We start from the raw sequence: 142789 nt of genomic DNA on the forward strand, positions 1-142789 counted from the left end.
ATCATATAAAGGATGAGTTTGCCCAGCCTCATAAGGTAATGGAGCTAACAATACTAGCTCGCGGTAGACAACTGCATTCTTACAGTTACTAGAGGTTCTGTGGTCAAGTGCTAATTCTCTACCAGAGCCCAGTAGTACTCTAGGAACTATTCTCTAAAAGGAGAAACTTCTCTGCTACAGAAGGCATGACCTTGCTCTAAAACCTTGGAGGTCCGCACCATGAGTCTGGTACTAGAGCTTGCTGAAGCCCCACGTGGTGTTCTCATCTACTGCAGACACATCTAACACCACTGGATCTGATGAGTCATTAAGCTCAAGAGGTAAAGTAGCATGTACTTCAGCCTGGGCCCACCGCAGAGCCCTCTCTTTCTCTAAAACCCACTCAAAACTGGCACTCTCTGAACAACCCAAGAAATACCTTGGAGACAAATTCCCAGCTACATGCTGTGCTGCCTCCAAAATCCAAAAAAGACCCACTGAGTTCCGGGTCTCTTTCTTAGTGGTAGTCAATTCAAGGAAAAATAATTTATTATTTTTCTTAAAGGAGATGCCATGGCATGTTTCGATCATTAGACCCCTACCAATTTCACTGACATGGCAGCCTGTGCCTCTTCTGGGGGTCTATCTCCCACCCTCTCACTTGCATGTGTCCTACAAGGACATCCAACATAGTTGCCACTTGATGCTTACTAGATCCAACTAGAGTGAGGTCAGCAGTTCTAGCAACATGACGGACCGGCAAGGTGTTCTATGAAATGTCAAGAAGACCAAGACCCCCACAGATTACATTAGGAGAGAACTGAGAGCCAAGAAGTCCCCTCACCCTGGGGTGACATGCTTTATATGTACTGCTGGACTGCTCAGATCAAGGCAAACTGTTTTTAATCCCACTTATTGGCAAGGATTAAGATAATGCATTCTCTGGCTCTCAGGCCACATGCGGAGGGCCACGGGTTGTTCTGGTCTGCTGTAGCAAAGATAATATGGGTGCTGCAACCACCTGGGGAAGTTTGCAGAAAGCCGTTACCATCATCTTGCCACGAACCCTCTGGTTTTTGCTGGAGCCGTACAGGAGAAGTGGATGAGGATCTGATGGGAGCCATCACCCTTGCATCCTTTAAGTCTTTGAAAGTGGAGCCAATTTTTGCAGTTTCTCCTGGTGTTGCTTCTGATGGGCTATCTTGGCTGTGGCAGCTGAGGGAGTGGACGGTTTCAGTGCTTTTCACTTGCTTCTTCCTACCAATAAGCCTTACTTCACAAACCAGGGTACTGATAGGAAGGTTCTTCTAGCTGCTAAAAATATCTATTCTGATTATATAGTTTGGATTCAAGGAAATGACCACAGGACGGGCCCACAGATCCATCAAACCACTGGGCCAGAACTCCATATATCATCTGACTTTCCTAAGTCCCCACTCTAATGAGGAAACCATGGTGGCATCTTGGATTTCCTGATGCCAAGGTAAGCTCAGACCCTATCTCCAACAGCTCTTGAAAAGTAGAAGTAGTTCCCTTTCCCTAACACAGTTACCTTCACAAATGTTCTTAGTTCTCTTTGGGGAGGGTTGAGAGAATGTTTGTCATATGTAACTGTGGTGACACTTCTTCCCCAAGGTGACCAGTCTCCCCTTCCCTCTGGGCTCTGGGCTTGGGAAGTGATGTAGATCTGGAACTTGGGTAGGGAACTGAATTTTACATTGTTGTACATGTACCCTCTGCTTATAAGGTTTAGATATTTTTTAATTTATCCTAATCAAGGGAAAGCTCAGCTATCCCTTCATCTATCTATCCTAGGAACACAACAGTTTGTTGGTTATCATACAGAGCCCTGCAGGCATGGTACTCCGGTTGCTACTTGGACCTTGCTCCCCACTATAATAATGGCTAAGTGTTGCCACCTGGCCTCTGCTATTTTAGAGTCTCACCATGTCTACTGACACCAGGGAACCCACTTTCGTGGTGCCATCCTCATCCTATAAAACCCAGCCTAGAGAGGACAACTACCTATCAAACTTCTCAAAATAGCTAGCTCCCCTCTTCTATTGCCTCTATAAAGGAAATGTTATTTGTCCCATGCAAGGAACATAGGCAAATGGTGGGTTTTCTGGTGCCACATAATAAATCTGTTCCACTATGTCTCTGGACATGAGACTTCCATCCTCAATACTATACCATCCAAGTTATAGCAGTCCCATCTCATTTATTATAGGCCATTGTCATATCCAAGTTTCAGGGGGCCTTCCCAACAGAGCATTAGCACCCATTCCCAATAATTTTGAACACTTGAATGCCTAGGTACTAGTGAATGCTGGTAGGTCACCCAATTCTCCCCAGTCGACTCCCTGGGTCCAGCACCTTCCATACCTAACTCCCATGAGCACTATGGCACCTCTCACAGGCACATCTTAGCCAGTCTCCGCAGTTCTGCAAGCTCTTTGCTGTTGGAATGAGAACTGTACTTCCAAGCTTGGGCTGTACTGAGATCTGACCCCAGCTCTCAGCTCAGAAGCCATGAGAGATAGTGGAGGTCAGCCTTGAAAAGGAAAAACATCATCTTGCAAAGCTCCTACATCAGGTGAGGCCATGGCAGGCTCTCCACACAGTGGGAGGCTCCTCCCCTCAGGCAAAAGAAAAGCAGCTACCAGCGTGGAGAGTTCGGGAGAATATGGGGTTCGAGCTTCTCAGGCTTCGCCACCCAGAATCTCTACCCCAGGCCTCAGGAGCCCCACCGTTTTCTTCTTTGTGACACTGTTCTTACAATTCAGTGTTGGGCCTGATTTTCATCATGGCCCACCATGGTGCTGAAGGAGATGAGGATGGAGGCCATCTCCCTTTCACAGGGTTCTGGAGTTGACAGTCAACTGACACAAGCCTGGCATTGTCTTTGTTGCAAGTTTCTCAAAGTAACAAGAGCCAGGCAACCCCAAGGAGTAAGGACTGAAGGGGGCAGGGGTAAGACAGGGAAGGGGGAAGGAAGAGACCAAGCAAGGCTACGATATCTAATTCTGTACCATCATGGGACTGGTTGCCTGATGCCATATCAGCCCTCTGAGAAGCCAAACTAAACATGTCTCAGAACCGGGGTGGGTGGGGGCAGCGGTCATCCTTCCTCTCCTTTCCCCACCAGGCCAAAGTTTCTCTCCATGGAACTTACCTCCCTGACATGTGTGTGCACCGAACAAGTTCCCCAGTATTCCACGCCATGGTGTCAAGAGAGAAGGCCAAGGATGGAGACATAGGGTATAAGCCTGAGGCAAGGTGCTGTCCAGCTGTACCCACGAGAAGTTTCTTGGATCCCCCACGGAAAGAACTGGTTGTTTCAGAAGGGGCAGGAATAAGAGACAGACGAAGCTAAGCAGATTTGATATGGTAGCTCAGAGGTGTTGATAGCTCTCCTTTTTTTTTTTTTTAATTAAACAAATCTTCCTTGCAGGACCAGTGTGGTGGTGGAGGAAGGTGCTCAGGAGACACTTGGAAGAGAGCGTGGAGCACCTGCTCCTTCCCAGGCTGGAGGCTGGGGCTGGGAGTCATGGACAGGGCCAGGGAAGGAGCTGGACTGCCTAGCTTATGTTTGTTTCCAGGCCCAAGACTGTTGGTAGGAAGGACCAAGGCCACAGGCAGCAGAGACTACTGGCCCGGAGGCATCTGCTTCGTTTCTGCCAGGGGATGGAGGCCACCATTTTCCCAACTAAGGGACAATGAACCATTCCAAAGGAGTAGGAATCCTTTAAGAGAGAGGCTTCTGAGGAACAAGGGGGTAGCATTGGGTTTTGGGAAGGGGAACAGGATCCAGTCGGGGCCATGGGAAAAAAAATTATAAAAGCATCCACTTAAAGTCCTGTCTTCTTGCATCTGTAGCTGGGGCTTTAGAGGGAAGTGGGATGGAGGGTTCTTCAGGAGACAGTGAGTGGAGACTGAGCAGCAGGAAGCAGCCCTGGCCGCCTCTCTGGGCTCCTTTGGCATGAGACAAGCCGCTTACATCTGAGCCCATGGCCTCAAGCAACTAGATGGACATCCACAGGCAGGATGCCTTCGATTTGTACCATCCCGCAGTCCCAGGAAACCACAACTGAAAATCAATAATCACTAATAAATCGCTAAGTAATGTTACACCGGCGAAATGGCCATTTCATTAGCAGGAACAAGCCCGAGTGGAGAGCAAGAGTAGCCGGCATGGAGTTTGGTGGGGGACAACGAGTTCTGGCCTCCGACAGGGGCAGGAAATGTTCTCTGCTTGCTGTTCATCCCACTATCAAGAAATGTGGTCCCTCGTGGCTACAGCTTTTCGAGAGCTACAGAAGTTTCTGGGGTCTTCTGCTCTGACTCCCCCAGCCTTCCTGGTCCCACAGAGAGGCATGGCAGGTGGGGCACGGCTGTAGCTTCACAGACAGGACCAGGATTCTGGAAGAGACCACGATGCATCCTGGGAAGGAGGGTTTCTATGGGACCAAGCTAGTGAAGGGCGGAGAGTGGGGAGGAAGCTGACTCCTGCGATCCGGCTCTGGGCATCACGTTGCCGGCAACAGCAATAAGATGGAAATTTGGCTGCAGCAAAAGGCACTGATTTTCCCTTCTTCTCTGAATCTCCTTTCTCTGAACAGCAGGGACATTTCAGTCCCATGTAAAGCACACACTCTTCCTCCTGGCAAATTCCCAGTACCGTAATTCCCCATATAGTGCCACCTTGGAAGTCCCTTGGGCAGCATCTGGGGGCAAGAAGACTGTTCTGCATCGTGGGTCCTGAGACCCTGTAAGAAGAATGAGGCACCCAGGGATAAGGCCCTTGGGGAGCAAGGCATCTTCTCAGCCCCACTTGCCTCTGTGCTACGGAGAAAGGGCTGGAGAGACGAACCGGCCCAGCTCCGAGGGAAGAGCGGCAAGTCGCTTCCTGGCCCTTGGGTTGCATTACTCAAATTGTGCCAGATGCCATTCATACTCGTTCCTCAAGGCGGGACGGTGGCTGCATCGTCACAGCTCTGACACAGCCAGTGGCCACCTGCAGCCCAGGACTGGCCTCTCGGTCACCAGAGCAGGCGAGGTGGGATGGGGAGGGGTTACGCCTTCCCAGAAAATGCTGCCAGTGGGAGGTCCAAGCCCAGGTGAGAGCCAGACACTCGAGCCCGGAGAGGGAAAGTAGTTTGCCCGGGCTCCTGTGCTGGGCCAGTCACAAGACTGAGCCAAGTCCCCCTGCTCTTGCCTCCCAGGCCAGGCCTCTTAGCACTTGAAGGAGCTGCCCCCACAAGACACCTTAAGGGACTGTTCCCTCCGCATGCTGATTTGCCCATGTTGCCTATTGGTTGCACTAAAGTCATTTCATATATAGGAACAATGTCCTGTACCTGAGAGCTGGAGGGGCCCTTGGGACTCACCCGGGCAGCCCTGTGACTGGGAGATGGCCATGCTTTGCAGCAGCAGGCTGCATAGACGCAGGCTTCTTGGGAACAACAGGTAACATCCATTAGATATTAACTCACAAAATCCTCACTCCAACCCTGTGACGTAGGTACCCTAATTAGCCCCATTTTACCGATGAAGAAATAGAGACACAGAGAGAGTAAGCAAGCTGCCCAAAGTCACACAGCTGGTGTGTGGCAGAACCTGGGTTGCATTCAGGCTGGCTCCTGGTTGCTTGCTTCTATGCTACATTATCAAATCTCTCACGGGATTGACTTGAGGGTCCGATGAGTCAGTACATGTCAGGTATCCGCACCTGCTGCTAAGGGCCCTTCCAGCTCTAAAGTGAGGTTCATCGGTTGTCTCTAATGCATGTGAGATGATTTGTCCTTGCTCCCCACCAAGAGTGTACTGCCCGAGTCTAGCACTCTGCACACAGCAGGTGTTCAGAAAAGGCTCCTTTGTGCAGGCAATCGCTTGGACACGCTGGCGTTTGTATATTGCACACCAGCTGGGAAGACAGGACAAACCAGAGCTGATGCCTGAAAGCGGGAGAGCCAGGTGCGTCCCCAGTCATGGGCCCAGGAGGGGAAGATGGCACTAGAGTCAACAGCCACCAGCGGTGCTTTCCCTAAAGGGACAGTTCCTTCTCCGGGGCCTGGGGAGGAGGTGGTGGGTCAACATGGGGCGGAAGAGAACTAAGGCTTCAGCTGAGTCCTGACGGCTGCGGAGGAGTGCCTGGTGAGCTGGGAAACGAGGGCTTTCTGCTGCTGCAGGGAACGCCGTGTGCACAGCATGGAGGTGTGAAAGAACAACGTGTTCTGCAACAACCCGTTGTTTGCTGTGTCCATCACACGCCTTGTCTTTGAGGGGCTGGAAGGCATACCTGGAGGACAGACCATTGAGCCAGAAGATTATTCTCAAGCATTAAAATCAAATAGAATTTGTCCTGCTCCTTTTCAGGGGGCCCTGGTGTAACTCTGGGGGTCTGAAGGTCCAAGAACAAGGAGCCCCAAAGCCTAAGGGCAGGGAAAGACGGGTGCCCCAGCTCAAGGGAAGAGAGGGAATTCACCCTTCCTTTGCCTTTCGGTTCTGTCTGGGCTCCCAACAGATTGGGTGGTGTTTGTCCACAATGGAGAGGATGGTTCTCTTTACGCAAGCTACTGATTCTTGCATGAACCTCCTCACAGACACACCCAGCAATGAGGTCTCTTCTTAGCTAGCAGAGCATCTCTGAACCCAGTCAAGTCGACACACAAAACAAGCCATTACAGCCACCATTACATTTTGGAAGCAGATGATTCGGTACTTTGCTCCACTTGCTCACAAACAGTGAGGAGTTTTTGCTCAGGATGAGTTGTATCCCAAGTCTCACCCATATCTGATTTTTTGGTGCTGGACTGGGTTAAGGCTTTGGAGGGATGTTGGGGCGGGATGTTGAATGTATTTTGCGTTTGAGAACATGCACTTTTGGGGTCCAAGGGGCAAACCCTGATGGGTTGAATTGGGTCCCTCCATCCCAAATTTGCATGTTGACTTCTAACCACCAGCACCTCAGAATGGGACCTTATTTGGAAGTAGGAGCATGGTCGATGTCATTAAGGTCAGGTGTGATGACACCCAGTTGTAAGGTGGGGCCCTAATCCAATACCACGGGTGTCCTTATTAAATGGGGGGGGGGGATTTGGACATAGAGGTGTGTTTTGAAAGAAGAAAATGTGAAGAGACACAGGGAGAAGATGGCCACCTACAAACCGAGGAGAGAGGCCTGGAGGAGAACCTTCCCTCCCAGCCCTCAGAAGGAACCAGTTTTACTGACCCCGGGATCTCGGACAGTGAGTCCGGGGGACGGGGGGGCAGGAGGAGCGGGAGGAGCTGGATTTGAACCAGACAGTCCAGCTGCAGCACCTGCATACATCCAGCCCCAATTTACAACATTTTGCCCATTTCAGCTGTGTAGGTGCTCCTGCCACGGCCAACTCCAATCTACCGATGAGTCATCAACAGGTTCACAACATTTCTGAAAACGTAGCAGTCCTTTCCCAGGAGCTGGCATGAGCCGGCAGACCAGCCAAGCGCCAGGCATAGAGCTAGTAAGCCGGGAAGCACAGGCTGCCTCCCTCCTGCACGGTGAGCTGTATCTTACCAGGATTCCCTGGAGGCTGCTGAGCCCCAGACAGCCCAGGACACTCAGATCTTGGTTCTACCGGTAAGTAACGGTGGGATCTCAAACCAGGTGCTGAGCTTCTCTGAGCCTGTTTGCTCAGCTCTGAAATCGGTTTTTACAGGGCTTCACGGAGCTCATGACGGGAAGCCGAGGGCCTGGTGCGTAGTAGGTGTGCCCCAAGCTTTAGCTGTTTTTATTGTTTATATGATTGTGTTTTCCAAACCCAGAAGAGTGGGAGTACATTTTCTGCCTAGACAGTGCGCCTGCCCAAAGGGGGCCCTGGCTGGTTCCCTGGCACTAGGGGCATAGTGGTGCTGGTGCAGCAGCCTGGCTGGTTGCTAGGACAGCCACAGGCCAGTGTTCTGTCGTATGTGTGGCTTTTCCCTTTTTCCTTTAATCACAAAATTGCAAATGGTCCGAAGGGTCCTAGAACAGTGGCTGGAACGTCTTCCCATGTGGGGCCTAAGTCGTGCCTGTGCTGTTGTAAAAAGATGTCATTGCATAAAGGCTAATAATTAGCAAGCCATCTGCATACTTTTTTCTATATAAAAGCATTGACAATGTCTTTTAGCTGTATGTACGGTGCAAGAGGAAAATTGGCAGCCATCTGGGTTTACGTTAATTCCCTAAATTATTTATCCATTTCTGTTTAAATAACCGTGGCCCCGTCCTTATTGATGCTTTGATGGTATTACCTATGGCATTCTGGAAGTGGCATTCGTGGTAAGCAAGGAATGGCGGAGGGGGGGAATTGACTTGTAGCCACAGTTTTCTGGTTTCACGGTAAAATCAATACAAGCCTTTCTATCACCCCTTAATTAACTGCTCGCTTGCTAATGAGGGCCTTTTTCTTAAAGGTTCCTAGTTTTTAAAATCAGGGACATTGCCAGGAAATTACAATCAATGTTTTAACAATTTCCCATTTGTTTCCATTGTGATTTTTTAAAAATGCTCACCGCCACCGACATCCCCGTAAAAATTAAAATTGCTTAAGAACAGGGTGAGGAGAAATAGTTCACCTCATTTCCCAGGGGCTCTCCTTGACCCCACATGTCCTCTGCAAGCCCCCCAATCTGGCTTCCTACCTGGCAGAGACTTAGCTTGTGCTGGACTTATCAAAATGCCCCCAGTTTGCCCAATAGCATATGGTGTTGGGACCTGAGCTTTCATCCTACTGGGTGTCGTCTTAGATTCAACACCTGCCTCCTGTCTTTGGGGGTTTGGGGACAATAATCATAAGGGTCGCATCCTGTCTGAGGACTAATGACCTACGGGTCATAGAGACCACAACCTCAGCTCCCCTGCAATAAAGCAGATACGACTGTGACCCCCATTTCACTAAGGAGAGATCGAGGGCTGCTCCTGCACCCATAGCTCCAGCCTCCCGGATCAACCTGCACTTCCTCTGCGTGGGGCAACCGCTACCTTGGGCCTTCCCGAGGGCATCTGTCTGTCCTGGTTCCTGTTGGTGGCAGCCTCCGGTCCGCTGTGGTCGCGAGAGTCAGGAGTGTCAGAGGAGGAGTCGACAAGTCCCGAGTGGATGCTTCAGGAGCCTAGAACTGAGAGCCTGGGCTGTGGGGCATGGCCTCTGCATGGGGGGAGTGTGGCCACAGGGGGCTGGGAGACAGGGGAGAGGCGGGGGAGCAGGGGCAAGGAGTGACGTCCAGGTCGGCACAGCCAACAACCTCTACATATGGACAGCGGTGGTGGGGAACTGGCAGGGGGAGGCACCATACCCATTACCTGTCTGCTTCCTCCTGGACTTGGATTCTCTCATCCAGAGGGCACCCTGAACCTCCTCTGGCCTTGAGCTCATTAGACAGGCTTTGGGTGAATCCCCAAAGGCTCTGGTAAAACAGTGAAATGGGAGGAGCCGAAGGCAAGGGCATGCAGAAGTGGAGAAATACAGACAGGGCTGTGGACGGCCGAGGGTGGGACTTTGACAGGAGACCTGGAATTCTACGTGGGGCATGTATGGGCAAAGGTGCAGAGGTGGGAAGAACCAGGAATTGTTTGGGGTCCAATGAGCAGTCCAGCCAGGCAGGAGGCCCAGGGACATTCGTGAAAGCAACAGGTGACGGATCTGGAACGGGAGCCCGGGGCCCACCGATAGAGAGCCTTGAATGTCAGGCTGAGGAGCTGAGATTCGGTGCCACTAGTAGTAGGGAGCCATGGGTTGCTTTGGAGCAGAGGCATAATGAAGAACAGAGCAACCGGTTGTGTGTTTCTTACCTGCAGTCAGCACGCCTGTTTTCCAAATCCTAGAGGCTGCCCAGTTAAGCCCCAGCATTGGTCACAAGAACTTGGGAAAACTTAGTATGTGTTCATAGGAATAGGACAACAGATGACAGATGGCCACTGATTGTTTTCATATCCCTTGAGCTCCAGGTTTGGGTCAGACCAGAGGTAGGGCCCACATCAGCCTTGGCATGGATATCCGGGGGCCAGTCTCTAGGAAGCCCCTCAGTAGGAGGGCCAGAAGATTCCCCTGGGGCAAAGAGCAGCCCCTGGAGAGCCCTGTGGGATTCCTTGCCTCACCTGGAACCAGGGCTGCACACACTTAATGTGAATGGCCACGTGGCAGGGGAAGCAGCCTCAGCTTTGTGGCCCAGTTTTTTCCCACTCTGCAACTCTCTAGCCGTGTGACCCTGGATCTGTCCCTTCACCTCTCTTAGCCTCCCGTTTCCTCATCTAGAACATGGAGCGGATGATGGCCCACACCTCATTGCGTACCAGGACTCATGCAGACGAAACACAGAGTAAGCCTGGATTCGTGTAGGGAGCTGTTACCTCCGGACTTGGTCTGCATTTGGGTGCCAAAAAGGTTACAGAACCAGTCTCCTCCGCAAGGAAAGAGCCCTCACCCAGTTCTCCGTCTGCCTCAGGATACCCAAGGTGATAACCGCAAGGGACCCTCTGCTTCCTATAGCAACTGAAAGAGCCCAACACATGTGGATCACAGCGCCCCAGGGTGACCCGAGCTGAGGCGGGCTTCATGGTGCTAACGCAAAGCTCTTGGCCTGGCCTCCATCCTTCTTAACCTTTGCTCAGGTCATGAAACTCCTTAAAATGTACCGCAGTTACGCGTCCCTTTCTCAGGGCATGTGTCCAATTCTGTAGCCCCCAGAGTTTCCTGAAAAGTTCCGGGAAAACAGAATCCAACTAACATTCCTCAAGCACATACTCCCTGCCAGGGAAGGCAGTGCTAGGAGTGGGGAAGACAGCAGAGAGTGAAAGGGGTCCTGGAGTAGGTCACAGAGGGAGGCCAGGCGACATTCATGTTGATATTAAAGGAAATGAGGGAGCCAGCCCCCTAGATTTCTGGGAAAATGTGTTCCAGTGGCAGGAAAAGCCAGTGCAAAGGCCCTAGGGAGGGATGTGCTTGGTGTGTTGGGGAAGAGTTGGGAAGCCTGGAGCTCACTTGCAGAGAGAGGGAGGGCAAGAGGGAAGATGATACCATCCAGACTGGGGAGAGGGGCATGGCATGCAGGCCCTTTTAGGCCACCAGAAACAATTCCCTGTCACCAAGTGAAACAGGGAGCCACGGCAGGTGCACAGACATCAGGGATCGGACTGGGATTTGGGGAAGAGGCGACTGGGGGGAGGTAGGAAACAGAGCCACCTGTTAGGGTTAGATGCTGGTGGCGGGGAGCGAGGGCAGTAGTGGAGAAGGAGAGAAGGCTGGGAGCGTGGCTGCAATTACAGATGGAAGCAGAATTGTCCGTTTCTCTGGATGTGGGGTGTGAGCGTAAGAAAAGAATCAAGGAAGACAGCAGGGAACCCAGCCAGGGCAACTGAATGATGGAGGTGTTGCGAACTGACGTTGCCGACTTGAGGAGATGTTGGAGTTGGAGCGGTCTAGTGGTGGGCCAGGCAGGGGGCTGACTGAAACAGGTGCATCTGTCATTTCACAAGCTCCCAGCACACTGGGGGTGTGGACATCACCCCCCTCCCCACTGGGGAAGCAGAGGGGAAGCGACATAACGGTGGAGTGGAAGTGTCTGGGAACAGAACCCCGTCTCCGCCCTCCTGGACCAGTGCACTTTGAGGAGTGGGAGAAATTTTGAAAGCACTCCGCAATGCTGATAGACCGTTATTCAGCCCGGGGCCGCTGTGTTTAATCATATTCTTTTCAAGACTCTCCGGTTTTCTCTCTTGCTGAAGGGGTCATGGTGGCAATTGGATGACTCCCCATCCTTGCAGGAAGGGACAGACCAGGGGCCAGGAGCCCACTTGGGCCTTGTCAGGGATGAAGGCAGGGACGGTTATCAGTTCCATCACGAGAGAGCAGTAACTACTCCAGGCCCATGGCCCTTTCCGGAGCAGCCTCGCTGGACCCCGCCAAGGTGGAGTCCTACCCAATAGCCAGGCTGAGCCTTGCACCCGCAAGGTGCCTCTTTGGGCCTTGCTCACCCAGGCACAGGCAGGCTGCGGAGAAGGCGTCCGACACCTGTGCCTCGCCATAGGCGCTGATGCCGCTCCTCAACCTGGGAACTTTGCGAAACGCTCTCGGAGGCAAGCGCCCAGCTCCGTGGCGCCTACGTAGCCCACGAAGGGACTTTGGTTGGTTCTCACAGGGGGCCCCAGCGATTCCCGCGCGCCGAGGGCGTGGGCGCAGAGAGAAGGAGGGGCCGAGTGGGCGGCGGGCCCACCCCTTTATTCCTGGCCCGCCTCAGAGTGCGACCAGATGTGGTGGAGACAGGTCGCTACTCAGAGGTGCGGGCAGGAGCTGTGATTGGGCTCTGGGGCTTTCGCAGGCGCTGCTGTCGGACTGGACGCGGCGTCCGTGGGCTGAGCTTAGCCCCCGCCGCTGCTACCACCCAGGAAAACCAGGTTAGGAAATGCAGCCTGGCCGGGAATCCTGGGGAAGGGGCGCCGGCCACTGCCCCCCAAGTATGGGAGGAGGGGAGCCGCTGGCCTCCGCGCCAGGGCAGAGGGAGGATAGCGCGCTCTGACCCCCTGGGCGGTTCAGAAGGAACTCATGTTCCTACAGAAGCCGCAGGTGTCTGCCCTGGGATAACCCCTTGCAGAGAGGGGGCCGGTCCAGCCTAGCTCGGGAAGGGGCTTCGCCGCCCCGGGGCCAGTGGGGAGGGAGACTGGCTGGCGCGCCTGGGCTCCTGGCTGAGCTTACCGGAGGGCAGCACAGACAGGGTCTGCGCGCAGAGGCGGAGGTGGGGGCGGGCAGTGGAGGAGGGAATGGCGAGGGCGGGGGACAGGAGAGGGGGAAGGAGGACGCCAGGCAAGAAAGGGGGTGGTGCAGTTCAGTAGCCGCCACCTGAAAGAACTGGTCCCCACTGCCGTCACAGCAGGTCCACTTGGCTGTCCGAGCGGGAGCCAGCTAGCAGACGCCTGGGACGGGGCTACCCACCCGGTAGGCACCACTGAAGGTGAGCGCCCTCCCAGGCCGAGGGGGAGAGGGGGTCCGGCCGCCACCTCTGGGGGCAGTTTCTGCTTAGAATGGGAAAGGGGTCTGTGTGTGTGTGGAGGGGGTACTGGACAGGCTACTTTACGGTGAGACTCCGGTCCCTGTGACGCTCTGATGTCTTCCAGGGATCTGCTTTCGCTCTCTCACGCCTCCCTCTCTCTCCCCCGTGGCGTCCCTCTAGCACTCTGTCTCCGTCGTTCCGTCGTTTGCTCTCGGTCTGCCTGTGTCTCTCTCGGTTCCATCCTTCCCTCTGTCCCTCTCCGTCTCTGCCAGACTCGCGCGCTGTCTCGCGCTGTCGCTGGTGAGTGCTGGCTCTCCCGCTCTCCCCGATCACTCTCCGTCGGTCAGGGGCGCGCACCGCTTAGCAACCAGCTCTGCCCAGACGCGGGAAGGCTACCTGCCGCGTGCGGATTTTACAAGCGCGCCGGGCTCCGCCTGCTGCCCTCGGGCGAGCTCCATCCGCCCGTGCCCAGGGGCCCTCGGTCACCCCGCTGTCGCTCCTCCCCATCAGCGCACCGTCTAGACGGGCCACCTGCCGCCGAGGGCACCCATCGCCTCCCGCTGCGCGCAGAGCCACTGAGGTAAGTGAGACCGTGGCCCTTCCTTCCCTTCCGCACTCCCCAGTTGCCCTGGCTCCAGTGCGCTGGAGAAACGGGGCGACCGCAGCGAAGCCATCCTGCGGCCGCCTTCCCTTTCAAAGAGTGGCAGGAGGGCCGGGGAGGCCCCTTGGGTGGTCGCCGCGCTTCCGCCGCCCCCGGCCCCATCCGGCCTGGAAACTCGGCGTTTCGGGGGCTCAGATCTGGCGGGGTCGCGGGCGGGGCAGCGCGGCTTCCCCTTTAAGGCCGGAGCCGCTCATCGCCGTGAGTGTGAGGGTGTGTGAGTGTGCGGCGTGCGTGTCTCCTCCTCCCCGAGTGACACAGCAGTGAGAAATGCCTATCAGTAACTTAAACCCCCGAAACTCCACCTTCCCGGCGCGCGGCGCGGAGCCGGGCGGTGGGAATGGAGCGAGCAGATTGAGGCCGCCACTGCAGCGCCGCCGGCATGAACTTGGCCGCGAGCTGAAGCAGCCCGCGGCGGGCGGGCGCGGGGGCACCGGCCGCTAGCCAGGGGGTGATCTGCAACTGGGCCGGGCCGCTCAGCGAGTGTCCGAGGCCAGGCTGCTTGCGCCGGCGGCCGCCCGCCCCTTGGGCATTGCCCCCGCCGCTGCCAGGGAGCTCCGCAGCACGGTAAGACCGAGGGCGGGAGCGGGAGGTCCGGCTGCTCTGGGGGCTCCGGGATGCGTTTGTGGCCCCTAATAGTGGTTCCCGTCGCGGAGGAGCTGGGGGACCCCAAAGTTTGCTCGGAGCACACAGCCCACCTGGCGCTCTGCGCAGCCGGCCCCCCTCTCGAACTGGCCGGGCCGGCCTGGGCGCAGCTCCCATCGCCCAGGACTTCGGCCTCTGCCTGCTCCCTGGCGCCCATCGGGTGTCTGGAACCGGGCGGGGGCAGTTAAGTACCAGGGGCCCGGTGGGGGGGGGTATTGTGGTAGGCAGAGGGGCGCGAGCTACACGGGCTGATCCCGGCTCACCGGGAGGCTCCCACTCCCTTCCGGCGCCCCCCGGACTGCTGGCGGCCCGGATGCCACCGGCGATGCTCCCATCGCATGCCAGCTCCCTAAGCCTGGGCCAGTCGACAGTGGGCTCTGGGCACAGGATTCACCCCCCCCCCCCCACACACACACCCCAAGCCGGTTTGCCGCCACTGAGCGGGAGTGTGGAGTGTGCGTGCGCCGAGCCCGCTGCCTGGCGCTCCCTCCCCTGCCAAATCCTCCTCTGGAGAGCAGCCCCGAACAGAGCTGGCGGCTCAAGGCAGCCCCGACTGGGCTCCTGCCCGGAGCTCCCGGCGCCCCCGCGCTCCTAGCTCCCAGGCCTCGGAGCGTCGGCAGAGCCCGGCGCCCGGCGCCGGCAAGGGCGGGCGGGAAGCCCCCCGGAGCGCCGCCAAATACTTTTCTGGGCCAGTTGGCTCGGTGAGGCTCTGTCCCGATGCAGTGTGTCCGAAGCCACTTGGAAAGCTGGCCGGACCATCTGATTTTGATCGGTGGTTAAATGCGGACTGAGCAGACACTAATAGGATTAGCTTGCCAGAAAACTGCCCTGAAGTCGTCGGAACCTGAGCAGACTGACGCACCTGGGCCCGGGGCTTAGCCCCACCGCGCTCCCGCAGCTCCGTGCGGCTGAGCCCGGCGCCCAGAGTGTGGGTGTGAGTGTGTGAGCGGGAGGGAGCGCAGAATGGCTGGGGGACGTGGGGGGAGAAGGGACTCCACTTGCTGGGGTGGCTTGTCGTCGTTGTTTGGCAGCAGAAGGAATCCCCCCGGGTGCCGTCTCTACAGCGAACATGTCGTTTGCGGGTAGCCTACTGAGGCCGGCTCCGGGACATTGTCTGCGAGGGCGAGCAAGCTGAGCGAACGAGAGGCGGCCGCGCTGTAACAAAGACGCAAAGTCTCCCTGAGCCTAAGCAATTTTGAAAGAGTTGGCGGGGAAGAGGGCCCGGGTCTCCCAGGGGAGACCCCCGCGGGAATTGTGCGGTCCCCACCATCCCGGCCCCGCGGCTGGAGCAATCGTGTTCCCGGGCTGCGGCGAGCCGGCGGGCAGCATCGCAGCGGCGCAGCCCAACCCTGGCAGGCGCGGGCCGCCGCCTGAGTGCCCACGGGCCGGGCGGGGTGGGCCGCGCACCCGCGGGGGCTTCCCGGCCGCCGGGCCGCTTGGGTCTCCCGGAGGCCGCGCAGCTTCTCCCCCCACCCCACCTCTTCTTGTCTTTATAGATCCCCCCCCTCCCTCCTACCCCCGCCGCCGCAGCCGCCAACAATCCGTTTTATAAAAAGCCCCTTTGTTTCCCTGGAGGCTGGAGAGAGGGAAGGGGGAAAGGGACGCAGAGGCAGGGGGGCGGGGGCGGCTGCCTCCCAGTGGCCTCCAGCCGCTTGGGGCAGGAGGGCAAGTGTAGGCGGTGGGGGAGGGGTTGTGTTTCGGAGACCTTCCCCAGGAACCGCAGAAGGCGTGGGGAGCCCCTGGCTCCTGGCGGCCATGGCGCGCCCTGCCTGCCCGAAGCGGACACCCGGGGCTCCAGCGGCCGGGACGGCCCGGCGGGCGGTGCGGCGAGCGGGAGGACGCGGAGGGCAGAGGCGGAGCACGCTCCTCTGGAGGGGCCGACGCGGCTCGCCGCTGCGCTCGCCGGACGCGGGCATAGGGGGCGCCCTTTCCTCGGTTTCGCTTTGCAGCCCGGGCCCCTCACCTCCCGGCTCCCGGCGGCTGTCGCGTCCGCGGGTGGCTGCGAGGACGGCATTGACTACGAGGTTTTCGCCCCCCTGCGGCTGCACTCCTCACTCCTTCCTGCGCCCTCCTGCCGGCCACCCTCTCCCCCTACCCAGCACAACACACACCGGGACTCAAATGCTCCGCGGTCCCCCTTTGTCTGGAGGCAGGGAGGGAGACGGAACCGCCACCTCCGAGGTTCGTGCAGCCTAGACGGGCTGTGGGGACCGCGCGTGGGTGTGTCGCCTCCGCACGGACCCAGCGCCGGACAGTTGGGGGTGCCCAACACGCATGGGCCGCTGGCATTAGTTGGATTGAGAATTTAGCGGGCCCCATCCCCTACACCTGCTCTCTCCCTGCCTCCTCCCCAAACTTAGGGGAACACGGACTTGGACTGAGGAATGTTAAACCTGTTAGAAGTAAACCTTTCGCGATTCTGCGGGCCTGCCCCGCCTCCGCCTCTACCCACCCAAAGCTGTCCGCTTCTCTCCTAAAGTTTTGTTCTGTTGGGACAAGGAATACTGACAATAAGAAAAATTGACAAATAGGGAGAAGTGGGCGGGGTGCAAAGCGTGAAGTCGAATTCCTCCCGCTTTCTCGCGGCCTCCCTCCCCCTTCCCCTTTAATCTCGGGCGGGATATTATTTGTGCCTTTTTGAATTTATTTCCCCTAATCCACTCCACTCCCATCTCTGAAGGTTGGTGGACAGTGTTGGTCAAACATTTGTTCTCTGGTGTTTGGAATCGAAGGTGAAGCGTTAACGTTCCGGACCCACCCCCCGCCCCCCCATCCCAACTGCATCTAAAACCACAAGGAAGTACTCAAATGGTAAACCACAGGTTCTACCTTCTCCTCCCCCTTTTGTGCTTCCCTTCTGGAGCAAGATCATTGGAAAATAAAGCTGCTGATGTGCGAGATGGAACATATGGTGCCTCCATAAGAGAGTAGCAGAAATGGCCTTGAACCTGCCGGACAGACCAGCTGTTTGCTGCCAGCCGGAGCAGCTAATCAGCTTCTTTGCCTTAAAGTAACATTTCTCTTTTCTCTTGATGACCAGTTTGCATATTAAATAGAATATTCTCCAGAGGAGAAAGGAGATGGGCTTCTACATTGTTTTGTATTTGGGTGGTTCTCCCCAGGCCTGTCCCTTCTCTGGGTGCTGACTTGGCTTCTCTCCCGGAGCTCCCCATGCCAACCTACAGGACACTGCGTATGTTCCCTTTAATACTGATAAAAGAATGTTGCTCCAAGTGGAACTTGGGAAGGAGGAGGCAGGAGAGGGGCTGAGATATTTCCAGATGCCTAGGAGGAAATCTCTCTGTTTTGTTCCTATTGGCTTTAGAAGAACTAGCAGCTCTTCTCCCCCCGCCCCAACACACACATATTAAAAATATCACAAAGATCTGCAGCTCTTCCTTATAAGATCTCCTTAGAAATCATCCCTTCCGGCCGTGACCATTTTCAGTTTTTCTTCAGTACAATGTGTTTGAGAGGAGGAAAAACAGTTTGGCTTTAGAAGAAGAAAGGCTTCAGGAGATACAAGGAAATTCCATGTTAGGAAATCATTAGCAAAGGGTGACTTCGTCTGTTTTCCTGCCACTGACGCTGACGGTGACACAGATGTGTGGGTTGAAACAGGAACGTCATTGAATTTTTAAACTCAACCAGGAAATAGCCTGTTGCTGGGGTGGGGGTGGGGGCTACACGTTCACTGCATCTTCAGGTAGGAGATCTACTCTTGTCCATCCTTTTCAATATGGAAAGGGATTTTTTTTTCAAGCCTGGCCAGCATGTTTAATTTTTTCCCATTTTAAACAAATCACCCAAAGGCTTAAAATGCACCTGTTAATAGATCATCCCTAGGAAACTTAGTGGCTGTTCAGGCTTATGAAACGGGCAGAAACTGATCTTAGATCAGTGGTTCTGACAATAGCCGGACTACCCTCCTTCTTTAAAGGGGCTTCCTCTACGCAGTTAACCTTTCCTTTCTTTTTCTTTCTTTTTTTTTTTTTTTCCTGCAGCAGTACATTGGAGAGATAATTAGCCTAGGAGCTGGGAAACTTGTGTTCTAGAATACTTTCCCCCCTAATTAGCTGAGTGATCTTGGGCAAGTCCGTCCCCCCTCCTTGCTCCTCCTATCCCCCTTCCTGCCCCGCTTCATGACCTGGGAGTCTGAGTCCCTTCCAGCTCTAACACACTGCGATTTGTAAATGAAATAGTCATTTTCTGGGAAAGTAAAACGCCTTTGGGGGAAATGGCTGCATGTACAAAGAAATGGGACTGAGATTCTGAGGGGCAGCAAGAAGAGGCAGGAGGAAAAAATGGCAGAGAGCCAATGCAAACAGTATAAAAGTGGGAAGTGCTCTCTCTCTTTGTCTTTTGCCAGTGTGAACTTCTCCCCAGAAACAGAGAGGGTGGAGGCTTCAAGGCATCCTGGAGGGCTTCTCCTCCAGTACCCCTAATCTGGGGGTCTCAGGGCCTGTTGACGGCAGGCCTCCTAGTCACTGGGTTGGTTTTCAGATAACGGGATCTAAACTCTTTGAAATTAGACTGGCATGTTTCCAAAGGACTCATTTAATAGCAGATTTGCTGCTTTGCAGCTATTTAGCAAAGGTTTCAAGGACAAAAAGGACTTCCATCTACACACGCGAGCCCCGCTGGAGTTGGGGCTCTGAACTCACTGTCGAACCTTTTCTTTTCGTCCGGGTCCAGCTTTTGGAAATCACATTTCCAACTTTGAGGACGCAGCAGCCATGCAAGAATTCTTGCTTGATTGTAATATTGATTTTTTTTTTAAACGTGGAGGGGGGCGATGTAAACGTTATGAAGGAGAACCTTTTATCCTCTGAGCTCTTTGGCAATTATCTTGCTGCCATAAATGTTGATACACATATAATGGATGTAACTAGAAAATCTCCTTATCCAAGCAGAAAAGGCTGAGTGTTTGTTGGAGCAGACAGATGTGGCCGGGGAGGGAGATAGATGGCGGGAAGCCGGAGCCCGTTACCATGCACGAGCACAATAAACCGATTCCCATCACCCCCTCCCAGCGCCGACCAGCGCCGACCAGCGCCGACACCCAGGGTAACCTAGGCAGCATCAGTCAGCTGTATGGCAGGGAAGAAGCCTCTCGAAGCTCACTTGGAAGCAGTCTGATTTTGCAGACGTTGAGTCCTGAAACATCTTCAGGTCCTGACTAGGGAAGCTTTCTGAACCTACTTGAACCCGATGGGGTTGTCCGGCAAGGCTTATTACTTGTTGTCCGGCAAGGCTTATTACTTGTTGCTGTTGTCCCTTGTCTCCGTTTGGGTGCAGCTGCGGCAGAGGAAGAAGAGGCCCCACAGAGACGCTGGCTGGTGGATCAGGGGTCCCATGGAGGTGAGGGCCTGTCGCTTGTGTGACATTTCCGTGGTCTTTACGTGCGAGGACCATGGGTGCGTGGTCGCAGTGGTGTCCTGCTTCCAAATGAGCAGCCTGGGACTTCTGAGCTCCGAAGTCGGGTGTCCTCCGCCCCCACGCTGGTGCTTTCTTTTTTCTCCCTGATTTCCTTTGGGCCCCAAGTCCACCCTTAAAATCTGACCTGGTCAGATTTTCCAAAGCAATCACATTGTCACAGCCCCCAAAGATCTCCCAGGGTGAGGCGTACTGAGGGGCTTTGCTGACCCTGGACTCCCCAGAGTAAAAGCTTCCAGAGACCGGGCCTAAGGAGCATCAGAAGGAAAAAGCCTTTTGCGAAGTCTGTGAGCACTTTCCTTGCCCAGAGGAGTTCCTCGGGGCCTCTCAGGAGCCCCAGCTTCAGATTCCCCTTCCCTCCCTGGCTGGCATGAGAGTGGGCTCCTCCGCCCACCCACAGTAGCGTAGTCCTTCTCTGGCTGCTGCCTTCTGACCCTGGGGGCGGTCAGTGCCCCTTTCTGTACAGCCTGGGTCCCAGTCTGGAAATTTCCTCAGGGTGGGGGGCCCAGCTGCCTTCCCCTCCCAGTGTGCCGCACTTCCCGCTCTGCTCAGTAAATAAGCATTAAGTGCGAGTTTGGGCAATGCTGTTTTCTGAACCCGGAGAACTTTCTTGTCCATGAGGCCCAGAGGAGGATGGGGCTGACCCTGGGATTCCATCAGGCTAGAAGGGGGCCTGGCCAGCTGGCCTTTGTGTTTCCCCCTTCCCTCCACCTGTGCAAGTACCTGGACACTGGGCCATAGGGACACATTTTTGCCGATTCTAGAAAAGGCCGCTGGATGCCACGGGGCGTGAGCTCATGAGTGGCACCTGCTTTCATATTTTGCATAGTGTTTGAACCTGAAGCCCCCACCCCTAGCTTCTTTCAGAGGCTCGGTGGCACAGCGGGGCGGGCTTGGAATCCGCTCTGCCTTGCTTTACGTGGCCCCATTAGTCTGTTGCCTACAGTGCCTGCACATGGTTCCACCCTCCTACAGGAAAAGATGCCCAATGTTCTATCGGCGAGAGTAGAGTCCCGTGACTTTACAGAAGAGGAGAGTGAGGCCCAGAGAGGGGAGCGGCCTGACTTCCCCGAGGGGACCCTGACTCTCCGTCAACCATCTGAGTCCAGAACACCTCCTTCGCGCATCTGCAGTGGGCGCACAGGCCTCTCCTTTTGAGGGAGAGGGAATGGGGGGGGGGGCGCTGCTTAGGAGCCCTGTTAGGAAGGCGCAGGGGCGATTACAATCCGAGTTCCAAGTCGCAGGGAGCGAAGAGGGCAGGTTGTAAGTTAAGGAGCAGTGGGGGGCCTGGGCTTCAGGGCCTCAGAAAGGAGTGTGTCGCCTCTTGTTTTCGAGTTGCTGATGGAGAGTCGGGCAGTCAGGCCCTTGGAGGGCTCTGCTGGGTGGGCTCTGCTGGCAGTTTGGGGGATTGTTTGGGTTTTGCTCCTAATGAGATCTCTGTGTTAATATCTGCCTCTGGAAGTCGCAGCGCCGACCTTGGGATTTGAAGTGGAACAGTAGTTGTGGCGCGCTTGCCAGCATCACGTGAGAGACTGGCATGCGTGACGCTGGCTTCGGGGAGGAGGCCACAGTGTTTCTAAGCTGCTTGTCTGTCAAGGATTAATTTAACCTCTAATTACTACATTTGCTTCTCAGTTTGCTGCACGAACATGTTGTAACAAAAGCTCAAGGAAGTATGCCATTTCATTTCGCCACCGCTCTAAAATCAATTTGGGGGATATGATGGAGTCAGGTCTGACAGACTTGGTGCCGAGCAATCATGCTGCTGTTTGAAGGAAAGTGAGCAATCCCGTCGTTTCTAGGGACGCCCCAGCGGTGGGGTAAAGAGCATTAGCGGCTCAATGGCTGCCCCAGCCCTGACACTGTGGAGGAGCATCGGGGCCCTCCTGCCACCCCTCCTGCCACCTGGCCTCAGCCCCTGAGTCGCCCTGGAGGGGGACGGGGCCCTGCCTGCTGCTCTCCGAGGCGGGGCAGTGGGCGCTGCGCCCATAGCTCAGGTGAGGTCAAGCTGGAGTCTCCCCCAGGTCTACTCCCCAGGGCTCACCCCCCACCCCTCCCGCAACAGGAACCTCCCAGCAGGCTTCTCTCTCTCCTCCTCCCTGCATCCCTCCTGAGTGACTGCCCTTTGGCAGCCCTACAAAACTCTCGGTCCTCTCTTGCAAAACGGCGGCAGTGGGTGTGGGAGCCAGAGGCTGTTCCCGTCCCTGGGACGGCAAGGATGGCTGGCTTCTCCGACCCAGGGCTGGAGGCCCTCGAAGCATCCTTTGCCGCCAATGCCCAGTCGTATTTCTGAGTCCACAGCGGAGACTAACCAGGTCAGCCGGAATTTTCCTGTGGGGCGCTTTGCCTTCTACATCCCATGTCACCCCAGAAGTAGACAACTAGAAGCTGACGTCTCTCTCATCATCACAACACCCTTTCGGGAAGGTGGTACCCAGGTAGAAAGGGCTGGGTCTGAAGCCCTTGCTCCCCACATGGCTGGGGACACGCTTTCCGACCTTCCGACCTTTGCAGTCACGTCTGTGGTCTGGCTCTTTGCAAAATCCTGAGCGGACCAAATTTGGGTTCAGTGCCCCCACCTTACCCTTTCTGGCTCCTGGGCCTGCTCCTGCCCCTCACAACCCCTCCTCCTTACCTGCAAGGGTGCCCTCACCAGCCCTGTATGTCTCGGGGTGATTCCCTTCCTCAGGAGAAGCTGGAACTTCCAGCTTGAGTTATGGGATGCCCGTATCTGGAAGCCCATTCGTGGTTCCCTCAGGGATTCTTTGAGACAGGCTAAGAACACCTTGGGCTGTGCAGATTGCACGGCCATCCCTGGTCACCTCGTAGGTGTAGAAGCCCTGTGATGTGGTGGGAGGAACAAAGAGCTTTGCCTTCCAGCAAAGGTCATGGACCAGCCGTGGGATTTTCGGCAAGTCCCTGCCCCTCCCTGAGCTGCAGGGTCCTTGGGTGACGGATGGGCGTAGGAGAAGGCCAGTCCCGCCCAGCGTAATAGCATCGTGGGGGATTCCAAAGTGCAGGTGTTGGTGACACGGTCTTGCAGACATCAGGCTCAGGACACACTCAGGGGTTCCTCTCTTTAGGGTCACTGGCCACTCTCCGTTTTGCCTTCTCATGTGACCTGAGAAATGTAACAAAAGAAAAGCAGGTCTCTTTTGACACCAAAATTCCTCCTGTCCCTTCTTTTGATCATTGTGTGAGTTACACCCAAGCAAACTAGCATGAGATAATCGCTGGCCTGGAAGGGCATGCAGTGTCTCTGGGATCTAGACACTCTGGAGGATTTGTCCGCCTAGAGATCCTGCTTGTCCAGCCTTCTGCAGCTCCTGAGTGGGGCCAGGTGGTGTGCGTCTGGCCCAAGGCCCTGGAGGAGGTTCCGTGTCTGCCTGCCACGGAAGTTAGTAAATGGAATCTGAGAAGGCCACTGATTCGGTTGGGTTTTCTACATTTCCACTGTCACACCTGGCATCAGGAGGGAGAAGTGGGTCTTTGACTCCCCCCAAATCACTGAAAAGGTCTGACCAGCTCCTTGTGAAAACTGGGTGGTGAACCTCCCCGTATGTCTGGCCGGGGCCCTTCCTGGGAGATGGGGGGCGTCGTGTTCTCTTTGGAGAGAAGCCTCTTTGGAGAGGAGCGGCGGGGCATGTTCTCTTTGGAGAGAAGCCTCTTTGGAGAGGAGCGGCGGGGCGTGTGCTGGGTGCGATTCAGAGAACCTCCCCCACCGTCCCTGTCCAACCCTGAAAATGTGGAAAGGCTTCTCATGGCAAGGCCAGAAGGGCTCATAAATCCCAGATGGGGAAACTGAGGCTCTGAGTGGGGCTGCGCACTCCCCCTTACAGTAAGGGCTTTTTACCTCTCTTAAAGACCACCCTGTCATCCGATTAACTTGGCCCTAGTGAGTGCTCAGGTCCTGAAAGTCAGCCGAGAACACGGAGAGCAGGTTTGGGAAGCCATTTGAACCCTCGAAGGATGTCCCCTGTGTGGTGACTCACATTTGCTGATCTGGTTACGCCCATCCCCCCACACTCAAGGTAGAACCTCTGGGAAGGGAGTATGTTGCCAGGAGCTCAGGCTTTCCCTCTCCTTTATGAAGAGATGAGTGCTGGTTTGCTTTGAACTGGTTTGCATACAGATTGAGGTATTCACCCCCCCCAGACCCCCCCATCCTTTGTTTCTTTTGCTAAAGAAAGCCGGATTTGCCAGGGCTGGGTAAGTCAGGGTCATGGTGAAGATGAGTATTCAGTTTTGGGTCCTTATGCAGAGCGGCGCCCGCTCTGTCCCTTACTGGAGCGTCTGGGCCTCTGCTTTATGACTCGTCTGGAGGGAGAGGAGTCGAGCAAGTTAGTGGAAAGTCGGTGCCCTCCAGCAGTTGGAGGCATCGTCCAGTTATCAGCCTAAGACTGGAGATCCTGACAGTTAATCTTACGCTTTGGAAGAGTCACTGTTTGGGACCAGCTTTGAGTCTGGGAGGGATTCTTTGTGCTCTAGTGGGTAGAACATCTGCCAGGGGCGGGGGTGGGTGGGATCTAGCTCTGAGCCTCAGTTTCCCCGTCTGTAAAATGAAGGACTTGACTAGGGGAAATCTGAAGGGCTCCTCCAGCCATGGCATCCCACAGTGCTATGAGTTGCGAATTAAACTCTTAAGTTACTTAAAATGTTTGAAAATGATAAATCATCATTTGCTCTTTTTGAAACGACCGGAGACTTGACAATGTGGGGGGTTTGTGTGAGGTTGATAGGTGGGGGCTGCGACTGTTATATGGCCAAGAAGAGTTCTGGAAGTTCGGGTAAAGATAAAAGCAATTGGTATGTGTTCATGCAGGACCAAAGAAAGGGAAAAGTGGAAGTTCCCTTAGAGACCCCTGGTTTTACACGTGAGAATGCTGGGGCTGAACTAGTCCGGGACTCAGGCCTTCCCACTCCCAGCCCACCCTGGAGCTGTTTGTGTCGCCGGTTCACGGACTCTTACAGAAGCATCATTGAGCCTCCAGCTTGTGGGCAGCAGAAAGGAAGATGGGGGTGATTTTGATTTCTAGCTATCAAATGGTAGCTTATCAAAAAGGATTTTTGCCCCCCACCTTTACCCTCCGGTTACAAAGAGTTGTTCCCAGCTAAAGTAAATATTTAATTCTATTAGTACTGATGCCTAATTTAAGATAAAACAGATTTTAAAAAATACTGGGATAAGGGGTGTAGGGATGTGGTCTTTGGAGACTTGTTATTTGGAATTATTTTAATTTAAACATATGGGCTGTTTTAGGTTTGACTTCATATTTGCTAATTTTCATTATGAAAAAAAAACAAGAAAACCCAAACTATCCCGCCCTTAGTTTTGCAGTGAGTAACAGCTTGTCTTCTCTAGAAGAAGCTGTAAGTTTCTCAACTGCTTGCACCCACAGTACTTGGCATGTTTGCTTATTGTTTGTTTGTTTTGAAAATTACTTTGGGCTCCAGGTTTATACTGACCCCTGACCTGTCCAAATTGGAGAGGAGAAGCAGGCCAATGTGCCCCACTACCTGTGAGGGTCCACAATAGAGGAAAGGGTCTGTGTTTGGCCCCCCTTTAGCTCATGGAGCATCTACAAAATCTGCCCAGCTTATCCCCACACAGCCACCAGCTCTGAGACTGTTTTCCTCGGTTGTAGCCCAAGCACCTCTTATCTGAGCCTAGCCACATCCCCTCCCCTGTCCTCAAACAGGACCAGTGTCTGGGAGGAGGCAGCCTGGGTGCCAGGCCCAGCTCTGCTACCTTGCTGTGTGACGTTGGGCAAGTCCCCTATCCTCTCTGGGCCCTGTGGTCCCCATCATTCCGATGAAGGGCTGAGAAGAATAGAGGGCTCTCTGAGATTTTTTTCTTCTGGAGTTGGATTACTATATTTAAAGGCTGTGACTGGACCAGTGGAGTATATGACCTTTAAATCCCTTCTAGAGGTAAAATTCAGTGATTGCCTGAATCACTGGAAGAGGAAGGGAAACATGGAGTCCAAGAGAACTGAAATGGACTAGCACTTTTTAAATATGTGTGCTTCTTGGGGCACCTGGGTGGCTCAGTCAGTTCATTGATCATGTCTAAGCTTTTTTTCTTTAATGTTTTAGACTGACATGAATTCACATTTAAGAAAAGTTGCAAAAAAACACAAATAATTGCTGAATACCTTTCACTTCATTGCCTAAATTTTGACATTTTACCACATTTTCTTTGCTTTATCCACTCCCTTCCCCCCCACACACATACATGCACACACTAGTTATTTTTCTGAATTGTGAGAAAGAACTGCAGGCATGATTCTCCCATTCCAAAGTAAGTGAATGTATATTTCCTAAAAAGAGAGGTAACCTCTCGTACAAGTACAAGATGTTGATCAAAATCAGGAAGTTAACATTGTTTCCAGTCCAATCCAAAGACCTTATTCAGATCTTGCTGATTGTCCCAGTAATGAGTTTTACAGCAAAAGAAAGTTCAGGTTTCTGAACTGGTGCGTTTGGTCATCCTGGCCCTTTAGTCTCCTTTAATCTGTAATGATTCTTCAATCTGTCTTTGTGTTTGGTAGCATTGATATTTGTGAAACGTGTAGGCCAGTTGTTTTGCAGAATACCCCTCATTTTGGGTTTGTCTGATGTTTCCACGTCATTAGATTCAGGCTCTGCACCTGTGGCAGGAACGCTACAGAAGCGATCCTGGGTCCTGGTCCGTCCCTCAGATCACGGGGTCTGTGGTAACTAGATGTCTCATTACTGCTGATGTTAACCTTGATCACTTGGTTAATGTGGTGTCTGCCCGGTTTCTTCACTGCCAAGATACTAGTTTTTCTGCTGTAATTATCTTATGGGGATATATTTGAAGAAATGTTAATAGCCTGTTACTCTGAAAACTTTCACTCACTAGTTTAGCATCCAGTGATGATCCTTGCCTGAGGCAACTTTGTTATGCTGGTTGGCAAATAATGAATTTCTAATTTCATCATCCCTTCTCTATGTATGTTTTGGCTGTCTACTACAAGAGAGAGCTTTCCTTCCCTCCTCGTTTATTTACTTGTATATTCATTTATATCAGGTAACCTCATGGGGTTTTTTTTAATTCAATGAGTTATAATCCTTTACTATCATTATTTATTTCAATGCTCAAATTTTCCCAGATTTGGTCAGTGGGAACCTAACCCTTTATGCCAGCTCTTAAGTCTTTTTGACATGTCCCTAATCATTCTCTGAGCACAGCATAGCAAGGTGTTCCAGGCACATCTTGTTCGTTTTCTGCCTCTGTCCTAAAAATCAGCTACTTTTCCAAGGAGCCTTAGTTTCTTTTGGTGGAGAATGGTATCTAGATACCAAGATCCGGGTACTAGATATATGCTCGTTTCTGCAAGAGTGTCGTTGCTAATAGAACTTCTCAGTCCACAAAGGTAGGAAAATAATTACTTAACCTTCATCTGTATTTCATGTTATTAATTTCTATTATTGTGGGCACCTGGGTGGCTCAGTGGGTTAAGCCTCTGCCTTCGGCTCAGGTCATGATCTCAGGGTGCTGGGATCGAGTCCTGCATCGGGCTCTCTTCTTGGCAGGGAGCCTGCTTCCTCCTCTCTCTCTCTCTGCCTACCTCTCTGCCTGCTTGTGATTTCTCTCTGTCAAATAAATGAATAAAATCTTTAAAAAAAATTTCTATTATTGTGATGATTTCTTTATCTACCTACCTACCTGTCTGTCTCCTATCTATCAATAATCTATGAATTCACACTGATACCTCTAAATTCTAATCCAATAGCAAAGTTAATTCTTTCCCCGTCCATATTTGTATTTCCCTTTTATGACAGTGAGAAATCTACCTGCTACTATCCATAATGTATTTACTCATTTACTGAATCCTAGAATATACAGAAGGTAGTTTCATAATTGCTAACTCGTATCTCTGTGAGAAGAAGCCCATAACTAGACTACAGTATTTGTTTAGAATTCTCTTTGTCTTTTGCTTGCGGTTATAACATCCAAAGAGAGTGTTGAAAAATTACCTGGGCTAGCTTTCCATCCCCCTGCCCCCGGGGTGGTCATTTGAGTGCGGTTCAGTTGACTTATTTCTGTTTACTTTTGGGGGTTTTTGTTTCCCCATATTTGTTAATTTTAGTCATTTTTTGAGCAGGTGAAAAATAACATAATTCTGTAAGTAAAACCATACAGAAAGCAACACCTCCCATTACTTTTATTCTATTCTTCCCACCTTGCTCTATTCATCTCCACTAAGTAACCAATCTCATTTGATTTCCCGTGTTTCTTTTTGCACAAATGAGCAGACGTCTGTGTATTGTTTTTTCTTATATGAAGAGTAGCATCCAATAGATCCTTTCTTGAGCTTCACATCCTAGTGTTCACCTCTTCTCATTTCCTAGAGCTCTTTCTCATTCTTTGATTACAGCTGCTGAAAACAGCAGTGCGGAGGTACCATACGTGATTCAACCCTTCCCATGTATGAGCTTTGGGTTGTTTCCAGTATTTTGCAATTACAGTGTGGCAGTGAGCAACCTGGTGCATATGAATTTTCATTTTGCCAAAGGTATGTGTTCAGGGTAGATTCCTAGAAGTGGAATGGGTGTGTCAAAAAGTAAACACCTATTGGTTCTGTCAGGTATTTCCAAATTTCCCTCTTGAAAGGTTTGTGCCAATTTGCATTCCTCTCAGTAATGTGTGAGAGGGTCCTTTTTCCTAAAACCTTGCCAACAAAGTGTTTGCTATACTTTTTAATTTCTGTAAATCTGATAGGTGAGAAATGGTATCTCAGGAATTTTAATTAGCATTTTTCTAATTATGAGTAACTTGGAGCATCTTTTCATATATTCCGGAGCCTTTTGGGGGGGGGGGTGTGTGTTATCTTTTTATGTCTTTCCTCCCTTCCTCTATTGAGTTTTGGTCTTTTATCCTCAACTTTAAGAGTTTTTATATTAAGGCTATTAGTTTTCTAACCTGTGATAAATGTTGTAATTTCTCCCAATTTGTTGTTTCCTGACGGTGTTTATTTTTCTTTGCCATGCAAAAGCGCTTTAAAAAAAGATTTAATTTTTAAGTCATCTTTATGCTCAATGTAGGGCTAAAACTCACAACCCCAAGATCAACAAGAGCTGCACATTCCACAGACTGAGCCAGCCAGGCCCCCACCAAAAGCGTTTTTACATAGTCAAATATCAGCCCTTTGTTTTATCACAACTGGATTTGAGTCACAGTTAGAAAGCCTCTCCTCACACCCAGGTTAAAGAGGAATTCACCTAATTTTCTTCTACTGTTTGAAGGCTTTCAGGTTTTACATTTAGATTTCTAATCCATTAGGAGTTTATCCTTGTGGCTGGTTATATGGTTTGGATCTCTGCCCATTTTCAAATGGTGACTCAATTATCACAACCCCAGTTTTTTAAACATCTGTCTTTGCAAAGACAAACCATATACATTATGATTTTTAAAACTTTTTATTTTGAGATAATTGTAGGTTCACATGTAGTTTTAGGAAGTGATGCAACAGAGATTCCATATACCCTTCACCAAGTTTCCCCCAGCAGTAACATTGTGCATCACTGCAGTTCAATGTTATAACCAGGACACGGGCGTTGATGCTATCCATCCACTATATTTGGACTTTACCGATTTTACATACTGTTATTTATGTACTCCGAGCATATGTATTTAATTCAAAGCATTTTTGTCAAATGTGCGGATTCATGTGATCTCCACCATCACCTCGAAGATCCTTCATGTTACCATTTTGCAACCAAACCCCCCCCTTCCACCCCGTCCCACCCCAAGTCCCAAACTCACGGCAACCACTCACTCGTTCTCCACTTCCATAATTTTTTCATTTCAAGGATGTCATAAAAATGTAATTAAACAGTGTAAAATCAGAGATGGGCTTTTTCCAAGCAGCATAATTTTGGTGGTGGTATAGTGTAGTGTATGGGGGAGTCCTTTCTGACCCATATAGAGTGCTCTCTATTGATGATGTTTTAATTTGCATTTCCCTAATGCTTAATGACACTTCTTGAATGTATTTGCCATCCATATGATCTCTTCAGTGAAATGTCTGTTCATGACTTGGGCCCACTTTCTAATTGGATTATTTGTGGGATTTTTGTTTTGTTTTGTTTTACCTTTGAGTTTTGAGAGTTCTGTGTACATACTTGTCCATTATCCAGTATGTAATTTGAAAATATCCTCTCCGTGTCTATAGCTAGTCTTTTCATCCTCTTAACAGATTCTTTCGTGAAAGTATTATTTTATGGACTATGCTTTTGTTGTTGAGTCTAAGAACTCTTATCAAGCTCTACGTCCCAAAGATTTTCTCCTATTGAATAGTTTCATGGTTACGTGTTTTACATTTAAGACTGTGATCTGTTTTTTTTAAGACTTTATTTATTTATTTGAGAAAGAGAGGTAACGAGAGAAAGCAAGAGCAGGGCGGGAGAGAGGGAGAAGCAAGTTCCTTACTGAGCAGGCAGCTGGAGGTGGGGCTCTATCCCAAGACCCTGAAATTATGATCTGAGCCAAAGGCTCTAGCACCATTTGTTGAAAAGGCTCTCCCTCCTCCACTGAATTACTTTCATACCTTTGTCAAAAAATGAGTGGGACATATTTGTGTAGGTCTGTTTCTGCTCTGTTGAGCTATGTGCCTATCCCTTGGTCAATGTCACACAGTCCTGATTAATGTTGCTACCCTAATAAACTTTAATACCAGGTAGAGTGACTCCTCCTATTGTACTCTTATTTTTCAAAATCGTTTTATTCTAGTACCTGAAGCTTCCATATAAACATTATTATAAGCTTGTCCGTGTCTGCAAAATGCCTTGCTGGGATTTTGATAGGAATTGCATTAAAACCATAGATCAGTTTGAATTGAAATGTTTACTGTGTTGTGTCTTCTAATCAATAAACACAGTTAGTCTCTTCATTTATTGAGCTCTTTATTTCTTTCGTAAGTGTTTTGTAATATTCTAGATACAGATCCTATGCATATTGTCTTAGATTTTAGTATCTAAGTATTGCATTTCCTTTGGCACGATTGTAAATAAATGGTACTGTGTTTTTTAAAACATGGGCTTTTTTGGGTATAATTCACATACCATAAAATTCATTTAAAGTGTGTGGTTTTTCTCGTATATTCACAGTGCTGTGCAACCATCGCCCATTTCTAATTTCAGAATATTTTAGTAGTTACCCCAAAAAGAAAGCACACACCCATTAGCAGCCATTCCCCATTCCCCTTCACCTTCAGCCCCTGGCAACTATTAGTCTTCTTTCAGGCCCTATGGATTTGTCTCTTCTGGACATTCCTATAAATGGTGGTGTATAATAGGAAGCCTTTTGTAACTGACTTCTTTCCCTTAACATAGTATTTTCAAGTTTCATCCATGTTCAAGCTTGTGTTAGTGCTTCATTCCTTTTTCATTGGCAACTAATATTCAGTTGTATGGATATACCATAGTCTGTTTATCTATTCACCAATTGGTAGCAATTTGGGTTGTTTTCACCTTTTTCCTGTTATAAATAATGCTGTGCAAGTTTTTATATAGATGTAGCTTTCATTTCTCTCGGGTCTGTACCTACAAGTGGAATTTCTGGGTCATATGGTAACTCCGTGTTTAAGATTTTGAGGAACTGACAGAATGCTTCACAAGGAGTTGCACAGTTTCACTATCTCCCTAACAACATAAAAGCGTTCCAATTTTTTTCCACATCTTCACAGACATCTGTTATTTTCTGTCTTTTTGATTATAGCCACTGATGTTGAGCATCTTTTTGTGTGTTTGTTGGCCATTTGTATATCTTCTTGGTGAAATGTTTATTTGGATCCCTTGCCCAATTTTAAGTTGGGTTATTTGTCTTCCTATTGTTGAGCTGTAAGGGTTCCTTATGTATTCTGGATACTAAACCCTTATCGGATTTATGAATTACAAATATTTTCTCCCATTCTCTGGGTCATTTTTCCACTTTCCTGATGGTATTTTTTAAAAAAGATTTTATCTATTTATTTGAGAGATACAGAGCACAAGCAGGGAAAGGGCAGAGGGAGAGGGACAAGCAGACTCCCCACTGACTGGGGAACCTGACGCTGGCCTCAGTCCCAGGACCCTGAGATCACGCCATGAGCTGAAGTCAGACTCTCAACCGACTGAGCCACCCAGGTGTCCCTTTTTTCTTGATGGTATTATTTGTAGCACACAAGTTTCAATTTTATGAAATTTAATTTATCAATTTTTTTAAACACATGCTTTTGATGCCATACCTAAGAAACTCTTGTCTAACTCAAGGTCACAAAGATTTACTGCTATGTTTGATAAGAGTTTGGTAGTTTTTGCTTCTACATTTAGTTCTGGCTTCCATTTGGAGTTAATTCTTGTGTATAGTGAAAAAGGAGTCAACATCATTCTTTTGGTTATGAACATCCAGTGGTCACATCACCATTTGTTGAAAACACTGTTGCTTTGTCTTGGCACTCTTGTCAAAAATTAATTGAACATAAATGGAAGATTTATTTATTGACCCTCACTTCTATGTCATTAATCTAAACATCTATCCTTACGCCAGTATGGTATTGTATTTTTAATTTCAGTTTCCAAATGTTTGTTGCTAGTATATGAAAATGTGATTGGTTTTGTGTGCTGATCTTATGTCCTGTAGCCTTGCTGAACTCATTTGTTAGTTCTAGGAGCTACTTTGTCAAGTGTTTCGGGATTTTCCATGTAGACTATCATGTCATCTGCAGATAGGGACAGATGTAGTTCCCCCTTCCTGATCTCTATGACTTTTATTTTCTTGCCTTATTACACCAGCTACAACTATAAGTATTTTGTTGAATAACAGTGGTGACAAGACATTGTTTTATTTCTAAAAAAAAAAAAAGATTTTATCTATTTATTTGAGAGAGAGAGAGCACACACAAGTTGGGGAAGAGGCAAAAGGGAGGGGAGAAGCAGACTCCCTGCTGAGCACAGAGCTGAATGCAGAGTCCAATTCCAAGACACTGAGATCATGACCAGAGCTGAAACTGAGAGTCAGACACTCAACTGAGCCACCCAGGCTCTCCTCTTGCCTTGCTTCTGATCTTAGAGGAAAAACACTCAGTCTTTCATCATTAAGTATAATGTTAGTGTAGAGTTTTTGTAGATGCTTTATCACATTGAGGAAGTTCTGTTTCTAATTTTATGAAAAATGGGGTTTCAAAAATAATTAATGGATGTTGAATCTGTCAAATGTTTTTTCTGTGTCAATTGATATGATTATGTGCTTTTACTTTTTTCAGCCTGTTAATATTGTGGATAACATGGATTAATTTCCAAAAGGTGAACCAACCTTGCATTCCCACTATAAACCCCACTTGGTCATTATCTATTATTCTTTTTGGATATTCCTAGACTTTATTTGCTAGTGTCTGGTTGATTTGTTTTTAAATTTAAGTTCATAAAAGATAATGGTTTCATGTTTTCCTTTTTTGTACTGTGTTTGTCTGGCTTTAGTATCAGAGTCATGAAATGAATTGGGAGGTTTTCGTGCCCTTTCTGTTTTCTGAAAGAGATTATGAAAAGTGGTACTAGTTTTTTAAATATCTGGTAAAAATTTCCTGTGAAACCGCCTAGGTGTGGAGCTTTCTCTTTTGAGAGGTTTTAAACTACAAATTCATCTCCTTAATAGTGATAGGGTGATTTGGGTTATATATTTCATATTGTAAAAGTTGTGGTTTACTGATAATTTCTTTTTTTAAAGATTTATTTACTTATTTGAGAGAGAGAGAGGGCAGGGGCAGAAGGGGAGAGAGACAAGCAGACTCCCCACTGAGCAAGAAGCCCAACACAGGGCTGGATCCCAGGACCCTGAGATCATGACATGAACTGAAATCAAGAGTGACATGCTTAACTGACTGACCTACCCAGGCACCCCATTTGCTAATAATTTCTTTTGTTTAAGATTTTATTTATTTATTTGACAGAGAGAAATCACAAGAGAGGCAGGCAGAGAGAGAGGAAGGGAAGCAGGCTCTCTGCTGAGCAGAGAGCCCGATGCGGGACTCGATCCCAGGACCCTGAGATCATGACCTGAGCTGAAGGCAGCGGCTTAACCCACTGAGCCACCCAGGTGCCCACTAATAATTTCTTAAGGATTTTTGCACCTTTATCCATGATGGGTTTTGGTCTCTAATTTTCTTTCTTATACTGTTTTTGTCTGGGTTTCATATCAGGGCAATACTTATTTTATAAAATGAGTTGGAAAGTCCCATCCTCTTTATTTTCTGTAAGAGGATGTGTAGAGTTGGTATTAATTCTTTAATGTTTGGTAGAATTCTTCAATGGAACCATCTGGGTTTGGTGTTTTGTGGGACAAAGTTTTAAAATTATGAATTCAATTTCCTTAGTAGTGACAGGGCCATTCAAGTAGTCTATTTGGGTAGCTTGTGCTTTGGAAGGAATTGGTCCATTTCACTTATGTTGTCAAATTTGTGCATATAAGGTTTTTCATAATATTCCTTTATTAGCCTTTTTGATGTCTGCCAGGTCCGTAAGTGATAGCTCTCTGTTTCATTTCTGATCTTGGTAATTGGTGCCTTGTCTATTTCTTTTTAGTCTTGCTAGAGGTCAAGTTTGCTGATCTTTTTAAAGAACCAGCTTTATGTCTCATTGATTTTTCTCTATCATTTTCCTGTTTTCAATTTCATTGATTCCACGTCTTTATCATTCCTTACCTTCTGCTGCCTTGGGTTTATTTTGCTTTTCTTTTCCTAGGTTCTTGAGGTATAAGCTTAGATTATTGATTGATCTTACATATTAATTTGAGAACTTTCCACTTTTCTAATGTACACAGTTAGTGCTATAGGCTTCCCTCTCAACAATGTGTTAGCTGTGCGCCCCACACTTTTGTAAGTTGTGTTCTCATTTTCATTCAGCTAAAAGCATTTTTTTTAATTTCCTTTGGGACTTCCTCTTTGACCCATGGATTGTTTAAAAGTGTGTTGCTTCATTTTCAAGTATGTGGAGATTTTCCTGATTTCTTTCTGTTATTGATTTCTACTCTGGTTAAAGAACATTGTGATTAAAGAACATATTCTGTGTGATTTCAATGCTTTTAAATTTGTTGAAGTGTGTTTTAGGACCCAGGGCATTGTTTATCTTGATGTATATTCTATGGGCCCTTGAAATGAGTGTGTAATCTGTTGTCATTGAATGGAGTGTTCCCTAAATGTCATGAAGAGCCTGTTAATCAACAAAGTATTGTTGAGTCCTTCATTTTTGTTGATTGTGACTAGTGGTTGTATCTATTGCTGGGGTGTGGAAGTCTCCCAAGTATCAGGTGGATGTGTTTATGTTTCCCTTTAGTTCTCTCGGGTTTTGCTTCATGTGTTTTGATACTTTGTTGTTTGGTGTGTACACATTTAGGATCATTATGTCTTCCTAGCAGAACGATTCTTTTACATTATATAATATCTGTCTGTCTCCCATAATATGCTTTGCTCTCAAGTCTTTTTCTAATGTTAATACAGCCACTACTTCTTTTTTTTAATTAATAAACATTAATTATATTATTATTATATAATAATATTATATATTATTAATATATATTATATATTATATTATATATATTATATGTTATATATATTATTAATATAATAATTATATTATTATATTGATAAACATTAATTATGCATGGTATATCTTTCTGTCCTTTTACTTTCGTCCTACCTATGCTATTGTATTTGGAGTTTCTTGTAGGTAGAATTTAGTAGGGCCATTTTTTATAATCTACTCAGCCAATCTCTGTCTTTTAATTGGTGTGTTTAAACCATGTAAATGTAAGGTAATTACTGATATGTTCCAGCTTATGTGTGCTATTTTATTTTCCTCTAGTTTGTGTTCCTCTAGTTCTCTTTCCTTGCATTCATGTGAGTTACTTAGACATATTTTAGGATCACATCTTGATTTATGCTTAGTGTTTTTGAGTATCATATTGTATAATCTTTCTTAGTTGTTACTCTAGTAATGACTTAATGTTACTCTAATAGCAGTATACTAATTTATACAGTCTTTTAAATAATTTATCATAGTCTACAGTCTATTCTTTATCACTTTGAGTGAAGTGTAGAAGTCCTACTTCCATTTAGATTCCTTTTCTTTCCCTGCTTTTTAAATATAATTGTCTTTGCCATTTCTTCTGTACACACTGAGAATGAGATGAGATGGTCTTACAATTTTTGCTTCATCCATCAAATATAAGATCGAAGAAACTCATGAGGAGAAGGGCTTATTCTACTTATCACTGTTCTTACCTATTCTGAATTTCTTCTTTCCTTTATAAAGTTTCTCTTTCTGTTATTTCTTTTCTGCTTGGAGAACTTCCTTTAGCCATTCTTTAATGATGTGAGTATTAGCAATGACATATCTTATTTTCCTTCATCCAAGAATGTCTCGATTTCCCCTTCATTCCTAAAGGATTTTTTTTTTTTTTTTTTTTTTTTTTTTTTTGCCAGAGACCTAGTTTGGAGTTGACAGTTCTTTTCTTTCAGCACTTGAAAATGGTATACCACTTCCTTCTGCACCCCACAGTTCCTGAAAAGAAATCCCCTATCCTGTGAACTGATAGTTCTCTATGATTTTGCTCTTTGTCTTTTCATTTTCAGAAGTTTAATTATGATGTGTCTTGGCAAAAATTTCTTTGGATTTTTCCTGTTTGTGATTATCTCAGGTTCTTGAGTAGATTTATGATTTTGGCAAATTTTGAAGGTTTTTAGCTATTATTTCTTTGACTAATTTTTCCATCTCATACTCTCCTCTTCTGGACCTCCAATAATACAAATGTTGGATCTTTTGTTGTTCTTGTCCCACAGGTCCCTGAAGGTCTTCTTTAATCTCCATCCTACTAATTAGCCTTGTCAGTGAGTTATTTTATTTTTGTTACTGTACTTTTCAATTTCATATTTCTATTTGTTTGTTTTTATATAACTTCTATTTCTTTTCTAAGATTTCTTATTTTGTTAATTTGTTTCAGGAGAACTTGTAATTGCTTGTTGAGCTGACACTACACCAGTGGGAAAATTAATGGGAGCGTGCTTGGACCCCTGACATCTCTGGGCAGAGGAATCAGAGAATGGCCATCCATTTACTTAGGTTTGGGGAGAGGATGAGAAGGAATATCAGCTTCCCACTTTGCCTGGCTGAAACCACAGAACAAGGATGGCTTTTCTGTTGGTGTTGCCTAGAGCAGGGTGGGGAATTTTAAGAAAGTTTTCTGTCATTTAGGCCACCATTCCATCAGTCTTTTGCTTAGTGGGAAAATACTTTTATAATAATAATAATGATTATTATTATCATTATTATTATTACCTGTGCCTATTGGCAGTTCCAGGTTGAAAGTTTCCATAGCAGCCTTTCCAGGATATATGGGAGTAAATAAGGGAAACCCCATCAAACTCCCTGATGTGCTGTTCCTCAAGTCTTTAAATCCCTAGGTTGACCACCCACCCTCTCTTTCTGCCTTTAGAGGTTTCTTAAACTTGTTTGTTATATTATTTCCAGGATTTGTATGTTTCTGCAGTTTGCTTTTAAAAAACTTTCTAATTATGGTAAAATACATATAATGTACACTTGTAAGTGTACATTCAGTATTGTTAAATTCATTCATGTTGTTAGGCAATGTGCAGGCTTTTTAGTTGCAAGAGGGAGGACCTGGGAGAAATGGGACTACTCCGTCTTGGTTGGAACCAAAAGTGTCCTATAATATGTCTTCCTGGTTATTATTGTATATTTATTTTTCCACATGAAATTTAGTGTCAGTTGTCTAACAGCTTTAAAAAGCTTGTGGGTACTTGTTTATCAAGATTGTATTTCATATTTAGGGGCGCCTGGGTGGCTCAGTGGATTAAGCCACTGCCTTCGGCTCAGGTCATGATCTCAGGGTCCTGGGATCGAGCCCCGCATCAGGCTCTCTGCTCCACAGGGAGCCTGCTTCCTCCTCTCTCTCTGCCTGCCTCTCTGCCTGCTTGTGATCTCTCTCTCCGTCAAATAAATAAATAAAATCTTTAAAAAAAAAAAAAAGATTGTATTTCATATTTATACACTAAGTTAGAGAGAACTGATGATGTCTTTATGAGTTGAGTCATCCTATTTAAGAGCAAAGAGTATCTTTCCATTCATTCAGGTCTACTTTCAGGCCTTTTGGGAGTCTTGTAGCATTTTCTTCATAGAGGTTTTGCACATGGTTGCTGTGTTTTTTCCTAAGAATTTTATTTTCTTTGTTGTTTCTGTAAATGGGGTTCTCTTTCCTATTGTGTGTGTCCCCTCCTTGGTTGTTTGGGTACGTGAAGTAAACTAGTGACCCTCAAATCTCCATCTCCAGCCTGTCATCTGAGCTTCAGACCCAGTGAGACTGCTCCCTGGCTGGTCCTCCCACACCTTCGGGTCAGTGTGTGCAATGGTCACTCGCCCCACTTTCCTGCTCACTCCAGTAATAGCAACAACCCTCACCAGAAACTGCGTGGTTATTTCTAAGTCCTCCTTTTACAGCCCCTCACCAGCTGATTAGTCTTTCAGTCCTGATTCTCTAGCAGTTTAGAAGCCAAGATCATGAAATGTCCAAGTTAGATGGAATCATAAAGTCATCTAGCATAACCACACTTCTGATGCCTAAATTCTCTATTTGTTTTCTTCGTTATGTTGTTTCCTGTCATATGCCTGAACATACATTTCCAGGGGCAGGAAACTTCCTCCCTTATGTGACAATCCATTTTATTCCTGCCCATTTCTGACTCTCTCTCTCTCTCTCTCTCTCTCTCTCTATATATATATATATACACACATATATATTTAAATATAAATATATATATTTCAGAGAATATATATATGAATATATATATGAATTCAAGAAATATATATGAATATATAATATACACACATGAATATATATATAATGTAATATAATGGAAAAAAAATGAAAAAAAAAACATATCAGGGCATTTTCTGAGCTGACCCCAGCCTTCCATTCCCACATCATCTCCAACTACTCTGACAGGCAGGAGTTGGGGGGGGTAGGTGGAAGGGAGGAGAAAATAAGGAAGAAAATGAGGAAGAGAGGGAGGAATAAGGAGTGAGATCGCACTAGCTTTGCAAAGTCTCATATCAACACTGGTTGCGGATATACCTTCCTTCCACTCTATCAGCGCAGGTAGAAAACTGGCAGCATCGGCATCTTTAGGATGAAGGCTGTCAGTGATAATTAGCGCAGGGCATTTTGGGTGTGAATTCAATAAAGGAAGTTCAGCAGCCATTCCCTACTCCCTTGACATAGTTGGAGTGTAGTGACACACATGTGTTGCCCTCAGGGACCTTCCAGACCAGTGGAGGAGACAGGCCAACAAAGAAATATGACATCAGTGACCATAAATACAGAGCAAACTATAGAATGCTGCCTCCTCCATGAACTTCCAAGGGACATTTCTGTTTTTGGAAGGTATTGGTTGCCTGCAGCCTTGAAGCATAATTATTTCTAGACAGTTCCTTTAGGGCAGGAACTGTCTTTGGTCTATCTCAGTATATCTTCCACTCTGTCTTGTTTCCCTATCAGAGTCCCATTCATTCATTAGGGTCACCCTCAGATGTCACTGCTCCTGGAAACCTTTCTTTAGTCTCCTTAGTCAGAATTCATTCCATAGATGTTTCTTAAGCAGCTTCTCTGGGTCAGGTACTGGGCTAAGCACTGAGTAGGAAAAGCTGGTGTGGTGTGCTTTCTGCCTTGTAGGAACTTAACACACCGGTCAACTTTATCACCCTCAAAGCCTTTCTGTTTTGGTGCTTTGCACCTTCTGACATGTGTCACAGGTCAGCCCACTGAGATCCAAGCTTAATGGCCAACCCACAGAAAGTGCTCAGAGGGGTGGATGAATGGCTACCAGAAGGGTCCAAACAAAGTGATATTTGGGTTCAGGGAAGGGAGGAGGACGCATGGTGCCAACGTCGCATGGTGAGGAAGAGGTCATGCAGGACAGAAGTCAGCACCCAAGCACGTAGGCTTTTGCTTAGGCCCTGAGGGGGTCAGTTTGGGAACATCGGGGGCTCTATGGGGCTGAAGGCAAGACAGAGAGGGGCGGACAAGTGTGGAGAACTCCAAAGGCCATACTCTGGAACTTTCCCCGGAGGGACGATGGTACCACCCATATTATTGAGCAGGGAAGATGGTCAAATTAGTATTTTGGAAAGATCAGTCTGACTATAGTATAGAAGAAAAACTGGAAAGAAGAGACTAGAGGCAGAGGAGGTCCCCTGAGAGGAGGCTGTGGCAGGAGTCCAAGGGAAAAATTATGAGGCTAAGCCAGGGCAGTGGAAGGAGACGGGCCTGACAGAAGGCTGAGAGGCAGAATCAACAGATGGCTATTACTCCAAAGACAGGCTTGACTGATGTTTCACCCACACAGAGATGTAGGCTAGAATTTGTGATGAAAAAATGTTATTAACAAGTGCAGAAGGTGTTCATCTCAGAGACTTTAATGGTATTGTGGGTGGGATTGTGTCCCCCAAAAAAAGATACGGTGAAGCCCTAACCCCCACCATCTATGAATGTGACTCTACTTGGAAACGGGGTCCAGGCAGAGGTACTCAAGTTCAGAGGTGGTCATTCGGGTGGGCCTCGTTCAATCTGACTGAGGTCTTTACAGGAAGAGGGAAAGGTGGACACAGAGACACACAGGAGAAGGCCCTGCAAAGATAGAAACAGACAGGGTGTGATGCAGCTACAGACCAAGGAACGCCAAGGACTGAGGGCAACGCCAGTAGCTAGGGCAGAGCCATGAAACAGCTTCTCACTCAGAGCTTCCAGAAGGAGCTGACCCTACCCACACCTGGATTCCAGACTTCTGGTTTCCAGAACGAGGAGAAAATAGATTTCTGTTGTTTTGAGCCACCAGTGTGTGGTAATTTGTTAGAACCACCACAGAAAACCAATACAAGTAGTGTGGAAGACAAGTGAGTGGGGTCTTGGGGACTATTGAGGAGGTTCTATGGGGACATTCATGGTCTAAAACTTTGGCAAGGGCTGTGGTGGCTTCAGAAGAGATTGTCTTTTATTTCGGACCGAGCTTTTGTCTCATTGCTCTTTAAAGGGAGGCTCATCTGAAAAAAAAAAAAAAAAATCCTGGCTGTTGCTCAGAAGTTGTCACGGGCTCCTGTCAGAGACACAAGACGGTGGCCTACAAATCCATTCTGTCCTGTAGGTTAAATGCTTACTCCTGGTCACAGGCTGGAGGTTCCCTGAGGAGGTTAGAACTCGGACTCCCAGAGGAGTGTTCTTCCTGCTCTACCTCAGAGCGCCTCATCTTATCCCTCACTCGTGAGAGCTGAGGAGACGGCAGCCAGTATGTGTTCCCGCCAGAGGATTTTGACTTAGAAAGTAGAGAAGAAGCGAAGATACTAAAAGTCACTGTGGTCCACCTGCTTGGAATAGTCTTCAGCCATGAAAAGGAATGAAGTCCTGATCTGTGCTACGACACGGACGAACCTCTCAAACATGCCAAGGAAAAGAAGCCAGACACAAATTATAACACACTGTAGGATCCCGTTGATAAGAAATGTACCAAATAGCGAAATCCACAGCGACACAAAGCAGATTAATAGCTATCAGGGGCTGGCGAGGGGAGCGGGACATGGGTAGCAACTGCTAATGGGTGCAGAGTTTCCTTTCGGGGGATGAAATTGTTCTGCAGCCGCAGAGAGCCCATGGTTGCACAGCATTGTGACGGGACTAACTGCCCTGAATTGCGTGCTTTAAAACAGCTAGCTTTGTGTTGTGTGATTTTTTTTTACTTCAGTAAACAAAGATATTTCAGGCTTGACACCAGATTTTATTATTTGGTTTCTGAAAGTTGGGAGGTCAGTGAGCCCCACCACCCTCAGCTGAGCAGTAGGCAGCCGCAGGGTTCCCATCTGTCCACAAGGAATAAAGAGCAAGGTAGCTCACCCTCTTTAAAACGCCCCAGGGCCTCTGAGTGGTGGGCCGCTCCCTGCTCAGTCTGGCTTCTGGGTAAGTGAGTCGTACCTGTGTTGGAAAGGGCAGAAGGCAAGCACAGGGAGCCCAGGCCGACGGCACATACTGCTGTTCAAGGGTCTCCGTGAATGGTTGTGGTTGTAAAGACTGATTTCTTTCCCTGGCAGCTTCTCCCTAGGCTGGGACATTCTGGACCCCTCTAGAAAATTCGAGTGAAAATGTTCTGGAAACTCTCATCCTGAGAGCTAGGAAAGCCCAGGTATCAGAACAATGAGAAAAGGTACATTCATGAGTCATATGAAATGTGAAAAGTTGCCCATTTTTCCCGACACTCAGGGAAGCTGGCAACGGAGCAGCGATCCCATCGTTTCACCGCGTGGGCTGAGGTGTAACGTACATCAAGCAGCACGTATTCGATCACTTTTGACACGTGCGCATCCAGATAATGACACGCTCACACCCCTAAAGTTGCCTTATGCCCCTAGGTAGTCCCTCCCCCTTAAACCTCTTCATCATCCCTAGACAAACTCTCATCTGCTTGCCATCCAAGTGGAGCAGTTTGCACCTTCTAGAGTTTTGCATAAAGGGAATCACAGAATAGGGACTTCTTTCCGTTCTGGCTCCTTTCATTAGCGGAATGACTGAGATCAAGTCACGCTGTGCGTCTCCGTTGTGCATTCCCTCTGATGGTCGACTAGTACTCACTGGTACAGACGATGTCACAGTGACTTATCCGTCCACCTGTTGATGGGCAGTTGGGTCGCTTCTAGTTTGGGGTTGCTATAAATACACCTGCTGTCAACGTCCGGGTAGGAGAGTCTGTGTGGACACAAGCTTTCATTCTCCTAGGTAAATATCCAGCAGTGGAATGCTTGGGTTGTAAGGTATATGTTTAACTTTTATAGAGACTCCTGAACTGTGTTTTCTGAGTAGTTTTACATTCCACACTGGTGTGGTTTTTCAAATCCATGCCTTTCTGTGGGCTTGGCAGAGGCTCATAGTTTTTCGACCGGTTCTGCAGCAAACCTGACATTGGGCTGTGTCCAGAAATCACCTTTGGTCTAGTTCCAGGGGCTGTATTGTGACACAAGATTGGAAGGAGGGGCAAGTGGTGAAGAGCAAAGTGGATGTAGGGGACAGAAGCACGTTGGGGTCAGGGGAACATCAGCAGGAGCTCTGCCGAGGGCCAAGGGAAGGGCGGGGGAGCAACCAAGTGGGTGTTCAGAGACTCTCCAGGCAGTTTTCCAGGGCCCCTGCTCCCAGGCCCTGGAGCCCACCTGTGCGGCCACGTTAGGGCCTGGGTCTGGGAGCCCCTGGCCATGGGGCAGTACACATCTGGCTTCTGACGTGGAATAAGTCAGACAGAGAGGCCGGGTGTGGCCTGTTTTCCACCTGTTGCTCCCTTCTGCTTGTGCTTAGCCTTTCATTCTCCTGTTTGCTCGTTAAAGGCCGACTGGAGAAAGGCAAAGTGGAGAGGGGGCTTAGCGTGAAGTCCTTGCTCCCTGTCACGTGGCCAGGGAAGATGGGATCCATGCACATAGGTCAGGAAGGAAAGCACGTTGTCCTCAGACCTCCGTCCCCTCACAGAGCCTGGGTAGCAGTGAGCAAACTCCAGGGCCACCCAAACAGAGCTCCTCTAGACCCCACACCGCAGCCTGTTGGAATACAAGTGCGCCTGGGGTCCTCTGGGTGCCTTTGGGAGCCCTTGATGGCCAAGCCGGGAGGAGGTGGGTGTCATACTCCCTGGAAGATCCACCCCGTTAGTATTTTTCCATCAAGATAGTAACACACTCGTTTTAGAATTCCTCTGTGACGGACATTGGCAGAGTTTGGGGCCCCACCAAGGGAGACGCAGGCAGAGAAGTCAAGCTGCCCTGCAGTGATTCGGCCCCGGGAGGACAGGCCAGTGCCCCCTATCCACGAAGCAGGGCTTCTCGGAGAGCCTAGAAGAGTGGCTGGGGTCTGACTCAGCCTCTCCCCCTCCCCTCCCTCAGTCACCCCGTCCACTTCGTTCTTGTCTCTGAAAGCTGCTTCTCAGCCATTTCGCAGGAACGACTGACTCATGATCCCAAGCTGTCTCACCAGGGAAAAATGCTGCAGCGCCCATCCACGACTGCAGGCCATGGGCATGGCCTCTGTCCGAGTGGGCCCAGCCATCCTAAACAAACAGGCATGTCTGTTTCTGGAAACGAGACACAGAGCTCTCGGGAGAACCTCTCTAACTAACAATCAAAAGGCTCACTATACCTGGAGATGGGGTGGGGGACGCTATAGATTCTAGGATTCTTAGAGCAGTTGTGATGGGGTGGCTCTGATCATTCTGGGACCAAGCTGGTCTTCAAGGTTCTGGAAGGGAACAGGATCCGTCCTGGGCGCTAGTAAAAGTACTCTCAAAGACTGGGATTCTTAACCCTTTACGAGCTGTGGATGTCCTTGGCTTTTTTGGTGAACCTTATGGACCTTAACAACAACAACAAAAAAGCCATTTTTAAATGGGATCACAAAGGATACCAGTTAAACTGAAATAGTTATCAAAGTAGCGAACATATATAAATATATCACAGATTTGTTTTGTTACTAAGTGCTCCCTAACACATTAAATAAGATCTACAAGTAGGTCTCATAACTACTGTAATTTCAAGGCAGTGATAGTTGGAGATTCCTTCTATGACCGTAATGTGAAATAAAAATGTCTGCGATTTCTCCTGGTGACAAAGTCATGGGTTCTGTAAATATAACCAGAGTGCGTTGCCAGCATTCATAATTGAAAGGAATGCTAACTTTCAGTTAGAGGTCAGTGAAAATAGAAATGCAATTTTTCCTGCATTCGACTTTACGGACTCTCTAAATTCCATCTATGAACCTAGGTTAGAAGCCCCCTGCTAGGGCAACACAGAAAGCTAGTTAATTGGTGGTGGTTTTTCCTGATTCCTCAGCTAGGTCAACTGTTGACTTTACAACTTTTTCTGATACAGTACTGTGCTTTCTTCTTACTGCCAGAGCACAACCAGGGAACTTAGGTTCCGGTCCCCGCTCCTCGCTTGTGTGCTGTGTGATGTCGGGTGATCTCCTAAACCTCTCTGAATTTAGTTTTCTCCTCTGTGAAATGGGAATAACAAGAGTATCCACCAACTAGTGTTGACATGAGGATTAAATGAGGCGGTGCTTGTAAAACATCCCGTCCCTGTGTTAGCCCTTAATAAAGACTAGCCGTGATAACTACCCACAGGGAAAGAGTTCAGAAGCCAAAAGCCTGCCCGTGTGTGACCATCAATAGTCATCTGCATTCTCCTTTAGTGATTTATCTATTTGCCATCTCTACAGTCCCAGAGTGGAAGGCAGAGGACACACAGACAGGGGAGGGACACCGGTGTGCTCGAGCCGGCGCATACCCGCTCCTGAAAGCCAAATGTCACATTTGCAGGAATTTTGTTGGTGGCCAGAAATCAGCCCCAGTGAGAGCTTTTCCCCCCAAAGAGCTGCATGTTAATTATTCACCAGCACAGTCCTGGAAGGCAGAGGGGTGAGGAGCTCCTGTCCCCACTGGGATGGTGGGACAAGCTCTGCTGTATCTGGGGAAGGTGTGAAACGTCAGATGGGTTTCGGAAGAGAAAACTAACTGCTCCTCGTGATGTAAGTTGATTTCATTTTCAGTCTATTGATTCTCCTATCTACAGGGTTTGGGAACAAGGAAAGAACAGGTTTTTCTTGATTAATGTTCTCAGTTCTTGATAATTACTTCCATTTCAGCAATTCTGCAAAAGGATCTGTTTTGAGATAAGGCGGGGGGGGTGGATCGCTGTTCTCTTTATCTGCAGAGTACAGTATTTTTTCATTTAAAATCCAACATTTTTATGTACTGGTAACTTACTTCCATGTCAGTTTTTATCTAAGATTCCACTTCTTAGAGATTATTGCAAAAGCACACAGCAGAAAAGGGAGTTTACTGATTATGCAGCCCTGTTAGCATTACTTGAGTCCAAATGTTGGCTTAGATGGTGTTTTCAGAACCCGTAAGTGGATGTTTATGTCAGCGAATGGAAGCTCTGAGTAGCTAGACTTGCAGGGCCAATACGGGGGAGGCCGTCCCGGGGTGGTGGTTTGCCCAAACATTGGCATTTGGTTGCATGAGCTGTTTTCCAGTGCTTCTCGGCTAGCTGGTTGTATTTGCTGCTCTCCACCTGGTGTGGATCTGGACACGTGATGGAGAAAGGAAACATGGCAGAGGTGGCACGTGAGGGGACTTGGGACTGGGGAGAAGGATGGCCACAGCCTCTCGTGGGGGCATGCTCTGGGGTGCTCCACAGGAGAAAGCGTGCAGCTCAACTCTCTGTGGCCTCGGGGAGCTCTGCAGAGGCGGGGCGGCCCGCTGAGCTATTGGTCCCACAGTCTCCCCCCACCCGCATGTGCTTGCCCTTGGATCATAGGCGTTCTCATGAAATGTGGGTACGATCTATTGGTTGGGTGCTTTGAGACATGCCACTCTTTTCTATCTCTGTGATCAGCATTACTGGGGTCCACACAATGGTAGCCCATGGCTCTCCTCTTGTGAAAACCTTGCTCGATTGGATAATACTTCTGGCTGGCTGCTTGGTGGTAGATAGACGAGCTGGCCTCATCATCCAGACTGGATATTAATACGGTCATTACCCAAAGATGACAAGGAGTTACGAATGGGGCCCATCACTGCCAAGATGGGCTCTGGCTTCTGGAAGCAAAAGTCGTCAATGGACAACCTAAAATAACGCAAACCACTAGAGTAGTCTGGGTTCATCCATTTCTCTGGTATGCCGTGGTTCGTGCACTCCAGAGAAGAGAGAGTGGGCAGCTGAGTAGCCTTGCCTCAGAATATGTGGCTCTCTCAGCATGGTCTCCGTTCACGTGGTCTTGTGCCTGTGGCAACTGCAAATCATTCCTATCAAAATGTACCTGCTTTCCAAAATGAGTTTTTTTAAAATATGTAAGTCTCACTTGGGAATGGGATGGGTAGGGGAGATGAACATAATACAAAGTAAGGCGGAGAAATTGGCTCCTATAATTGACATAGAAATGGGCTGTGGGCATCATTGTCAGAAATTGAGCCTGACCTTGATCATGAGGGTAGTGAGCCCATAGGAACTGGGTGGGTCCCTTCCCCCTCTTGTTTTGCTAGTGCCCTGTGTGTTCTGGGCCCAGATGGGAACGGGACTTCCTGGAGGGCACGGACCATGGTCCCACCTCACATTGTTTGTCACCCAGAGAGGACACTGAGACCCATAAAAGGGGCAGGGACTGCCCAGACCCCATGGCAAGGGAGCAGCGAAGCCTCTCAAAGCCCAGCATCCTAACTCCTGGGCCAGCTCTTGGCTCTGTAGACTGTCTGAAGCCTGCTTAGGTCTCCTCTGCTGTCTATCACCCAACTGTGTTTGCACCCAAGCTAGAAATTTTCCAACGTTGGAACCCTTTCCAGGGGGGATTCCCACACCTGCTCCTTTACTGCGTGCCAGGCCCTCTTCCAGGACCGAGTGTTCAGCATGGGGCTCGCATTCTCGTGGCAGAGAAACTGGACAGAAAATCAGCCAGCGTTGCTCTGTGACCATGACAACATTTCATTCCACCCGGCAGTGATTGCCACATTGGCCTGGTTCCCCTCTGCCAGGACCTGGATTGGGGCCCAGAGGCAGACAACGCCACAAGCTAACATTCCGTGGGGCTTACTGCGTGACAGCACCTGTTCTGAGCACATTACAGGTAGCATGCCTTTGATCTTCATCACAGCCCTACGGGCAGAGGCAGTTATCACCGTCCCTCTTCTACAGTTAAGGAAACATAAACAGAGAGTTTGAGTCACTTCCCCAAGGTCACATAATTAATCAGTGGCAAAGCTGAGATTCAAACCCATATCATCGGGTGCCAGAATCTGTGTTTTAACTGCTCGGCTACTATACGGCCTCTCGGGACCGCACAGAAGGTCAAGTCCAGATCCCACCCAGTTCAAGGAAGGCCCAGCAGAACAGCCATTCCGGGGTCCACTCTAGGTCCTCGCCACTAAGAGTGAGTGCCTTCACTCCCAAAGGAGCTCTGAGGTAGCCAGCTGGGTATCACAGGGCCCGGACAGTACCCCATTCCCTTTTCTCAGCCAAAGCACCCCTCTCTGGGATAGGAACCCCAGCCCTGTTTGCCTCACAAAATGGTTGTAAGGTTCGGAGGAGCCAGCTCTGGTAGCACCAGTTTCTGGTGAAAAGTTCCCCCCGAAAAGTTTAGCAGTGCTGACCACCCCTCCCTGCCCCCAGTCTAGCCCCAGCAGGTTTTGTAGAGAACCAGAGACCGTTGTCTTACTGGACCAGCTGGAGGAGACCTGTGCAAGTTAGAGCAGCGTCTGCCTAGAGTCAGTCTGTTGGTTTGCCTGGGATGCTGTCCCCACAGCCCACACTGCCCAGACCTGAGTTCGACCTACAAACCCGCCCAATGGGACCCTTTGCAGCCAGGGTGGCTTTCTCTGGCCCATTTCCCTCTGCCCTGGGTCCCAGCAAGCCAGCTGTGGGAGCTGCAGAGACCACTTGATTTTACTGGCCTGTGTGCTTTACAAATCATTATTTTTGGTCAAATTTAGGGAATCGAAATATAGCGATTAAACCCGTGTGATCTACGACAGCATTAAAAGTTAAGGATGTAAAAGTGCCCCCACAAAATGTTCTAGAGCTTAAATGAAGCGCTGTTAGTGTGGACGTACAGATTCTCCTCGAAGGAAACGTAATCACTCAGGAGGAAGAGAAAGGTCCGTGTGCCGGCAAACCAACAACACTGGGATTCGCTTTTGCGCTTCTCGCCGCAGACGATAACGTGGGGGCCCTGAGACGGGGGACCGGGCGCCCGAACACATCAAATCAGTCATGAGTGCGAGAGGGAAAGAGTTCAGTTGTCTCCTGTCCACGGGCCCACCCTCGGGGCCGGGGGACAACAGGTGACAACAAGCTGTCTCCAGTTCTCCTCATACTGCACCCCTGCCTGGCACCCCTCCGTCCCCAGGCTTCCGCTGGCTGCCACCCATGTCACCCATCCACACGGCTGGAGGAACCCCCCGCTGCCCACAAACCCACATTTCCTGCTCCTCTGTTCCCTCCAGGGGGACTCACCTCAGCCCATGCCCTGCATCGCCTGCTTGTGTCTGCGAAATTCAGCGATGGACACGCCGCAGTCACTGGAAGAGGGGGAGGTCGAAAGGGCTGGTGGTGCTCTTTGGTATGGAGGGGAGAGCACTTGCTAACAAGACCGTGACCCCTTGTCACGGAGCATTAGGGAATCACACACATCTGCAAAGAGGAACCATAAACCACCAGATGGGCACGCACTTCCCAACTGCCGGAGAAGTTCCCCATGCGATCTCTTACGTAGCGATGGTTAGGGTGGAGTGGCTTCCTGGAAAAACTGTAGAACGTGCTCTTTGAAAAAGTGAGTGAATGCACGTTGAGAAAAGGAAGCCAGTGAAAAGTGAGTCTAAAACAAAAACAGAAGGAGTGGGGATCCCTCGGAGCCTCCGGGGGTTCATTAGGAGCAACCTGTGTGTGGGAATAGGCCCCTTTTCCGGTGGAATTGCACACTGGACAGGTAGGTCAGAGAAAAGCAAGTGAGTGTTGTTAAACCTCAGCAAAGCATTTGGCAGTGTCTGTTGTGAAATCCTTGTTTACAGCCCAGTTATGTGATTGTGTAACCAATTAAAGGACTGAATCCCGAGGCCATGGGTAATGGATTAATGTACTCCCTAGGGGAAGGAAGTCTAGAGGCAAGTCCCAAGGCTCCCTCCTGGCTGGTTTCACTCGTTCCTCAGTGATCTGGATGAGAATACAGAAACCCAGATCTGGTATTTGACCGTGACATAATGCCAGAGGGTGATGATTCTCTGTAGCATGAACTTGGGATCTGAACAAGCTTGAAATTGTCATGGGAAATTTAACAGGGGCAAATGGTAGCTCCTACATCTAGGTTGTGAACGCATCTGCCCAAGTGTAGGATGGGGGAACGGTGGCTTGCGAAAAAACTCGGGACTTGTAAACTTTTAATTGACTGTGACATCAGTGTAATTAGCGGTGAGCTGAGCCTGCCAGCAAATGTCTCCATGATCTTAGGCTGCGGTGCCCATGATGACCCACTGGGTGTGATGGTGGAACTGCCGTTATGTCTGTCTCTGGAGCCTGGAATTCAGTTCACATCAGGTGATACAGACAAGCAGAGGTAGCCCAGCGGTGGTGAGAGACAGGGTGATAAAGAGGCTCACAATTACGCACATGTAGCCGGCAACCTCCCGAGCCAGACTTGAACCCAGCGCTCCTACTCCAGCTCCAGAGTTTTTTCTTTTTCTTTTTTTTCAAGACTTTATTTATCTATTTGACACAGAAAGAGACAGCAAGAGAGGGAATACAAGCCGGGGGAGCAGGAGAGGGAGAAGCAGTTTCCCCACTGAGCAAGGAGACTGATGTGGGGCTCGATCTCAGGACCCTGGGATCATGACCTGAGACGAAGGCAGACACTTAACCCACTGAGCCACCCAGGTGCCCCCAGAGTTTTTTCATAAACACCCATGCAGGACCCTGAATACCAAGCCTTGCATTCATTTCATTCTGATTCTTCTGAGTATATTGACAAATGCTGTGAGAGTTGGAAACATTTTAATGGAAAACAGAGACCCTATCAGCCTCTATAGATATACAGGCTACTCCCTCTAACTTCCGATACCCAAGAGAAACTCAACAGAGATACTCTTTCATAAAAAGCAATTTCTTAGAGGTGCTTGGGTGGCTTAGTGGGTTGAGCTTCTGATTCTTGGTTTTGGCTCAGGTCGTGATTTCATGGGTCATGGGATTGAGCCCCACGTTGAACTCTGCCTCAGTGGGGAATCTGTTTCAGGATTGTCTCCCTCTGCCCCTCCCCCCACTCCCTCTTTCTCTCTCTGAAATAAATAAATCTTTTTAAAAAGAGAGAAAAAAAGAAATTTCTTAAATAAATATGAACTGAATTTCAGAAACCACCAGAAGTTTCTTAGCCATTTTAAAAGGTGCATATTATTAAAACAAGACCTTTTGGACGCACTAAGGTTGTATAGCTAACAGAACTTTACAATACCTTAACTTTGCTGCAGTAGAGAATGAAAAGTTTGTCTCTTTTCTTGTACCTTCTGCACAAGTCTCTCACCTTTTTTTGTATAAGCGAAAGAGGAAGGGTGAATCAGGATGACACAGACAGTTTGCTTAGATGAATGAGTGGACGGCTGATCGGACGGATGGACTACAAAGTCTTGGCACAGAAGTGTTTGTTCGGAATGCTTCTGAATTCCTAACCAACTTCCTGCACAGTGGAGGGATGGTAATGCGAGGTGGACCTGGTTCGGATCGTGAAGAGATTGGTCCAGAAGGAATAAATGCAGCGGATCAGGTCGGACTCAGGAAAAGCTCAAGTTGTGAGCCTCCTAAGCCCGACACTATCCAGTCGTTTTCCTAAAACTTCCTCCTCCTGATGAACTAGCACATGGCACAGGGTTAGGCTCCAGCCGATGGCTGGGTTTGTTTTTTTCTGTCTTAGCAAGACAGGTTTGATCAAGAAACGATGTCTTGTGCAGTCCATCTTAGCATCTGGGTTCATGGGATGGGTCAGGTGCTTGCATTCAAGATTGGCTTGGGACTCGGCAGTCTCTCTTTCACTCGGGGTAGATCAGAGCAGCGTGGTCTCGTGTTTTCTAAGGCAGCAAACGCGGACTGGCACTGGAAATCGGCTCATACAGTTTGAACTGTGGAAATTCACTCTTGGCAATCGAGCAGAGCAGCCTGCGAAAGTATTCGTGTCCGGCTTCTGCACACATTGCCCTCTCTTGCCTGCTTATTGTGCCCGCTTGTCTGTGTCTTGGTGACCGTGCCCTGGCAGGGAAGTCCGCGAACTGTTTCCGAAATGCACAGCAATTTTCTCACTTTCTTTGGAAGCCAGAGCCGTTGTTGCCAAGTCATGATAAATATCTTGAAAATCAGATTGTTTCCTCCAAAGCTGGTGATAGCAGGCTTGACTGTTCTCTTTCATTTGTGAAATAATATCAGAAATATTTGCAAAGAAACGTTTCCAAGAATAGACAGAATTTATTTCATCATAATAAGTCCTGAAGCCCATTCGCCCCCTCCCCATCAAACGAGATTTCAAACGAGAGTGGAATGTGTTAAGGAAGACAACTTAAATGTGAGCTCTCCACAGATCTTTTCTGGCCTGATAATAGTCTTTATTTTCAAAGAAATGGCTGCTCCTTTCCTTCTTTTAACTCACTGCTGCTACGGGCCACTGGCTAAGCCCCGTTCCTTCCTTCTGTTTGCCTTCTTAGGCAGACTTCTCAGTTGGACCCACCACAGTGTAACAGGAGATAGAAGGCTGGACCGAGGGTGCAGACCTACGGGGACACCTCCTCGCCACACTCGAGAACAAGTGCCTATGTTCCCCAATTAGCTGTGGCCTTGTCTCCTCCCACTTTCTTTTGAGAATGCTTTGGCCTCTGAGGGGGATGAAGAATTCTTGAGCATTGTCCTCCTTAGAGATCTAGGGCCTCTGATCCCCAGATCTCCTTGTTTAGAAATCCGGGAGTGAGGGAGGTGGTTTCCTGCAGAAAGAGAGGACCCAAGCTCCACCCAGTCCCACTGGGAGTCCAGAGCCAATCATCCTAAGAGCAAAGGAGATCATGGAGCCTGAGGTTCGTGGAGGTCAAGGGATTTGGGTAAGATGGAAGTGGAGCCCAGGTCCCCTGGCTCCCATGTTGCACCCACGATTTCTCTTCGGCCACCAGCTAACAGCACACTGCACACCTTGACTTGCCTGCTTTGGCTGTGGTTATGGCAGGCACCTGGGCCCACGTGGCAGGTGTTTACAAGCTCTTTCTGCACTCTGAAGCTATTGCCTTCTGAAGTTGCTACAAAAGCAAACCATGCCCGATGCTTTCCTCCTCCCTAGCCCAGCATCGCCAGTGACTCTTGTATGTTAAGTTCCCGGACAACACTGTTTTGGCAGTCATTTCGAGGGGAAATGAACCTTGCTGGAGTGTGTGCCTTAAGGCAAGCGGTCGGCAGGGCTGGAAAGGAGGAGCGCAGCTCCAGCTCTCTTCCCTCTGCCGGCCACTGCTGGAACCAGCTTAGACAGGGAGCACTTTCTCCAGGGCCCCTAGCACCATGGTGTTTGCCAGGGGCAGAGATGGGGGGAAATCTGTGTGTCAATGTCTGTTTTTGTGGGTCTGCCTGTGTGTGTGTGTGTGTGTGTGTGTGTGTGTGTGTGTGTATCTGTGAGACAGTCTGCATGTGTCTGTGTCTGGGTGTGTCTGCATACCTCTTTCTGTATGCACGTGGGACTGTGTGCATCTGTGTCTGTGTGTGTTTCGGGATGCATATGCAACAGCGTGTGTGTGTGTGTATGTGTGCACGTGCACGGGTGACTACATACTTGTATGTGTGTGTTTCCATGCGCATGTACAACTGTGCACACCCGTGTCTGCTTGCGTGTGTGTTCATGTCTGGCCCTGCAGAGGACACCAGAGCAGTTTCCCAACACCCTCCAACACAACCCCAAATTGCGTAGTCTGCTGTGAAGAAGCTCAGAGAAACTGGGCTTCTAGGCATCCAGCACATGGAAGGGGCAGCACATCAGGGGCCTGGCCTTTGTTTGCACAGCCATGCTAAATGCCAGGTTCTTTGACTTCTCAAACTGCGTGATGTCTGTGACTGGAAAAGATAATGCTTAACAAGTCCCAGTACAGAAATGAGCTCTTGACAAAACTTGGCTTCACATCAGCTCCCAGGCTAGTCCTGCTGCAGTCAATCATGTGACAAGGTCAGCGTTGTCACCACTGCTGTAAGACTGTCTTGGTCTGCCCTAATTTGTTGGTGTCCCCATGTTCCAGAAACCTCTCTTCTCTGTTTGCCGTCATGGGTGGCCATCATGCACTGCTCAGTCTCGGAGTCAAATCCACATCAGGGCAGGGCCAACTGGAGAAATGGTGCTCTCAGCTGACTTTTAGGTCTCTCTACAACTCTTGGGTCCTTGAAGCAGGACTTTGCCATCCAGGCCTACTCTGTGGGCATTTGTACTTGCCAGGAAGACCTGACCCCAAGTAGATTTGGCACATGGCACCTAGATGGGGAGGGGCATTTTTAACATTTGCGGCATGATATCCCAAAGCCCAAAGGAGGCAAAGTGGGGAGTTCCTGGGGAGCAGCAGTGGCTGTGTCAGAGGTAGAATCGGGGCACCTGGGTGGCTCAATTGTTGGGCATCTACCTTTGGTTCAGGTCATGGTCCCAGGGTCCTGGGATCGAGCCCCACATTTGGGTCATCTGCTGGGCAGAGAGCCTGCTTTTCCCTCTCCATCTGCTGACCTCTCCTGCTGCTTGTACTCTCTCTCTCTCTGTGTCAAATAAATGAATAAAATCTTTAAAAAAATTATAATCATCCAGAGCTTGAGATATCATGTCCACATCAACTTGGTTAAGCTTTTTAGTAATGATCTAGATCACTGGAGAAAGGTCACCAGCAACAGGAGAAAAGCCCCTTTGACATCCCATTTCACAAGGAGTCAGTCGTACTAAGAGTAGAGGAAAGATGAATGCACAAAGAAGAGGTGGTATATATCCGTGATGGACTATTACTCAGCCACGAAAAAGAACAAAATTTTGTCATTTGTGAAGATGTAGATGGAGCTAGAGCGTATTATGTAACTTGAAACAAGTCAGTCAGAGAAAGACAAGTACTATATGATTTCACTCATATGCAGAATTTAAGAAGCAAAAAAAGGAGCAAAGGGAAAACAGAGAGAGATGCAAAGGAAGAAACAGATTCTTAACTCTAGAGAACACACTTATAGTTACCAGAATGGAGGTGGGGGCGGTGGGGAAACAAGGGATGGGGATGAAGGAACCCACGTGTTGTGATGAGCACAGAGTGACGTATGAAAGTGTTGACTCACTATATCATACACCTGAAACTAATATTACACTCTGGTAACTAACTGGAATTAAAATAAAAACCTTAAAAAAAGAGAAGAGGATATAAATTTTCTTTCTTCCAAATACAAGATGACTCATACTTTCTCTAAAAGGAACATCTTTCTAAAACCCCAAGTTAGATGAAGGAATGATAACAATTTGGGCTTTATAAAAAAGCTCAATTAGTATATCATTCACATACTCTACAGTTCACTCTGAATGTGTACAAGTGAATGAGTCTCAGTATATTCACAGGCACGTGTAACCATTCTCACAATTTATTCTAGAACATTTTTGTCCCCCTCAATAGAAACCCATGTCCATTCCTCCACATTCTCCTATCTTCCCACAGCCCTAGGCAACCACAAATCTCCTTTTATCTCTACAGACTTGTCTGTTCTGGACATTTCACAAAAACGGAATCATATAGTACGTGGGGGGTCTCTTGTGCCCAGCATCTTTCACTTAATAACACGATCCCGAAGTTCCTCCATGCCATAGTGTGTGTCACACTTCGTCCCCTTTCGTGGTTGAATAACATTCAGTCCTATGGAAAGACCACATTTTGTTTCCCCATTCACCAGTTGATGGGCATCTGAGTTGTTTAAACCTCGTGACTAGTGCTACTAGGAAGATCCACGTGCAAGTTTTTGTGTAGATGTGTTTTCAGTTCTGTTGGATGTACACCCAGGAGCGGAATTGCCGAATCATGTTGCTACTCTATGTTTAACTTGTTCAGCAGCTGCCAAACTGTTTTCCGGAGTGGCTGCACCGTTTCGCATTGCCACCAGCAATATTTGAGGATTCCAATTTTTCCGAATCGCTTTGGGCTTTTTCAAAGTCAACTTTTAAAAAGTAAAAACAGTGTCTTAGAATACTGATATACTTATTAGCACGAGGCGATAATTACATGCCTTGCAGCTCTTCTCACTGTCAAAGCAGTCCTTTTAAATGGACAGAATGAAGGATGTGTTATGAGTTCCTAAGGACACATGGGCTCCAACATACCACATCATCAAGGCTCTAGGCTGAAGGACTGCGTTAGGGGTTTCTAGTCCAACCTTCCACCCAAGCTCGAATCGAATGTGGATGCATCCAGCAGATAGTTCCTGACCTCCTACTGCATAGTCTGAATTCTATAGAGAAGCACATGTAAGCCATCCTTCCTTCCATTGGAGGGCTTACAGACCACAGGGGAGCCAAATGTTAGATAAGTACTTTCCGCCATGTGTGATGGGGACACAAAGGGAGCTCTTCATGTGTACTGTGTAGGAAGGTTGGAGAGAGCCAATAGAAATGCTGTGTAAATTGCCAAGCCAGATGCCTGGCTCATGGTCAGTGCCTCCCCGGAGCCCCATAACTCATGATTGAGAAGCTGGCCTTCCAACTTCAGGGCCTGTCATTGGGCTCTAAATTCCTGCCTGTACTGTTAGCTAGAAGCCTGACCTCTTTAACTCTTGACCTGCCTGTCTCCAGCCTGGTCTGAATCCTACTGGAACCAGGGCATCCTACTTGACTCATGCCCAGCTTAACACCAAGACTGTAAGTGGCAGATAGTAATTATGAACAGTTAGCCAGTACCTTTTAGAGCAGGGTGACCTGCTATGATTAGCAGTCACAGTGGCCATGGCGGAGGGCAGTGAGCTTCGGGGTCTGTTCATCTGTGCTATCTCTGCCTATCAGCAGCCCCACAATTCCCACCATCTGGCCTAGAAATCTGGAATGTAGGCATGGCCTTAGCTTGTGGGTCTGTGTGCAGCCAGACATCAAGCCAACGGAATCCTCCTTCCCTTCATGCCCTTGCTTCTTTTCCAGTCCCACATGCCCCCACCCCCAACCCCCAGTTTTGTCTACAAAATTTCATAAACTGTTTCCCATGAGCAAAGCATTGTGTCCGGTGGTTTGGTTCAGAGCCACCTGGGAGAAGTAGGATTTTCCCTGGCTTCAGGTTAATGGGGTGGGCAGAGAAATAAGAGTCCAGATCTGGGTGTTCTCTAAGTGCCTAGAGCCAAAGACTGCCCTGGGCTGGGAACACTCCAGCTCTTAGTCATCCTAATAAGAGATAATCTTTCAGCTCAGGACAGTAAGCCAGCCCAGGAGCTCAGAGTACCGGGGAGTGTGCTATGCCATGGACACAGGCCAGTCCTTGCCGGCACTTGTGCCTTCCCCTACATTTTTGTCCCCAGTGTATGAGTTTGTTGGGGATGCCATAACAAAAATTCCATAAATTCCATAAATTCCTTAAATTCCATAAATTCCATAAATTCCTTAAAACACACACATCTGTTTTCTCACAGCTCTAGGAAGTAGAAGTCTGAGATCAAAGTGTCAGGAGGGCTGCACTCCCTCAGAAGGGGCCACGGAAGGAACTATTCCTGCTCTCTATTCTAGAGCTTCGTGGTCCCTTGGCTCGTGGCAGCATCACTGCCGTCTGCACATGACATTCTCCCTTTGCCCATGCCTCTGGGTCCAAATGCCCCCTTTTTAATAAGGACATCAGTCCTAACAAATTAGGGGCCCATCCTACTCCAGGGTGACCTCGTCTTAACTTCTGAGACCTTCAATGACCCTATTTGCAAATAAAGCCACACTGTGAAATATGGGAAGGAGACACAATTCAACCTATAGCACCGTGTGCATGTTTGGAAACAGATTTGAATTATCTGTCCATCAGTATTGCAGATGTGTTCATCCACAAGCCCATTTGAAACCTGGAAGTCTTTTGGGTTTTTCTTTGCTTTGGGGGCTGGATTTCACCCTTGAAAAAATGAAGACTGTCCCCAGAGAAAGAAGACCTCCTCCTCCTGAACGTCCTCTATCCCAACCAAAAACCTGGAACCTCATGATAGGACACTGTGACCTCAGGGGTCTCCTGGGAGTGACTGAGTCTGTCTCCTCATCCTCGCCCCATCCAGGGGATACAGGGGAAGAAGCAGTCAGGATAAGGGACACACTCAGGTCTGTCAGTGCACCTGAGAAGTAGACACTCAACTTGGCTTCGCAATGCAGCATGCTGTTTGGACCTTCCAGTCTGAAGCCCAAGGCTTTTCCTGACCGAGAGGCTCGGGGCTGGGGGGCAAAGGCAGAACTCCTTTGTGCCTTTTTTTTAAAGATTGTATTTATTTATTTGAGAGAGAGAGAGAGAGTACAAGCAGTTGGGGAAGAAGAAGAAGGCTCTCTGGTGAGCAGGGAGTCCAACTTGGGACTTGATCTCAGGACCCTGGGACCGTGACCTGAGCTGCAGGCAGATGCTTCACCAACTGAGCCACCCAGTGCCCCTCCTTTGTGCTTTTAAAGAAGATTTCAGGCCTTCAGGGATGCTCCAGCAATATCCTCATGCTCCTCTTCCTTCCTTGCCAAGAGCCTATAACTTGGCTCCTTGTTTCCTTCCTCAGTCATTCCTGCAGCCAGGTGGCAGCAAGGTAAAACTGGCCCCAGCTGGCACTTGGAGGTGGACATAAGGGATCAGGCAGACCCCACAGACCCGGGAAGCAAGAAGTCAGGCACTAGAGGCACAGCTAACACGGGGAGGAGTGAGCCAGCGAAAACCCCAGAGGTACTAGTGTGCCTTTGGAGCTCTGGGGTGGGTGGCCAGGGGCTCCCGGGTATGTGCTTAGAGCCTGAGGAGAAAGAGAGACTGCCCACAGGCTTCTGTTCTGAAGTTGAGGTGGAGGACAACAACCCCTTGCCTCACCACGATCCCCACGGGCACAGGCTACAAAGTCACAAAGCATGTGCTTTCTGACTTTGTAGCCTGTGCTGTGGGATAGGGGTGAGGATGGGGCACGTTTTCTTTCTGTAAGGAAACCAAACATAGATATGTATGAAGTGGAACGTTGAATGGACGTGGATTTGTGGGAATGAAATCCAAAGTGTGTGCGGCAGATGGCTCCGGGGTACATCTGCAGCCTTGGACCATGCTTGGGTAAGAACAAATGCTGGGGGTTGGTTGCCTTTTATGCAAGGGGCATAGGCTTCCCGAATAGGTGCTCATGGGCATTGCCAGGAGACTAGGGGCCCAGGTGGGCCTCAGGGGTGGAAAGGTGGCAGAGCCCCTGCTGTGGACAGAAAGGTCTGCCCAAGCGCTGTTTCCCAGGCCCGGGTTCATCTAGAGGGAAAGAAGAACCGAGACCATGGTCCAAGGCTGATATGCTGGGGGTGGGACACCCCTTCTGACTTGGACCAAACAAAGGCCATTTCCAGGCGGGGACCTCCTACCAGCGCCTCCCCCACTCGCGGATTGGCTGTGCTCCCCAGCCCTGGGTCCAGCCAGTACCCAAGGGCACTGATGTGGTGCTGGGCCAGTAGACTGCTACCGCAGACTAGAGAATCAAGTCTTTGTTCTGGAAGGTCTGGCCATTACCCCCACTTGTCCCCTTTACGTTGGCTGCTGGGAGCCACAAAGGGGCAGGACAAGAAATCAGTGGAGTGGAGTCTTTAAAAGCAATAGCGGCATATTTTTTTTTTTTTTTGGCCTTTTTTCTTTAGAGCTGAATGGGTAGCTTGTTTGATGTGGATAGGTTTTGTGTTGCCAGCCCTGAAATAAGATCCCGGCCTCCGTCCCCCACACGGGCTACAGATGCCAGGCCAGGGAGTTAGTGATGGCCTCTGTGGAAAATGGGGTCTCTTTTTTCCAGTTTTCTTTGGGTGCATTGTACGTTATATGCCATTTTGTCCCCAGACCTTAGTATTTGAGTGAGGTCACAGCCAAGGCCTTGGGCTCAGTCCCTAAAACATCAAGAAAGATTTGGGTGGCAATTGTTTTTTGAAGAATAAAAAGGTCTGTACAAACTTCTGTATGTTGTTTTAAAAACGAACATTCCTTAGGACATGTCTCAGAAGCCAGAAGAAGAATCGGTGTCCCCCTGGATGTGGTCTTTGACATCTGTTTTGAATAGCAGTTTGTGGCTTATTTTGAAGTAATGACAGATTCAGGGGAAATTGCAAACATGGTACAGAGGTCTCCTGTGGTTACACCTTATATCCCAGTTGTATAATATCAAAACCAGGAAATCAATATTGCTGTGGGTTTTTTCCTAATGAGTCTCGCTATGGGTCTTTTGTGTGGACATACATTTTCATTTTTTTTGGGATAAATGACCCTGGAGTGCAATTGCTCTGTCCTGTGATACTTGCATGCTTACTCTTAGAAGAAACTACCTAACAATCTTACAGAGTGTCTGTACCATTTTGCATTCCCACCAGCAGCTTCTCAACATCCTCACCTGTTTTTGCCATTGTGGTCATTTTTTATTTTAGCTATTCTGATAAGTATGTAGGAGAATCGCATTGAGATTCTAATTTGCTATTCTCAAATGGTTATTGATATTGAACATCTTTGTATGTGCTTATTTGCCACCTGTACGAACTTGACAGTATAATGTCTTTTCACATCTTTTGCCCGTTTTCCATTTAGATAGTAGTAGTCTGTCTTCCTACCATTGAGTGTGGAGATTCTTTATATATTCTAGATACTAGTCCTTTATCAGATATGAGGTTGCGCATACTTACTCTCAATCTGTAACTTGTTTTTTTCATCCTATTCACAGGGTCTTTTCATAGAGCAAAAGACTGTATTTTCAATAAGGTCTGATTTGTCTGTATTTCTTTTCATGGGTCATGCTTTTGGTATCAAATCTGAGAAAGAACGTTTTGCCTAGCCTTACCTCCTACAGATTTTCTCCTACTTTTTTCCCGAAACACATATAGTTTGACTGTTACATTTAACTCCATGGTCCATTTTGAGTTAATTTTTGTGTAAGGGATAAGGTTGAGATTGATGTTCATTTTTTTGACTATGGATGTTCATTTGCTCCAGAACCCTGTGTTAAAAATGCTATTATGCCTGCACCAGATTGCTTTTGCACTTTTGCCAAAAATCAGGTGTATTCATGTGGGTCTTTTTTTGGTTCTCTGTTCTATTTAATTTATCTGTGTGTCTGTCCCTCTGCCAATACCACACGACATTTTTATTCATTGATCTTGTATCCCAAGACCTTCCTCAACTCTCTTCTTGGTTCTGTGAGTTTCTTTGTAAATTTCTTAAGGTTTTCCACATAGATAATTGTGCCAACTGCAAATAGAAATAGTTTTACTTCTCCTTTTCTAACACGTATGTCTTTCATTTCATTTTCTTAGGCTAATGGACTAGCTAGAACTTCCCAGTACTATGTTTTTGTTTTGGGTTTTTTAAATTGAGATACATTTGACATACAACATTGTATAAGTTTAAGCTGTGCAGCATATTGATGACAGCAGAAATTCTCGCCTCATTAACAGTCTTATAGGGAAGGCATTTATTCTTTAATCATTAAGTGTGCTGCTAGCTGTACGTTTATTACATCCTTTATCGAGTTGAGGAAGTTCCCCTCTACTCCTGGTTTTCTGAAAGTTTTTATCATGAATGGATGTTGAATTTTGTGAAGTGCTTTTTATGCATCAAATGACTTGATCATATTTTAATAGAAGTTTTTTGCTTCGAGATTGTTATAAATGAACATGCAGTTGTAAGAAATAATCCAAATAGGTCCCATGTACCCTTTGGCCAACTTCCCCTAATGATAACATCTTGCAAAACTATGGTGCGATATCATAAGCAGGATGCTGACATTGGTACAGCCAAGGTACAGAACATTCCCATCACCACATGAATCCCTCATGTTGTCCGTTTGTGGATACATCCACTTCCCTCCCACACTCACTCCTTCCTTAACCATTGGCAACCACTAATCAGTCCACTTCTATGGTTTTGTCATTTTAAGATTGTTATATAAAGGAAATTATGCAATATGTAAATTTGGGGGCTTGGCTTTTTTCACGCAGTGTAATTCTCTGCATATTGATCCAGGTCACTGTCTAGATCAGCAGTCATGTCTTTTTTTTTTTTTCCATTTTATTTATTTTTTCAGCGTAACAGTATTCATTGTTTTTGCACAACACCCAGTGCTCCATGCAAAACGTGCCCTCCCCATTACCCACCACCTGTTCCCCCAACCTCCCACCCCTGACCCTTCAAAACCCTCAGGTTGCCCCAACCTCCCACCCCTGACCCTTCAAAACCCTCAGGTTGTTTTTCAGAGTCCATAGTCTCTTATGGTTCGCCTCCCCTTCCAAATTTTTTTTTTTAATAAACATATAATGTATTTTTATCCCCAGGGGTACAGGTCTGTGAATCGCCAGGTCCACACACTTCACAGCACTCACGATAGCACTTACCCTCCCCAATGTCCATAGCCCCCTCCCCCTCTCCCAATCCCACCTCCCCCCAGCAACCCCCAGCTTGTTCCCTGAGATTAAGAGTCATTTATGGTTTGTCTCCCTCCCAATCCCATCTTGTTTCATTTATTCTTCTCCTATCCCCCTACCCCCCCATGTTGCTTCTCCATGTCCTCATATCAGGGAGATCATATGGAACTAGAGCGTATCACGCTTAGTGAAATAAGTCAATCGGAGCAGTCATGTCTTTATATTGCTGGTTCAACCATTCATCCATCGAAGGACTTCTGGGTTGTTTCCCTTGTTTGGCTATTATGAATAAAACTATTCTAAACACTCATTTGCAAAATTTTGTATGAACGCAAGTCTTCATTCCAATGGGATAAATATCCAGGAGTTCAGTTGCTGGGTCATCCAATGGTCGTGTGTTTGGTTTTTAAAGAAACTGCCAAAGAGTTTTGCAGACACTATTTTTGCCGAGTGACTTTTTCATTCCCACCAGCAAAGTATGAGTGATCCAGTTTCTCTCATCGTGGCCACTATTTAGTGTGGTCACTATTTTCTTTAAGATGAATGTTGCATTAACAATTTAGAGTCATTTAATGCATTCACAGTGTACTAAACCATTACCTCTATCTAGTCCCTAAACATTTACATCACCCTGAAATAAAACCCTGTACTCATTAGGCAATCATTCTTCATTCTTCCCTTCCCCCAGCCCCTACCAAACACCAATCTGATTTTTGTCTCTATGGATTTACCTATTCTGGACATTTCACATAACTTCATACAATATGGGACTTTTCACAGCAGGCTTCTTTTCACTTAGTAGCATGTTGTCAAGTTTCATCCATGTCCTAGCCTTTGTCAGTAACAGTCCACGGTACAGTTGTACCAAATTTGTTTATCCATTTACACACTGATGGACATTTGGGTTATTTCCACCTTTTGGTTATCATGGATGATGAACTCAAGAGGATTGTGTAAAAGTGTATGAGTGTGTATTTTTGGTTCTTTTGAATATAAACCTAGGAGTAGAATTGCAGGGTCAGATGGTAATTATACATTTTACTTTTTGAACAATTGCCAAACTGTTTTCTACAGCACCTGTAACATTTAAATTCCCATCAGGAATGTACACGGGTTCCGATTTCTCCACATTCCACACTCATTATTTTCCTTTCTTAATTATGCTATCCTAATGGGTGGGAAGTGGTATATCGAATTTTGATTTGTATTTCCTTAAGGCCTACTACTATTAAGCATCTTTACATGGGCTTGTTAGCCAAAAGTGTATCTTCTTTGGAGAAAGGTCTATTCAAATCTTTAGTCCATTTTTTAGATTGTATTGCTTGTCTTTTCATGGTTGAATTGTAAGAGTTCTTTGTATATTCCAAGTCATGCTGGATCTTTATCAAACATATGATTTGCAATAGTTTTCTCTTACTCTGTGGGCTGTCTTCTTACTTTCTTGATAATGTCCTTTTGACATTTTTAATTTTGATGAAGTCCAGTTTATCTATTTTGTTGTTGTTGCTCATGCTTTTGGTGTCCTATCTAAGAATCCATTGCCAAATCCAGTGTTATAAAGATTTTCCCTTATGTTTTCTTCCACATGTTTTATAGTTTTAGCTACTGTGCTTAGGTTGGTCCATTTTGAATTGATTTTTAAATACAGTGTGATATAGGGGGTCCAACTTCATTTTTTGCATGTGACTATCCATTTGTTAAAGAGACTAATGTTTCTTCTACTGAATAGTCTTGACAGCCTTTTTGAAAATCAATTGGCCATAGATTTATGGCTTTATTTCTGGATTCTCAAGTGTATTCCATTGGCATATATGTTTGTCTTTATACCAGTAGCACACCGTTTTGATTACTGTCATTTTGTAGTATGTTTTAAAACTGCAAAGTGTGACTCCTCCAACTTTGTTCTTTTTCAATATTTTTGAGGTGATCACATGATTTTTATTATTTTGCTTATTAATATGGTGGATAATGCGTGTTCACCTTTGAATATCAAACCAGCCCTGCATCCCTAGCATAAACCTGACTTGATCAGAATGTGTAATTCTTCTCATAAACTGCTAAAACTTTGTTATGGATTTTTGTGGTTATGTGCCTGAGAAATATTAGTCTGTAGACTTCTTTGCACATTCTTCATCTTTGCTGCCAGGGTAATACAATGATTTGGGGAGTGTCCCCTTTTCTTCTATTTTCTGAAGAGATTATGTAGAATTGGTGCTAATTCTTCTTTAAACTATTGATATAATTCTAGTGAAACTGTCTGAGCCTGGAGTTTTCAATTTCTGGAGGTTTTTTAAATTATGAATTTAATTCCTTTAATAATTATATTGGGCTAATTTTGGTAGTTTGTGCTTTTAGAATAATCGGCTCATTTCATCTAATTTCCAAATTTGCATGGGTAGAGATGCTTATAGAATTTTCTTATTACTCTTTACATGTCTACAGAATCAGTAGTATTATTCCCTTTTTCATTTCAATACTGGTCATTTGTCTCTTCACTCTTTTCCTTTTGTTAGTCTTTCTAGATGCTTGTCAGTTATATTTTTTTTCCTAAAAACAACTTTTACCCCATTGGCCTTCATTTTTTTTTCTATTTTCAAAATAATTTCTTTTTTTTTAAAGATTTTATTTATTTATTTGACAGAGAGAGATCACAAGCAGGCAGAGAGGCAGACAGAGAGAAAGGAGGAAGCAGGCTCCCTGCTGAGCAGACAGCCCAATGCAGGGCTCGATCCCAGGACCCTGAGATCATGACCTGAGCCGAAGGCAGAGGCTTTAACCCACTGAGCCACCCAGGCACCCCCTTCAATATAATTTCAATAGCAGCATATATTCTTGATATTCCCTTCTTCTTGTTTGTTTTAGATTTATTTTGCTCTTCTTTTTCTTGGTTCCTTAGTTGGTAATTCATTGTTTTTAGACTTCTCCCGAATTTCTATTGTAAGCATTTAGTACAGTAAATTTCCCTCTAGCTTTACCTGTGTCCTACAAATTTTGATATATTGTATTTTTGTTTTCATTAAGTTCAATTTTTTTTTAAGTAGGTTCCATGCCCAACATGGGGCCTGAACAAATGACCCTGAGATCAAGACCTGAGCTGAGATTGAGAATCAGATGATTAATCAACTGAGCCACCCAGAAACCCCTAGTATTTTTAAAATTTGTCTCGAGACCTTCTCTTTGATGCATAAATTTTTTTTAATGCGTTGCTTAGTTTCCAAGTGTTTCGAGATTTTCCTATTGTTTTTCTATTGTTGTTTCCTAATTTGATCCCATTATAGTCAGAGAAATCTCAGTTCTTTAAATGTTTGTGGATTGTTTTATTGTCCAGAATAAGTTTATCTTGTTATATATTCCTTGAGTGTTTGTAAAGAATGCAAATTTTACTGCCTTGTTTTTTTTTTTTTTGATGGAGTGTTCTCTAAATGTCAACTAGATCCTGTTAGATGATGATGTTGTTGAGTTCTTTGTGTTGATTTTCTGTCTAGTTCTATGAGTTGTTGAGAGAGGAAGTTGAAGTCTCCACTATAAATGCGAATTTTTCTTTTTCTCCTTTCAGTTCTTTTGATTTTTGCTTCATATGTCATGCAGTTGTGTTGTTTGGTGTGTGCACAATTAGGATAACTATGTCTTCTTAGTGGATTGACCCTTTTATCATTATGTAATGCCCCTTTCTGTCTCTGGTAATTTTCTTTGTTCTGAAGTTCACTTTACCTGCAAATACCAGGGCTTCCCCATAACTATTTTTTATTACCATTTACATGATATATCTTTTTCACCTTTTACTTCCAACCTGTTCATATCATTGTATTTGAGATGAGCATCTCACAGACAGCATATAGTTGGATCATGTTGTTTTTTCACTCTGCCAAAGTTTGTCTTTTAATTGGTAGATTTAGATCATTTTCACTTTTTTAAAACATTTTATTTATTTGAGAGAGAGAGAGTGAGAGAGAGAGAGAGAGAGTGAGCACAAGTAGGGGCAGGGACAGAGAAGGACAAGCAGACTCCCTGTTGAGCAGGGATTCCAATGCAGGGCTTGTTCCCAGGACCCTGAGATCATGACCTGAGCCGAAGTCAGATGCTTAACCAACTGAGCCACCCAGACGTCCCTAGATCATTTGCGTTTTAATGAACTTACTGGTAGTTAATGCTTAAGTCTACTGATTTATTTTTATTTTGTTTGTTTTGTTTTTGTTTCTTTATTTTCTTTGTCCAGACTTCCTATAGGTTACTTGAACAGTTTTTGAAATTCCATTTGATGATTCATGTCCAGTATTTTTGCATGCATCTTTTTGTATGCCATTTTTAGTGGTTACTCTAGGTATTATGTCATATATACATAACCTGTAATAGTCTACTGATGTCAGTATTTTACCAGTTTGAGTGAAGTATGGAAACCTTACTTCTCTTTCCATCTCCTCTTTACCCTCCCATTTATAATGCAATTATGTTAAATATTTCTTCCGCATAACATTTAGAACCACAGCATGCAATGTTATAATTGGTGCTTCAGTTATCAGATATAATTTAGAAAACTTGAAAGAAAGAAAGTCTATCATATTTACCCATATTTTTTTCTTTCCGTTTTTCATTCTTCTTTGGTGGTGTCCAAAATTCCTTCTTTGATCACTTCCTTTCTGGTTAGAAAACGTCCTTTATCCATCCTCTTAGGAGTGGTCCATTACTAACAAATCCTTTGAGTTTTTCTTTATCTCAGAATATCTTGATTTCCTTTCCATACCTGAAGCATATTTTCACTAGGTATAAGATTCTGGGTTGAGATAAAAATGAGAGAACTCTCTTTTTTTCAGCACTTATTTAGATCTTCTGTTTTAGCTGACTTCCTCTGACAATGCTTTGGCAGGGAACAGGGTCACCATCTCATTTCTACCAGGTTCCCCACTTAGCCTTCATTGACACCAAGGAGGTTGGGGTGCCTCATTACTGCTGGGTAGTAGTGAGAATTCTAGCTCCCTCCTAGGCTTTTACTGATACCATCCTGGCTGGGATCGGTAGTAGTGCCTCATCACTGTTCCCCATGTGATCTCCACTGACATTGACAATGATGGGATGTGGACTCATTACCCCTATGCAGGAGCAAAGGTCCTGACTCTCTGTTAGGCCTCCTCTTATACTACCTTTTTGGGAACAGGGAGAAATAAATCATAACTGCCGGGTTGGGGTAGAGTCTAGGCCCCCACTTGGCCTCTGATGTTGGGACTTGATGGGACCACACTTTTTCCTGTGGTGTTTAGCTGAATTAGAGCAGTTCTTGTATAAACCTGTTCTGCCTCTGTGGGCTGTCCCTTTTTTGGTCCTTTAGCTAGAGAGAGTAAGCTTTTGTTGGGGAATTTTCATCAGTGTCTATTGTCATTTTGGGGTTGCCAGCTTCTTCAGGTCCGTGTCTGAGATCTATGAGGCAAAAACCCAGAGAACTCACCACCACATTGTTCCTCAGGTCCCAAGGTCCCTTCCTCTCTCCACTTTTCAGGTCTTCTTATGTTGGTTTTATATATAATGTCCAGAGGTTTTAGTTGTACTCAGTGGGAAAATGGGAAGCATACATTTCCATTTTCCCAGAGGCAGAAGTCTGGATGTGGACATTTTTGTGCCTGATTCTGCACTGCCAAGAGGATTTCCAAGAAGGAGATCTTCCCTCATATATGAATGCCTTAACAGAGCTCTTATTTCATGTCTCTATCATGAAAGACAAAAAGAAATGAAACAAAATAAAATGAAAAAAAAAAAGCTTTACTGGGTTTAGCACATTTATCTGCCATGGCAGGTGTGCACTGGAGCAGACATGTCACCATCTGCTTGGTTAGTTTTGTGTAAACCAGTACACCAGAGTTTCATGAGCCTCTTCCAACACCCACTGCTTCCTTCCACTGACTGTCGGGTTATAAACTGTTAGTCAGCTAACTTGACTGGGTGCTAATGGGGCCAGAGTTGGGAGCTGCTCCTTCAGTGTGCCATAGTCTTACTCTAGGAGAGTGGAAGGGGTCTTAAGCCATCACCTGATCCAACCACCATGGTTTTCTCATAAGAAAATTGTGTCAGAGAACAGAAGAGTCTTTCCCCAGATCTCACTGCATACCACATGCACAAAAAGCCAGACCTAAGATCCTCATTCCCTGCCTTTAAGCCTGGTGTTATTTTAGTTACGTCAGGCTGCTTCTCCACCCATCCTTCCAGTCTCCAATGAATTCTGCTCTGCCTCACAGCCCGGGACTGCCATCCTCATCCCAGCCAACTGCTTCACAGAAGTGCCCCTCATCCCTGGGGGTGGGAAGGGGCTCGATGAGGGGGGTGGGGTGGGGAGACAGACATGAAAGGGAATGTGGTTGACTCCACCCAAACCTGTCCTCAGAGTGAAAGTCTGTGATTCTCGGGGTCGATGGTCTCATCTACATATCTGAAAGACAGTGTACTTTTTGTCTCCCTAAGCCCTGTGTCTAGGTCGTGTGGGAAGCGCCTTGGAGAGTCAAGAATAAAATTGCAGGTCAAACAATGGATGAATGGAAAAGTCGGCTTGTAATCAAGAGCATGGTTCCCCATTTCGGCATGGTGGAAAATCGTCAGCAGCCCAGAAAGCTCCAGGAATCGGTCAGAAAATGGGCTATTGGGGGGAGGGGGGTGTTGAATGCTTCTTATCTTAAACTTGAACATGAGATGTGTTATTGAAATTCTCTGTGCAAACTTGTTGGCAGGGAACCAACCCAAAATATAAGGAACTAGAATCTGACCTAGAAAAGATGTAGGAGATGAGCTGACCTTGCCCCTTAAGAATTTCTGAAGAGCAGGAAATACAGTCCAAGGACCCATCCCAGTCTAGTGAGCTCTGCACTGCACCCCTTCAACTAGAAAGAAAGGAAGAGCGTGAGGGAAGTAAAGCCTTCTTTTTCTCTTAACAGAAACAAGGAATGTGGAACTGACAGACACTAGATAATATTGCATTCACTTCCTAGTACCACTAAGAACAGGAAGCTAGTGAATAGGTCACAAAAAGAGATTCCCATTCAAACTCTCTGGCTCTGGTGTCCTTTTAAAAGCCCACTTGACAAATTTCACCTTTCCTTCCTTGGAACCCAAACCTCATCTATGTGTCTGTAACGAAGGGTTAGGGCCTCCAGCAGTAGTTCTAGGAGCCAGGACAAAAGAAGGGACCATGAGAGCTGCTGGTTAGTTGAATTTGACATTAAAAGCCTGCAACATCACCAGTCTACCAAGATTAGCTCCATTAGTAGGAGTCGCAGCAAACACAATGGCTGTTATCTCAGTGTATTGGGTCCACAGAGGAGAGGCTTACCTAATCTGTGAAATTAATACAGCAGACAGGAAATGCTCGTATAGAGCCGTGGGTCTGCTTCCTTCCTGTTCAGAGAACTGGGAGCTCGGGGCTCTGAGGTAATGCCATTTCACATAACTAGAGGGCCTGGCCTCTCCCATCCCAAGGGCGATCCACGAACGTAAGGGCACAGGTATGGGGGGAGATTGTTGAAATCTCACTTCTCTGTTTCTCCTCAATGTCTACGTGTTCAACTGGATACCGCAGCCTCCGTATACATAAACATTTACAGACTTGGACAGCCAGGCTCCGCTCACGGAGATGGCGGTCAGATGGGATGGCAGACATGGCCATTCCTTGGCCAGCCTCCCATCCTCCTCATTGCCAGCCCTTCAGGCAGCCTCTCTTAGAAGGCAGTGTCTAACCTCCAGCGGAATTACCCTTTAGATTTCTTGCTTCTCTTTTATGGTTGACAACTGAGTCAGTGAAGGAAAACCTCTCAGCGATGCATCTAGAGTCCAGATGCATTTGGGCTTGACTTCCAATTTCTCCTCTCTTTCACACTGGATTTGGCTCCAGGAGGAATGAGTGGGCTGTAGTATAAGGGTCCTCTTCCCCTTCCTCTCCCGAGCCCCACCAACACCCTTTAAAAGAGTGTGACTGGCAAGGAACTGCTTTGGGTTTGATCCATGTAGACCTCAATGCTGGAAGGGTTTTCTTAGAATAGGCCCTTGGCGTGGCCATCCGTGCCCTCACTTGGGAGAAGTTGCCATTGCTTGCACCATTTCTAGGCTTGGCATCTCTGCAGATGGCCTCATAGAGCCCTTTGTAGGCCATGCCAAAAATTCACATTTATTGCTTGAGAGTCACACCTTAGACTTGATCAAAATCAGTCCTTCTCCTTCCTCCATGCCACACTTTGTTCTCTGCCCTTGGCTCTGAGTGACCTGTTTCCAAAATTCCAAGTTGTCCTAGAAGACCAAGGATTTGCCCCAGTTGAGGGGATCCAAAAAAATAGGTCTCAGTCTCCAAAAGCAACTTTCCCAGATGAGTCCCCTTTGCAGTAAAAAGCTCATGTGTCTTCTTGGAAGATGCTTGTGGTCTCTGAAGGGAACGATATGGAAGGAGCCCGCTCCTCCGGGTGGGCCTGCGCAGCAGAATGCCTCTGTCACGTGGAGATCTGATCGAGACGCTCATGAGGGGCTTCTCTCATCCTTTCCCAAGACACAAGCTAACAGCAACAATAACAAAAACATGTTTTAAGTAAGGTCTGTTCATAAAATCCTCTCAGTCTCAAAGAAGAAGTCTTTTAAATAGCCCTGAACTATTTCTTGTGAACAGTTGAGAGCCCCCTTACAGGAAATAGACATCCTAAGACCATCCTAAGGGCTCAAGACACCGGGATTCTAGTCTTGCTTCTGCTACTAAATAGCTCTGGGACTTTGTCCATCCTTTTCCCTCCCCAAGGACAAGTCAAGTGAACCAGAAATAAGACTAGGAGCCCTGTGTGGAACAGGGGAAGATACAGATTGGGATGGCTACAAAAATACTGGATCCATGCTATCTGTCCCTCTTCTTTAGACTGGTGACCTTAGAAATACCCAATAAGAGGAGGACACTCACCTCCTGCTGTAGCACGTCAGCAGGGTTCAGAATTTTTATCCATCGTCCTTGGAGGCACCTCCCTTTCCCTGCGAAAGAGTACAGGACTCAGTAAGGAGACCTGAGACTAGCGTTTTGTGAGAACCTGCGCATGTCCCTTTCCTCTTGAGGTCAGAGAGTCTGTCTGGCCTCTCCCTGCACCCCCCCCCCCACTATTTCCAGGGTCTGTCCTGTGTGCCCAGCCCCGTGCCAGACCCTGGGCTCCGGCAGTGCCCAGTCGAGGAGCGGACTGTTCCTGGGCTTCCTCCCCCAGGAACAAATCGGTCCTACTCTGCAGTTCTACTTATCCTACCCTGAAACTGGGGGGAGAGAATTGAGTGGCTCTTTCACACAAGCTACTCTGTTAGACATTAGCTCCTCTGCCTCCGCAGGCTGGGGATGGGGATTCGTATTTCTACTTCACCAAGGCAGAGACTGAAGCTGGCGGAAGACGGGGGAGTCTCCCAGCGTTGCAGTCAGTAGGTTGGAAATTCAGATCTCGGCTCCAGGTGCCCTGACTTGGAAGGTCATCTTCCTTTGCTGCTTCCCATTCTCAGATTAGGAACCCAGAGTGTTAGGACCTTCTGTGGGCTGGGCATGCCTTTTGGGGCACAGGCTCGAGCAGCAGACCAGAGTCCCAGGTGGCCTGGAGATTTCATCGCAGTGGCAGAGACAGCCTGTAAACAGAGGTGAATGGACGCATCTTTTATACCATCCTGGTGACTCCCTGGAACCTTCTGACTGGCCCCGTCTACAGCCCAGCCTGTGTGCAATGAGCGGGCTGATTAAAAACCTTACAGGGAAGTAGGGACAGCCAGCCAGAACCGGGGCCAGTGTGCCCCACTTCGTGCAGGCTGTGGGCAGGAGCAGGTCTGGCCCCAGGAGAGGGGAGGGATGTGTCTGGCCCCTCTTCCAGAACACAGGGGGTCTAGGAGACCAACTCATCAGGTCAGCAGCTGTTCCTAACGCTTACCGAGAATCTTGCAGGAGTGTCTGGGCTTAGGTCTGCACCAGTAAAATAGGGTTACTAAGCCGACCTCTGCCTGCATCAGGGTTTCTGGGATGACGATGACCAAGATGTGGATATGAATGCAGTCTAAACCCCATAAGGCATTACTGCCGTTTGCACTTTTTTATTTTTTTTTTAATGATCAGAGAATGGCATTGGCTCAGAAGGCAGTGGGAAGCGTGTCCTTGGAGCTCAGGTAGAAACACATAGGACCCCTGAGGACACCTCGGTCTCTGCGCTGTGGCACTGAGCATTCTGGGTCAAGGCCTGCAGTGCGTATGCGCCTTTCTATTTTGGGGATCCTCCCCATGGAGCACGCAGCTGCTCGCTCCCTTTTCCCCCTCCTCCTCCTCCTGCAGGAAGGGCCCTTTCCTGCTTCAGACATTCAGCCAGGGCGGCCACCAGGCAGAGGCCTGGCCTGAAGACTGATCCCTCCTGCCGGGGCCAAGCGCTGCTCAGTTTGCTGGACACTGCTGGGCGCCACATCTGGGTCCTGCCTGGGTAGCCCAGTTCAGCAAACCGGTGACCTGAAAACCACAGTCTGTTTGAAAGGGAGGGTGCCAGGAGGGAGTTTTATTTGGCAGCTGGCTTCTGCTGGCATCTGGGAGCTCAGTGCTGCCCTGCCTGCCTTCCTGCCTGGCCCCTGCCCCTGGCTTCCTTGACTTTAGGCCCAAGGTGACAGGTGTCTGGAGGTGGAGCTTCCTGGGGAGGAGAGTAGACTCTGTCGGACCCCAGGCCAGGGCAGTGGAAGAGCCCAGCTGAGCTACAGCCCGAGGTGTACCCCCATCTACGGTACGTGCCAACTGGGGACAAGCCCTGAAGATGAGGGCCTGGGAATCCCCAAAGTCCAAGCTGGCCGGTGTTGGCTGAGGCTTCTTGCTTTTGCTGGAAATCTCCAGCTGGAGAACTTAATAGAACTGGGCTTTCAGACAGATATTTGGGTCAGGTGCTGCCCCTGGGGTGCCGAGTTCCAGACTTCATGAGGGAATGGGGGAAGCAGGTGCTTCTAGGCTTGGGCTACAGATTCTGATTTCTGCAGTTGATATAGAATAATTTGTTAGCGCCCTTCCTTCTCCCCCTTGCCTTTCCTTCTCCTCCTCTTCCTTCCTGCCTTTTCTTTCTCCTCCTCATCTCCCCCTCCTTCTTACCAGATTTCCAACCCCCCAAATACCAAAGTTAGAAAAGCAGCCACGAGCCATAGGCTACTGGACTTGACTGCTGAGGGCTCAAGTGTGGCTGCCCCTGCCACCACCTCCCACCCTCCTGGGACCCTGAGGTCTCCCATTCCATCCAAGGCTCAGGCCTGGGCACCTAGTAAATGATCAATAAGCAGCTGCTGCCCCCCTTGGCCAGAAGTTCCCTTAGAAACCATTCAGGCTAGCCCCTGTGCCAGATATAAGAGGCCAAGGACACACAAAGGAGAAGGCACATGTCCAAGGTCATTGGGCCAGTTAGTGAGTTTAATCACACTTTCTGAAAAGCGGCTGTCTCTTGGCCTTGTCGTCAGAAACAGAAAGAACAGGACAATTTGCAGGAAACTTTTTGCTCCAATGGTTAATTCAGACCTGTCCTGTCACAAGGCTAGGTGCTCTGGGGGTACAGAGATGAGGAGGAAACGGTCCTTGCTTTCAGAGAGCGGCAGGCCTAACATGGCGACCTTGAGGTTGGCCAGAGCACGGGCTGGAAGTGAAAGGGGTAGAAGGTGAAGCTGTATTGTCATAGAGACCCCTGAAGGCCTGAGCGAAGAGGGTGTGCCTGAATCTGGTAGACAAGACGTGAGCTGTTTGAAAGTGTACAGAGGCTGGGAAGGCAAGGTAGATGGGCTCCCTGGAGGAGGTGGTGTCCTCTCCTGTCACTGTCATCAGCAAAGGCGAAACATGGCAATACGCTGCCCAGTTCAGGCCCAGTTCAGAAATGGTCACCTAACTTGGGCAACAGCAGAAATACGGAAGATTTCAGCTATGAAAATGTCACCTGCCATTCTTGTCAACAGTCGGCCTCCGTGGCCCCCAGCAGGGTAGGGAGGGCAATTTGGAAATAACAGATTTCCCTGGGGGACGATGCTTAGCTGAGGCTCTAGGTCAAGGGTTGGCAAACTCCAGCCCGGGGGCCAAATCCAGTCAGCAGTCTGTTTTTGTAAAGTTTTATTAGTACATAGGCACGTCCGGCCAGGAACATATTGTCTACTGCGGAAATGCAACGGGGACCACATGGCCTGCCAGGCCTGAGAACATTACCGTTCAGGCCTTTACGGAAGAAGCTTGCCATCCTGACCCAGGTCACTGGGCTTCGGTTCATTTTCTCTGAAGCCACAGTTTCTCCTTATAAGCAGGTACTCCTCGGTGCCACTTGATAGAACATCCCCAATCCTCACGCCCCCCCCCGCGCCCCCACCCCCGGGTTCTGCTCCCTTTCCGATGCCCCAGCTGGCTCAGTCCCCCTGGCCCTCCCCCACGGTCCCTGCCTCCATGACTGGTCCTGGTTCTTCCCACAACTTCCGTTCTTGCCTGACCTGTCGGCATCCAGAGAGGCCTTTCACAGACAGGTTGAGCAGGTGGTTCCCGCCACAGACAAGTTCTCGTCCACGGCCCTCCCCCACCTGCCGTGGGGCCCCACAATGAGCTCAGGGCCACCTCCCGGGCTCATGGTGCACTGAGCCCACTGGCTGCCTGCCCACCCATGGAACATGCCAGCAGCTCCCTCCCCCCCCCCACCCCCACCACCCCGGGCCTTCTCGCTGCTTCTATGCTCCTGCCTGGAGGCCCGCTTTGTCCTGTCACTCGTTCTTCAGCACTCTGAAGAAGGCTACTCGCGCTCCAATCTCACACGCTTGCTGTCTCTCCTACGAGAATGCTGGCTCCTTCTCAGGCTACGGCTCCACTTCTCTCCCTGGGGTCTGCTCCTTCTAAGGGGTTTCTGTTTGGGGGCCCCGAGACAGCCTTGCTTTGCACAGTTAGTGCGCAGAAGCCCGGGGCCACTCTCTCTAGCTGCCTCTTTCAGAGCGAGCTCTTGGTGCTCAAGTTATCTAGTGCTGGGACGGCCTGTGGGACACTGTCAGGAAAGTTGGACATTTTCTTGCCTCTTTTTGCCCTTTAAGTCAAGCCTTTGGGGTTTAGAACAATTAACTTGGCCAATATAAAATATCTCCAGGAAGCCAGCCCCCAAACACCAACACCCAACATCTGCTTTCTGAATATAGGGCTTCAAAGAGCTAAGCGCACTGTGGCTAGCTGCTGTCCGTTCTATTTATTTTAGCCGCATGACAGCTAAGGAACTGAGAAATGCCTTGCCCTTTCCTGTAGTTAAATCTGACATGAAATTACTTTATTGGCAGCATTTTAACAAACAGAAATCCGCCACGCTTCCACCAGCGGCTCAGCTTCAGGTTTCTGGGTGAACCGAGATCATTATGATGGCAAGGAGACAGCTGCCAGGTCTGGGCTAGTTCAGGGTGAGCCTCTTCCTCGGGACCCAGGCGCTGGAGCTTCTCACAGAGAGGCCGAGCAAGGAGGAGCCATCCTTGAGGACATCCCCCCCGCTGACGGCAACACCATCTCCACCAAATACCACCATTATCATGACGGTCGTCTATACCCGCAGGAGCACCCCCATCTTTCCATGCATACATGTGCGCACACACACTCACACACACACGTGTACACACGCACACACCGAGGCAGAGGAAATGCTTTGGGTTATGTGACACATTCCGTGATGTGATCACAGACACTTTATATATATAGTGGAAGAAAGGAATATTTTCCATTGTCATTATTTTCGCTATGTAACCCCCGCCTGTTGCTGCGTGCTTCGGGGGACCCAGAACATCAAGCATGTATTTGTGGGCAAAACAAAATTAGGATTCTTTTCCCCCAGAAGAAGCTTCTTGTCCCCAAGCGCACACCTTAAAAAACACCTAAGTTTGGATGTGAGATCTTTTGCTTCGTAGAAGGATTTTCTTCCGATGGTCAATTCTTGGTGCAGTTTATGATGACTTGGTTTACAGAAGTAAGCCTTGCCTACAGCTGTTCAGAAGTACAGCCAATGAGTAAAGGCAGCTCTCCCTCGAATGGCAAATGCTGCTGAGTAAACCATGTTCAAGGCTATTTTAGGACCACCAAGAATGTGTTTGCATTTTCAAGAGTGGAAAGAGAGAGAATATTTACTTGGCCCTACTAGCCCCGGTTCAGTTGTTCAGCAAGTGAACCGCCACTGAATCATATGCTTAAAAAAGGTTCATTAAACGCTCTGTGCATTTAACCTTAGTAAAAACAAAAAAAAAAACACCTAAATTATTTCCCAGAGTATATGTGTATGAAATCCTCACATGATACATTTGAAAAATCTCATTGGATCACTTAAATGTGTACAGTTCTTACTTGTCAATCATGTCTCGTGCTCCGTAAGGCTGGAAAAACCATGATGCTCCTTACCCTGCAGCCCCTCCCGGCCTCTGCATCTCTGGTGTCGGAGCTCAAACCGCCTGGTTCTAAATTCTACTAACTGTGGTTGGTACATCTGCAGACGGTTAGTAGATCTTAGAGTCGCAAGTTGGCACTCAGCTGCTAAAATGTGCTTATTCACAAGCACGTGACCTTCTAAATGCACGAGACTAACCAGGTGGCTCTGGATTCTTCTCCCACCTACACAGCTGTCGGGTTTCTCATGCAAGGAAATTCCTGCCTTGTTCGAAAGCCTGTTGCCATTTTACTTAGCTCATTGTTGGGACACAGGCAGAAGTGAGGTCTCCGTGCACCTAAGCTTCAAGACTCAGCCTTCAAAACTTCCAAGGCCTGGTACCTAATTTTGTTCTTTTATTTTTTTTTTAAGTCATCTCTAGATCTAATGTAGGCCTCGAACTCGCAACCCTGAGATCAAGAGTCTAACACTCCACCGACTGGGCCAGCCGGGCACCCCTAATTTCATTCTTTTAATGTTGTATTCTCTTTCATAAAGAGGGGCCCCCAAACTGTGTAAGCTTCAGTCCCCACAAAGTAGAGATGCATACCTGGGAACAGAGGGAAAGGTACGGAGCCATAAGCAACCGTTCTTCTCTTTGCCCCATTTAAACTACTCCAGTTGGTGTCCCAGCAACGGGGAGGATTGCCTCCCACAAAATCAGTACCGTCACCATGGCCTTGAGTCTGCCATCTGCAATCCAGCGGGGCCCTGCTGTGAGGAGAGACAATCGCTCCTGCGCTCACCTACGCAGAGGCGGAAGCCTCTAGCGCTATCCAGATGGAGCGTTATGACTACCCCACATGGTGGGTGATTTCCACATGGCTCAAACTGCCCCAGCTCAAAATGACCCAGGACTTGTTTCCAGCTCTTGGATTATCAATGGCTACTTGCTTCCCAGCTCAGCTCCACCAGAAGTCCTATCCCTGAAATATGCCAACAGCCCCTCTAAAAACTCACTCAACCCATCAGGGCCCAGACCATGGGCTTCCCCACTGACCCCACTCCCAATCCCATCAACATCGGCAAGGAGCCAACCACTGCCTGATGGGGTCCGCTTCCAGAGTCCCTGCCAACATGGGGGCACTTGTGAAAGGAAGACTTGGGGAGCCGGGGACCAGATAGCAAGGGAGAAGGGGTAAGAGCCTCCCATCCCATGTGTGGTCAGCAGCCAAACTGAGGGGCCTCACTGGGGCCTTTGTGGTATGGACCCAGAGCCTCCGAAACGGGTTCATAGTACCAGTATGGCTGCATTCCGCCTTTGGCATGGTGTTCTCTGTCAACTCAGTCCCCCTCCCTTTCAGTTTCGGTCATTCCTTACGTGCCGGATTCTGCTGGAGAGATGCAAAGTTACGACAGTGGTTGGTGGAGCGGTTAAGGGCAGGCAGGTGGGGGACAGAGGCCCAGACGACTGACTGAGCCCATTGCCGAGTTCTCATTCTGGATAGATCTTCAGGAACAGCCTTTAAAACAGCACCGTTGACTGCCATAGGCCTCTTGAGTTAGCTGGGGAGATGGCAAGCTTCCTGGTGACTTGGTAGGACCCTAATAGGAGATGCAAGTGAGCCCGGCTCACTTGACCCAAACTGTCGGCCACCTTTCCTGATTCAGCTAGTGCACAGCTGCTGTGCTCAGGACTACTGCTGCTAGTCCACGGACACACACACACACGCGCACACACACACAGAGGTACACACGCATTCAAGGAATTCCTTGTTAAAACGTTCTCGAGATATTTGGGGAGGACCATCATCCAACCCCCACTGGACTGGGGGAGGGTGTGCTTTCTTTAGGAGTCTGCAGCTACCAACAGCGTGCACATCCCGCTCGTGGCCAGGGTGCCTGTGGACCATTGGGCTGCCCCTGGCCTACTATCCCCCAGGGAGAAAGATCCTCCTGGGTGGGGAAGAAGAGACCTTTACAGCTGAGGCCCAGAGTGGAGTAGGGACCTAGGAGAGGTCATATCACTGGGTCCTTGGAAGCCCAGCCCAGAGGGAAGTGAGGAGTGTCTGCCCAGTGGCCCTGGTGGCCTCTGCCATTGGTGTGTGGCCTTGAGCCTCAGCTGTGCCTCCACTGTTCCCCTTCTTTGCATGGCTCTAGGCTTGTCAGACGCATGCCAGTGGGACACCGATGAAGCTTGTTAACCTGGGTCCTGCACACACAGGGCTGTCTGGACCGGGGCAGGGCCTTTGCCTTCGACCCTCCAGCCCCAGGCAGCCCCGGCTCCATCCACTGGGCCTGGCCATGGCCAGCTTGAGTTCCCTGAAGGGGATCCGGGCTAAAACCTGCCCCCACTCATCCCTTATTGATCCATTTCATCCATTTCTACTTTCAATATATTGGAATTCTCTGAACTCCTTGGGAGAATGCCGATGAAACAGAATTTCAGTTTGGGACTCAGTGACTCATTTGTGGGCTGGCCCGTGATTGACTGAATGAATGGCCAGGAAAACATGCAGCAGAGCCCCCTGCATGCCAGGTCATTTGGTTCATTTGTCCATTGATTCATTCAGCTGCTATTTACTGAAAACCTGGTGTGGGCCGAGACAGAGTCCACTGCTCCCGGATGGAATAGTGGGCCCAGATGAAAGGAGAGGCCACTTCTTGTGGCCCCCCCACACCCAGCCCGTTCTTGCCGATCCCGAGAACCTCAGCCCCAGGTGGATTTGATGGCAGAGCTGCCCCTCAAAGTGCCCTTGTCCACGTTGCAGAGAAAGGCAAAGAAGGAGGCAAGTTCCCTCACTCCAGTGGGTGGAGCCCTTTCTGTGGCAATGAGACAGGGTCCTGCCATCAGGACGGCTCAAGGCCGTGGCTTGTGAGGCAGCTGAGGGGTCAGGGTCTGGGCCCTGCTGCCCTCCAGCCACGCAGCTCTGGGCAATACTTTCCCCTTCCCTGGGTGTCAGAGCCCCTGTCTCTCCTGGGATGGGGCTGCACTCCCAATGGCATGACTGCCCTTGGTAATGGCAGCCACAAGTGAGGGAGGGTTTACTAGGTGCTGCAGGTTCGCAGAACAGCATCAATGAGATGAGGCATTTAGCATCAGAATCAGCCCGGGGGCTTCAGAAAGACTCAGATCCCTGCCCCCCCCACCCCCCCGCTCTGGAAGAGAGTGAAACAGTTCATTTGGGGTGGGGGGCTGGGAATCTGGATACGTCTTGGGGAATCTGATGAGCACCAGAGCCTGAGATGTGCAGCCCTGGGGGAAACTCTTTGGATGTTCACTCCGTAGTGACAGTCCGGGCCAGTGTGGTGCTAGCTGAGGGCCACCCACACACGTTGACCCCCCCTCTCCCACCAGTGAGCCAAGCACGAGGAGACATCAAAGGACCAACAACAAATGTCCCAGTGAGACTTCTATAGCTAAACAGGGGGATTCTTACACAAAAATTTGCTTCAGGAGAAATACGGTTGCCCCTTAAACAACACAGGTGTGAACGACACGAGTCCGCTTCCAGGCAGTTTTCTTCAGGAGAGACACAGGAAGGAACTGTGAATGCGTCTTCCCTTCCTGATGATGTTCTTAGTAACATTTTCTTTTCTCTAGCTCCCGTTGTTGTAAGGCTCTAATAACAGTATGTAGAACATCCCCAATCCGTGTTAACCTACCCAAGGTTACCATAAGGTCCCCAGTCCACAGTAGGCTGTTAGTAGTTAAGTTTCAGGGGAGTCAAAAGTTACAGTCAGATTTCTTACAGCAGCACCATTTTCAAGGGTCCTCCGTTTCCCTCCTCCCCTGTTGGCATGGAGGTGTTTTCCAAGCCCCTCTCTTCCCACACATTCCTCCCCTCCACCCCACTCGCTTTTCCCTCCACTTGCGGTCACAGTCATTAACATGACAGCCACAGATGATTGTATGGAGCTTTGAACGAGTAGGAAATACTGCATCACTAACTGCTTTGTTCCCAAAGGCTATGCTTTTATAAATGGTGAGCAGCTCCCCCAAGGTGCAGATCGCAGATTGGGTCCTTTTCCTGTTGTTCCATATCTCCCCAACCTAAGGATGCACCTGCAGAGAGGAATTTCTTATTTAGATAACTTTATACTTTGGGGGGGGGGGATGGTTGTAAGTCATTCTCAGTAAAAACAAACAAGCAATACCAAACTGTAGAGAATAGAAAGGGCCTCGCCAGTCACCCCCAAGAGACGACCTGCCCCCAATGGTCACATATATGTTCTTCCAAGCGATTTTTGCATTACCTAGCAGAGTGTGTGTGTGTGTGTGTGTGTGTGTGTGTGTGTGTGTAGAAATAGAGGTGCCTGTGCCCTTATGATCGGTCTTCAACTTGTGTTTCCCCGAAACAGGATAGCTCAGCCAGCTGCCCCAAAGCCCACAGCCAGATCTGCTTTCCTCCAAAGGCTCTATTGTGGTCCCATTGCAGACCTCAGTCTGATGCATTTAACCAAGACAGGGAGGCAACCTAAAAGTTCAACGTTTACATTAGGCTTTTCCTTCTTAGAAACGGGGTCCCTGTAGACAGGTCCTTGCACTGTGCCCTCAAACACCCGTCTAGGACACAGTTCTTTCCATGGCTTCCACACAGCCGAGCTGAGCTCCCCCTTACGTGGGCAGAGAAGATCCTTTGTGGGACTTCCTGTGGTGTTCGGTACACAGACAGCATAATGCCTAATTCGAAGTGTAACAAGACAGTTTACATGAAACACAGCAACAAAGAAGCAAGCATTATGGTTCCCAAAATAGGCTGTATTATATAGTTTTGACAACTATAAGTCCTGAAATGGAGAGATGTTTTATCTTGCAAGTTTTCTGTTCATTAGCTTTCATGTGCCAAGGCTTTATAAAAAATTTTTCTCTCCCTCTCTCTCTTTCTCTCTCTGCCACAGGGACCCGTTAAAAGGAGACGGGAAGGAGATCATTTCCAGTTTCCAGACATGGCTGATGAGGATTACCCTCATAAAATCAAGAGGCCTTGCCTGGAAGACGTTACCCTTTCTATGGGCCCGAGCGCCCACCCCAGCACGGCCTGTGTGGAGCTGCAGGTTCCTCCGCTAACGATGAACCCCAGTGCCGCGGCCATGGGAGGAGCGGGCCATTCGTTACCTCTCGAGACGAATCCCATGAACGGCAGCATCATGGGCTCGCCATTCGTGGTGCCGCCGGCTGCAGAAGTGGGACTGAAAGGATCCCCTGGGCCCTACTACGACAAAGCCAACAGTGTGCCGGCTGTGGACCAGGAACTTCAAGATCTCCTGGAGGAGCTAACAAAAATTCAAGAACCTTCTCCAAATGACCTCGATCTCGAGAAGATCCTGGGCAGCAAGCCTGAAGAACAACTGGTCTTAGAACACCCGCAGGTGACCCTGGATACCACTCCCAAGCCTCCAGTGCAGATGCCTCAGTTGGAGAGCCTTGGTACCAGCAAGGAGTTTGCTTCGAGTTGCAGCCAGCTCGCGGGGGCGGGGCCATCGCTTCAAGTCCCGCCCTCCCCGGCGGGGATCAACTATGGGATCCCGCCCCCAAGTAAGCAGAGGGCCTTGTCCAGATCTTCGGTTGTGCACGCCAAGAGCCAGGCCCCGGGGGTGCCCCAGGCCGCTCTGCCTCCAGTCCCCGTGCCGCAGTGGCATCACGCCCACCAGCTGAAAGTGCTGGCGGCCAGCAAGCAGGGGTCCGCTAGTAGGCCGCAGGCGCCCAGCTCCAGCTGGTCGGGCCTGCCGCCTCCGGGCATGTCCCCGTCTTACCACCCGATACCATCTCCTCAACCGCCGCAGCAGTTCAGCCCTCAGAACCTCATGGTGTCGTGCATGGCATCCAGCAACGTGCCGGGGAGCGCCTTCCAAGCCTCCCCCGATGCTTTACTCTCCAGCCTGGCGTCCGGTGGCACGGCTGCCCTGGGGCCCGCCATGCTCTACACTGTTGAGAAGCTCCCCAGCCCTGCTCTCAGTCAGCAGCCGCAGTTCAGCCCACAGAGCTCCATCCTGGCCAACCTGGTGTCCTCTGGGGTCAAAAGTCCTCCGGGACACCTGCTGTCCGCCCTGCCGGCCAGCAACGCGGGGCCCTCCCCGCCCTACCGGCCGGAGAAGCTCTCCAGCCCGGGCTTGCCGCAGCAGTCCTTCACTCCGCAGTACTCCCTCATCCGGAGCCTCCCCGCCTCTGGCCACCCGCTAACGCAGCCAACGCAGCCAACGCATCCGCCGCCGCCGCCGCCGCCGCCGCTGCCGCCCCGGCAGTCCACGAGCACCATCTTCAAGCCCTTGACCACCGACTCACCCAAAACCCTGAGCGTGATCATGCAGCAGGGGCTGCCCAGCCCCGGCCCCGGAATCCCGGAGCCCTTTACCTTCGGCAACACCAAGCCCCTGTCGCACTTCGTCTCTGAGCCGGGCCCCCAGAAGGTGCCCTCTGTGCCTGCCACCTCTAGGCAGACGACCCTCCTCCACTACCTGCAGCAGGCCCCGCCGGCCTCTTCCACCACCGCCTTGTCCACTGCCACTGCCACCCTGCAGGCGCCGCCGCCGCCGCCGCCGCCGCCGCTGCCGCCGCAGCCGCCGCAGCCGCCGCACCCTGACCACTCGTCGTTCCTTCTGCACCAGATGATGCAGCAGCCCCAGCGCTTCCAGCGGCTGGGGGCGCGCAGCTCCACGCCTTCTCTGCCCAGACAGGTAAGACGACCTCATGTCCGGTGGCAGTCCTTGGTTCTGGAACTAAGAACCGTGTCTTGTGCTATTGGCGACCTGGCTGTGGAAGCAGACGCGGCTGTAGTCCTCTCTGAGCCCAGACTTGACTTGGGAAAAGTCTATTTCAGCCAAACTCCGTGTGGTCCAACTGCAGTATTAATGAGGCCAAGGTTATGGTTTCAGTTCCTGTGTGGGCCACTTAACTCCTCTGGGAGGAAACATGTACCCAGAGGGTGCTGCCAGGGGAAGGGGACCAGGGGAAGGCAAGGCTCTGCTCTGGGCCGCGTGGCATGTTCCCTCACCCAGGGCTAGCAGACACTTTGCGGGATGCAAGGAAATTGCACCAAAGCATTTAAATCTTGTCCCTGCTGGCATAAGACTTGCACACTGAGCCTTCTAGAAATGGCCCAGCAAACTTCTGCTGAGCAGGTTCCAAATGAAAAGGACAGATACGTAGATAGTAGTTACTCTTAGCGTCTCCCAAAGAAACTGAGGCTCAGAGAGTTGAAATGACTTGCCCAGAAACATACAGCCAGGGGCAGAGCAGGAACCGGAAACCAGGAAGTCTTAGTTCAGAGCCTGTGCTCGTCCCAAAATCCTTGTGACTTCTCCCTCTCCCTCACCTTCTGCAATCTGACTGCTAGACTCAGCTGGTCCTTCCTGAGTGCTGTGGACCACAGCTGGCCTTCATCTGTGCTCCAATTGCTGCCTGTGTTGGTTATCTCTTGCCGGGTAACAAATTACTCCAAAACATCTGCTTAAAACAACACACGGGTATCACCTCGCAGTTTCCGCAGGCCAGGAGTCCTGGCATCACCTAGCTGGGTCTTTTGGCCGTGAGTCGCTCGTAAGGTTGTGGTCATCTCCAGCTCAACCAGGAAGGTTCTGCTTCCAAGTTCACTCCCGAGGTTGTTGGCAGGAAGCAGTTCCTTGCAGGTGGTTGGACTGAGGCCTTGGTTCCTCATGAGCTGTTGGCTAGCAGCCTCCCTTGGTTCCTTGCCATGTGGGCCTCCTCATAGTGCATCTCACAACATGGCCGCCGGTTTCATCTGAGTAAGCAAGACAGAATGTGCCAGCAAGAGAGGAAAGGGAGTGCCAGCAAGTCAGAGGTCACGGTCTTCAGAACCTCGTCTTGAAACTGATGTTCCACCTCTTCTGCTCTATTCTGTTCTTTAGACACAAACATAAGGTGTGACTACCAGGAGGCAGCAGTCACTGGGGACCATGTCAGATGCCTGCCTACCCAGGGTGCTGTTCATCCTGGTCCCTCCTTTGGGGAGGGACCTCAGCCCTCCCTGAGTTCAGGCCCTCTTGGTTCTTTGCGTGAACTCAGAGTTGACTCTTACAGTGGTTTCCCCCAATAAAGCATCCATCACGACAAACACTTCCTTCAAGCGACCACATATAACAGAGAGCTGACCACGTTTCACATTTGCTCAGAAGTTTCCAGAGGCTCCATCTGCCTTCCTCGACTCGGTGCTCTTCAGGCCCATCTGGCACTTGACTTCTATCATCCAAAGTGCTCGTAGTCCCTGGCCCACTCTGCATTCGCAGCCTTACTCCCGCCATTCCCCGTGCCTGACTGTCCCTTCCCACCTTCTGGCTCCTGTCCCACTCCTACAGCTCCTAAGGTGCCCTCCCCTCCAGGAAGCTTCTCCAGATAGCCCCGGGTACTTCCATCTCCCATGCAGGCTCCCTTTTCTGCAGAGCAGCCGAGGAGGACAGCTTGGCCAGGGACCTGGCCTGAGGGAAGTAGCTGTCGGGGCTGACCTCTCTTCTGAGGGCCCCGGATGAGTGTGACCAGGGCAGCCCCTGGAGGATAGGACCCGTGTCTTTTTCCTCCATGCCTCATGAGGCACCCGCAAGCAGAGAGCTCAGCGCCCGGGAACCAGTCCTCGGTGAAGTGTTCTGACAGGTTGGTTGAACATTAAACGCATGAATACATCTAAAGATTTTTGAACGGGGTCTCGCGGCACGAGATAGTTGCCAATGAAGGTTTGCTATCACTAAGACTAACTCTTGGCTCTGAGTCTCCAGATCCCATTTCTGGGGGCTGAAATGTGGCCTTCGAAACCGATGCTGTGTGGGGACAGAGTACGAGCGGTGCTCCCTGCAGGTGGACAGCGGTTGTGGCGCCTGCTGGCCACGTGGGTTCTCCCTGTTCCGGCCTCGGCCCCATTGAGGCAATTCTGGGCCCGCTGGAAAAGGGAACTGGCCATCTTCACCCCGCTGGCAGGGGTCTCTCGCTTGGTACCCCTCGCCCAGCTCCCGTATTTCTCAGCTCTGGCGATTTCGGTGGACCGTTGGTTTGGACTGAAGGGAAAAGGCAAATGACATCTGGCAGTTCAGCATGGCAGCTGAAGCGAGGGCATGGGGGTTCAAGTCCAGCCGCCACCACTGACCGGGCTCTGTGCCGGGAGCAACGTCACTCAGCCCGTCTGAGCTGAAGTAGCCCAGAGCCTGGCACACGCTTTGTAGTCAGTCGGGGCTGCTGCAGGCCCCGGGCTGGGATCAGCCACCTCGGGGGTCGGATGCGTTTCCAAATTCAGAACATTTGGGACTTTAGAAAGCTAATATGGTGCTTTTGCCAAGTATCACATGAGCCTCTGGCGGAACCTGGGGCAGCATTTCGTTATTCTTATGGAAAACTATGAATAGTTCCCAAAGTCCGCAACCCATTTTTGTCCCCAAATAAATTCCGATGCCAAACTTACCAAAACAAATAGATTTTTCGAGCTTTTTGAGTTTGAAGTTACAGATAAGGAAAGCGGACCTGGAATTATGAAAGAAGGACTCCCGTTGGAGTCGGGACAAGTGGCCCTGGTGTGTGGGATTGTCATATCCTCCCTGTGTCACCCAGGCCTCTGACATCTCTCTGCTCTTAATCAAGTTGAATCTTGTGTCCATAACTTAGGGCTCCTTCTCCTTGAAGGAGCTCCTCGCGAAAATCAGACCGAAGGTCAGTTTCACCACCATGAACTTACATTTGCTCAGAGATGCAAACAGGGCCATGAGGAGGCAGCTTGTGCACATGGTTTGCAGAGCTGGGAGCGCAGCGTCCCAGGGAGGAGGGATGTGGATGGTGGCCAGTTGGAATAAGAACAAAAAGGCCCGAAATCTGATCCTTGAGGCAGGCCGAGGCACAGGGGAAGGGGGCAGCTGTGGAGAAATGGACCAAAGAGGCCCAGGATATTGTTTGGACAGATTATGGGAAGGGCAGGAGGGGAACCAAGCCTGCCTTGAGGAAGGCGGGATGAGGCCCCTCTGGGGTTTGCTACGATTCCTACCTTTACCCATGAGCCTCCCGTCCCGTTAGCCACGGCAGCGGTGAACACCCAGGAGTCACGGAGACAGTGGGTGAAACGAGAGAACTTGCCATCTTGCCTCCCTGACGGGCTGAGCCTGCCATGGGGATCTGGGCAGCTTGGTCTCAAGTGGCGCCTCAAGGGAGCCCTCTTGCCACCCTCAGCCATGGGGGAGTGCAGCACCCCCAGGGTCCGGGGTCTGAGGGAGATGACACAGGGCAGCGGACATGGCAGTGGGGGACGGGTGTGCTTGGCAGGTGGCAGGCCCCAGGACTGGGCTTGAGGCCAGGTTCAAGGGGGCCCAGGATTTGGATCCCTATGGTCCCGATCCCAGCTCTGTTACTTTTTATTTTGGGCGTAGGGTCTGATTCACAAAAATGCTCCATGGACATTAACTGCTGCTACTTCTAGAAAGTCCCTGAAACTTAACAACACCAGTAACCCAGTGGAATGGGTTAGACTGCCTCGGTGTCCAGGTTCCTCTCTAGCTGTTGGCAGAGGAGGGGCGATGGGTCAGGGAGGACGTTTGCCAGGTGGCTGAAGAGAAGTCAAGTAGAGGACACAAGTCGGTGACCCCAGGAAAGAGCCGAGCCTCTGAGCCGGGCCATAGCTTTCTGAGCACCCCTGGCCGGAGAGACGGGGAGAACATTGGCTGCCCCTCCCTCTGAGCACAGACAGTAGAAGTAGGGCCCAGGATGGCTGCTGACGGCACGGAGAGCCGAGGGCAGGGCGAGCACGGGCTAGCCTTGCTGGTCACCCAGCACGGGTGCCAGCGGGAATGCTGCTTCTGCCTTGTCACTGGCATTGGGGGATGGGTGTCTCCTGTCGTCGCTGTGTTCTTGGAGCCTTGCTTGGGGCCCCAGATGGATGCCAGCACTCAGAGCGCCCCTGCTGAACCTGCAGGACTGCCTCCCCCCTCCTCGCCCCTCCCCTCCACCATTCACACCCACTCCCGAAGCCTCCCACAGGAACCTTTGCCAAAACTCAAGATTCCTCTTGGTTTGAATTTCCAAGGCTGTGCTCACCTGCTCAATAGAGCAGAACCTTTAATTACTGCTGTCTCGGTTAGCGGTGCAAATTAAAATCTTTACATTTGCACCATGACCCCTCATGGAAAACAGAAACGATAAAACCAGGCTAGACCAAGAGAACTGTCTCTCCTTGTCAAAGTGACATCAGCTCCACTTTCCACCCGAGAAAGATTCAGGAGAGGCACCGTGTAACGATTCAACAGTTCTACACGCTAACTCGGTGCTCATCATAGTATGTGTACTTTTGAGACTAATATGACACAGTGCGTTAATTATACTTGCTTAAAAAAAACTTTAAATTTTTTTAAAAAATTCAAATTTAGGAAAAAGAGAGAGAGAGTTGGGAGAGGTGGTGGTCCTGGGGAGCTTCCTTCTAGTCTCAAATTGTTCGTAAGCATTGAAAAGCAGGGGACAGCTCTCTTGCTGACATACCGGACCCCCCCTCCCCCCCACTCCCGGGAATCAGAGGTACCACATATTGTCAGGGAGGACCTGCGACCTTGGACTTGCTGGTCCTTTCACTGGCTTCCTTTAGTTCTTCTCTTGTTTTGAGGGTAAGGACTGGGAGAGAACCCTCCTAATAGGGCTCCCCTATTAGGAGAAAAATTTCCTTACATTTGTCTTTTGCTAATTCTGGCACAAAGCATCACAGATTTCAGTCCGGAAGTGAGTCCCGCTGCAGTGGGCAAGCTGTCACCAGGCGCGGGGGGATGGGGGTGGTGAGTCAGGTTCCCAGTGCCCCCGGGTCACGGCTGGGCTGGCTTTGCACGCCGCTTCTCTGCCAGATGGGGCAGCCTTTTCCTGAATAAGCATCTTCATTTTGTCTGTGAGCACGACTGTACACACAAGCTTACTTTTTCCTTTCTTTCTAAATCAGGCTGCAAAATGCTATTTCGTTTGGGGAAGCCTTTTTTTTAGCTGCTTTGGGAGGAAATATAATTAGACACAGTGTAACATACATTTTCGAAAATTCAGGGGCCGGTTTCTCTTTGTTGACCAAGTTTCGTTTCAACCACTCTGAATGGCCATGAAACGAAACTCCACAGGGCGTTGAATTTGGGAAATGCAGACTCAGAACTCGGTACTAATATTACCCAAAATCTGGTTTTTCTTTCTGTTTCTCTTCTGGTTTCTGAGAATCATTAAGGATCCTCCACCTCAAAGCTATGTCCCTTTTTCAAAAAGCAGAATTTTTTTTTAAATGCGCCGCTTGTCAAGTACTAACCCTTTAAACATCGGTGGTACTTTCTGTCTCTGCAGTGAGGTCCACGCCGAAGCTGATGGGGGTGCAAAAAAGCCCCCCAGTCAGAGACCTCGATCATAGAGATCAACAGAGCGAATTTTATAATTGCTTAGTGATTGCGTTATGAAGGCTCAAACGGCAACCATTTTCAGAAACCTCCTATCAAGTTTTTGTGGGTTTTTGTTTGTTCATTTCTCCTTAACACACTTGAAAAGAAACCATGAACTTCGCTGAAGCTGAGGTGCTCAAAATGAGATGTTTAGAAACAAAGCATAGAAATTGTTTTCTTTTGTGGCATTTACCAAAACGACCTGCTTATTTCTTGCTGTAAAGCCAGGGAAGGTTTTCAGAGAGTAGAAGAGGACAGAAGTGCTCTGAGCTGCTGTTGTGATCCCAAGTGAAAAGTTAGCAAAACATAAAACGTGTCTAGGGTGAGTGCAAAATCACAGGGGGCCTGCGCCCTTCAGCTGTGGCCCTAACACCCTGGACTGGACTAATAGGACTCCACTGCCTGCCCCCTTCCCTCCCGCATCCTCCCCAGCCACCCGCTCTCAAACCCGTGAATGGCCCCCTAACACAGATTTAGGAAACCTCTTCTGAGTCCATTTGTACTTTTAGCCTCTTCTTTCCCTTGGGGGTTGACAAATCCCAAGATCTGGGCCTGCTGCTTAACGTGGCCCTGTGTGTGCCCTGGCCGGCTGCTCGTGAACTTGAGGGTGGGCAGAGGATGGAACGCTATTTGTGGTTAAAGCAAAACCCCTCACCGCCCCCTCACCACCAAAGAAGTTTCTGCTTTTTTCTAAGGAGTCGAAAAAGGTTGGATTTGTATTGGATCTCGTTAGTTGTTGCCCACGGTGGCAGATAATGCTTTGTCTGTTTTGTTGTCATGAGTTGACTCATTTGAGTCCCTCGCATCAAAAGAAGTGAGGCTGCTGAAGGTCAAAATGCATGCACAGGTCCAGAAAGATCCCATTTCCACCGCAGATGCACAGGTGCCCCCCAGTACAGCCTTCCCATGCTCCTGCCCCCCAGTAGACTACCAGGCTTCTAAGACAGAATAGAGTCAGTGAAGAGGCAGCGTTTCTCTCTTTCTTCCATACTTTGATCCTTCTCCCATGTGAACGAAGTGTCCTGTTGGATTAGGACATATGCAGCTGGGAATCACACCAAGCCCACAGAGCTCAGTTTGGCTGTGGAAGCTTAGGTGCCCAAGCGAAAGGGAAGCAGGCACTTCAGGAAATTATCCTACAGCTTTGGTCTCAACGGGGCCCTTGAAGTCTTAAAAGGTGCAGAGCCTGTTTCGTCAGAAAGCATTCCAAGTTTTGCTTGGCTCTGGGGGGCTTTGGATTTGAATCCAAAGGCACAGGTTCTAGCTGGTAATCCTCCCTGTAGCGTGCGACCGTGTTTGGCCAGCCTCTGTTTTTGAGCAGAAGAAAGGAGCACAGTTGTGGGGAGCTCGACTTTTTCCATGGGTCCATGGTTGGGTGGTCCATGAAGAGAATTTGCCAGAGCCAGCTGACTCTCTAGGCCAGTAGATGAAGGTGGACTCCTCATTTAGAGTTTTGAGTGATGATCATGTATTTCCAGGTGACCGAGCTTTGAAGGGTGCGGGAGGCCCCCAGCCACCTCTGAGTGGGAGTAAGTGGGAATGATTCCAAGACCCTTTCACTCTATCAGGCCACACTTTCAAAAACAAGCCCTGGAAAATGAAAACAGAGAAAATTTTGACCCCCATTAGGGTGGCTATTATTTAAAAAAACAAAACCAAAACGAAACAAACAAACAAACAAAAAAAAACAGAAAATCACAAGCACTTGTGAGAATGTAGAGAAATTGGAAATCGTGGGCACCAGGGGTAGGAATGGAGACTGGCGTGGCCAGTGTGGGAAATAGTATGGCAGTTTCTCAAAATGTAAACATAGAATTACTATATGATGCAACAATTTCACTCCTTGGCATAGATCCCAAAGAATTGAAAACAGGTCCTTGAACCGAAATCTGTTCACCAGGGTTTACAGCAGCTCTTTCCATAGCAGCCCAAAGGTGTGAAGAACCCAAATGCCCGTAACCAGTGAATGGGTAAGCACAATCCATCTGTCCATATTACGGACTATTGTGTAGTCTTAAAGAGGAAGGGAATTCTGACAGCTGCTACTATGTGAATGAGTTTTAAAGACATTATACTCAGTGGAAGAAGCCACACACAAAAGGACAAATGCTGTACGATTCCACTCCCGTGAGGTGCTTAGAACAGGCAAATTTATAGAGACAGAAAGCAGCATGGTGGCTGCCTGGGGTTGGGGGAGAGAAAAGGGGAAGTTGCTGCTTAACGGGGGTCTAGAGTTTGGGCCTGGGTTGATGAACAAGTTCTGGAGATGGATGGGGAGAATGGTTGCACTTAAAATGGTTAGAACGGCAACTTTTACCACAAAAAGAGAAAGACTTGACTTTTAAAACACTTGTCAATCCTGTCCTCATCAGAAAGAATATTTTATTTTCAAATAATATGAGTGTGTAAGGCAAAGATGGCCTTAGGCCGAGCTACATGTTTTCCGTCAGAGGCAGGCGCGGTAGTGACTACGTGGGTGCCCATCATCCCGTGTGAGCCAGCTGGGGTTTCTGGATGTCCTAGTGAGGTGTGTAGCCAGCACTTAGAAATCACTTTCTTGGTCAGTTGAACGCAATTTCTGTCCTTTCTGGGTATTTTGGCGACATGACAACACGTGGGTCAGGGAACGGAGAAGCGACTGTAGACAGGAAGAGACATTATCTCTGCTTCTGACTGGGGTTAAGAAACCCCACTTGCTTCCTTGGTCCTCTGGTGCGTCTACGAGTCTAGACATACGACGATGATTCACAGCTTGCTGATTAATACCAGAGCCAACGGGATGATGCTAGGGACTCGCCATGTGGGACTAGCTTTCTGTGCCAACTCTCCCTCTGGAGCAAGTGTTGGGCCCTGGAGTGGAGTTCTGGAAGAAGTTAAGGTTCTCAACCACAATGCGAGCCAGCTTCTAAGGCCATGACTCTGGCACACAAAGTAGGAAGTGAGGGCCTCTGCCCAAGGCCCAGATGACTTTTGAAAAAGTTGCCACACCTGCTTCTTGTGTCCCGACTCACACGCCCCGCTCCCAAGACATTTGGTTTCCACGTTTCAGGGCTTGGTGAGGTTTGCGTTGTAATCAGTTATTTGGGTCTTGCCTGCAGCGCCACTTGATGTCAACAAGGAAGAAGGCTTCTCTGGCTCTGTCAAAGCGAGCTGAACGACCCTTTGGAGGAATGAATGGAAGCTGGCGGGAAGGGGGGATGAGACAGATGAATTACATCTGCTGGTGTTGCTGAATTAGGCTCTTGGGACTATTTTTGAGTGTTTCCGAGTAATTAGGGGTAGAAACGCTCAGACTTCAAGGCCAGGGAACTCAGTCTGTCGCTCGGGGCCACCGCCCCCCGCCCCACCTCCGACCCTGCGGCATTTTTCTGGTCCAGCTGTGCCTGGCATTCCCCAAGAGTGAGATCTGAGAACACAGGGTTCCTCCAACCCCTAATGCACCCACAGTTGCTCACCCCCGGGGGTGGTTTGCACTGGCTGTTCCGCGGTGCTGGTGGTCATCGTTTGATGCATCGTGGAAAGACAGAACAGGACCTCTGGCAGCCATTTCGCATAGCACAGTGACAGCAGCCCATAAGAACCGCCCCTCCCTCCCCCCGAAAAGTTGGCTTGGAAATGCAGGCCACTCTTACCACTGTTTTGGTTTTTTTGGGTTGTTTTTTTTTTCCCCATGTGAGATCCGTTCGTGCTACTTAGAGCTGGCACCAGTATCCCCCACAGAAACCAGTATGGTTCAGCCAGTCCTGAGAGCAGAGTGGCTTTCACGGACCCACAGCCTATTTCTAAGTCTGCTGTTTCCCTTGGGTGAGCGCAGGGTCAAGGAAGCCCATTTTGAAGGCCGTTCAGCCTATGTTCTTCTCTCTTCAGGCTTCGGTTGTAACTTAGAAGTTCTAAGTTCCAGTTGTCTTGGAATAAGCTCTCACCCTTGGTTTAAAAATTTCCAAAAAGTAAAAACAAAAGCATTAAGAGGTTTTCTTCACTAGCTCGCGAGTGTGGATTTTTACGTTCTTTGTGGAAATGATAGTTTGAGGGTTTTATTTTTGTTTGTCATTTTGACAGCTGTATTGTTTGTGTCTTTTATGTGCTTCATTAGCTTTTCATTTGGAAGTGTCTTCCTTGGCAGACTAATTACATTACAAGGAGGTTCCTTCCCGCTACCCGCTAGAAAGGTCTCCCGATGTCAGGGTCCTTGAGAGATTTGAAGACAAGCGTGACGTTACCCTGGAGTCTCCTCTTCTCTCCCTGGTTCTTCACCCCCGTCCGGGAGGCTTGCCTCTGACCTGAGCACAAGGCATTGGAGTGAGACCCTCGGGGTGGGTGAGGCTTTGCTCAACTGAGCAAAATGCTCCTGCCGTATCAGTCCCGTTCAGAGGGGAATGGGAAGCTCATGCTTTGTTCCTGCCTCCCTGAATCTCATTTGCCGTGGCGTCAGCAGCCTCTCCTCTTGGCCCTGACTGAGCTCCTTTTCCAGGCAAACTCCATCCTATATACCTCCCCACTCCCAGAAGAGGTGCCCGAAAGCCGAGTGTTTCTCTGTGAACTTGCACTTGACTTGTGTCTATTTCCCACTCTCGGGGTAAATAAAGTCTGTGACAGAATATTGGACTAGGGATGAGGAACTGGAATGAGCCCTCATGATTGTCTCTAGAGCCATCCGCATCCTACTTGGCAACACCCCTTCTGGGCTTTTAGTATTTTGTTTACAGTTATTACCTCTGAAACCTCTACTTTCTGGTAGGTTCTCAGACTTTTCAAGGGATTTAAAAATTCAGGAGCTCGATGCCAATAATTGCTTTTAGCAGCTAGCCCTGCCTATTTTCTATAGATGACTTCCAGTTTGGACCATCAATTATTTTCCTCACAGAAACCCACAAAGTACATATTTGAGTTATTTGGAATCGAATATGAACTAGGAATCCTTAATGTAGTTCGGCTTCTAAAATGTGGATCGCACTCAACTCAAGCAAAACAGAGTATTTAATAGCTTGAGCAGCTCACTTGAGATCTGAATGAAGACCCCAAGCCTGTCATCGTTGACCCACACCAGCCGCCTTTGCTGGAGCAAGTCACACGTGTGGTTCACATGTGGTAGATTTCTTTGTAAACTGGTCCGGGCACAAAGGAGCATGACTTGAGGCTGACCAGGGTCCAACAAGCCCCGGGCTTCATCACTGGGAATGGGATGCTCTCCAACGGGAGGCTGGAGGTATAACCCGGACCTCATGAACTCAGAGGTCTGGGTCACGAATGACGGGAAAACCAGCTCGCACCGGCTCGGCCAGTGAAAGGAGCTGACTGAGTCCTGTAAGTGCAAGTCCAGAGGTTGGGTCCACTTCAGGGGTGATTTGAATCAGTAGCTCAAGGGTCACAGAGGAAGCTGTTTCTTTCCAGCGCTCTGGTCCCGGTCCTTCATCCTCAACTGGCTCCCCCTTGTGGGCACACACAGCTGCCAGCAGCTCCAGGGGCTACAGGCTTCCTCTTCCCTCATCCAGCCGAGCTGGAGAGAGTCGCTTCTAGACGCTCTGTCAGAAAAACAAGGAGGCTTCTTTCCCAGAACCCCCTGATTGCATGTCTACTATGCCGCTTCGTGGGAGTGGAGCTGAGCGCCCCACATCTAGAGCCCTGGGTGACGCCAGGTTCCCCCAAAGCATAAAGGCAGCACGGGGCAAGCAAGGCCGACTGAACTGTCATAATTGACCTCCTCCGCCATCCACATCCATCTGCCCCCTCCTTCCCAAGCACAAGCCTCCCAAAATGCTCACTGCTATAGAAAAACTATTTACTCCCTCCCCAAAGGGATTCAGCTCCAATCTAGGAAACAGCAGGTGATGCACCGTCCTCATGTCCCAGGACACCTTAGGGCTTTTGGAAGGTTAACAAGCTTCTAGAATTTAATAGTTAGGAACTGAAATGTGAAGATCGTCCATCCATCCCCTTCACCACTGCCCATAGAGCATGGTGCTCCTTGGGATGACCATGGGGCTCCTGAAAGCAGCCCCGTCTTAACCCATAACCTTAAGCCTCATGTTGCAAGCATTCCCCCAAATGTCCACGACCTGGATGTTAGTTGGGTCTTCAGAGAGGAGTGGCCCTGGGTACGGCTATGACATAGATCAAGTTGATTTGAGAACTTTGCCAACTTCCCGGAGTCCCTCACCTGGCCAACGTCTCATCATCCTTCGGACCACAGCTGAAAGCTCAGTTTTGCCATGAAACCGCCACCCAGACTAGGTTGGGTTCTCCTGTTTGTTCTCAAACACTCTGCACTTATCAAGCTATACCAGAAATCCTCGTTTCGGTGTTTCAGTAAATACGTGTCGCACAAATGTATAAAAGGCTGACTGAGCAGGCCGCAGCTACAGGACCAGACGAGTACACTGTACATTTTACAAGATAGGATGACAGGTGTTCCAGAGGAAGCAAACAGACAAAGCCCTCAGAAGAAACACACACACACACACACGGAGAACCCTAGTGTCCTTGGCAACAGCACTGACAGTTTAGGAGCCTCTGTCTCCTTCCTTCTCTCTGGCAGCCTGGTACATCAGGGGCCGAGGGAACCTCCCTACCTACCAGACCCCTGGGCCTCCTGGCCCTAGACAGCAGCCCCTTGAGTGCCCATCTCCTTCCTGTCCCACGTGCATCCGGTTTGTAGATAGGCAGTCGGGGGAAAGCGAGAGATGCCCCTCGGTTCACAATAGGCCCCAGGCAGCCAGGTCCAGAAAGCTGATCTGGGTGAACCCCTCCCTTTCCCACTGAGGTATGGGAGTCCCACAGTCCCACAAAGTCATGAAGTGATTGGCTCTGAGTAACAGCTGGAGTCCCCTGATTCCCGGCGCAGGTCCTGAGCTCATAAATTCTGCTCTTGAAGCAGGCACACAGCTTCAACTCTGGGAACGGGATACGAACTTCGTGTGCTCTTGACAGTTTATCACCACTGCTGTAATTCTCTGCTATTAAACATGATTTTACGATTAAACCAAACCCTTAAATGAACGTATTCAGAGAAGGCCAATTATTTATTAACGCCCACAAACTAGCTAACAGTATATCCTGCACATGCTGATTTTGAAGACCATTTCTAAGTTTAGTGTAACTGATGGACACTTTTTCATTGGATGTCCACACATCAAAAAGGACGTCTGTTCATCCAGCATTAGTGATAGGTTATGCATATGTTTGCCTTTCTGGTTCCCAGAGCTAGACCTCATTCCTTCAAAACAGCCCCATAATCCACCCATTTACTGGGTTGCAAAGCTTCGAGATGAGGGAGAGGGAGAGAGAGCGGCACGGTAGCTACCAGAACTTTCTCTTCAGGGCAGTGTACTGTGTTTACTGAGGGCTGCTGGACATGTCCAGCATTTCCCCATGACTTGTGTAGCCTAGTTCATGACTGGAGTGAGGAAGGAAAATAACAGAAAGAGATACCTGGCCCAGGAAATTATAGAAACTCCAATAAAACTCAGACAGAAATTAAATCTCTGAGCTGTGAGCCAAGAGTTTAAGGGAAGAGACGGGGGAGCACTACTTGCGTTACTCACTGCTCCCTGTGGCACTTCACGGGCAGTGTAAGGAGTGGTGGGGGGGAGGGTTTTCTCTGTATTGGGGGCAGAAAGAAGAGCTGAGTAGCCACGTGCTCCTCTGTGTCTGCCTTCAGTATGGGGTTAGAAGCCTAAGACGTGCACTGGGGTGAGGGGAGTCTCTGCCCACAGTGCAGGTGGTCCGTGATGACTGGGTGCCAGAGAAGGACTGGTAAGAACAACCTTGAACCGCAGTGCAGCTCCAGGAAAGCTTCAGCAAGGCCAATGGAGAGTCCTTGAGCCAGAGTTGCCGCTGGAAGAGTCCCATACCTCACAGGAGTGGGCTTGCATTAGTATACCTGCCATGTTCCTTCAATGGTTGGGAGTGGGGTCAGGGCCACATATGGTGACAAAGCCAAAGGGATGGCTCCTGAAGGCTACCAGCCACTGATGCCCTCCATGGCAGGAGATCTGAGCAGATCTTCACATCACCCCATCCTTCCTGCGGTAGCTATGACAGGACAGGCCCTTCCTTGAGTTCCGGGTGGAGAGATAGTGACAGGAACCAGTGCAAGGGTAGCGCCAGATTGGCTACTTTGGAGAATGAGGCCAAGGCTTGTTTGATTGGTTTGTAGGTGGACTGTGCTTCTTCCCTGCCTCTCCGTTCAGTGTTTGGATTCTTGGTTCCCTTCCCCCTTTCTCCTTGTTTTTTCAATTCACCCTTTGACCCCAGGTCTAGGAAAATACAACCATATGCATTTGGAAGAAGTTTAAAATGAATTCGCTGGCTGGCTTTAGTTTCCATCCTAAGCACCTAAAGTTGCCTGGGCTTTGCATGTGAGGTTAACTGAAGAGACTAAAGTCATTTGAGAAATCAGCAAAATGAATCTTCAATCTGTTGACTACACAGGGAAGAGTCCAAGCTTTGTCTAGGGCCCAAGAATCACTGTCTTTTAGTTGTCTTTGTATCACAACATCAGAGAACATGAATATTGAAAGAAACCTCGGAGGTTGTCTAGTTCAATGACATCCTTTTACAGAAGAGGACACAGGGAGGGCCTAACAGGGAGAAGTAGACCAATACCCTTTAGGAACAAAGATGCAAAAATTCTAAAAAAAAAAAAAAAAAAAAAAACAGCCTAGCAAATCAGTCCAGTAACGTATAAAAGAATTATACACTGTGATCGAGTGGGCTTTATCCCAGGAAAGCAAGGCTGGTTCAACCTATGAAAATCATTCAATGTAATGAACCATATTAACAGAACAGAACAACAACAACAACAAAACACCATCTCAATAGACACAAAAGGAAAGGGACTTTCTCAAGCTCAGAAAGTTAATAACAAAGCCCAGGCTACACTCAGGTGGCCCAGCTTCCTAGCCACAGCTCTCCGTAGCAATGGGAGTGGGGACGGAAGGTGGAACTAGTCCTTCCCTGTGTAGGCACTGCCCGGAGCCCATATGGAAGAATTTCCCCTTGTCCTTCCATCCCATTCTCACAACAGCCCCTGGCAATGGGCGCTGTCCTTGCCCTTACTTTCTGCATGAAAAAGCAGGCTTAGAGAGACAATGGGACTTACCTGAGTCTACCTGGCTGCCAAGCATAAGGAGGAACTAAGCCTAGACCCCAGGTCTCCTGACTCCCCCACTGGCTCTTTCCTTGCCCTTCACTGCTTCCTTCATTGATTGGTGCCACTGGATTAACCAGGTTCCATTAGTTCTCAGATCATGTACTGCCAAGCCGAGTAGATGGGCTTTTTGCTGAGAGCAGGTGGGAGTGTCCTCCAAGTTCTCTGGGGGAAGAGCCCCTCCTCTGTGCCAGTGTGTGACAACTCTCAGAGCCCAGGCTGTTAACATGGTAGAATCTGGGCCAAGTGGCCATTTCTATATGCTAATGGCTAGAACATATATGCAAGGACTAGAGATCTGTAAAGAAGTATAGGGGAAGCCAGAGGCCAGAAGGCTGGGATGTGTGGGCCAGTGGGGGAAAAGAGAGGAACGAGGCTGTTCCTTTGTTCCTGGAGAAGCTAAGGGCCAGGCTGGCCTGGCTTTTGGCAGGGCCTAGCCCAGTGAGATCTCTTGCTACTGAGTTCTGGCTCTTCCCGGTGGGACGAGAAGAAGGCAGACATTTAAGAGAGTCAGGGAGTGAGACACAGCAGGGCCAGGACACCATGAAGTATCTTCTTTTTGGCCCCACACCTGAGCATCTCAGAGGGAGCTATACTGAAGGCCCAGTTGGCCAGGCTTCCTCTGGAGGTGTTCACCATGGCCTCCAGAAGCTTCTTCTCTTCAAAAACACATTTGAAGAGTGCCCCCACCCCACCCCTCACCCCAAGCCAGGACCTGAGGCTTCAGGCCATTCCCAGACTTTCACAGAACCACTCTGCCTGTATAACTCAGAAACATGGGCTGCCCTTTCTCCTGGCTCTCTCTGAGAATCACAGAGAGGTTGAAAGTGGTTGAATTTGTATGGTCTACTCTTTTCTCTTCCTCATGCCATCTGTCTTGCATATAGATATGTTTCTACCCGGCCACACACCAACACTGCACACGCTACCTGCCACCCTTCTTTCCTCCTGTCCTAGCATTAGACCAGGGACAGTGGCTTCCTTTGGGATAGCAGGCTTGCAAGGAGGCACCCTGGACTGTGCTGTGCTGAGTTCTAGTCTTCTCTGACTTGGGCCAACCTCTTCCCTACCATGAGCCCCAGAGGTCCCACCTACCAAGTAGGGAATTGGTAGCAACCAGTCTTTCTCAGAAGGTGGCATTGCTGGGTGCCACTCCCAGAGACAGAGTCCCTGCAAATCAGTGGAGCTAGGTGCTCTCTGTGTCTCTCAGACTCTCCAACTCTCCATCTTTAGCTTGCTTGACCACCTTTTCTCTGATTTTTTTAAATTGTGCTCAAATACACATGACATAAAAATGGTAATCTCTTAGTGTACAGCTCAGTGATATTAAGTACCTTCCCTTTGTTATGCAACCATCTCCACAATCCACCTCCAGAACTTTTTATTTTGCAAGACTGAAACTCTGTCCCCATAAAACAATAACTCTCCGTGACACACTGCCCACAGCCCTTGGCAACCACTATATCTACCTGGCAGGAGGGATACCATGATCACCAAGGTGGTTTTTCCAGAACAAGGTTTATCCATTGCTTGTCAGTCTTGAGCAAACCACGGACCTCTCTGTCTACAGAAAATGGTGCCTCGCATAGGTTGACCTCTCATTTCCCTTCAAGTTACAAAAGTTCTAGGGTGAGAGGGCGAGGAGTCAGTGCCAGGGAGACAGAATGGGTCAAAAGAAGACAGAAGATGAGGGTTTCAGTAAAAGGAAAGTAGAGAATGATGTCCCACAGCCATAAAGGTTGGAAAGGAAAGAGACAGGCCAATCAGTTGTGAGAAAGTGGTGTAGTCAGAGAGCATGGGCCCATTTGTAGTTAGAATACCTATTTGCACATCCATGTGGACAAAATCTGGGGAAGGAATTCTGAGCCCCGGAAGTACTGGCATCCTCACCAGGGATCAGAGAGCCGACACCAGACCAACCCTCAATCTCATGAAGAGTGTTCCATGCTAGGTCCTCCCAGCCTTGACCCCACCCTAAACCTGTCGGGCTGGGGCATCTCCAGAGAGCTGGGATTGGCCATGAGAAAGAAAATAAGGTCGAAATTCCAAAGCGACTTTCTCCTAACCTGTAAACTGATGATTTTTTTTATGAATTTGAGTAGTTCCTTTGACATAGCACTGTGTTTTCTATTTACATGGTTCCTGGTTTTTTCTAATCCTGGTTTTCTTGAATCCGTATGTTATGTACACAAGAGCATATAAAGCATATGATAGTAAGACCAATAGCCATGTACCCACCAACCAGGTTAAGAAATGGAACACTGAAAATATCTTAGTAGTCATCTGTGTATCCCTCCCACTCCACAGAGATAACGACTCTCCTGACTTCCAAGAGCCAACTCTAGGAAGGCACCCTAGGCCTCTTGGTGAGCTTCCAGCTCTTCTTAGGTAGGTCAGGCAGTCACCAATCTCTTTAGGTAGTTATTGTCTGCATAGATTTCCACAGATGGCTCCTCCCATCTGTTTTGCATTGATCCTCACTAATTTCGGTTTTCGATAGGGACCTTGTCATTTTCCAGTCTCTTGATTACAAGAGTAATCTTTGGAGTAAACTTAGAAAGTGCAGGCAAGTATAGAGAAAACACAAACTCCATGGGATACTAAAATATATAAATATATGATATATAAATAAGCCAGAAGTAAACACTGTTAACATGTTGTGATACAGCATTTCACTACTTTTTCTTTTTTAAGAAGATGTATTTCTTTATTTGAATGACAGAGCGCATGAGCAGGGGGAGGAGTGAAGGAGAGGGAGAGGGAGAATCTTAAGCAGGCTCCATGCCCAGCACAGAGCCCCAAGCGCTCTCAGAACCATGAGATCATGACCTGAGCCAAAATCAAGAGTCAGATGCTTAACTAAGGTCTCCAGGTGCCCCTCATTATGTTTTCTATGCAGAACTCTGTCTTTCACATTATTTCACCAGCTTTGTATATAGCTTTATCTTTTATTGTGAAATATAACGTAGACACAGAAAAGTGCACAGGGTCTCTATGTCCAGTTTAAAGAAGTATAAAGTGAAACCCTGTGTCACCACCAATTAGGTTGAGAAATAGAATGTTGCCCCCCCCCAAGTCGACCCCCTTGTGCCTCTTGTGATCCCAGCCTCTCCACTCCATAGAGGCAACCACTCTCTTGATTCCGACGTCATCATTGCATTTCTAGACAGTTTCATCACTTATGAATGAAATCTTAAACAAGCAGTCACTTCGTGTTGAAGAACTGAACAGTGAGCACAAGCTAATAGTGGTATTAGGGCTCTTTGCTGCTTATGCATTAAGCTTGTGCTGAAGGCTTCCAAAAGAGAAGCTGAGTAGTCTTAGTCACTGTCCGCCCCCAGCTCCCCTTTTAGGGAAGTCGGTGGCCCAAGGCACAATGGGCTGGGGCATGTATAGAGCCCGCCACCATCAGGGCGCCTGACAGAGTCATGGGCATGGTACTGGACACCCGGAAGAGATATAGCTTTCAAGCTTGCCACAGCCTGCCTCCAGGTCCTCCAGCCTCCAGGCATAGGTCAACACAGGACACCTTTTTGGGGTGAAGTGGGTGTCCTCAGCTGATCCAGGGAGCAGGATCTAGAAAGCAGAGCAGGAATTCAGCAGCTACTCCTGGATGAGGAGAGGGGGAGGGGATCCAGGCTCTATCCCTTTGCGTTGGCCCCCTCCAACCACTTGGCCTCCCTTCCAGAGACAACCTGGGGCTGAGCCCAGTGGAGATTCGGCCATCCCCACCAAGCTGTTTCTCCACCTTCCCCTTTGATGTCTTGTGATTCAGCTTCCTGGGGCTGCGTTGTCAGTTGTTTCTAGCTATTCTTTAACTTGGGAAACTGTGGTGCGGTTGTCGTCTCTCCTGTTCTCCTTCTCCTTGTGAGATTGTGTCTTTAAAAACAAAACAAAACCCTTACCACATTTTTAGTGGGGCTCTGGGAGGGAGTGAAGTTGGATGCTTGCATTAAATTGGTAGTCTACATCCGGAAGTCTCCAAAGGAAATCCTGCCGCTCCCTTCCTCGGTGGCCCGAATGTGATGGTTAGTTGGATGGCTCCTTTGGCACCCTGGGGCCTATCAGCAGTGCTCACTGGACCCAGCAGGGACACCCTGGAGAGGAAAGAATGTGGGGACTCATAAGCATGAGGGTTAGGCTTTGGACATTGCATTTTTAGTATTTGTAATTAAAAGCCTGGATTTGGGAGTAGGTCAGACCCAGGTTTGGCTTCCAGCTCTGCCCCTTACTTAACTGTGGACTTGGAGCAAGTTACTCCGTTTCTGTGAACCTTATTTTACTCTCTATAAAATGAGGAATAGTAATGGTACCCATCTTTCAGGATTGTCTTGGGAATTCAAGGGGATTACATTTAATTCAGTGCCTGCCACGTTGTAAATGGTCAGCACATGGTGAGGGTTAACATCACTGACATCATCCTGAGACCCTAGGAACTTTCCAGAATCTGTCAGAGCAACTTGTGCCACAGGCCTCTCCTGGCTGCTGAGGCTCTGGATTCCAGAAAGCCTTTACCCAGCCCTTGAGGTTCTCCACAGCAATGCTCGTGACCTCAGCTTGCTCCTGGGATGTTTCCCAGGGCCCACCTGCCCTGACCCACCACAATTTTCCTAGCTAATCACCCAGCAGCTCTGGCCACACTACAAAAGAGCCCCAGAGAAAATGGGCAGCCGAAATATCAGCAGTGGACTGCAGATGTGCCCTGCTCCTGGCTCTATGGGAGATCCCGAGGAGCACGCCAGTCTCTAGCTTGTGTCATTCGCAGCCCACCTGCCTCCTCATTGGGATTCATGCTGCATAAAATTTTTCCTTCATTCCTTAATTGATGTATACATTATTGATTTGCCTTTTTGTGCTCTCTCAGCAAAGTAGCAGTTTACCAGTTGAACTTAATCCTGTGATTAAATTCCAAGTCTGAGATCTTGATTTGACCAAGTGAATTTGATTTGGGACCCCATCCATTTTAGTCAGCCCCAGATATTTAAACTTTGAAAAATTCAAGTTAAATTCTATACATTTATAAAGGGGAAAAATCCAAAAAAGCTCAAACTCTTCCAGCTCTTGCATAGGGAATACTGTGCTCCAATGACACTTGAACAAAATGCAGATTTAAGGGAAAACTCCACCCAGCGGGTGGGATTGGTGCTACCTTAGAGTTCTTGGCAGAATCTCTTCAGTGAGCCTTAGTTCCCTCCCACCCCCTGTACCACATGGTCTTAACAGAAATGCCCCCAACTTCGAGTTCTCCTAATTTTAGGATACAGCTATTGCAAGAAGGACACATAGGTCACACCGTAGCCAACCCAGCAGCCATTCCACAGCTGTGGAACCCTAGCGGCCTTCCAGAATCTTCTCCCTGCAGGTCTGCTTATCATAATGGCAATGGCTTCAGTTGGGCAATTTGATCATGCAAAACTCAGGGCATGGGCTTTGAAGTCAGACAATATCTGGGTTCCAGTCCAGACTCTGGCATTTACTAATAAATGACCTTGGGCAGTTGCTCAATACAAGGCAGAGGTAATGAAGACTACCAGTAGCTCATCTTCAGAGGGTGCATGTAACAGGCACTTGTGAACTCGTGTGCACTCCAGTAATCTTCATAACCCCTACCACACTATGCGTAATGTACAACGATGACCTCTCTTTTACAGATGAGGAAGTTGAGGCACAGAGGAGTCAGTAACTTCCTCACAGTGACATAGCTAAGAAGAGGCAAGTCCCTGATTCCAGCCCAGACCTTCTTTCTCCAGAGCCCCTATGCCAAAGAGCTGTGCTCTCCAGTACTTAGCCAGCAACCTCGTGTGGTTATTTAAATCAATTAAAAGTAAATAAAATTAAAAATTCAAGTGCTCAGTTGCCACATGTGGCCAATGGCTATGATGCAGGACAGCCTAGGTATAGAGAGCATTCTTTTCTTTCAGGGAGGATGATTCAACATCATCTCAGAACATTTTGGTAGACAATGCTACTTATAGAGCTTCTGGGATTTTACTCCTTAGAAAATCTGAGACTTGAGCTATATGGCTTTCTTGTATTATTATTAATAGACACATGGTTGTGATATATTGAAATCCCTTTTGCACTTGGCCCAGTAGGGAAATGCCAAGCAAAAAGCCAAAAAGTCTAACTTACATTACATTTTTCCTGTTTTCCCAATGCATTACTTCAAACTTAATGAAACGGTCTCCTGTCATTTCTGTTTGATGTGTAGGGACATTCACCAATTTGCCCAAAGAGCCAGCTTCTTCTACAGCTCTGCCTTGACCTCTTTTGGCTCTCTGTATAACAGTTAGTACCCGTGTACCTTCATCTCACCTGTGACTAGAAGGACCGGAGCTGACTTCTGAAGTCGGCAGAGTCCCTGAAGGACTCTGGGCTCTGAGAGTCTGGCATATGTTCCCCATCTCCAGTCCCTTCTCTTGGGCTTTCTCTGCTCACCTCTGTTACACGGTTAGTAAAGCCAGGGAAAAGAAAGGAAAGAGCTCAAGATTCCTTGCCTGAACTCCTGGATGATTCAGTCTAGAAATCTGCAAACTCCCAGAAGCCGGCAGAATTATAGTACACACCCCTAACCTTGTGAATACACATTTACCTCCTTCCAAGTCTCCATGGTGGAGAAGACTGGATTGATATCTGATCTAGTCAATAATTTATAGAGTTAGACAGCCATCCACTTCTTGCCAAGCAGCTGGAAGTCTATGCGGGGTAGACATGACCTTTGCTTCATGCCCCAGTGCAAAGGAAGGAGGACACCTTGGACTGCTCCTCTTCTGGTGCAGAGAAGGAGCCTGTGGGCTTCCAAACCGAGGAGTTGCTTGGGTCTTAGCCACTCTGTAAATCAGATCCAGGTCTGTACCCCACGTCCTACCCCTGCTTCTTTGTTAGTTGATGTTATTTGTACAGTGTGGATATGATCCCACTCTGTTCTACCGATGGGTTTTATTAATGCAACAGTGTTGAAGGGGATGAATAGATGTGCTTAAATCAGGGGTGAGGCTCCATTTATCATTAACGTTCAACTGGAATAGAGGCCAGCACGGTCTTCACTGGATTACCATCTCTCAAGTGCCCAGCACATCACGCCAAGCTCCTAGAAGAGTAAGGCCAGTTGAATTTTCTGAGTACCTGCTGAGTCCCTTGCCTGTGCCAGGCACTGTCTGGGCCCCAGAGGGATTGAGAGATGATGAACGACCGGCCCAGGATGTTCCGTCAGCCGCAGATGTTCAGTCATGGGAGCTGGACCGAAGGAGAGGCAGAATTCCCAGGGTAGAGGGGCTGGATCTCAAAGGACATGCAGGAGTCCCAGAGTGACAGTGGGGAGAAAGGGCATTCCAGGCTGGGCGAATCAAGGGACGCCAGCTCAGAGGGCTGAACACGCATGGCAGCCTTTGATGGGCTGATACAGGCATGAGTGGAGGGCAGATTACATGACAGTATGGAACATGAAATTCCGCTCTTAGGGCTGCTGAGAGGATGGGAGACAAGGCTTATGGACAGCCCAAAGAGCAGAATTTAGCAGGATGTGCTTCTGTCCTTAGACAGCTGCAAGCCACTGGAGGATTTTTCAGCGGGGAGGAACCCAACCTCAGTCCGACAAGCTCCCTGGCAATCATGGAAAGCCAACGATCCAGGGAACTGAGTGGGTGTGAGTTCTCTGAAATTAGGTGCTACAAGTATCAGACACTGTCCACCCCATGGTCTACTAATGCGAAATTTGGACTCATGGAGAACCAGCCAGTCTAAGAGCTAGATCATGCCCACTAATAATTATTAATTGACTTGCTTTTCTGAGATTTTCAGTGGTTCCAAAGAGATGGATTTACCCTACGTTTGGAAACCTCAAGGAGTTGAAATGTCCCTAGCAGCCTTTTTTTTTTTTTTTTTTGAAAGTTGAGCTTCACATTTATAGGGTGTGTGATAAGCAGGGCTTTCTTCCCCCAAATTAAATAAAACAGAGAAGATGCATGAGCATCCGTTATAAAGCGCCTAGTCAGTCAGAGTCAAGATTGGATCTCATCTATTTGATTTATTTCGCTTTTCAACTGGGGATTGCATTGGTCCACCAAGTGCTGCTCCCATAGAATAGTGGGTCCAGGCCCACCCCTAGTCGCTGCCCAGACAGTATCCCACAGAGCTGGGACGTATTCCGCCGCTGATAATGTCCAAGTGCTGTCCGCTGGTTGTTCCGAGTGCTGAGCTACTGAGGCCCTGCAAGCGTATGTTAACGCTGATGGGGGGTCCTGTTTCTTGACCCATCACTCATACCCTCCAAGCCACGTGAAGCTACCAGGGATTCCCGAGCAAAAGCTTAAAGTGCTTCAGTTCCTGCCAAATAAGCCCTATTCAACGCTTTGAGGCTGTGGCACCAGAGTGGGAGGGCAACCAGAACTCTAGTAATATTTGCATTTGGAGATTGTAAAAACTCCGATGCGGCTGTCAAATAGCATTTAAAATGATTAAGGAGGGGCGGTCTGGGTGGCTCAGTTGGTTGAGCAACTAACTTTGGCTCAGGTCACGATCCTGGAGTCCTGGGATCGGGTCCCACCCACATCCGGCTGCCTGCTCAGCAGGGAGTTTGTGTCTCCCTCTGACCTCTCCCCTCTCATCTCTCTCTCTCATTCTCTCTCTTTCTCAAATAAATAAATAAATAAAATCTTTAAGACAATAAAATGATCAAGGAGCTACGTATGCGGGCAAAAAGAATTGTCAATTGTAGAAAGTCCTGGATGGCTCTGCACAGTCCATACACACAGTCCGTATACTGGGAGAATGGCGAGGAAGTTTTCTTTCCCAAATGCGCTGAGTTGACTCGCGAAGAACATTTTGTGTTGTTTTTTGGTTTCGTATCTGTCTGGGGGACTCTCCGAAACTCTCCAGTGGTCAGATTGTCTTCCCAATCCCCTCTTTAAGTATTTGTAATTTGTTCTTAAGAATTTGGAACCCCCTCGCCACACTTTGCCTGAACTTTTCTAAATGGTGTGTTTTGATAGTTTCTGCATTTCAAAACTCGCTTTGCAGCATGGTAAGCTAAAGACTGATATCACACTCGCACACACATGGTGGCAAGGCACCTGTGGGCTTGGGAACCAGGCAAACCTGAATTTGCATCCTGCTCTGCTACCAACGAGCTGTGTGACCTTGGGCAACTTAGTTAACCTCTCTGGGCCTCAGTGTCTTCATGTATAAAATACAGACAATAACAGGTCCTGCCTTATAGATGCTTAAAGGACTGAGTGAGACCAAATGTCAAAAGCACTTGGGTCAGTGCCTGGTGCCGGGCAAATGCTAGATAAATTCAGTGGCAGCGATTTTTTATTGTTACTTCAAACGGGACATCCATTGAAAGGATGTTCATCCATTGATGTGTTCATCCTTTGCAAGGACTTGTGCGCGGGAAGTGCTTAGTGTTTATTACAATGAATTGAAATGCTTCCAGCCGTTTAACTTGGTTTGGGGGAATAAAGATTTCCCTTTCTCCCGTGATGCTGGGAGATGCGGGTGAGGGCTCGCAGCCCAGGTGGTCCAGCATGAGAGGAAGGAGTATCCTGTAGAAGGGAGAGCCCATGGAGGCAGGCCTCCCTCTGGTCCTTGAAATTTTCTCTGACACAGTTATCAAGTGCAAGGTTTTTAAATTGCCTTTGGCTGAAAGAATTGGGTCGTGGGTTCCATTCTGGCACAATCTCTGTCATCTAGAACACGATGGCAAGGAAGGGTCCCACACACACCCAAGTCCCAAAGCCTTGGGGCCCTGGTAAGGTGAAGTGCAGGGAGGGCTACGAGTACAGGACTCGGCTGTGGTGGGATTTACACTTGACTGTTTGGTTTTGCACTCACCATTTGGTTTTGCAGATTCCCCAGCATTTCTACACACACAAACCTGCAAACCGGTTTAGAACTGTGTGCTCTCTTGGGAGGCGGGGCCGGGTAAGGGCGTGGGAGGGATCTGGATTGGTCAAGGTCATTGCCGATGAACCAACTATCTTTCCAACAAAACAATGACTGATCAAGGCAGAGGATCCCTAGCTGAGATCCATGGATGGGCAGTAAGTGTCCAGAAAACCCCTGAAATTATCTGTAAAATGTTTGTGGGCCGGGAGTGGGGAAACACCACTGGGAGTGCTTTTTCTGTGGAGAGAGACCATAGCCCTTAAGGGATTCTCAAAGGAGTTTGTGACCCAAGGCAATTAAGACCGCAAAGCTGTTTGGTTTTGTTGCCCCAGACCAGTTGGTGTGTGTAACCACAGCCCCCGAGAAACGACCCGGCTAGGCAGGCAGTCATGGCAGTGACAAGATCAGTCAGAAGCATTTTGTGGCCAAGCAGCTGATGGATTGTTCAATCGGTTGTTGTAGACTCATGTAGACAAAGCCTGCAAGCTTGGGGAAGCCAGGCACCCCCAGGTCAGCCTCGGGCGACAGCCCCCATCCTGCCAGGCCCTGGGGAGTGAGCCCTTCCTGCCCAGCAGCTCCTTTGCTCATGAGCTGGCGCGAGTCACCTCCTCGTACAGCACCTCAGAGGCAGCGCCCTGGGGCGGCTGGGATCCGAAGGCCTGGAGGCAGGTGCCTGCTCCACTACTGCCTAGCTGCGACGCCGTAGGTAAGTCACTTCCCCTGAGCCTCGCTTTCTCATCTGTCAACCGGGCCGCCGTCCCCTGCTCAGCCTGCCCGCCTGCCTCACAGTGTTGTCGGGAGGAACACAGGAGGTGACAGCCCGTAGAGCTCTGTACACAGGTGACCTGGGAGGGATCGCTAGTGCTCTCTCTACTGTGCCCCGGCCAGTCTTTGGCAAAGAGACCACCCAAGCCAGCAGAGTTCTCCAGGCCCCTGAGCCTCACCTGCAGGGAAATGAGTGGGGGTTGCCCCGGGTGCAATTGCCCCTCCCTGCGGTAAGACTTCCAGCACCCTGGGTCGTTCCCTGCCCGTCTGTCCCTGCGGCCAGACCGTGAGCCCGAAGGGGGACAAGGGGCTGGGCTTCTGGAGGTCCCCCTCCCACCCGATGCCTGCCTGCTCTGCCCAGTGGGTGTTCGGGGACTGTCTCTCCCGCCAGCTCCACTGTGGACTGTGCACCCCCAAGGTGTTCTCTGACCCCACCCAAGACTCGTGTGCCCTAGAAGTGGGAAGCTGGACCACCCCACTAGAGGACTGGCAGCTGGAGGACAGCAGGCAGCAGGAAGCCAGGCCGAGCCTGTCCACGATGGCTGTGAGTTTGGATCAGCCCCTGGAGTCTAGAAGGAACGGCTTGACTTGCCTGGAAGAGTCACGGTAGTGGTCACGGGGGCGAGATGGGGAACGCCAGCCAGAGTGGGACTTGGCAGAGGGTATGACGTGAACTGTGGCGTTGTTGTTCTGGGGCGTAAAATATCAGTGTGCACAGGCCGCCTGCCCTGTCTGCAGAAGAAAGCTGGAGACGTGAATTCGCTAAGTGATAGTGATCAGAAGATGGTCATCAGGCTGAAAGGGCCTCCGGGATTCTGGCCTTTAATGGAAATTCTGCTCGGGTACATATGGCCTTGTTCTCCTTGGGCCCTTTTCTGTGTGCTCTCCGAGTCACAGGGCACCTCAGCTGTTCGAGGTCCGGCTGGACCCGGAGAAATCACGGCTCGAAGTCCAGCCCTAAACTGCCCAGGAATCAGAATCAGCAAACCTGCTCTTGCCTGCCTTTCCCTCTCCTCACGCGTCCAGCGTCGTTGACCAGGATCCCAGCTAGCTTGCCTCAAATTCCTATTCATTCCCCTGCCTTATTGTGTCTCTTGCCAAGGCTCCGCCTTCGGCCTAGCAGCGGGGGAGAGCCAGGCAGATACTTGGCCCGCCAGGCTTTCCTCAGAAGTTTTGGAAGCTGGGCGCTCCTCGGGGGCTTCAAGTCACGGGGTGACTTTGCCAGCTCAGCCCGGGACTCAGGAAGGCCAGGCTCAGTGTGAGACGGAGGACGCAGGCCCCACAGGGGAAGAAGAAAGGCAAGCGGCAAAGACATTTGTTTCCTCTGCCCTGGGATCATTCCCAGCATTTAGACCAAGCCCTTCCGGGACCAGGCTGCCCTGAACCGCCCGAGACAGGGGAGGAATCAGAATAGAGGTCACACAGTCAGAGATCAAGCAGAAAGACAGAAACTGGAGAGTAAAACAGCTGACCTACAGCTCTCTGCTCTTTGCTGCTGATGGCATTGACTTTGTGAAGCCCCTAGTAACAGCCTCAGACTGGTCCAGACCCAAGGGCAGCAGCCTCTGCATGGGGAGGCTCCTGGGCCCCTATGCCAGGGTCCCGGAGGGGCCCAGAAGGAACCCCTGCAGAACACCCTCAGGGTTTCGGCCGTGCCCGCCCGCCCTCAATCCCTTCACTCTGTCGTTGGTTTCTTTAGAAAATGTGTCACCATCCGCAGGGATCTTCTTTGATTAAATTACTTGTATCTTGTCGGCTTCCCCCTCCACTAAAAGCTCCGAAAGAATGAGAAGCCCAGCGCTATCCCACAAGAGATGTGTGTCCACCGATTGACGGAGGGACTTCTGGCCGCTAAGTAAACCCCATCTTCCCATCTGCTATGGGACCACCTCCAGAGCCACTGAGGCCCGCATCTCGCTGGGGGCACTCTGGGCCCGGAAGGACATTGAGCAGAGGCAACGCAAAAGGGCCAGATCTTGGCCTCAGCTGTCAACGGAGAGAAGTGGCTTGATGGCACACTCTTCAGTCCCATCATTCTGGAGAAAGTCATGGGCATTGAGAGTCAGGAGGGCCCTGGAAACAAGGAACCTCAGCAGTCATTCACTGTAGGAAACCCCTATGGTTTCCCAAGGACACTTGGCGGAGCCCAAGGCGTCAGCACCCCTTCCGACAGGGCTCCCGATGGAAGCGTCTGCGTTCCCTGCACCCACGGGCTGCCAGGGTCTCGGGTGTCCCCATCCTTCTGGGTGTGAGGGCCCCAAGAATTCCGATACTGACTTCATGCTCTCCAGTGAGAATGCTGTCTTCCCTGCCGTTTCAAACGATAAGTCAGGAAGGTGGGTGAGTTGTTTCCAAACCAGGCTTCCAGAAACTACAAAAGAAGGTGCTTTTCCTAGTGGAGTAATACACGAATCAACACGCAGAGGAGAGCTCATTCATCTTTGAACTTGAAGGTAGCTGAGTGCCTTCTGCTGTGTGGCAGGCTGGCTCCCTGTGGGGGCTCTCAGGGGGCAGGTGTGCTTGGAAAGGAGGCCCGGTAACCTAAAGGTAGAAAAAGGTCCCCCCCTTCCCACTCTCCTTCTTCCTCCCCCCAACCCCACGCCTTCCCACCTCAAGGTGCTGTACATCCCCTGCCATCCCCCAGGAGCTACTCCTCGGGAATCCCCTTCTGAGTCAGAATGCTGTCCTGGAGGTCAGGGGTAAAACTTCAGTCTGAATCTGGCCGACATCCAGGAACCCTTCGCAGGCTCCTGTGTGTGAGTGCTGCAGGGCATCTGTCCTTCTGCCTCTCCCCCACCTCCTCCGCCCGATTAGGTGCTGGGCTTACAGGAGACATTCACCTGCGGCAGCCGAAGGAGGAAGCCGACGCGGCTTCCGGCCGGGCCTGCTCGTGGGGGCCGCTGTGTGAGGCTCAGCTGAGTCGGGCAATGGTGGGGTTCAGGCCAGCCTTCTGCCTCTCTCTCTCTCTCTCTCTCTCTCCGGCCTAGCACGCACAGATGAGGCATTTGCCTCTCTGTGAGCCCCCAGAGTTGGGTGCGAGCTCTGCAGCTTCCTGGGCATCAGTGTGAAGCTTCTAGAAAAGCGGCCACAGATCTTCCAGGGTTGCCGTCCTGCCTGAGACCTCTCTGTGAGTGTGGCACCTCAGCCAAGTAGGACTGGGAGGAGGGGTGCCAGAAGCAAACCGGGGCCCTAGTTCTCCGGGAGACTTCCGGATGGCCCCAGGCCAGCGCCCCCAGGCTCACACAGCACTCACCTGACCCTGCTCGTTGGCGTCACCTGGCACAACAGCACCGAGCGCTGTGACAACTGCCGCCCTAGAAAAAGGAGTCCTTTGCTGATCTGCTCCATCACCGGGCTTAGGAAAAGCACAGGTTGCCTGAGCCATCCTTCCCAAGTGTCCGTCACTAACAGCAACTTTCAGCCATCACTTCCTCCCGGTCACTGAAAACATTTGTCATTTCCTGTTTTCTCCATTTCCCAGCGATTCGAATTGTCAGTGTCAAAAGGCAACAACTGTTTTCTCGGGGCTTATCTTTGGAGCACATTGATTCAGAACAAAGGATGGGGGCCTCCATCTGCCAAACAAAGGAAGCAGCCTCCTGCGGAGGCCTCCTCTGCCAGGGCCAACAGGACCAGGCCCAGAGCGGCCGGGCTGCGGGGCCTCGGGACGTCCAGCCTAGCAAAGAGACTCCTGCTCAACAGTGGCATTCCAGCGTCCCAGCGTCCCAGCGTCCCAGGATGCCGGAGGCCCAGCCCCGCAGGCCAAGTGTCAACATGCTGTTTAAACCTGGGAGTTTCCGTAGCCATCCCGCTGACCAGAGTCCCCCTTCAACTCAGGAACCTCCAGATCCCGTGCTCCCTGGATGAACACTGGACTTTCCTCTGGCCGACACCACCCAGTCCCTCCGCCCTTGACCCCTGCCCCAGCCCAGCCTTCTCTTTCATTTCCTGTGCCCTTGGAGAGTCTTTCCTCTACCGCCTTCCCTTCAGACTCTTCTGCCTTTCCTCTGCTTTTTCCTCGGCTGGGCTCGGTAGCCTCTACCTGTCCCCCCACCGCCCCCGACCCCCACTCTTATGCACCTGCATTGTTTGAGGAAACTGATAGGGCAGGCGGTGCAGACGGATTTGGGGTTGATGTTGACCCAGGCGGCCACAGGAGCCGGTCTCCAGAAGCAGCTGGTCCCCACAAGCAGTGGGCTGAAGAGGCCAGAGAGGCCGGGGCACTGGGTCTGCATGTAGGAGGCATCGCCCTTCCTACGTGTGTCACTTTGGGCTGTCATTTAAATTCATTAATTCACAAGTCACATTGGTAAGCCGGGGCCGTGGATCTTCTGCCCAGATCTCTGAAGGCTGGCATAGGGCCCGGGGGAAAAACGGAAGGGCAAGGGCTGCCCCCAGAGGGCAGGCAGAGCCGAGCTTCCATGCCCCACTTCCTGCCTTGGGCCGTCATGGGATGCCCGTGCTCCTCAGTGGCCAGATCCCTACCCAGAATGACATAGCAGGGCCGACCTCAAGGAGGGCGTGAAAGAACGGGTGCAGGCAGCTCAGTACAGGGAGCACGTGTGGGCTGGCCCCGCCCCCCCAGGCTCTAGCAGGAAGAGGGCAGTTCCATGGGCCGCCCGAGGCGTGGCCCCAGTGGAGGGGAGCAAGGGCCCAGACAGGAAGCAGGCTAAGGAAGGGACAGTGAAATGGCTTCTGTCCCGTGAGAGCAGAAAAGCAGGTCCTGCGGGGCAGCCAGTGTGCTAGGTCGAGTCCTCTGGCATCTGGGGGTGGGGGCGGGGTGCAGCTCCACAGGTGGACTAAGGTGGGAGAGGCAGCCTCGGTTGTCAGCACCCTATCAAGCAGGCTTCCCGAGAAGGGGAGAGAGATGGCAGTGGGTGAGCACTGCACTGGGAGTCGGACCTGGGTCCCATTCACAAGCGGACACCAAAGGGCTGAGGGTCTCAGGACAAGCCGCGCTGCGGGGCCCTTGTCTGTTCTCCGCTGGTTACCTCCTCGAGCCGCTCCCAGACCCAGTGCTGGGGCTGCAGCCCCGGAGCTTGGCTCCTCCCCCGGCCCGCCAGCTGCCCCTGTGATGGAGACGGGAAGCTTGTCCCAGTTGCCCATGCTCCAGCCAGACAGGAGAATGAAGGGAAGTTGGCAGTGAGTGGTGACGCTGGGTGGCAGACAATGCATTTATCTGACCGTGTGATCATCCTGCCGTTCATGCCAGCACCGCCCAGAACGAGCCCGGGCCCTGTCCCCGTGACGGCCCGGCAGAGGCTGGGTACCCACATAGCCACATAGCCCAGCGTCAGCTCTGCCCCATCCACAGCATCCCTGGTTGGCTCTGCCATTCGTGGTCCTCACAGTTCCGGGTCCGAGCCCCACCCCGTCACTAGTGTCCTTGCAGTACAGCCGGTCCATCTGGGTCTCCCTGAGACTGGCACACCCAGACTCTTGTCCACACTGTAGACATGGTCTGGCCAAGGCAGAGGAGTGTAGGACTGTCACCTCCCTCCTTCTACATACTCTGCTTCTATTAATGCAGCCTAATGTTACATTTGCTCTTTTGGTGACCACATCTCACCGCTGACCCATCCTGAGCAGAAGGACATCCAAACTGCCTGAACCTTTTCTCTGTGTGCTCTTGCTGTTAAGCTCTGTGTTTCCTGCCCCCATCCTCTGCTGTCGCAGTTGATTTCTTAACCCAGGTGCAGAATCCTACTTTTGTTTATACCTGTGGAATTTTGCTCGGGAGGGCGGGGCATGCATGCAAGTGTGTGTTGATGTGTTCACTCATGCTTTCTGCTACACCAAAGTCAAGTCCTGGGCCCCCACACAGCAATCCCAAGGCCAATTTTCTTGGTAGACACTATCTAACACGTCTTTCTCATCTTCTGTTTAGCGAGAGAAGCAGAGATCAGTTCTTATGGCAATGACCCCTGAACAGCGGAGTGCATATATTGCCCAACAAGTGAGTCAATTTCAAGGTAAGCAGTTAAGGTCATTGTTCCCAAAGGGCAGGCCTGGGAGTGTGTGTGGAACGGGGGCGGGGTCGTGAGAATTCACTGCAGCGTAAGCAGTCACTGTCAGTGTTTCTGAAAGTCCTGAGGGAGAGAAGGGAGGTCTGCAGCTCAGTTCAACAGCACGCAGGATGGGATCGATCCCACATTGAAAGCTTCAGTAGGATCTCAATTGAAAGCCAGGTTTTAATGACTCTAATATCAGTGCTTAATTCAAGAGATTAATTAGACTGAATCAGGCCCCTTAAAGCAGTTATTCTCAAAAGGAGAAAGCACACCTTCAGCTTTCTGATGCTGTCCTCCCCACACCCACAGCCGCTGCTGGGGTGACCTCCCATTCTAAATATTCCTGAGCCGTCTCTGGGGTGTGGGAAGTGGAGCCGGGGTTGGGGATGCTCTTCCTCAAAGGGCCTGTGGCAGGGGCTGCCAGAGCCTTCACGGATAACAGGAATCCCCACTCTCTACCATGGCCGCTACGAATGTAATCCACGTTTTTGGGCTGGGGATACAGAAATTAACAAAAGATGTCAGGCGTGGTCCCCACTTCGTGGAACTTCCAGACTAGCTGGGGACATGAGTGTTAAACAATCCCTACGAGCCAGTGGAGTGAACGTGGTCCAGGGCAAGAGGACTCTAACCTGGGGCGAGGGGTGGCTGCTTGCCCTTCGGCAGGTGGTCGACATTTTCATTTTAGCCCAGTGCCACCTGCGTTCTGCAAGAAGCCCTGTTCCTTGGGGCCTGATGCCAGCTGAATGTCCCAGCTGCCCAGGCTGGAGGGACATGTCAGGCATGCTTCAGCAGCAGTCACAGGACAGACAAGTTCCAGGAAGGCCAGCGACAAGGGATGGATATCTGTCAAGACGTGCCTGATGCCAGGCCTACGTACAGAGTGCTGAACATAAAAGCAAACCCAGACCCTGGCCTTGTGAAGCTTATGATCCACCTGAAAAAGTAGACCCTATAAGCTGGCATTTTCATACGATGTGATCATCTCTTGGTGCATGTGTTCGGGGTAGCTGGGGGCACAGACCCGGAGATTCGGGAAGGGCTTCCCAGAAGAACCGCAGTCGGCTGAGGGTAGAGGAAGAAGGGGAGTTAAGAGGAGTTGGGGAGCCAAGGGCGGAAGGCAAGAGATTGGTGCCGTAGCCCAGGTCGCGGATGACTGTGGTACTGACCCCCACTTCTCTCTTTCGGTAGCTGTCCAAGGGCAAGTCACCTCCAAGTGTAGCCAGACCAAGGCAAGATCCCCATCCAGTCTGTCCATGATGCTAACCAGAGCGGGGCTCCTTCAGAACAATCTGAATCCAGCAATGATCCCACCTACCAGGCACGAGAGCCGCAAGGCTGTGGACATGGCTTCGCCGACTCTGACTCCGGGCAATCAACAAGGAATTTTCAACCCTAACCCTCCATTTCCCATACCCTTGCGCTTGGGCCAGAACCCCCCAGGCGGTGCCCGTCTGCAGATTGCCAAGGCCATCCCCTCGGGAGCACCCCTGACTGGGTTCTGTCCCAGACCCCTGGGCAGCCAGCTTCCAAGTCCCCACCAGCTCAGACAGCCCTGTGTGCCAAGAAATCCTACAGTGTTGAAAGATGCCGCGTGGGCGGCAGCGGCAGCAGCTGGGACCACAGCAGTCTCCAGGGAGCCCCCCCTTAGCTACATAGACCTTAGCATCCGGCCACACTTGGAGAGCAACTCAATCTTCACCAAGGCACCCACCAGAGCTCTGGTGGGATCCCTGGCATTTCCATCGCAGCAAGCAGTTGTGTCCCCCCATCAAGTGGCTCTAGGAGGCAGGCCTGGCCAGAAGGTGAGCTTCGGCCTTCTGGGCAACCAGAGTCTCAGGCAGAGCCCGGTGCAGGGTCCCGTGCTGGTGTCCCGTGCCACCAAGTCCCTCCAGCAGGGCATGGCTGGCTTTGGTCCTGTGAGTCCCATAGAGGGCATTGAGCCCCCAAGCTGTGTGGCTGCTGCCATCACCACCAGCCAGGCCCTGGGTCCATTCAGCAGAATGCGCTCCCCACCCCGAGCTGCCACCTTACGGCTTTCTGCCCCCACCCCAGCCCCCACTCAATGGTGTGCTCTCAGCCCCTGACTGCAGTGAGGTGGATTTCATTGATGCTTTCCTGCAAGGCCCCAGAGGGAGCCCCGAGGAGGGCTGGGTGTGCAACCTGAGGCTCATCGATGACGTTTTAGATGAGTGCAGGGGGGCTTTAAGTTCCCATAGAGACACCCACACCCACACCACTTTAGGCCACGGCGTGCAGCGCTATAGCAAATTCACCACCCGCCCCCCAGCTACGCAGTTGTTTCCTCCCCACGATGTGAGTGGCACCCGCCTGTGCTCATCCCTCTCTCTGCCTGTGACAAAGTGGGAAGCTGGTGATTTTTCAAGCTGTCTGTACATATTTGAAAATTTTGTAAATGGTTTTCCTAAACGTTAATGACAGAAGTATTTATACTTCATTTTGTGACTTTGTAAATAAAGCGGCGGCTTTTGTTTCGGTAGAGTTGTGTTTATTATGCATTGTTTGTGTTTATTACACACTGTTGCAAATACGCAGGCTGTGTCGGGAGCGCCAGCGCTCCCTTGTGAAGCCCCAGTGAAGCTTCTCTTGGAAGCCACGGGGTTGAGTCGCTTATGGTTTTGATGCAATGAGATATGTGGATGTGACCAAGAGGCATTGTACAAACTGACAAAGGCCGAATAGAAACCCCTTGGCCATTTATGGCCGAATAGAAACCCCTTGGCCATTTATTGCAATTTTCAGTAAAAATGCTCTCGTCTTGTGTGATTCTTAAAATCTATTGCAAACTTGTTAGTCTCCGCCTGGTGCACATATTACAGGTGGCCTGCAGGGGAAGTTTTTCAGGAGGCTTAGAGTTCTTCGGATTTGGGAGGGGTGTAGAGAGGGCCTGTGAGCCGAACACTGGCCATGCTGTCCATGCTGAGGATCCAGGGTGTCCTCCCTCTATCATTCAGAGAAACCCGCAGGCTCCCACTTCCCCAGTGGCACCTTGCAGGGCGGAGGTGAGATGTTCCTGGTTTAAAGCCTTTCAGTGTTTGTTTTCATGTAGGGTCTGTGGTTCGGGGTGGGGGGGGGTCTGTAAACATTAATAGTTGACTTGGGGTTTGTCTTTGATGGTTTTTATCTGCAATTATCGTCATGTATATTTAAGTGTCTGTTATAGAAAACCCACACCCACTGTCCTGTAAACTTTTCCTCAGTGCCCCGACTTGTGTAATAACGTTTTAATTGCCACCTCCTCTTTCGCCTCTACATTTGAAATCTGGCATCTGTTTCCAGCCAGTGCGTTTTTTCTTTGTGCTGTAATAAACAGGAGAAAAGTGCCTCTATGTTTTCATTGTTCAAGGGAGCATCCGACGTCCCTGTGTCTGCTAACCCTACTGGTGTCTTTGGTCCTTTCAAGAGGCTACTCGGCTGATGGGTAAGAAGTTTGTGAAGCCCCTCATTTGTTTTTGTTACCCCAAGGCCTTCATTTTACACAGAAGGAAACAGAGGCCACTGCGCCAGCGGCAGGGGGCGGGGGTGACTTGCACTGCCAATCCAGACTCTGCCCCAGCCCCCGTCCTCTTTCCACCGAGGGGGTGACAGACCCAATTAAAGATCCGTATTCCTCCCATGCAAGGGACACCCAAATAGGGCACGGGGCGGGGGGGCGCGCTGAGAAAGGAGGCACGTCCGCGGCGCGGCAGAGGGAAGTCATGCCACTTCGCAAGGACGCCGGGGAGACTGGGATGTGCCGCGCCCCCTCCACCTCCTCTCCCAATGCGTAGGCGAAACCCAACCCAGTGCCCCCTGAGTGCGGAGCCGGAGGAGCTCCTGGGGCGGGGGCTCCAGGGCCGCAGAGCTCCGCTTCAGGTCCAGGACCGCAGTGGAAGGGGAGTTCCAGCGGCACTTCCCCCGCCCCCGGTCCCGCTCCCGTCGAGCTCCGCCCCTTCCCCAACCCCGCCCCCTGGAGCCGCTGCACCGCCCCTCAGTCCCCACCTGCTGCCCCCGCCCGATCCCTTACGGTCCCCTCCACTCTTCTCCCAGCAGCCCTTTGCAGCACGCGGGGTGGCTGTCCGTTGTTTCCGATTTAAACTGCACGAAATCCACAGGGACTTCTGGGACTCCACACTCGGGCCACCCCCTCACAGCGACAAAGTGGCTTCCACGGAGCTTAATATGGATTTCGCTTATGGTCGGGCCTCATTCAGAGGGGGACCCTAATAGGATGGCGGGGACCCCTGCCTCTCCCATGAAAGCGCACGCCCCCCCCCCCCCAGGCAGCAGGGAAGCTACTTGGGAGGCCCCTCCCTGTCGTGTTCTGGAAGTGCTGGATCGCTGGTTGGCATCGTTTGTAGTGCAAACCGAATATATCACACGTATCCCCCTAACTGCCTGGGAGAACTGATATCCTCATCCTGGATGTACAAAGTGTTCCACCACAATGGCACACTTTGGGGGCTGAGGGACGCGTGGATGCCGAGGCATCCTGTCCTGTCCAACGGAGCCTAAAATGCTCCAGGACGACGCCTTCACCCACCGCTCTCGATGGCTGAGATGAAGAGCAAAAACGGACAGCCTTCGGGCCAGACGGGTGGAGGACACCGGTGTTCCCCCAAAGCCCCGCCCTTGGCCTCCTGCTCCATACAGGCCCCTCCAGCTTGCAGAACATTCTTCCCAGGTCTGGATAACTGATGTGTCCTACAGGTGTCCCTGAGCTATGGGCCTCATCCCCTGTCACAGTCTTTGCGCCCACGCCCCCAGCCCCTCACAGGCAGCACCTCCCCAGGAGCCTTCCTCGCTGGGGCTACCCGCGTTACCCCAAGTGCACAGGGTGCCAGCCTCCAGGCAAGCCCACCTTCACCTCAGGGCCATGCCAGGGCACTCCGGTCCAGCCCTCCTGTCTCCTGTCTCCGCCCGGCCCAGGGGCATCAGGGGTGGGGTCAGGTGCCCTTCCTGATTCTGTGCTGGACCCACCTGCCCAGTGGCTGTTGCTCCCCACCAGCCAGTGAGGGGCCGAATCCCTCCCCATCAGGCCTCCTCAGCCTGCCAGAGGGCTCTGGGAGCCATAGCTGTCTCCACTCTGCTGGCTGTGCGAGCCCCCAAAGAAAAGCTGAGCTCAGCCCACTGGACCAGTCCCAGCCAGCCATGACCTTGAGGCTGAGCCAGTGTGAAGAGCAGTGTTGAGGGCTCCCTGAGCCATTCGCACCACCCCACTTCAGCTGGTCTCACTGCCCCCCCTGCAGTCCTTTCCCTCTGACCTCGGGCCCTTCCCTATTCATTCAGCATGGCTGTCCCAGGTTTCTCCTTGGAAGCGACAGCTCTCGCCTTTCTGCTGCCGCTTAGCTCCCCTCTCTTTTGTACCTTCAGCCTTTTTTTCTGCAGGATTCCACCCAGGGGCTCCCAACCCAGCCATGTTCCAAAAACCCTAAATGTCACAGCCCACCGAGCCACGAGCCACGGCTCTTGCTCCCCACCACCCTCCCACTCACCCTCAACCAGAGTGCCCCGGCTCCAGTCCCCGCTCCTTCCCCTAAGCACACCGCTCAGAGTACCGCTTCCGCCTGGCCTAAGTCCAATGCAAGCTTCTCAGTCCTCTGTGGATTTGCCCCTTCAGCAGCACTGGACTCTCCCTCCTTCCAGAAAAGCACTGGCCCTGAGCTCCTGGAAGCCTCTGGCCTGCGGCCTGGCCCTCTCTGGCTCTGAGATCCTTTCTGTCCTGCGTCTCTGTGAGAAGACACTGCTCGCTCAGCGCTTCCTCGCACTCAAGTAGGGCTTCCTCCCCCTTCCCCGCCCTTCACAGGGCACACAAAAGGGCTTCCAGCCTGCCAGTGTTCCAGCACCTCTGCATCTTGATGGTCTGGTGAAGAGTGTGGTGCATCTGGGCTAGGCCCTAGGTTTCAGTCCCCAGGGGAATGCTAAGGGAATGGGCTGAAACCCTCTAGGCCCCTTGAAAAAAAAAATGAAAGAGCTTAGAGTCCTCCAGATGCCTCCCACGAAGACAGTTCTCCCTCGCCATGCTTCAGACCACAGCGCCCTTGGTCAGAGTCCCTCAGAGCCCCTGGCCTGTGTGAGTCCTTCCCACAGGAGCTTTCGGGCCAGAACCCGAAGGCCTTCCCACGCCCGAGGGGGAAAGAACCAGGATCACTCCCTCCACACCCCGTCCTAACACCCCCTCCCTACTCTGAGGTCAACTGCAATGAAAATGCTAGAAGTCCTTTGTGAGACCCCAGGGCCTCCCTCCTTCCCTAGAGCAAGCTCAGGCCCTGGAGCCCCCAGGGCCAAGGTCTGTAGATAAGGTACTATCGCTTGCCACCATTCAGCCTAGGAAGTCGGGGGGGGGGGGGGGGGGGGGGGGGGGGGATCTGCCAGCAAACACCACACCGGGTTCTAAAGACGTGCCTGGCTTCCCTAATGTGTGGCCGTTCAGGGATTCCACGAGCAGCCTTATGCCTGGCACAGACAGGGACACAGACACGGCCCCCAGCCTCATGGAGCCAACGGGGTGTGTCGGGGGTCAAGTCATCAGGGGTATAGCAGAGAACAGAACCGGTGGAAGCTGTACGTGTGTGTGTGTGTACGTGCATGTGTGACGTGTGTGTGAGTCAGGGCTATGTGTTAGTCAGGGTTCTCCAAAGAAATAGAACCAATAGGATGGAGATATATCTATATATAGAGATAGATATAGATAGATCGGAATACACACACACACACACAGATTTATTACGAGGAATCAGGTCACACGATTCTGGAGGCTGAGAAGTCCCACAGTCTGCCCTCTGCAAGCTGGAGACCCAGGACAGCCGGTGTTATACTTCAGTCTGAGCCTAGAGGCCTAAGAACAGGGGAGCCGTTTGTGTAAATCCCAGTCTGAAGTCAGAAGATGACATGTCCCAGCTCAAGGAGTGGGGCAGGGAGAAAAGGGGCTAATTCCACCTTTCTCTGTCTTTTGTTCTATTCAGGGTCCTCACCAGATTGGAAGATGCCCACCCACGTTGGGGAGGGCCATCTGCTTGCTGAGTCCACTGATTTCAAATGTGGATCTCATCCGGAAACACCCCTCACAGACACACCCAGAAACAAGGCTTAATCTGGGCACCCCATGGCCCCCGTCAAGGTGACACACAAAATGAAGCATTCTCTACACGTTTTCCTCTTGAACAACATAGGTTTAAACTGTGTGGGTCCTCTCATATGTACATTTTTTCCCCAAGGAATACAGTACGGTCCTGCAAATATATTTTCTCTTGCTTGTGATTTTCTTGACATTTTCTTTTCTCTAGCCTACTTTATGGTAAGAATACAGTATACAATACATATGACATAGAAAATATTGGTTAACAGACTTGACGTTATCAGTCAGGCCTCCAGTCAACAGTCAGAGGCTAGTACTTATGTTCTGGGGGAGTCAAAAGCTACACATGAATTCAATGACACAGGGGCTTGGTCACCTCTAACCCCTGTGTTGTTCATGGGTCAACTGTATATAACTATTTCTCTCTGTCTGTCTCCTTCTCTTTCTCTCAGTGTGGCCCTTGGCACAGGACAAGACAGATGAGCCATCAGAAAGGAAATAGAAGCATACATGGGAATTAAGACAAGGAAGAAGGTGGTATTTCGAATCAGTGAGGGAGACTCAACATATCAAGATAAACTTAGATGATTCAAAGATTTTCTCAGAAAAAAATAACCCATAAAAGTACTATAAGAGAACAAGGATGGGTATTTTTTTATAATATAGAGTAGATCAGGCTTCTGCAGTCATGACGTGAAACCCAGAATCCATAAAGGAAAAGACTGATGAAATTATCTACGTAAAATATAGAAACTTGTATACAGGAAAACACACCATGAAAGTCAAACGATAAATGACAATTTTTTAAAAATTTGAAACACATAACAGACAAAGGCTGATATACCTAATACTTACAAATAAAGGTAGTAGATGATCTACAAAAAGGGAAGTACCAGAATTTCATAGCGGTTTTCTTCATCATAACCAAAACTCACCAACAACCTGGGCATCTACCAGTAGGAGAATGGATAGACAAACTGGTCTGTTATTGCAAAGCAAAACTACTCATCTGCACAGAATGACAATCTCAGCAATGGCAAGGAATGATGTCTGATAACAAGCTACAAAGTGGATAAATTTCAAATGCATTATGCTGAGAGAAAGAAGTCAGACACAGAACTTTCTGGGGTGATGGTAAATTCTTTTTTTCTTTCGAGAGAGAGAGAGGGAGAGCTGGGGGGAGGAGCGGAGAGAGAGGGAAAGAGAGAATCTTAGGCAGGCTCCACACTCAGCATGGAGCCTAGGCAGATGCAGGGCTCGATCTCAGGACCCAGAGATCATGACCTGAGCCAAAATCGGGAGTCAGATGCTTAACCCACTGAGTCACCCAGGTGTGCTGGTAAATTCTCTGTCTTGCTAGGGATGTGGATTATACTAGTGTATACATTGTCAAAACTCAGAAAATGTTCCATTTGAGATCTGGGCATGTCATGGTAACTACATTTTACCTAAAATTGAAAAATCTTAAACAAATATTGAACTCTAATTTGTGATCTGCTGGGGCACTCAGGGGAGAAGTGTACTCATGTCTGAAACTTACTTGGAAACACATAAAAAGATGATTGATGGATGGCTAGAGAGGATGGGCAGAAACATAGATACGGTAAAGCAAGTAGAATAACACGTTAATTACAGAATCTAGGAGGCGGTCTATGAAGACTTAATATACATCTCTTCAAACTTTTCTGATTACTTGAAAATTTCCATAATAAAACATCAGGGAGAATAATTTTCTAAAGTACAGAGGTGCTTTTTAAGTATAAATAGAGCAATTTGAGGAAGAAGAAAAAGGCCACAGAGACCCAGTTTATACTTGGGAAGTTGAAGGGGAATTGTGCCTGATTTTCTTACAGTCTGTTTTCTGGAAGTCGGTAGAGCTTAATACAAAACCACAGGGAGCTCCTAGCCACCCGCTACATGAAACAACTAGAAGATTGGTCTTCTCTCTCTCTATCTCTCTCTATCCTGACAACATGTTGCAGAAACCGCTCGCCCAAACCATGGTTCGCCTGTTTTACTCACCTCAGTCGTCTGTGTTCTCAGCATTTTTGCAATCGTTCTTTGTAAAATTTTCGCTTTCATCTTTCTCGGTTATTTACCTTGTAAACACTTATTCATTTATAGGTACTACATTAAGAAAATGATTAAGTACCCAATGAAGAGGAAATGCTCAAAGGACCCCCAAATTGCCAGTCAACCCCGAGAGGGTGCCAGCGCCTTCCTGTCTTATAGTGACAGGAATGACAGGAACACCGGCGACGCTCTGTCATGTTCTTTCTATCAGATGGGTCCCAGATGTAACGACTGATCACAGCGGGTGTAGATGGATCATGGCCTCACAGGCCCTCTCTCTCCTTCCCAGGCTGGAGGGCGATGCACCTAACTGCTGGGCGGGGCATTCTGGCGATTCCGGGGAATTTCAAATTGGGCTGTAAGTCAGAACCACCTGGGGCTTTGGAATAAATACATCTGCGTGGGGCCTGACCTCAAAGAATAGCATTTCGAGGGGCTAGACGAAAGCCCAGGGATCTGGATTGAAAGCTCCTGGGCTGAGGATAACTGGCTAGGCTTTCAACATGATGGGAATCTGTTACAGAGAAAACTCGCACAAGCGTTCAAAGGTGTGTGTGCAGAATCACTGATTGCAGCATTGTGTGACCTACCCAAAATTAGAAACGACCCAAGTGTCCCAAATAGAGGCTGGTTAAAGCCATTCAACAATGTCGCTGTGGAAAAGCACGCAGGCTTTCTATTTATTGCAAATCTGGATTCCACTGCCCAAACTAGGCTGGAACCCTTTCTGGGTCCACGTATACCCATTCGAGAGCCTTGAACGTCACTCAAGAGGAGCTTCCTGCTGTGAGCGGACCTCCGTGGAGCTGCTATGGAAGTTCAACCCCATCTTGGATCCGGAGTTTTCCGGATCTTTCTTCAAAAGAAATTTTCGAGAACGTACAGCTGCTTCTTGTCACTCCTTCTCAGAAATGCTGATAGAGGGCTCCAGTAACTTGCCCCTCTGCCCTGGTACCAACTCCCCAGCCCATCCCCTACCCCAGACTTGCTGCCCTAAGCGCAGGACAGTAAGGAAGAGACCCAACAAAAGAGGCCATTAGAGCAGACATGGTTGCCTTGGATGTTGAAAAACTAATGAAATAGGGAGCTCTTGCTTAGCATTTCCCTTACCAGATTTGACTGAGATTTGAATTTTAATTTCATGAATTAATTCATCAAATCTTACAGTGAGGAAAGCACCGTCTTACCTGTCCTCATGAATGCCAGGGAAGGGCCTCAGTAACTTGACCCTCATTCTATTCCCACCTACCAGCAGACTCGTTCCTGCAGCAGGACAACGAAGAAAAGATCCTGCCAAAAAGAGCAGAAATGGAACTTGCTGTTTCTCCATTACAGAGAAACTCCAAGGCATCTGAGCTTCGCATTTATTTTTTTTCTTTTTAAAAAATTTTTACTTTAAATTAAATTTAGTTAACATATAGTATATTATTAGTTTCAGGGGTAGAATTTAGTGATTCATTCATTGCATGTACAACCCAGTGCTCATTCCACCAAGTGCCCTCCTTAATGCCCAGCCCCCAGTTACCCCATCCCCCCACTCACCTCCCCTCCAGCAGCCATCACTTTGTTCCTTATAGTTGAGAGTCTCTTATGGTCTGCCTCCTTCTCTGTTTTTATCTTATTTTATTTTATTTTTCCTTCCCTTCTCCTATGTTCATCGGTTTTGTTTCGTAAATTCCACATATGAAGGAAAACATATGGTATTTGTCTCTCTCTGGCTTATTTCATTTAGCATAATACCCTCTAGTTCCATCCATGTCATTACAAAAGGCAAGACTTCATTCTGTTGGATGGCTGAGCAATATTCCTGTGTGTGTGTGTGTGTGTGTGTGTGTGTGTGTGTGTGTGTACACACACATCCCACATCTTCATCCATTCATCTGTCGATGGACATCTGGGTTCTTTCCATAGTTTGACTATTGTAGACATTGCTGCTATAGACTGGGGTGTGAATGCCTCTTCGAACCACTACATTTGTATCTTTGGGGTAAATACCTACTAGTGCAATTGCTGGGTGGTAGGGTAGCTCTATTTTCAACTTTTTGAGGAACCTCTATGCTGTTTTCCAGAAGGACTGCACCAGCTTGCATTCCCACCAACAGTGTAGGGGGTTCCCCTTTCTCCGCATCCTTGTCAACATCTGTCATTTCCTGACTGGTTAATTTTAGCCTTTCTGACTGGAGTGAGGTGGTATCTCGCTGTGGTTTTGATTTGGATCTCCCTGATGCCCAGTGATGTGGAGCACTTTTTCGTGTGTCTATTGGCCATTTGGATGTCTTCTTTCCAGAAATGTCTGTTCATGTCTTCTGCCCATTTCTTGACTGGATTTTTTTGTTTTGGGGAGTTTCATAAGTTCTTTATAGATGTTGGATATTAGCCCTTTATCTGATATGTCATTTGCGAATATCTTTTCCCATTCTGTCAGTTGTCTTTTGGTTTTGTGGACTGTTTCCTTTGCTGTGTAAAAGCTTTTGATCCTGATGAAATTTATCTTTGCTTTTGTCTCCCTTGCCTCTGGAGACAAGTCTAGCAAGAAGTGGCTGTGACCGAGGTTATAGAGGTTGCTGCCTGTGTTCTCTTTTGGCATTTTGATGGATTCCTGTCTCACATTTAGATCTTTCATCCATTTTGAGGGGTTTTTGAGTATGCTGTAAGAAAGTGGTCCAGTTTCATTCTTCTGCATGTGGCAGTCCAATTTTCCTAACACTGTTTATTGAAGAGGCTGTCTTTTTTTCATTGGGTTTTCTTTCCTGCTTTGCCAAAAATTAGTTGACCATAGAGTTGAGGGTCCATATCTGGGCTCTCTACTCTGTTCCATTGATCCACATGTCTGTTTTTGTGCCAGTACCACGCTGTCTTGATGATGACAGCTTTGCAACACAGCTTGAGGCCTGGAATTGTGATGCCTCCAGCTTTGGTTTTCTTTTTCAACATTCTTCTGGCTGTTCAGGGTCTTCTCTGATTCCATGCAGATTTGAGGATTGCTTGTTCCAGCTCTGTGAAAAATGCTGATGGTATTTTGATAGGGATTTCTTTGAATGGGCAGATAGCTTTGAGTAGCACAGACATTTTAACAATATTTGGTCTTTTAATCCATGAGCATGGGAGGCTTTTTTCCATTTCCTTGTGTCTTCCTCAATTTCTTTGATGAGTGTTCTATAGCTTCCAGAGTACAGATCTTTTACTACTTTGGTTAAGTTTATTCACATCTAAAGGCTTCTCTTGGGGCATCTGGGTGGCTTAGTTGGTTAAGTGTCCGACTCTTGATTTCAGGTCATGATCTCAGGGTCATAAGATTGAGCCTAGCACCAGGCTCCACCCTGCTTAGGTCTCTCTGTCTCCCTCACCTTCAGTTCCTCTCCACTCCAGTCACATGCTTTTTTCTTGCTCTCTCTCTAAAAATAATAATAATAATAATAGTAAAAAAAATAAAGTTTCATCTTGCAAGTGGGATGGAGATCCAATTGGATACAGGTGTGACTGTCCACGTGGCCTTAAAAATTTCTGAGAGTTGAAAGCAAGGGGAAACAAGATGCAGAATTATGCTAACGACTCATGATCATTAGCATAATTTGACATTCCTTTGGTAAATCACAGGTGCCTGTGTGTCTTCCGCTTCTAAAGTCGATGACAAGACGCAATGCAGTATTGAGGGTATGAAGGAAAATGTTGTGGCAAAGAGATGTGGAAGTAGACACTGGCGGTTTTACTTTGTGTTATTTCTGCAAAACACAATTGCAATAAGGTAAGTATTTTTCTGCTCCACACCAGTTGTCTCTCTAGCGCCAAATAAATGCGTTTAAAAGAAACTACCTTTAAAATTCAGTTTCGCTTTTAAAGAGGGTGCAGCAGACCCCCGCCCCCCATGCCCAACACCCAGAGCAGTAAAAGATCTCTACCCCGACACCTCTGCCCGCTCTGCCCACCCCCCACCTTGCACGGGCTCCTCAATTCAGTTTTCTTTCTTTCTTTTGTCTCTCTTTTAAGTAAGCTCTATGCCCAACATGGGGCTCAATCTTCTGACCCTGAGACCAAGAGTCACGTGCTCCACAGACTGAGCCATCCAGGGCCGCCATTGCTTTTCAAATGACAGGAAGAAAAGTGGCCTTCACAGAGGTGCCTGAGGAAGCCAGGCCAGGATCCCTGCTTGAAACTGGAGGCAGGAGGACTGTAAGGAGAACACACATACATGCACACGTGCACACCCACATGCACAATGATCTTTTCTAGAGAGTTCTTGCCACCTGCAGTAACCTGGTCTGCCCATCAGGAGGAAGGCACCCAACCAGAGATGTCACCAGAGGTTATCCTCCCGGGGCAGGGAGAATGGGGAATCCTGCTTTCTGCTGCTGTGGTTTCTGATGGGGGGAGCTCTGCCCCAGCAGCTGAATTTGTGCCCGAGTCGCCTGAGACAGCACTGGCGCCGGTGGCTCAGGTACAAGTCTTTCCAAATCTCGGACTCTGGAAGGCTCTTCCTCTGGCCCCTCTGCACCGCTTGGGCTCCAGACCCCAGGCCGCCTCCACAGGCACAGGCCAGCTCCATTTCTCTCCTTCTAAACTGGATTTTCTTCCTTCTCTTTCCAGCCTCATCCCCCCGCGTGGCCATACGTGGAGGCTTCTCCTTTGGAAGGAGCTGGAGCCTCATCGTGATCCCTGAAACAGCTGCCGTTGTCCATGAATGGAATTCTCCTGGTCGTGAGAGATGCAAGGTGTGGGGCATAGAGCCTTCATGGCAATGTAGCAACCTCATTCTCTGGACCGCTTGGCCCTTGGTTTTGATAAATCAATCTCCTTGCACTCAGTAACATGGCTCACAGTCAGCAAAAATGAGGAAATATGCGTGGGCCTTTCACAGCCCTGCCCAGAACCCAGCCTCCTTCTGAGCGGCCGTGGCTGCAAAGCTCATCTGGGAACAAAGGGAACGGGTTTGGCACACTGACCACCCTGGCCAGCGAGCGGCAGTGGGAGGACTTGGCAAGAGTGGATGCTGGCCAAGGTCAAAGACCTGGCTGCCCCAGAGCCTCATGGGACTTGGACATGGTCTATGAGCCAAGGGTCAGCAAAGGGCAGCCGTCAGCACTGGAACTCTGGCGCCAGAGCCCCCGGGCTCAAATCACAGCTCTACCCTTACTAGTTGTAGGGCCTTGGGCAGTTCAGCAGACCACTTAGCCACTCTGTGCCTCAGTTTCCCCATCTGTCACATGAAGATAATAATAGTGCCTGCACCCCATAGGGCTGTTGTGCAGAGTAAAAGAACCAATATGTCTCTCAAAGATTAAACATAGGGTTACCATGTGACACTCCTGGGCAATGGCCAAGAAAAATGAAAACAAATGTCCACATAAGAACTTGGACACAGAAGTTCATAGCAGCTTTATTCGCAACGGTCAAACAGTGGAAACAACCCAGATGTCCACTGACAGATGAATGGATAAACAAGACATGGTCTCTCCGTACAGTGGAATATTAGTCAGCCATAAAAAGGAATTAGAGGCGCCTGGGTGGCTCAGTGGGTTAAGTCTCTGCCTTCGGCTCAAGTCATGATCCCAGGGTCCTGGTCCTGCATCAGGCTCTCTGCTCAGCGGGGAGCCTGTTTCCCCTCTCTCTCTCTGCCTGCCTCTCTGCCTACTTGTGATCTCTCTCTCTGTCAAATAAATAAAATATTTTTTAAAAAAAGTTATTAAATGCTGATCAGTGCCACTGCTTGGATGGACCTTGAAAACACTGTCCCATGAAATAAACTAAACGTCAAAAGTCATATTTTATAGGCTTCATCTGAAAGTTCAGATGTCCGTAGAGACAGAAAGTAGCTGTGTGCTTGCCAGGGGGCTGGTGTGCACGGGGGATGGTAGCTAAAAGTATGTGTTCTCTCTTTGCGGCGGTGAGAACACACTGGAACTGACTAGAGAGGCTATGCAGATCTGTGACGAGACTACAAGCCATCGCACACTCTGAGTGGGTAAAATGTATGTTATATGAACTGAATCTCAACAAAACTGTTTTTTAAAGATTTTATTTGTTTAGTTGAGAGAGAGAGAAAGCACGAGCAGGGGAAGGGGCAGAGGGAGAGGGAGAAGGAGACTCTCCACTGAGCAGGGAGCCCCACACGGGGCTCGATCCTGGGACCCTGAGATCATGACCCGAGCCAAAGGCAGAGGCTTCACTGACTGAGCCACCCAGGTGCCCCTCAACAAAACCGTTTTTTAAAAAAACCAAAAATGTTACCGAAACTGTTCATCAAAATAAAATAAACTGTCCTTCCTCACTGAATTACACTGAAAGACGAAGCATCAGTACCTGTGAGGCCTGGAGAACGGGGCTCAGGATGCCAGCCGCCCACTTCTCCAGGGTCCTCACTGCCTCTCAGCAGGGGTTTGAATGCAGCCCGAGCACCTGGCCCCCAACCCTCAGGTCATGGGGGCGCTACGAGGATCAAGAGAGGAGAAGGTATTAAGGAGGGCACGTATTGCATGGAGCACTGGGTGTGGTGCAAAAACAATGAATTCTGTTACGCTGAAAAGAAATAAAAAAAATTTTTTTGTTAAAAAAATAAATCATTGGGGCGCCTGGGTGGCTCAGTGGGTTAAAGCCTCTGCCTTTGGCTCAGGTCATGATCCTAGCATCCTGGGATTGAGCCCCGCATTGGGCTCTCTGCTCAGCGGGGAGCCTGCTTCCCCTCCTTCTCTCTCTGCCTGCCTCTCTGCCTACTTGTGATCTCTCTGTCGAATAACTAAATAAAATCTTTAAAAAAAATAAATCATTAATTTTTAAAAATTAAAAAAGAGAGAGAGAGAGAGGAGAAGGTAGTGTCAGCTGGACCCTTCGTGGTGTGAGATCATGTCTTGGATGAGAAGTAAATTAGGACCTGAATTGAACTCACAGCCTCTAGCAGCTGGTAATATGAACCCAGCCTCGTAAGGCAATAGGCATATCCCTCTGGGTTCACCAAGTCCCAGACACTGCTGAAAACACCCCCTGCCTCCTGTCTCCTCAGCTTCAGCCTTCCCGGTGCTTTTCCCACAGTCTGTGCCCACCACGACCTGGGACAAACCCCACCACCTGCCCTGTTCGCGCTCTTTTCACGTGGAAACTTGCTGGTTTCATCAGTTGCTTCTTTTTCCTCTCCAACGAGATGATTTGTGGCTATAAAGACAAAATGTCCTTCCCTGGGCAAAACGTTGCACAAAAAATTTATTCGCGTGTTTTTCTCATTCACATTTCCTGTGGGTGATATTCTACCCACGATATTCCGATCACAGGAAGAACATAACAAGAAAGATAAAGTCAACTTTTGATACCCAAAATAGGATTTTTGTGTCCACGGCTAGACAATTGCCTTGAAAGCCAGGCTTTATGTACAGAGAAAAGATGTCTCTTCTAAACTCCTTTAGTTCCTCTGATGGTCGATTTCTTGTGTCACCTTGGCTAGGCTGTGTCCCCAGGTATTTATGCAAATGCAAATTTGGGTATTTCTGCAAAGGTGTTTGTTGTTGTAGTTAATACCTGTAATCAGTTGACCTGAAGTCCAGGAGGTTAGCCTCCATAACCCCAGGCGGGCTTCAACCAATCAGCTGAAGGGCCCGAAAACCCAAGTCTAAGGTATCCCTGAGGAAGACAGAAGTCCTCCTCAAGGCCTCAGCAGCATCTATGGCCAACTTTCCAGCCTGCCAGTTACCCTGCAAAGTTTGGACTTGCCTAACCAGCCACCACCACCACCACCCGCGCCCCCCACCCCACCCAATCACATAAACCCATTCTTCATAATACACACACACACACACACACACACACATCCAATATCCTCTCTATATCTTCTGTTTCTCTGGTTGGAACCCTAACAGAGTTCCCATTATCATACCATAAAGAACCAAGCCCATATTATTCTATGATAGGGGGAGCAGAAACTCAGGCTGAGATGAAAAAGAGGTGGGAAGGGGTCTGGGGGGCTCAGTGAGTTGGGCATTTGACTCTCAGTTTTGATTCAGGTCATGATCTTGGGGTTGTGGGACGTTAAGTTCTGTGTTCAACAGGGAGTCTGCCTCTGATTATCTTTCTCCCTCTCCCTTTGCTTCTCCCCCCACCCCCCGTCTCTCTCTCTCTCTCTAAAATAAAAAAATAAATCTTTTTTTAAAAAAAGCAAAGTAAAAAGATGTGGAAAGTGCTCCCTTCCCCACCCACTCATTTCAAGCCAAAGGGATGGCAGGGAAAAGAAAGTGAAGGGAGATGTAAGCATGTGGGTCTCATCTCCCTCCCTGGGACTAGTGTGAGAAGCACACTGGAAGGTGGTTCGGGAAAGCTGAAAGCTAAGAACCCGGTCACACTCACACTTCCTGAGAGCCTGGGATGAGCCCACAGTAGTAAAGTGAAGGCCGAGGGGGTGATACCTGGGCCTGCCCAAGACGCCATCTTGGAAAGCAATGCAAGGAAGTGGTGTCCTTCCAGATCCACAGATGGCCGCCATCTTGCTGTGTTTTCATATACTGGAGAGAGCTCTGGTGTCTCTTCCTCTCATTAGGGCACAAGCTCTATCACATTAGGGTCCCACCCTTAAGACCTCATTTAACCTCTATCTATCTCTATCTCGGTATATAGTCACATTGTGGGGTTAGGGCTTCAACACGTGAATTTGGAGGAAGACAAACATTCAGTTCATAACAGTAATATCTGTTCATAACTGTATACAGTTTGTAACTGTAATATCTGCCTACCACTGGGGTAGTCCCAGGTCGTTAGCATTCCTGTCGGAGGCTGCCCAGGCAGAACACAAGACATGATTTGGGGTCAGGGGTGGGGTTGCCAAGTCCCAGCAGCCCAACTTGACCCATTCTGTTGAATGACTTTGCTCAAAGCCATTGTTGTTGGACAGAAACCCAGCCGATCTGCAGGGCCAGCACGGATGGCGATTGGACTCTTGTTCTAACGCAAGCAGACAGATCCAGCAGGCACCACGTGCACGTGCACAACTACGGCGCATACTCAGGAATGTCTGCCAGACAAAATTGTCACCATCTCCCAAACTGCTTCTCAAAGCTAGGTTTTCATTCACCCATGATGTCAACCGGGCCCTTCTGTGAGGCTTTTGGTGGCCATGTTCTCCCGTCCCCCACAGAGACTCCTGTTGTGCTAGGGAGCAGCTATGACAAGAGATTTTGTCTTCGGCCCAGAATACCTTTGCCTCTCCAGTTCCTTCTAACACCAAGCCTAGTGGCTCGCTATGTTTTCTTGGTGAATGTCTGGTCGCAGGCTGAGCTTTCTTAATGGCTGCTTGGTGGGGCAGAACTAGAAAGACTTGCCCCTCTGCCAGTCTCTTCAAGATCCTCAGAGCAGTGTTGTTGTTGTGTTGTCGTTGCTGCTGCTGCTGTGTAATCATCGGAGGGTAGCAGTCCTGGCTCCTCTTAGTTCTGGGAAAGTGAGGGAAGGATCCCACAGAGCCGGACAAAGGCTGACTGGGCTAGGCTCCAGGACCCAAGAGAGGGGCTCGTAGGTGCCAGGGACGAGCTGCTCAAGGGCTGGGGAGAGGAGAGAGGCAGAGCCTGGGAACCTGGCAGGGGCAGCCCAAGGAGCATTCCATAGTCTCTCAAACCCAGGCTGGAATAACCAGAAATGAGCAGGCAACAGGCTTCTGGTCCCCCCGTCCTCCCCACTACCATCTCCAATCACATTTTCCCAAACAGTATCTTAACAGCAAAAGCGTTTTGGCGATTTCTCGATATTTGGCATTTTTCTTGGGTGAACAGAGGCCACGTCACACAGGAGGAAGGCTGGAGGTTCTGTATTGAACCACAGCTCCATCCGGTTTTGGCTGTGCGATCCTGGGCAACTTTGGTGACTCAGTCCAAGTTCCCTGGCTGGGGAGGACCAAGCCAAGAAACAACTGTTCAAAGGGCTCTTACCCATGACACCATTCGTCAAGCTGTGATATCTAGACCCGCAATTATCGAAGGCAGCTTCACTATAATGGTAACACTGCATACCATGTGAGCGTGCAGCACCGTCCAGCAACCTACTACCTTCCCTGAGTACAGGTGTTTTGCCACTTCCCTTAACAACGATTTCACACTTTTCCCGCCTTCCCATCCGAAAGCAGAAACAGTACCATACCTACCGAGGCCTCACATCTGTACTCAGGCCCTGCCTTCCCTGATGTTAACCCAGAAGACATGTCCCTGACTTCTACAGCTGTCCCCTTTCACCACCCTAGAATCCTTTTATTTTTTAAGTTTTATTTATTTATTTTAGAAAGAGAGAGAGTGCAAGTCAGGGGAGGGGCAGTGGAAAAGGGAGAAAGAATCTCCACTAGTCACCCCACTGAGCCCAGAGCATGACGTGGGGCTCAATCTCATGAACCCTGAGATCATGACCTGAATCAAAGCCAAGAGTCAGATTGCACCACCCAGGTGGCCCATTCTCTGGATCATTCCTGAGATATCCCCCCACCCCGACTCCTTATCTCCCAGGAGCTAGCCACCTCACTTCTCCACTTGCCTTCACAGCAAAAGCTCTTGAAAGATTTACCCACCCAGGCTAGTACCACGTTTTATTCCCACTGTCTCCCTAGTTCACGCCAGTGGGGTTCCCATAAAAGTCACCAATGACCTACATCCTGTCCTCATCTTCTTTGATCTGGCAACAGCATTTGACCCTTTGCTGGCTCCTCACCAACTCACTCTTTAATCATTTGAATGCACCAGGGCTCAGCCCTCAGACTTCTCTTTCCTGTCCGCATTCCCCCGCTAGAGAGCATCACCCAGTCTCATGACTATCAAAACACGTCATCTCTAAATTCTCAAAATTCAGCAACCAAAAAAGCAAACAACCCTATTCAAAAATGGGCAAAGTACTTAAACAGACATTCCTCCAAAGGTATTCAAATGACCATTAAACACATGAAAAAGCGTTCAACAGAACCGATCATCAGGGAAACAAAAATCAAAACTACCATGAGATACCACCTCATACTCATTAGGATGGCTACTATATTTTTTAAGAAGACAGAAAATAATTGGGGTGCTTGAGTGGCTCAGTGGGTTAAAGCCTCTGTCTTCGGCTCAGGTCATGGTCTCAGGGTCCTGGGATCAAGTCCCACATCTGGCTCTCTGCTAAGTGGGGAGCCTGCTTCCTCCTTTCTCTCTCTGCCTGCCTCTCTGCCTACCTGTGATCTGTCTGTCAAATAAATAAATAAATAAAATCTTTTAAAAAAAAGACAGAAAATAACAAGTGCTGGTGGGGATGTGGAGAAATTAGAACCTTGGGTGTTGTTGAGAAGGTAAATTGGGGCCGCCGCTGTGGAAAACAGTGTGGAGGGTCCTCAAATTATTAGAAATAGAATGACCACATGACCCAGCAATTCAACTTCCACATATATACCCCAGAGAATTGAAAGCAAAGTTCAAAATAGATGTTTGTATCCATGCGTTTGAAGCTACAACACAGATGAGCCCTGAGGACTTCAAGTGAATGAGCCGATCATGAAAAGACAAATACTGCATGATTTCACTTACATGAAGTCCTTAAAGTAGCTAAAATCATAGATACTAAGGTAAAATGGTGTTTCCCGGGGCTGAATGGAGGGGAGAATGGGGAGTTACTGTTAATAGGGACAGAATTTCAATTTTACAAGAAGAAGAGTGTTCTAGCAACAGTTGCACAACATCATGAATGGGTTTAATACCGCTAGACTGTACACTTAAAAGTGGTTACAATGGTCAATTTTTTATTAGATGTCTTTGACCACAATAAAAATTTGGGGGGAAGAAATCCCGATATCATCTCTACACCGACAACTCCCTAAATCTATGCATCCTTGTCAGGGTCCCCTCCCGAATTCCATACGCAGATATCTGGCCATCTCCTCAACCTTGCCTGCATGTCCAACAGTCACTTTGAAGGGAACCTGGCCAAGTACATTGCCAGTTGGCTGCCCCCAAGCCTTCCCCCCATCCCCAGCCTTCCTCACCTCAATACCTGGCACTGTTCTTCCTCCAGTTACTCGAGGAGCAGATCCAGAGAGTCACCTGGGCTGGCCAGGTAGTGTGGGGCACTCACTAGCGATCTGTAGCTAAGATTCTCCTTGCTTTCCCTCGTGCCCCACAACCCATTCATCAGCAAGTCTTTCATCAGTTCAAACTTCAAAACCTATCCCAAGCCGGTCCACCCCTCTCCAGCTCCGTGACTACCACCCTGGCCCAAACCACCGGCACCTCTACCTGGATTCTTGCAATAGCCCCTGTAGGAGTTTCTGAGGGCTGCCATAAGAAATAACCATGAACTGGGGCACTTGGGTGGCTCAGTCGGTGAAGCGTCTGCCTTGGGCTAAGGTCATGATCCCAGGGTCCTAGAATCGAGCCCCAAGTTGGGCTCCGTGCTTAATGGAGAGCCTGTTTCCCTCTTTCCTCCCAGCTCATGCTCTCTCTCTCTCTCTCTCTCTCTCTCAAATAAATAAATAAAATCTGAAAAAAAAAAAAGGAAGAAAGAAATTACCATGAACTGGGTAACTTGAAACAACACAAATTTCTTCCCTCACAGTTTGGAGGCCAAAAGTTCAAAATCAAGGTGTCTGCAGGGCCACACTGCCCCTGAAGCCTCTAGAGGAGAAGCTTTCTTTGCCTCTTCCTGCTTCTGGTGGCTCCAAAGTGTTCTCTGCTTGTGGCCACATCACTCTAGTCCCTGCCTCCCCCCACCCCATCAGCACGTGACTTCTCAGCTTCTCTTGACTCATCAAGACGCTTGTCTTGCGATTTAGGCCCACCGGGTAATCCAGGCTGGTCTTCATTTTAAGGGCCTCGGCTTAGCTGCATCTGCAAAGATCCTTTTTCCCAATAAGATCACATTCACAGGGACCCGGTGGACATATGGGTCAGGGGGTGGGTGAGGAGGAGAGCACCACTTAACCCACTACAGCATCCTAACCGGTCTCCCTGCTTCAACTGCTGCCCACTCCCTACTCCTTCTCTGCAGTGATCGGCTTGACCCTTCCTCGCGACCACACTGTCCTCATCCCCGTGTTCGTCGTGCTGCAGCCATGAGGACTTCCTTTCTGTTCCACAACACACCAAGCCCCTCTCCACACGGGATCTCGCAGCAGCTGGCCTCTCTGCCTGGAACGTTCCTCTGTAGCCTCCCATGGTTGGGTTGCTCTCAGCATTCAGATCTCAGTTCACATGTCCTTGTTGAGGCCATTCCTGACCCCCCCCCCATCTATTTCTCTCCCCATCACACGGCAGCAGCTCTCCGTTTGTCGTCCTCTTACTTTCCCAGCTTATTGTTGTCTCCCTACTGGCATGTGAACTCCATGAGGAGTCACTGCAGTGACTCGCGAAATCCCCCTGGCCTGCATCTCCAACTGGCTCTGTGAACTTGGGCAGGTTCCTTTCCATCCCCAGGCGTCAGTTTCCCCCACCTACAGATGAAGAAGTTGAAGCAAATCCTCAAATTCTTTCTAGGCCACTGCTCAGCTCAGCAGAGCAAGTCCATTCCGGGGCTCTGGAGCCAGACCACGTGGATTCGAATCCAGCCACCACCGCCACCTCCTAACTACGTTCTCTCAAAGCCACTTACCTCTTCGGAGCCCGAGTGTATTCATCAGGAAAACAGCTGTAACGAGAAGACCTGCCCTGGATGGTGGGCATGAGAGGTCGCTGGCCCAGCGCCGGATGGTTGGTCCCTGCTCCCTGAGTGTTAGCTACCAGCATCTTATTATCACAAACCCTCGATTGTCCTTAAGTGAACCCACTGCCAACAGGATCCCTAAGGACACAGGCAAACCTAGAACCTGCAGCCGCTATGCAAGAGGGGCGTCCTCCCTCACTAAATCCTTCGAGAAGGACGCAATCTGAATTATTTCCTTGCCCCCCACGGCAGGCCCCGGGGACTGGCGAGCCCACCGCACACAGCTGTCCTGAGGTCCAGGGGAATGTGACTGCGAAGACAGGACTCTTCTGGGCACCTGGCGGGAGCCTGCATTCCCGGGGAGGCTGTGCCTTGATACAGAATTGATTATTCTAATCAAGGCGCTTCGGTGTTCACACTGTGACACAGAAACAGGCTTGAGCAGTGTGAAAGTGCGGCTGAAGGGCATTAAATCGGAGTGTGCTTTCCTGAGATGAGTCCAAACACAATGTGCGGGCAGCATGCAGAAATGGCAATCAGAGAAACCCTGGGCTCTGACCAACAGCCCCCGGCAGGCCAGGGGCCACTTTCCAGGGAAGGGCTCCACCTGGTTCCCCAAGTAATTGCTCTTCAAAATGCAATCTGGAGGCCTCCAGCCATCCCAGAAGCCTGGGCTGGAGTAGCATCTCTGCCGGTCTAGAGAATGCTGGAAATTTCACCAGCACCGGTGGTGATGCACTGGTGAAATGCAGAGAGGGTGTCCATGGGAGCCTAACCTAGGAGCCACTAGGGACAGCCTGGGGCTCTGAGTAGTGGACCATTGGGAATCCTTCCTGCATGGGAGCTCCCAGGCCTCCCGTCTGGATGAAAGGCTGGAATACCAAGATTAGGGGTCCAGACAAATTGGGGGTGGCTAAATCAACCCTAGGCTTGCCTGGGGCAGCGGTGGGGGTGAGAAGCTTCCAGGCATCAGGAGATCGAAGCAGGTGAAATATCACCAGATGGCCTTAAGCAAAGATAACCTGGGAGGGCAGTGCCGCGGCTGATCACGCAGAATTCCTCTCCGCGCTTGCGCCGGAGGACGCCGACAGAGACGCTGCAGCTCGTCGTCCGCAGCTGCTGGGGAGACTCTGTGGCAAAATGTGAGAAGCACCAGCAACTTGAGAGAAAAGGTGGCCTTTGGCATCAGATGAACCCGAATTTCCCTTTCACTTTTGTTATGGGTTGAATTCTGTCCCTCCCCCCAAATTTGTATGTTGAAGTCCTGATCCCCAGGTCCTCGGAATGTGACCTTACTTAGAAATGGGGCCATCATCGTCAATGCAATTAGGTCAGCTAGGCTGAGGTCATCTTGGAGTGGGGTGGGTCCCTAATCCAATATTACCCAGTCCTTGTAAGAAGGGGACATTTGGACACAGATGTGTGTGCGGGGAGAAAATAACCACGTGAGGATGACGGCGGAGATGGAGGGATGTTTCTCGAAGTCAAGGATTGCCAGCAAAACACCAGCTATTGGGATGCCTGGGTGGCTCAGTTGGTTAAGAGACTGCCTTCAGCCCAAGTCATGATCCCAGGGTCCTGGGATTGAGTCCTGTGCCGGTTCCCTGCTCTACAGGGAGTCTGCTTCTCCCTTTCCCTCTGCTGCTCCCCCTGCTCTCTCGCATTCTCTGCCAAATAAATAAATAAAATCTTAAAAAAAAAACAAAAACAAAAACCCACCAGATGTAAGGGCAGAGCCATTGAACAGAATCTCCTGCACAACCCTCAGCGGGAACCAGCCTCACTGACCCTTCATTTTCCAACTTCTAGTCTCCAGGACTATGGAACAGTACATTCCTGAGCCCTCTCTAGCCTGGTGTCACCAGTGAGAAGATGTCTGGGACCTTGAACAGATGACCCAAATACTTAGGGACTAGGAATGCAGGCCCTGCGCAGACCCCCGGGGCCCAGGAAATGACGATTTCCCCATGCGGAGACCCAGAGTGGGACAAGGGAGCAGAATAAACTGTCAGGTCAAGTCAGCCTACCTCTTGGGGTCAAGGAGAGGCCAGCCCAGGGAAGGCTGACCCAGAGGCTGAGATGGCCATGGAGAGGAGGAAGGCGCTTCTCCAAGGGCAGGGGCAGTGAATCAGCACTCGTTATGCAAGCTAGAGCCCTCTCGGGCCCTCAAGCCCCTGTCTCCTCTCCTCCCCAAAGCCCCAAAGGCCCGTCTTCTCTTGTAGCTAGCAGGAAGATGGCAGAAATTGTGGGGCTCGGTCTCCCAGCCCAGCACCTGATGGAGCAGGCCCAACACGGGCTCGGGGGAAGGGATCTGAACAGGGCCTGCTTCCCCACCTTAGTCTCTGGTCCTCATGCCGGTCTCTAAGGCAGGTATCATCATCCCCAAATATCAGAAGTGCCTGCCCAAGGTCCCAGCGATCTTATCAACAGGGAGGTCAAGCTATGGAGGGAAGTGGGATGGGAATTCACGTCCATCTAATGCCTAAGGTCACCACTTTCCCCATCCTCAACACGCTGGGTTTCTTGAGTTTTCCCACTGGGTCTTCCTAACAACTGAAGAGGATGAGATGCAGCCCCCAAGGGCGGCCTGGGGACACAGCTCAAAGTCGCCCTTTTGATACGTTCTGTTGTAGCTGTCAAAAATCCATAGGAAGATTGCATTCAAAGGCATACTACAGCCATGTTTGTTCAGATAGGACAGGATGATATTTACTTTACTTACCAGTTCAAAGAACCATTTGCCCCAATTTGAGAGTAAAACGGACCATCCAGGAAAAGGTCACGGACTGGAGGGATCCCAGCTTGCCTTTCGAACCCACTATCCCTTTCACACTCTCCCCTTCCCCAGGGAGCAGGCGGTGTCTCCTCGCACACAGCACTCGGGATACAGGTGAGGAGGGTCACAGCTCCCCCCAAACCTCCCCGGCTCGTTCACCCCCTCTCCCAGAGCTGGTACCTAGTCCTCCAGCCAGCCTCCTGCTGCCTCTGGCCGGCCCTGTGTATGCTCTCGGCCCCTGGGAGGGCTCAAGCCCTTGCATACCTCAGCCACCAAGAGCCCAGCCTTCTCTGTGTCCCCAGTGCCTGGTGACAAGCTCTGCCTGCCAGCCCTGGACATGCTGGGGTTGAGCCGAGGGCATCAGAGGCATTTGGTGGAATTTACATGGTTCATCTCTCCTGCCCTTGAAGATATTCTTGATAGAAGATGGCTGATTCATTCATCCTCTGGAGCTGGGGTGTAAGTGACAACAGGTTATGGTCACAGGGCCATGAGGGGAAAGGGCGTGCAGGTACACGATGGTAAGGATCTTGGCCAAGGGAAGCTCAGGGGACAGGGAAACCACAAGGGAGGAGGCCAAGCCGGGCCGGGGCAGGGTGCAGTGGGAGGCATCACTCCTGGAGGAAGCGAGGCCTATAACCAGGCATGAGAGACCCTCCCAGGAGTCTGGGGAAGGAGGAGCGTCCCAGGCGAAACCAACAGCAGGTGCCCCTGCCAGGGTGCAGACCTTCTGACAATCAGAGAAGCCACTATCCCTTTGAGCTCAGGATCTCCAGGCACCTCCAGGAGTACCTGGTTCCCCCAAGGCTGCCTGGCCTGGCGTCCCGGGACTAGTACCTGTGAGCCCAGCAGTACGGCTCCCACGCCTGTCCGGCTGCCCATCATCACAGCAGGGCCCCGTAGGGCCCGGCTGAGGGCTCCGTGTGGAGAAGAGACGGTGTGCAGTTGTCCCACTGGAAGGGCGTTCCCCCCAACTCCCCACACCCATGCTCGCGGGCAGGGGCAGGTGGCTGCTCTTGGCTGAATGGTCCTTCCTCGCAAACTAGGAGAAGGCGAGGCCTTTGGGAAGTGATTAGGATCAGGAGAGGTCTGGAGGGTGGAGGCTCGGAATGGGATGCGCCCTGATGAGAGTCGGAGAGAGCCTGCTTCCCCTGCCTGTCCTCCCCCGTGTAAGGATGCGGCACCTGGGCTGGAACTTGGCCGTGCTGGCGCCCTGATCCCGGGCCTCCAAGTTCCGGAGCTACAAGAAGTAAGCTTCTGGGGCTTATAAGCCGCCCACTCTGTGGTCCTTGTTGCAGCAGCCCGAATGGACCGAGCCAGGGGCAAACCCGGACAGCGCAGAAAGTCCCTCGAGCCTGCAGGATGTGGGGTTTTTGCAGATCATGTGCTCTCTTCCCCTCAGCCATCATGACTGATTGTAAGGAATTTTAGGTTCGCACTGGAGGGAGGGCTTCTGTGGCTGCCTGAACTGAGTCCCGAAGGGTTTACCCAGAGTGGCCCCCAGAGGGCCTCCCGGGCTTGGGACTGTCAGGTACAAGCGTCCACTCCATGGCCACATTGGCCACATTGCTGAGGGCACCGGCCTGGCAAAGGGGGGCAGGAGACGGACTCTGTTTGCCCTCTCGCAGCAGTATCAGGAGGCTCCCCTGCAGGGCTGGGCCCTGTCCTCTGTCCCACAGGAGTCCGGAGAGATGGGAATGCACGTGTCCCATGGCGCTTGGGCACGGAGCGTCCCTCATCCAGCTCTCCTGACTCTGATCGCAACCACTCTGTGAGGGCGGCCTTCAGTGCCCAGCTTAGTGCCCAGTACACAATAGACGCCAGGAGATACTTGTCACAGGGAGACCCAGCTGCATGGCTGGTGGAGGCAGGAACCCCCAGGCAGAGCATGGAGCCCTCACTGGCTGCCGGCTGGGTGCTAAGCACTTCGGGCGTCTGGGGTCATTCACCTCGCAGCAGACCGCACAGTGCTCCCAACCATCCTTGGAGGTGAGGACTCTCCGTGCTCTCCCTCTCCTCGGCACAGGCAAGACACTGGAGGCTTGGAGAGGCCACTCGCTCAGGGCACGAAGCTTGTGAGGGGCAGAGCTGAGATTTGAACCCAGGCTGTCTTGGAGTCCATGGAGCACGAGACAGGGAGCTACGGAGGCCGGGCTCCTGTCCCCAGTGCCCAGCGGTTCCATTATGATTCATCTTTCCGCAGGGGTGCACCCCCCCAGGGGGTTCCCTGGAGAGAGGCAGCTACGGCTTTGGCCCCACACTGCACACTGATGCTGGCGCCAACGAGGTTCTTTGTCTCCAGGCGAGCCTTTAGCGGCACCCCAAGGCCACAGCCCCCCGGGGATCGGGGTAATGATTCCTAGGTCACCGCGTGGCTCGCTGGAGATCCAGCGCCTGGTGCGGCCCCTTGTGCAGGGCAGGGGCACAGTGAGCATGACTCTGGAGTAGTGGTAGCAAGCAGACAGAGGCCACCAGTATGTGTGGCATCAGATCCAGAGGGTGAGACAAGGACAGGCAGGAGAAAGACGGGTGAAGTCAGTGGCCAGGAAAGGCCAGGGTGGGGGAGGAAGGATGCGCCAGACCTGGTGTTGGCCCAGTTGCTTAAAGGAGCCACAGCCATTCCGATCAAAATTCCACTGGTATTTTTCAAAGAGCTGGAGCAAATAATCCTAAAATTTGTATGGAATCAGAAGAGACCCCGAATTGCTAAGGAAATGTTGAGAAACAAAAACAAAACTGGCAGCATCATGTAACCTGACTTCAAGCTTTACTACAAAGCTGTGATCACCAAGAC

At 49.7% G+C, this 142789-nt stretch overlaps 1 protein-coding gene across 2 annotated transcripts; it reads left to right on the forward strand.

Annotated features, from left to right (window-relative positions):
- The first annotated feature begins 14000 nt into the window (after positions 1-14000).
- MAMLD1 (mastermind like domain containing 1) lies at positions 14001-117791 on the forward strand. Of its 2 annotated transcripts, none has more exons than XM_045996342.1 (6): positions 14001-14212; positions 68379-68537; positions 81170-82945; positions 108147-108390; positions 114337-114421; positions 115652-117791. In XM_045996342.1, exons 2-5 carry the CDS (start codon positions 68442-68444, stop codon positions 114375-114377), a joined length of 2157 nt encoding a protein of 718 aa, XP_045852298.1. In that variant the 5' UTR covers positions 14001-14212; positions 68379-68441; the 3' UTR covers positions 114378-114421; positions 115652-117791. The 2 variants fall into 2 exon arrangements, with proteins under 2 accessions (XP_045852298.1, XP_045852299.1); XM_045996343.1 differs by lacking the exon at positions 14001-14212 and adding an exon at positions 15403-15447.
- The last annotated feature ends 24998 nt before the right edge of the window (positions 117792-142789 follow it).

Source organism: Meles meles, chromosome X, assembly GCF_922984935.1.
Source record: "Meles meles chromosome X, mMelMel3.1 paternal haplotype, whole genome shotgun sequence".
NCBI classification, from domain to species: Eukaryota; Metazoa; Chordata; class Mammalia; order Carnivora; family Mustelidae; genus Meles; species Meles meles.

What these genes read in the sequence shown, in the direction of transcription:
- MAMLD1 (XM_045996342.1), top strand. Translation starts at nt 68,442, where the DNA reads ATGGATGAATGGAAAAGTCGGCTTGTAATCAAGAGCATGGTTCCCCAT. An exon ending in CGCCTTCTCTGCCCAGACAG is followed by an intron (nt 82,946 to 108,146) that starts GTAAGACGACCT and finishes CGGTTGTTGTAG; the next exon opens with ACTCATGTAGACAAAGCCTG. An exon ending in GCCTAGCTGCGACGCCGTAG is followed by an intron (nt 108,391 to 114,336) that starts GTAAGTCACTTC and finishes TCTTCTGTTTAG; the next exon opens with CGAGAGAAGCAGAGATCAGT.